At 45.3% G+C, this 144,179-nt stretch overlaps 2 protein-coding genes across 3 annotated transcripts; both read left to right on the top strand.

Annotated features, from left to right (window-relative positions):
• Positions 1-39,642: 39,642 nt before the first annotated feature.
• Poc1b (POC1 centriolar protein B) lies at positions 39,643-117,305 on the top strand. 2 transcript variants are annotated; one of them, XM_075954763.1, is made up of 12 exons: positions 39,643-39,920; positions 40,422-40,506; positions 58,289-58,460; positions 62,380-62,559; positions 77,238-77,345; positions 77,475-77,590; positions 82,472-82,605; positions 85,005-85,073; positions 85,952-86,104; positions 93,577-93,657; positions 114,130-114,345; positions 115,283-115,450. In XM_075954763.1, the coding sequence occupies exons 1-12, from the start codon at positions 39,906-39,908 to the stop codon at positions 115,418-115,420; spliced, it is 1,467 nt and encodes a 488-aa protein (XP_075810878.1). In that variant the 5' UTR covers positions 39,643-39,905; the 3' UTR covers positions 115,421-115,450. The 2 variants fall into 2 exon arrangements, with proteins under 2 accessions (XP_075810878.1, XP_075810879.1); XM_075954764.1 differs by lacking the exon at positions 115,283-115,450 and adding an exon at positions 115,912-117,305 and having other exon boundaries at positions 39,646-39,920.
• On the top strand, positions 40,772-44,636 carry Galnt4 (polypeptide N-acetylgalactosaminyltransferase 4). Its single transcript, XM_075954762.1, has one exon. It carries the CDS (start codon positions 41,041-41,043, stop codon positions 42,787-42,789), a length of 1,749 nt encoding a protein of 582 aa, XP_075810877.1. The 5' UTR covers positions 40,772-41,040; the 3' UTR covers positions 42,790-44,636.
• Positions 117,306-144,179: the final 26,874 nt, after the last annotated feature.

The raw sequence follows: 144,179 nt of genomic DNA, 5'->3' as shown, positions 1-144,179 counted from the left end.
CATGTTTATAACATTACGCTGCCGCCACGTGACCCCAGTGCCTTCATTTCACGTCAGTCAACATAGGTTAGCAATAAACCGTTCTATTTTTTCTAAGGCCCATTCCTTGCCTCCAGTCTTGCTGCCCGACTTAATCATATAAGCCCAAATTTTATCCCACCCATTCCCTGGGGCCCTGAGTCTACCAGCCTCTTGCTACTCCTGGGTGAATAGTTTGCATGCCTTGTGCTTGAGCTAACTTCCAACCTAAGAATGATACCTTTTGCCTGGGTTCATGTCTGTTCACCTCTGCATCCCTTGCAAAACCATTCCCCACAGAGGATGCTGCGAAAAGTTCATGGAGTTTTTGTGGTGGAAAGAATTTTACGGGTCTCATATTTTCTAGGGTGGTGTTCATGTTTTTCCCTCAAAGATTGCTTAATAGGCCCCGTAGGTTTCTAACTTGGAAATACAGACTGTTCAGCAAGTTAGAACATTTAAGAAAGGGCTGGTACTTACCTCACGCATTGGAACAGCTCGGCTCTTGCCTTAGGGTTACTTTTGAAGAACTCTGATTTGTATTTTGACTCTTCCTGAGAAAGGGTTGGCTGGTATTAAATAGCACAGAAATGAATAGCCCTTACATCTTGAGATAGGATGAGGAGGGCAAAATTAAAATCCAGCAGATTGCACTGAGGGGAAGGGAATGTTTTTAACCTAGAAATAGAGTTGCAAGAATGTAAGCTTGGAGGTGAGTACGAGAGAAATGCACACTATTCCATTGCATGGCGTTTACTGTTCATCTGAGAATTGCTCTGAAAAATGTTCAACTTCACAAAAGAAATGACAGAAAAGGACAACTAGCGATGTCCGAGTTGATGGTAAGACACCCACCCATGGATATGTAGCTGCTATTTAAAGTCCATGGTCTTAAAATCCATGCTTTGTTTGACCCGCTTCTTCCTGTCCTGGCAGTCACGACTTTGAACTTATCTATACACTTGCATATACAGTCAAAGGCACACCACTTCTCTCGTGTCTGTATACAAACCACCCTAAAAAAAAAGGATTTTTTCCCAATGGTGTATTTAGTAATAAAATACAAAGAAAGCACCTAAGCATTCAGTCAGAGTGCTAATCGGATCTTGGAGACTCCTGAGAAGTCTTATAAGATAATACACATAAAACAGGAGATCTGGAAGCGCTCGGTGGCACCGAGTGGACCTTAGTGTGAAGGTACAGAAATCATGAGAAGAGTGTCTTCCCACCTCCTCCAACAACATCCATCTGTCTTTCTAGATTAGACATCAACCTGGTATGGCAAGCAAAACGTACTGAACTCGGCATCATGCCCGCCCCTGCTGGCTTTGGTACAGGACTTGCTTGCCGGTGGGATGAACACATTTGGAAGAGAATGACCTTGGGCTGGGTGAGATCATTTCTCCTGCATCACCTATGATAGCATCTAGAGAACAAGGGCACAGCCTCCTACGCATCCCACACCAACACGAAGCATTTCATTGACAGATCTCATCTCTCCCAGGCTTCCAGATCCTTGGCCTTTTAAGGTCAAGCTTCTGCGGTAGTTCTCAGCTCCCATCTGGGCAGCCTTCCTAAACACCGTGTCATGCATCACTTTAGCACCCAAGTGGAGAAAGTTTTCCAAGACAACGACCTCAATGGCCAAGGTAACTAGTATTTGGGGGTAAATAATAAATGACTGCAGAAAAATCCTGCATGAAATTCTCTTCTTTTAATGCACAGATTTTTGCCTTTCAGCTCTCCAGTTCTCATCAAACAAACCAATGACCACATCTTCTGTCTTTACAAGCCCTAAAACTTTAAAGAAAATTACGATAATGACAATTAATACTGCCAATTACCCTCTTGGCAAACCTTGCGTTCACAGTTCCACTTGGTTCTCAAATTAACTCTGTAACATCAGAATTAATGTTATGCCCATTTTACAGTTGGCTCCTGAGGGGTAAAGGAAGCTGCTCTCCCAGTCTTAATGTAGTAAAGATGAAGCCAGTATGTAAACCCATTTGGGAACCAAATCCAATGCTTCAGTGAGACCTTGGGACCTTCCCCCAATTCTCATAGTCATCCTCACGTGACGAAAACTGGATGATGTTTGGACAGTACTCATTTAAGCATCTTATCTTTGTCCATAGCTAAGGCCAGTGGTTCTCAACCTTCCTAATGCTGCGACCCTTTAATACAGTCCTTCATATTGTAGTGACACCCAAGCCTAAACTTATTTTCATTGCTACTCCATAACTGTAATTTCACTATTGTTATGAATTGTGACGTAAATATCTGATATGTGACCCCTTTGGCGTCATGACTCACCTTTTGAGAACCACTGGCTTGGGCATATTGCTGAGCCATCTAACAGACGCAATAATTACTGCTTTAATGTTTCTGAATTTTAACTTCCTTCCGTCAAGTGTGATGGCTGCCCCTCTGGATTAACAGCCCAGCTTCACTTCATCATCTGAACAAAACCAGAGATAACATAGCAGGGCACCGGGTACAAGGTTTCATCTCTTGGTTCTGTTGTGAAGAGACCACCAAAGCAACCTACTGGTGCTCCTGGAGCCAGGAGGAGAGGCTCTTTGGTAAAAGCTTGGCTGTATCTTCAAAGAACTTCAGGTCAGTATTTGTTGGATTGAGGAAGCTTGTGTTAAAATGAAACTTTCAGCATGGGAATCATACTTCGACTGTCCTGGTTTAGTGGCATAATGACAGGGGGGTGGGAGTGACCCTTAATAAGTGGCCATCCCTTTGGTAAGGAATTTGGCATCCAACTGAACAATATGTCATGGAGAGAGATGAAATTTTTTTTTTGAAATGAGCACTTTACAACTTTCTTAACCTCAAAATTTCCCAGAATAGAAGTTACGTTGATGGAGCCCATCCTAGCTCATGCAGTTACAAGCAGCCTTCATTCAGAGTTTATGCCCCTTATCTACAAATGCAGACAATTAAAGCACTTACTGGGAGAGACCTCATGAGGTTTAATGAGTTAATTGAGCTCTTCGAAGGAGGTTAACACTCAGAAGACTCTCTGGAAGCACTCAGTATCGTGTCTAGAACTCAGCTCAGGGAGTCCTGCCCCAGACAGATCAAGGAAGAATCTTCTTTGATAAATCTTCTCAGAAGCAATGGATTATGGACTGAATTATGTCTTCTTCAATGTCTGTGTTGAAGTCTTAATTTGCAGTATGACTTTTAAAGGACAGAGCCTCTGAGGAGGTAATTAAGGCTAAATGACATCTCAAGATTGAAATGCTAAAGCAAACAAACTGGTGTCTTCATATGAAGAGTAAGAAATCCTGAATAGGCCTTTCTCTACACAGACACACAGGAAGGGCCATGTAAGGAAAAATAAACTGTCTGTGGGCCAACAAGGACCCTCCATGTTGTTTTGGATTTTTTTCTTTTTCTTTTTTTTTTTTTTTTTTTTTGAGACAGGGTTTCTCTGTAGCTTTGGAACCTGTGTTAGAACTAGCTCTTGTAGACCAGGCTGGCCTCAAACTCACAGAGATCCACCGGCCTCTGCCTCCCAAGTGCTGGGGCATAAAGGCATGCGCCACCGCCGCCTGGCTGTTGCTTTGGTTTTTAAAAGCCATTTTGAACAAGCAGAATGTGTAAAGTTTGCCTCTGGTGTGCTAGATTTTTGTCTCCACTGAATTCTCTGAAGGCTCAGTTTGGTCTGCATGGGGACTGCAGAACATATCAGTACCAAAGCTCACCTTAAAGCTGTTTCACTCAGAACCCAAGCCAAAGTGAGCGCTGATTCCTCCCCTCCCCCCTCCAACCTCCACCTCACCTGTTGACCCAGACTACTGCCCCTGGTCTCAAACACACAACAAGTGTGGATTGGGTACCTTTTATCTATTTTTTAATCTATTTTACCTATTCTACCTTTTATTTATTTATTTATTTATTTATTTATTTTATTTTTTTTTTGCTTTTCGAGACAGGGTTTCTCTATGGCTTTGGAGCCTGTCCTGGAACTTGCTCTGTAGACGAGGCTGGTCTCGAACTCATAGAGATCCACCTGCCTCTGCCTCCCGAGTGCTGGGATTAAAGGCGTGCGCCACCATCACCCGGCCTTTTCTCTATTTTATCTATTATTTATTTCCTCAAGTAAAATGATGACAAATACAGACAGGGAGTCTTCCCTCCAGAACCCAGGGACTACAGAGACAGGTGGATGACCAATCTCAAGCTACAATTGCCACCTACCTGTGCTGGGGAAGGGGTGACACAAACACAGGTGTGTCAGAGAACAAAGACTGCCTACAGCCGCACACCTCACCTCCGGATAAGAACCAAGGCCGCCTACAGCAACAGTGACTTCACTATCTGTCCCAGTAATTCTTGCCGGTAAGGCTACGGAGCACCAACACCCCTATTGTTGGCGTGAAGAACTTCCTCTTCGTCAGTTCATCTAACTGTAGCTTCTCAAACAGTCAGTTCCTCCTTGGGACAGAGGCCCGAGGTAACACATTAATCAAACAGCTTTTAGCTCTCAAGATTTGCTTCAAGATTCTCACCTAGCTGAGCAGTGGTGGCGCACACCTTTAATCCCAGCACTCGGGAAGCAGAGGCCAGTGGATCTCTGTGATGACCATAAATACTAGATGGGAAGAAAGAAAGAGAAGGGAAGACAAAAATGAAATAGAAAGTATTTGTCTATAATCTCAGCACTTGGGAGGCAGAGGCAGGCAGATCTCTGAATCTGAGGCCAGCCTGATCTACAGAGTGAGTTTCAGTACAGCCAGGGTTACACAGAGAAACGCTGTCTAGAAAAATCAAAACACACAAACAAACAACAAAAACAGAAATAGAGAAATAATGTAAACTAAATAAATGATTTTTTAGTATGAGGGAGTCCTAAAAAATTTTAATCTGATGAAGGTACAATGGAAAGTACTGATGAGAATTTAGATTGTCTGCTGTCAAATAAAAGAAAAAGAAACAAAGGAATTCAGCTGTCAGGGGGAATGGAAATTAGCCTAACAATTATGGAGAACAATATAGAAGTTGAATATATGTCTGTCACAGGACCCAGCTATATTATTTCTGCATATATCCAAAGAAATAAAATAACCACAAGTAGAGATACGGCACACCCAAGTGTATTACAGCGCAACAGCGAAGTTATGGAATCATAGCAGATAATAATCAATGAGGACATGGACATGTGCGTGCGTGTGTGCGTGCATGTGTGTGTGTGTGTGTGTTATATCAACAAAATATATAGACAATTAAATACTGTTCACCAATAAAGAATGAAATCCCATGATGTACAAACTGCAGAACATCATACTAAATAAAATAAACCAGACACAGAAAGGTGAGTATTATTTTTTTTCTCATCTGTGGAAGTTCAAAAAAAATCATAATTTCTAGAGGTTAGCAAGGTTAATATATACTGGCTGCATGTGCTGAAATGTCACATTGCATTTAGATGCACAAACAATGCAAAAATGTAAAGGAAATACTGAAAAGAAAGAAAAATCACTGGGAAAAAAATGTCAATAATGAGAAAGAATTAAAAACTAGAAAGGGCCTTAGACTTGAGGCAGGATGATTCATATTCATATGAGGCACAAGAAATAAAGAGATGGTATAAATAAAAGGTATGGGTATATCATACTTTAAATCCATATCTTTTTGAGCACAGTTCATGTTCACATTGAAATGTTTCTTCTGCCGGAGTAATGTTAGCATTTGTATTCCTTTCCTATTGCTGTGACAAAATGCCTGGCAAAAGCAACTTAAGGGAGAAAGCATACATTTGGCTCACCCAGGGGGTAGCTCATCCCAGAGGGAAGGTATCTCAGTCAGTAAAGCATGAGACCCTTAATCTCAGGGTCATGGGTTCAAGTCACACATTGGGCACCCGTTTCCTAGTTTGCTTCTCTGTTTTGGTCATAAAACATAGACCAAAAGCAGCATGGGAAGTTGGGTTTATTCCACCTCACACATCTAGGTGGTCATCTCTGAGGGAAGTCAAGCTAGGGACTCCATCAGGATCCTGAAGGCGAGGCAGGAATTGAAGCAATGGAGGGGTGCTGCTTACTGACTTGCTCTCCACGACTTGCTCTCTTATACAACCCGGGACTTCCTGCCCAGGGGTGGCACTGCCCACCATGGAGTGAGACCTCCCGCATCAATCATTAACCAAGAAAATGCCCCACAGATATGCCCATGCGCCAAGATCTTAGAGACAGTGCCTCCCTTGAAGTTCTCTATCCCAACATATTCTAGTTTATGTCAAGTAGATAAAAGCTAACCATGGTGGGCTCCATGGCAACTGATGAAGGCATCTGAAACGTCACATTTAGGAAAACCAGGAGGCAGAGAGCAGAAGGTGTTTACAGTCAATTTCCCCTTTGCATTGAGTCCAAGACACTAACCCTCAGGAAGGTGACACTCACATTCAGGGTGGGCTCTGCTTCCTCAGTTCGACTTCCCTGCAAACACTCCCACAGGCAAGCCCAGAGCTGAGCCTCCTATGCAATTCTAAATCTCATCAAGCTGACAGGCAAGATTAACCATTAGAGCATTGTTCTATCCTTTTCATTACAGCATCCGTCCTGGGTTCCCACAAAATAGGGGTGTTTATAAGATTAGGAAGATTGTAGATTTGATGCGATTTGCCTGGTGACTATGTCAGTAATCTGAGTGCCTTTGTGTTTGTCCCTCTCCACGCTCCAGTCTTCTAAGTGAATCAGGGGAGGGAGTGAAGCGGTTTGCCAATAGATATTGGGTTAGACTTTGGACTTGGCCAGTACAATCTGGCTTGACCTTTGGCTCTACCCATTACTAGGCTGGCTGGCTGGTCAAGCTGCATGATGTATTTAAGCTTCAGTTATTCATAAGAGCAGCATCCTAACTGCTATGTTGGCTGTTAAGATGAAACAAGATGCATATATTAGTAAAAAAAAGAAAAAAGAAAAAGTTGGGCCATAGAATAAATGAGCACAGCTGAGTTGTGGTTCTTGTGTTGTTGTTGTTGCTGCTGCTGCTGCTTTGTTTTCTTAAGTCTTAAGTGTGGGGTGACAGCTTGGAATGAGAGCAAGGCAAGGGAAGAGAGATGAAAGAATAACCTAAGGTCAGTACTGTGAACCCACTGAAGGAAGGGACAACAGACCTACAGGGTCACCGTCAGCCTGGTGGGGTGAGTTCCTCCTGAAGGGATGGGCCGAGCAGGGATAGGTGTGGCCGTTAGCAGATTGTACCGTCAGAGGTTTGGCTGGGTGAGCGCAGCAACCTGCCAATCATTCTGCTGGACCCTTGCCTAGGTTGTTCTCTTGCCAAAACCACATTTCATCACAGCCATGTGTGCGGCCCCTCACCAGCACTTCAAATGCCACTTCCCTGGGGGCACCTCCCTGGTCATCCTAACCTAAAATAGCACCGCGCTGCCTCATCTTCTTGACACCTCCACTGGTGAATGATGACATGACAGAAAGTTTTTATTTGTGCTTCTGCTGCCTGGCCTCTTGGTGAGTAAGGCACTGATGACTTAGCCCACTGTTCTCTGGTTTCTTGTCCAGCACATACGCATAAGTGATGACTAAGGAGACAAACTCATAAACAAATTCAAACACTGAGAGGACATTAACTGGCGTGATAATCAAAAGTTCGGATGGCAAAGAAAGGAAATAAAACCACTAGAATCCGAGGGTCTCTCATTCGTTCACACATTTACCCAATTTTCTCTTTCACCTCCTCCTTCCCGGTGCCAATGAAGAGAACAAACCTCTAATTCTCTAGGCCTTGTATTCAGCTATGGGAGAGAGACAATAAACAAGATCAATAGTTAATGAAGCGTCGTGCTAGAGGAGATATGCCCCACGGAAAGGGAAACAGGGCGAAGGAGATCTAGAACAGAAAGAGTCTGAGTGGTTACAGGTTAAGCTAAGCAGCTGGGGACTGAGACAATACGTTCCAGCTCAGGCATGGAAGGCTCTTTTTGTTTTTTTTAATTTATTCCTTCATATATTACATCTCAACCACATTTTCCCCTCCCCTCACTCCTTCCAGCACCCTTCCCTCCTTTCCCCCAGATCCACTCCTCCTTCGTTCCTTTTCAGAAAAGAGCAGGACCCCAGGATATCAACCAAACACATTATAACAAGTTACAATAAGACTAGGCACAAACCCTCACATCAAGGCTGGAAGAGGAAACCCAGGAATTGGGGAACAGGGTCCCCAAAGCAGGCAAAGGATCCAGGGGCACCCCCACCCCACTGTTAGGTATTCCACAAGAACACCAAGCTATACAACCATAATATATATACAGAGTACCATCTCAGTCCCATACATGGTCTGTGATTGTCGCTTCAGTTTGCAGAATGACTCTTAACAGCTATGGTGAGAAGGGTGGTTTTTTTTTTTTTTTTTGAGGTGGGGAGGAGGACACAGTCAGCAACCACAAAGAGTCCGCATTTGGGGCGTGACTAGAATAAATGTGTGGGGAAGAACCCAGTAGCCAGTGTGACTACAGCAGATCCGGGAAGGAGGAGGGGGTCGGGGAATGAGGAAAGAGTGAGTGTCAGCTGGTGCAAGGATCTGGGGTTTTATTCTGAGCAATGGGAAGCTGTGTCTGACTCTGGGCAACAAACAAGATTGGGATTCTGAGTGACAGGACCTGAGAGAAATAATCCTGACTTTATCCCTAGTAAAGCTGACATTCGGAGGCAATAGTTATATGTCTAAAGTCACCGAACAAATGACCGTGCTTAGATTGGCACACCCACATCCTAAACCTACGCTCTTGGCTAACAAACTCTGTCTCCCCAAAAGGCACATGCAGAGGAGGGTTCCCCACATGCCAGGAGAGCAAGAGTCCATTTCCAGGTAGGAGATCAGATGGCTCTGCCAAGGCCAACAATAAAAGCTCTGTCTCAGTCATTCTTTATGGATGAGTCTTTCCAGCTTACAGAGAGACACTGCCCTCACCCACCCTCCACCTGCTGTGTCATATAAATGACTAAGAAGTGTGTCACCAAAGTACTAGCCGGCCAGGCCTTAAAATCGAGAGATTGTGCCCTGAGAATGCCAACTCCCGGCTCTCACAATGCTTATGCAGGGAACTGCCTATCCCCAGGCACCGGTACGTGTCTTAATTTTTGCACACGTACCCACATGTACACGTGTAAATGCAGCTATAGCTATACTTGTGCCATGGTACGCACGTGGAGATCAGAGAGAGAGCAACCGTAGGTGTCGGTCCTCAACTTTCACCTTGTCCGAGTCAGGGTCCCTTGTTTGGCCACAGCGCACACCAGACTGGTTGGGCGGGAAGTTTCCAGGGACTTTCTTGTCTTTCTTCCCATCATGTTTACAAGCTGCTCTGATGTGTTCGAGCCAAGTCAGACCAACCTCACCAAGCTGAAGCAAGCCCCAGATCACTCAGTATTTTCAAAAGTTTCCTCTCCCCACCGTGACGCAGGCAGTCCCCCCCCACGCCCCCGTTTTCTTCCATGCTCTGAGACTCTCCTCTGGACAGGGCAATCAAGCCTGGCTGTGCCCACGCATCCTCTTTTCTGCTCTGGAATATAGTATTTGAACATCGAAGACCATTTCACCAACACCCCTTTCTCATTATCTTCCTTGGTTTTTTACTGTGATTAGTAATCCAGTTGACAAGCAGGACACCTGAAAAAAAAATGTTAGCCAGTTAAAGACACCTTTGAAAAGCCAACTGTAATCTCGTAAGTGCTAACTGAACTTAGCATCAGTTTGTCCTGGGAGTGGAAAAGAACTCTGCATAGGACAGATAAATCCTTTGGAAACCTCCAGTTCAGGGGGGAAAAAAATCATTGAATCAATGAATCAACAAATCTAAAATTTTGCTTTGTCTTTAGTAGCATAGTTTTCTGTTGTACCCAGAGAACTCTTTTTATTTATTTATTTTGAGCAACATAGAAAGATAACAGTTTCTCTTTGCTACGAGCTTAAGACCAATGACGTTGGGCATTTGTTGACCTAACAAACGCGTGGAACAGAACACAGGGAGAGCTGATTAAAAGGAGAGCATGTCTTCCTGTCTCCCGGACTGAATGCTTCCATTAAGGTTTGAATATCCTCCTTGTTCCTTTAAGCCACGGCACGCAGCCAAGTCATTAACTTTCTGATAGCCTGTCCTCTCCGCACTATCTGTTCCAGATCTGGACTTGGTGACTCAGGTTGCAGAGCCGCCTTGATGGAGACAGGAATGAGCCAACAGGTAGAGTCCTAAGTCTAAAAGGGCCTGAGACATTTCCCACATCAGGAGAACGAAGGAAAACCTTGCGAGGCGGCTCTTGTCCAGCTTTTTCAAATGCCTGGGCGTTCCTCCATTGTCTTCCTAGCCTGAGATTTAATACATAGCAAACAGCAAAATGACCTTTTCGGTGCTTGGCAATGTAAGTTTTAATATGTATAGAAACTCATGCAGTCTCCATGACAGCCAACGCTATGAAAATCTACATTTCTGGGCTGGGTGTAACGGCACACACCTATAATCCCAGCACTCCAAAGACTCAGGCAGCACCACTTCCCAGGCATGTTGGAGCTAGACACAGGGAGACCCTGCCTCAAAACCAAAGCACCGGACTAGCAAAACAAAACCCGTCCCCCACCCCACCCCACCCCAGTGTCTCCCCTCTGAACCCTAACAGGGAATGCACATCAGACTGCTGCCTAGCTGTATTGTGCTGACTTTTAGAGACATTCTCTTAAGTGGAATCCACCCTGTGAGGCTGGCTGGCTCCTTTCACTTGGCCCTGATGACTTTGAGATTCATCCAAGGTTCTGCATGATTCAATAGCTGGTCCTGCACGGCGGCTCGGAAGAGAATTCCATTGTTGAGATGTTCCACTGTTTGTTTCTCCAGTCCCCTTGGAGGACATTTATATTTATGTTGTTTCCTAGCTGGGGTGACTATGAATAGAAGCAGTTATAAACATTTAGGGACAGTTTCGTTGGGGATGTACTTTGGGGAACGTTTCTTTTTCTAGGGTAAGCAGGTAGAAGAAGGATGTTGGATGTGCTGGTGGATACATGTTTAACTTATTTAAGAACTCTGAAGACTTTTTTTTATCAGTGACTGGGTGTTTTGTGTGCACACCAGCAGAACCCTGGAGTTCCAGCCGTTGTGTGGCTGCCATCATTTCATAGTCAAGTGTGTCTTCATTTTGCCACCCTCACAGATACACTACGATTTTAGGTCACCTTTTCTTAATAACTAATGAAATTGTCTCTCTTCTCATGAGCTATTTCCCATCCATCCGTGCCCTTCTTTGGTCCACTTTACAACCCGATTGTTCCTTACTGTTCAGATCTGTGGGCTTCTGACATATTCTGGATAAAGGTCTTCGGTGGAAATGTGATTTGTCAATATAGTCTTCCAAGATCAAACTTTCCTTTTTATGCTCTAAAGTGTCTTTTAGTAGCAAGTTGCTGATTTGATTTCGCCTTGACATTTCTTCTTTTATGATTCAAACAGTCACTCTTTAAATTTCGCATGTTTGTATAGGTGATGCGTGTGCTTATTTGCATGTGTATAGGCACACATGAACAGGTTCACACGCATAGATGCTTATATGTGGAGGCCTTGGGTTGGTGTTAAGTGTCTTCCTTGATTGCTCTCCACATTATTTACTGAGGCAGTGTCTCTTGCTAGGCCCAGAGCTCACCCAGTCATCTAGTCTAGATAGCCAGCTTCCCCTGGAATCTACTGTTTCCTCCATGAAATGCTGAGTCTACCAGGGGCATGTGTAAGTCTCTTACTTATGCACCATTGAGCCTTCCCCCCATTTCCTGACTGCAATGGGAGGTTGCTTGTTGGTTCCCAGCCTCCCAGCTGGCTTAGACCCTAAATAATCACACAGAAACTGTATTAATTAAATCACTGCTTGGCCCATTAGCTCTAGCTTCTCATTGGCTAATCTCTTACATATTAATTTAACCCATTTCTATTAATCTGTGTATCACCACATGGCAATGGCTTACCGTCAAAGTTTTGGCATGTCTGACTCCAGCAGCAGCTCCATGGCTTCTCTCTGACTCCGCCCTTCTTTCTCTCAGCATTCAGTTCTGTCTTCCCTGCCCACCTAAGCTCTGCCCTGCTATAGGTCCAAAGCAGCTTCTTTATTCATTAATGGTATTTAATCATACAGAGGGAAATCCTACATCATCTGACTCAAACTTTTGTGTCATGACAAAACTCTTTCTTTAAATCATGAAGGTTTTTAAATCTTGTTTTCTTCAAAATGCTGTACAGGTGTATGTTAAAAACATTTTGTTTGTTAGCTTGCTTTGGTTTTGTCTTGAGAGAGGATCCCCCCAATGCATCCCAAGTGAACTTGGAATTTACGGTCCTCTTGCCTCCATCTTCCAAGTGCTGAGATTACAGGCATACACCATGTCCACAGACAAGTATAAAACTTGGCAACTGTGTCTATAATCTATAATAATTTGTTTTATTATTTAGATGGATACTATGATGGATTACATTGCATGGCATTCTGTGACGACCAACGTTGTAGTCACAGCATGAATTCCAGTTGGTGTAGGAACTGGTTGGGTTTTTCTTGTTTGTTTTATTTATGTTCTACTTGACACCAGCTAGAATTAATTATCTAAGAAAAGGGGAACACGATTGAGAAAATCAGACTCCATAAGACTGACCCGAGGGTCAAGCTGGTGAGGCATTTCCTTAACCAGTGATGGATGTGGGAAGACCCAGCTCATCATGGGTGGAGCCACCCTGGGCAGGTGACCCTGAGGTACAGAAGAGCAGACTGAACAAACTATGGGGAGCAAAGAGTTTGCAGGGATCCTCCATGGCTTCTGCTATAATTATTACTTCCTTGAGTTCTGAGAATATATAAGCCAAGTTAACCCTTTTCTTACGAACTGCTTTTGGGCATGGTGGTATTTGTTGTTGTTTGGTTTTTGGTTTGTTTGCTTGTTTTGTTTTTCAAGACAGGGTCTCACTATGTATCTCTGACTGTCCTGGAGTTCACTCTGTAGACCAGGCTGGCCTCAAACTCACAGAGATCCACCTGCCTCTGCTTCCCAAGTGCTAGGATTAAAGGCATGTTCCACTACCACCCCATTGTTCCTGGTGTTTTTTCACAGCAATAGAAACCCTAAGACAGTCTGGTGTGTTCTCTTTACTGTATATTGTTGAGTTTCATTTCCTTGAGGCCTGGGCATAGGTTTTCATATATGAAATTTTGAAATAGGAATACTGATCTATAAGGATTTTTCCCCACTGCCTGTAGTTTCTTTATCAAGGTAATGGTGGACCCTAAAATGGATATTTGGGCAATTGTTCTTCCTCTCCTATTCTTCAGAAAAGAGTTTATAATATTGGGTTCATCTTCTGTGTTACCTGTTTGGTAGACTTTACCAGTAAAGCCATCTATAACCTGAAACTCCATGATTTTTTTTAGGTTTATTAACTAAAAATTAAAATTTCTTTAAAGGACTGTGTAGGCTATTTGTCTCATCTTAAGAGAATATTGGGGGCAAGAGAGATGGCTCAGTGGTTGAGAGCACAGTCTGTTCTTTCAGAGGACCTGGTTCAATACCCAGCATCTACATAGCAGCTCACAATTGTCTGTATCTCCAGTTCTAGGGAACCCAACACCTTCACACAGACACACATGAAGGCAGAACACCAGTGCACATAAAATAAAAAAATAAATGAATTATTTTTAAAAAGAGGATACTGATAGTTTGGGTTTTTCTATGTATTAATATATTCTTCTATCACTTAAAATACCATGAATAACTATTATAAGTTTATATTTAATACCTATGTTTATAGCAATATTTCATTCCATATCTTATATTGGTAATTGCTGAGTCTTTTTAGTCTACCATTTATTTGTTAAGACATGATCAAGTTTTATTGGCCTCCCATTGCAATTCATTAGTTGTATCCTTGTCGTTTATTTCTTCATTGTAATCGCTTTGAGCCTATTTTAATCTTTTCTCTGTAGCTTCTTGAAATAGACATTTAGATGATCAATTTGAAACTTTTTCCTAGTAAAAAAATTTAGTGCTATAAATACCCTCTGAGTAACACTCCATCTGAGGCTCATAAGCTCCGACACACATACCTAACTTTTCAGACTTACTTAGAATCAATATTTCATCAGTTGAAGTGGAACACAGATACCTCACCTCCATTTAGCGCCTTTTCTTGCCCTGCTTTGTGCAATTTCTTATTTATTAAATCTGTATGCACTGGAACCCTCATTAATTTTAATTATGGCTTGCGATCATCAGGCATATCAGAATTATGGACAAAAGAAGGTTCTCTAAGGGTCTTCAGTGTCTGTTCTCCTTCCTTACGAATTTCTTTCCAGCATTATCTCACTCGTATCTCTAGAACTCCTCTCAGCCATTCTTCTAGGAGAGACTTGTGGGAGCAAAAAATCACGTTTTTTTTTTTTGTTAAAATGTTTTCAGTTTTCTTAATTCCTAGAGAATGTTTTTATTGATTATAGAACCCTTGCTTAATTTTTTTTTCAATTAGTGTGTTTAAACTATTTTTGTTGGGCTGGGAGAAAAGTTAGTCCGTGAAGCACTTGAGATACAAGAATGAGGACCCACATACCATCTCCAGATTCCCCCAGGAAGGATCCAGGTATGACGGCGTGGCTCGCTATCGCACGGGGTTTTACACACTGCGTTCTTCAGGATTGGATTCTGGGCGTTTTCAATCTTTTAAAAAAGTTTATTATAGTATTATTGTTCTTGGTGTTATTAGCATGGTGTGTGTGTGGGTGCGTGCGCGCATGCGTGTGTGCATTGTGTGTGAGTGTGGGCAGGCATGTGTGAGGGTCACAGGACAACTTTGAGGAGTCGGTCCTCTCCTTCTACCGTGGGATGCTGGGATCAATCTCGTAGCATCAGACTTGCACAGCAAACACCTTTTCCCACTGAGCCACTGTACCAGTCTGGCTGACCTTTTTACGTCTTTATTATGGAACGGAGGTCTTATTTAAATCCTGCAAAGAATACTGATAGCTCTGTTTTAACAGGCACTTGACTGTTGAGTTTACACGCTCCGACCAGCCAACCAGGATTCGGATTCCAATGTCAACCTCCGTCTCAAAACCTCCCGAGCCCAATTCAGTTCAGTCTCTAGCCAAGGCAATGATCTTGGCTGTCCAGGGTCCAGGTCATGGTCCTGCCACTCAGCAGTCGATGTCCGTGTGATTTAACATCAAATCAAGGGTAAGATCAGAAGTTCATGAACAATTTTCAAGAGCAGCCGTCGGCGCCTGCTGGCTTCCCAGGGGCCCTCTTTGTGCTCCTGGTCGAGAAGCTGCGGTTTGCTAGGTTTGTCTAATTTTGCATTTCTTGCAATTATCCCCACGTCTCATGCCAAGTGAGAGAGAACACCGAGTGGGAAAAGAAGCAGGCGTCTGTGAAGTCTCTTGGTGTCGCAGCTACTCCAGCAGAGAAGGATGCCCTCTCTCAGAGCTTTGGCGCCTGAGCACCCGTGGCGGGACAACGTCTTGGGAAACCAAAGTAAACTGAAGGTGAGAAAAAGATAAGTGTAATAGTTTTTCCTAGTCACCCTGAGCACCTAGAGTTGACTTTACATCCGGTGAGCCAGAGCAGGGGTCCTCTTGAGCTCTGCCTTTGCCTCAGCGTCTGCTCTGGCTCCATGCAGCCTTCAGTTCGTTCTAAGAAACGCTAAGTGCTGAGGTGTTAAACTCGCCATTTTGGCTTTCCTACTATTACTTACATTATTATTATTATTATTATTATTATTATTATTATTATTATTATTATTATTATTATTATTATTATTATTATTATTTGGTTTCTCTGTGCAGCTTTGGAACCTGTCCTGGCACTCGTTCTGTAGACCAGGCTGGCCTTGAACTCACAGACATCCGCCTGCCTCTGCCTCCTGAGTCCTGGGAACAAAGGCGTGCGCCATCACCGCCTGGTTTTCTTTTTTAATTAAGGCAGAATCTTGCCATATATCCCAGACCGGCCTGGAACTCACTATGTAACCAAACTTCCCATGGTCCTGATTGAGCTCCCGGAGTTAAGGGGTTATCGGAATGGGCCATCACGCCTCATTTGTTACTTACTCAAGTGTTCCCTGCATTTCTGCCCGGTTCTAGCCTTTTACTCCATTGGAGAAACGGTGGAGTCGGCAGGCTTACTCACTGTCCTGGAGTCAGAATCCCCACCATGAGAAAGAAATCCCCTTAGGAGCAAAAAAGACAGAGATGCAGTTTGTTATCCTTGATTTTCTCCCTAAGCGAATGTTTAGACTTACGAATGCTGGGAAGAGGAACAATACTCGTGTGGGTGGATGGGGTGGGACTATCATGTAGTCACCCGAAACGCTGTAAGCCAAAAAAGAAAAGAAAATCTTTGAGTTTTCCTTTTACAGGCTTCTATTTTACCCAGTGCCATCTGTGGGAAGGGAAATGTGAAAGGAAAGGGGAAAAAATTAAAATAAGTTGTGGAATCAGAAAAGAGTAAAGGAAGTTTGACTGGGCGAGCTCACACAGACTCAGGAAAAGCACAGTTCACAAGTTGAGAGATTTTGTCCCATCTCCAAGACAGGGTTGAAGGAATTTCCCTTTTCCATCGACTCTGCTCGCAGTCCACCGCAAAGAGCAAGACTTGAGTCTGCCTAAGCCTACGCTTGAGACAGAAATAGAATCCTTTTAACTCCTAAAGAGGATCCAGGCAGGACAGACTCAAGGTTTTTCTTCTTGCTTATTTTTGTGGCGTTTTGTTTGTTTGTTTATAGCCGTGTGCTTTCTCCACATCCTTGCTTTTGGGCTCCGCAAACCCCGCGTTGGGGTTCTTGCATTTCTGGGCTCGCAGCGTCTGCTCGACCGAGGGCCTTGACCTCTGCACAATATTCTACTGTGTAAGCTGGCTTCAGCCTGAATCTATTAATTTGGCAGTGAGTGGGGGAGGCTGGGAAGAAGGATGTGCTTGGGGGAAATTTTCAAAGTCAAAGCTTGATTTAAAAATAATTATCATAGTAGGCCTCACAGAGAGACTCTTGAGCATCTCATTTTCTCAAGTCCTTTCCTTCATAAAGGACTCCTGACCTATTTCTCGTGAGGTGAGAAATGCCGTTTCTCCTACTCCCCAAGGGCTAAAAGGTAAGGAAAGGATTTCTGGGTACAATTTTGAAGACAGAATAGAATATTCATCCCCCGTGAGAAACTACATTTATGTTGAAACCTGCTTTTTTGCCCAGAGAGGACCCTCCCTGAAAACACAGTGGAATCACCTAGCATGAAGTTCTTCCCCGGCTTCTCCACAAACCAGCAGGACACAGGAGTTTGAACTTTGGGAGTTAACTCCTGTCAGCCTAGCAACCCACCAGAACACACAGGCCACTTTGTGAGCTGAAGACCATCTGTTCTTCACCTCTCTTCATACGGAGCACTAACCACGCCCATTTTAATTACTCAATTATGGGGTACCTTTACCAGACCTGAGGAAGTTGATTCATTCATAACCGGCACGTAGTGAGCTGCCTGTTTTAGTCAAGGCATTTTCTAGATCTGGGGATAAAGAAAGAACTTGAGAACTCCATGTCTCCAGACAACGTTTCAGTGGAAGAATTGAAGAGTAACCGGTTAGTCAGAAAGACTTACTGCAATGGCCTGAAGCAGGAAGTCACGTCCAGAAAATGATTACTGAGGAGGGGAGTGGTGTGGGCTGAAATGTGGTCTTTAACTCAAGGCATCATTAAAAGGCAGTAATCAGGCCCAGTGGATTTTAATTTATTTATTTACTTACTTATTTTTGGCTTTTTGAGACAGGGTTTCTCTGTGTAGCTTTGGTGCCTGTCCCGGAACTCGTTCTGTAGACCAGGCTGGCCTCGAACTCACAGAGATCCGCCTACTTCTGCCTCCCGAGTGCTGGGATAAAAAGCGTGCGCCGCCACTGCCTGGCTCATTAATTTATTTGATTTAATTCATTACTGTATCTGATTCGAGCTCTTGGGAAGATGAGACCAGAAGGTCATGAGTTTGAAACCAGCCCAGGTTACAGCAGGAAGCCTAAAAGAGGCAATGGGCTATTCCAAGTGGAAAGAACAGGGAGGGATCACAGATGGCAGAAAGACAGATGCTTAGCAACCGGAAAGAGTTGATCCCAGTGGAGGTGATGAGAGAGAGAGGGCACGTGCAGTTTGTGTGGATTGCTGGGTTCCAGTTTCAACTCAAATAGAAGCCACCTTGAAGCATCTGACCCCCCGTTTTCCTGGAGCACCGAGAGGGAGAAAAGCACAAGCAAATTTCAAGTAGCAGGAACCTCTAATAAGAACTTGAACGATAAGAGATTTGGCCTGCCCCCAGAAGCTTGAAAATAATTCACTCAACAATTTGCAATAATTAGGAAGGGACAGGTACTGTACAATTACTCATAATTGTGGCCTGGCATGAAACCTGGAAAAATGTCCTTGGACTTGCGTTCCTAGAGCAGCAAGTGGCGTTACATCAACCGCTCTTGTTCCCAGCCTGGAATACCCTAGGACAGGACGGGCAGACCTCATCTTTAAATACCGCGGGGTGCTTATTTTTTGTTTGTTTCGTTTTGTGTTTTCAAGGCAGGGTTTCTCTGTGTGGGCTGGCTGGCCTGGAACTCACTATGTAGATCAGACTGGCCTCAAAATCAGAGATCGACTTGTCCCTCTCTCCCCAGAGCTGGTCATGAAGGTCCGTGCTACCACCGCCCAGCTGGGTGCTTTTCTTAAAGCGCTGCAGGCCTTGGTCTTTGGTTCTCTTCCCTTTTTTCATACACTCTCTTATTTTGTTCTTCTTTATCAGGCTCCTTCTAAGTCAAAGAAATGTAATCTCGACTCCTATTACTGTGAGGTTTACACCTGCACTCACATACTGACCCTGAACTCCCAACTCACTTATTCCGACTTAGACGCCTCCTTTGTTCTCCCCATAAAGCTGGCAGACCATCTCAGACCCAATGGAGGCAAGCCTCAGTCTCTAGTCTTCCTCATCTCAGTCAACAGCTTCCACCAGTTCAGGACTAGACTTTGGAAATCGTGTGCTACTACTCTCTCTACAAATCTCATGTGGTTGGATTGACTAGGAATGGCCCCCATAGGCTCATAGAATTTCAATGCTTGGTCACCAGGGAGGGGCACTATTAGCAGGGGTGACCCTTGTTGGAGTCGATGTGGCCTTGTTGGAGGAGGTGTGTCACTGGGGATGGGTTTTGAGGTTTCAAACGCTCAAACGAGGCCCAGTGTCACCCCCTCTTCCTGTTGCTGCCTGCAGATCCAGATGCAGAACTCTTGCCTTCCTCTCCAGCACCATGTCTACCTGTGTCCCACCATGCTTCCCACCACGGTGATAATGGAGTAGACCTCTGAACTGTGTGCAAGCCCCAGCTAAAGGCTTTCCTTTATAAGAGTTGCTGTGGCCATTGCGTCTCTTCACAGCAATAGAACATTGACTAAGACATCTCATATGCAAAACTATCATTGACTCGGTCTTAAAGATTTCCTCACTCCGTTGTTGGCATATTCTCTGACACCAGTCAGGTTTCTTATATGGATTGTTGAGACAACCTTCTTGGTTGGAAAGATGGCTCATCAGTTAGGAGTGCTTGCTGCCCTTGTAGGCAATTCCCAGCACCCACAAGATGGTTCATCACTATCTGTAATTCTAGTGCCCCTTGCTTCTTGGGCACTGACTCCACCTTCTTTCTCCCTGCATTCAGTTTAGTTTTCCCACCTACCTATATTCTGCCCTGCCATAGGTCAAAGCAACTTCTCTATTAACCAATGGTCATAAAAATATATTGATAGCATTCAAAGGGAAATCCCACATCATTACACAAGCGTGAGGAGTCAAGTTCTGGACCAAGCACCCACATAAAAATACAGGCATGCTGCTGTGTGGTTGTAATCCCAGGACAGAGGTGGGGGTGAAGGTGGGAAGGGGCAAAGAGAGGAGTCTTTCGCTAGGTAGCCAGCCTACCCTAATGGGTGAGCTCTAGACCAGTGATAGATCCTGTCTGAAAATACAAGGCAGCTATTACTGAAATGACATCCACAGTTGACCTTGTATGCATATACACCGGCATATATGCATGTGTAACCACACACAAGTGAGCACATGCACACACACACAAAAAATATTTTTTAAGACTTCCTGGCAAAAAAAAATCAGCTAATCAAAGATTTTAGATATACCTACCTTTTCACCTCTGGTTCATTTAAGAAAGACTGTAAGATATACTATTTATCTGAAACATGTCAAGATAAGCTAAGATAATCTCTCATTGCCTTGTTGCCATCTGAGGCTGAAGTCTTTATCGGGATTTTTCTCACAGTTAAAAACAGCTTCCTAAGGAGCCGTTTCCCGCTAACTTAAGGGTTCAGAACTGCACATTTGTGGGTGAGCTCTTCCGCCTCCCCTCACCTCCCCAGCCCTATTTTCAGCGTCTCTCTGCATAAGCAGATGACTCAGGCTTCTTGCTGCTTCCTGACTTTCCCTCCAACCATGACTCTGATGTCATGGGGAATTTCCTATGATCATTTGATGAGGAAGAAGGGGACACTGCCAGATTTCAGAGGGTGTCTCTGTCGGTTGGTCCTGAAAGTCAGAGCGGAATCTTATCATGGATGGACAGGATCTGGGGACATCCATATGGTGGGACATATGAAGTAAGAGACAACTTGTGGTTTCCTTAGATGGACAGGAACATTTATAGAGAGTGGTTAATGAGTTAGCCAACTTGTCTAAGGCTTGGGCGACTGCTGTCAAGGTCATCAGAGAACAAAGTATATAATGACCGTAAGAGGCTGTTTGGGTCTCATGCTGGTCTCTCAGAGGACATACATGCTACAGAAGGAGGCAGCCATGATGGTCTCTTGCTTGATGGCAGTGAGTCTCTCTTCTGGCTTCCATATTCAGGACGGTTCTAGCCCCTCAAGAGTCTTATGCTGAGGAGGGTCAAGGTTCCTGATGGGGAAATCCACAAAGACAGCTGACCCCAGCTAGAAGTTCATGAACTCTTATTGCCAGCTGGGGAGACTGCATAGGACAGAACTAGGCCCTCTGAATGTGGGTGACAGTTGTGTGGCTTGGTCAGTTTGTGAGGCCCCTGACAGTGGGACCAAGATTTCTCTCTGGTGCATGAATGGCTTTTTGGAGCCCCATTCCCTGTGGTGGGATTCCTTGCTCAGTCTTGATGCAGAGGGGAGGGGCCTGGTCCTACCTCAATTTGATATGCCAGACTTTTTTGACTCCTCATGGGCCTCACCCTCTCTGAGGAGTAGATGGGGGGAGGGGTGGAGAGGTGGGAGGGTGAGGGAGGAGGGGATGGAGGGAGACCTGTGTCTGGTATACAAAATAAATTTTAAAATTTTTTTAAAAAGAAAAAAAGAAGCATCCAACATCTAATAAAGTCTCCAGGTAATAATTTTTTTTTAAAAGACTTTTCTGTTTAAACATAATCACCAGTATAATAACATTAAAGGTGAAACTGTTGCAAAATGTCTTAGTTAGGGTTTCCATTGCTGTGAAGAGACACCATGACTACAGCAACTCTTATAAAGGAAAACATTCAATTGGGGCAAGCTTACAGTTTCAGAGGTTTAGACCATTATCCCTATGGAGATAAGCATGGCTGTATGTAGGCAGGCAGACAAGGTCCTGGAGAAGGAGCTGAAAGTTGTACAAATGGATGGGAAGGCAGCAGGAAGAGAAAGTCACACTGGGCCTGGCTTGAGTATCTGAGACTTGAAAGCCCACCCCCAGTGATACACTTCCTCCAACAAGGCCACACTTCCTAATAGTGCCATCATCTGTGGGCCTATGCAGACCGTTTTTATTCAAAACACCACAGGCATTCATCAAGGCATTGCCCTCACAGATAGGATTAGTAGCGTGGTAGAGGAGGCCCTTCCATCACAGAACGCGGAAGAAGATATTATGAGTGAACTAGGAAATACAGAATCTTTTTGGTCTCAGAATCCCCTGCCCTCCTGAACTGTGACAACTAAGTCTCTGTGCCGATAAGCCACCTAGCCCGTGGCATTGTGTTGCCTTAGTCTGGAGACACTGAGACACTAGCTACGTTTATGTCCACGAACAATGTGAATGTGGGAATCAAAATGGAGACAATAATAAGGGTTAAGAGCTGGGTAGAGTTCCTCTCACCTCAGCTGACACCATTTCCTGGGGGCAGCCGTCATCCGGGCTAATTACATTAGACTACCTCATCACAGAGAGGACAGCAATCTGTCTCCATGGCAATAATTGCACATTCTGGAGAGCAACTTCCCTTTCTTGTCCACACTCCTGCCAGCATCTTCATGTACACGCCTGGTTGACTCCTTCACCCCACAGCATCGCACGCACCGTTGCTAGTGGTCTGGGACCTCATTCACAGTTAGACATGAGGAGAATCAGGCTCATGCTGTGGAAATTTACCATTCTGACGTCATGTACGAGTAGGTGACAGAATGGCAGAGTAAATTCTCCTGCTACGCCTGCTAAGGGGTGACACTTGGTGACGTCAGGGTGCTGGCCTCTGAAGTGGTCGTCAGATCAATGGCCACTCTAAGCTCTGGAAGCCCAGCCATGGGTATGGGAGCAGTGTCTCTCACCATCACACTTAATATTTCACTTGAAGAATCTTATTTTCTTCTTAGAACACTTGCCTTTTGGGTCTGAGGTCCTTATTCCACATGAAAGACCTCCATTCCACCAGGAAACCTGAGACTGCCCCCAGGAAAGTGTCGGGCTAGTCATGGCCTTCATCAAAAGCACACAATGGTACAGGAGGCCAGCGTGTTTGGCTTTGCTCATCAGGAGAGATGGGAATTATTGCCATCAAATGGGAGTGGCACTGTGCGTGGAACACACTAGACACTGCATGCCCAATATTCCCAGCAACCAGGCAGACGCTGAAACCACAGATATCCGGCGGCAGCGGAGGGTCCTGAGGCATGGAACCAATAGAGAAGAACAAAGAAGCCACAGTTCTCGGATTACACCGGCCTGGGTGTGGGCCTGCGATGGGTTATTTCATTCTAGGTGTTTCTTCCCCTCTCTCACCGTCTTCCATCCTACTAATGACCGATAGAGCAGCTCAGGTTCCAGGGAAGAGTCCGATAGGCCTCCGCCTTCACTCAGGGATGGGAGATAAGGAATATGTCTGCCTTTTGCTTGGGACCCGAGTTCCTAGGACTAAACGAGAGACCAGGACGGAAGCTGCGTGACAACGGGATGGCCTGGCCTTGTTATTCTTAGACGAGTTCTCTGTCATTTTCCCGACATGCTCTGTGGCCTTGGACACTGACCTCCATTAGGCCCGCGGTCCCATTTGCTTTTCTCCTCATTCCCTGCAAGGAGACCCTGGCAAGAGGCCAGCGCAAAGGAGAAGGAGGCCAGGTATTATGATACCTTCCTCTTCCGTCATCGCTGCCTGGCCACTGCAGGCAGGGTTCCAGCTGCCAGCCAGTGAGACCTCTCTTGTGCGTGATTCTAGCTCTGGCCAAACCAGTAGTAGCATTGGCTCCCAGTGTCCCTGCAGGGGACGTTTTGTTCTAAGGACGGTCCTAAGCGCGTCTTCAGTACGTGTTCCTTCTGTGTTCGCCATGCCCACGCCTTTGTAAGTTGCCCCCAAATGAGGCACGTTTCAGCTAAGCACTTAAAGGGTTCCAACTGTTTCCTTCCAATACTTGAATAGGTCTACGGGGAAAACAGCTGAGAGATGGGCAGCATCAGCCATTGGGAAACAGGGGGAAACCTGAAGAAGACATCGGACCCAGATAAGATATATTTTCACATGCTGAAATTGGCCAAGACAAAAAACAATGATCTCTGCGGGTTAGAGCTCCTTAATTTTTTTTTCCCTATCAGTGAGGAAAACCTTATGAAACTGGTTTATAGGCACCAAAGTTAAGGGATTTTCCAAGATCCATCCGTTAGTGTTAAGACCGGGGCTGACCTGAACAAACTGGAATTGTTACCTTAATCTGGAGTTAGTGTCAGGACCTTCGAGTCCTGGCCCAGCTGTTGCTGCCGAGGGGACGTTCTACTCCACCCATAGTCGATGACGTCACTTTGTTTCTTCCAGCATTCTCTAAGTCCTTCATTGCAGTCTGAGACTCTCTCTTAACATGTGGGGTCAGGTACCCACTCTTATTTGGTCACTCTTGAATTAGGGCTTTGGCCTCAAATTCAAAAACTGAATTGAACCAAGTGTAGCATCCAGAACCTCTTTGCCCCTACAGCCCTGGCCTTTGCTGACGTATTGGTGGGTAGCCTTTCGGGGTCTCTTGTTCTTTGCTAAGCTCTGACGTGGGTGCTCTGTCTCCCAGCGTGCTGTTAGAGCTCCAAAGACTGGCAGTGTGTCAGAGGCGGCATCCGCCTCTGCAACATGAACAATCTGCCAGGCAGTGTTCTGGGTTCTTGGTACTTTTTTTTTTTTTGATACGTATTTCCTACAGACTCTGCCCTGACTTTGTTAAGCCCTTGAAGAAAAGGGAATCTTTGACCCAGCTGACGAACCCAGCAGCAGCATGGGAACCAAACAGTACAGGGAGCCGCTGTGTGTGAGCCGTTTGAATGCAGGCTCTCATCTCTATAATACAATTATTTTAGTTCTTAACTCAATGGCTTGGGCTTAGTCAAAGTCAAACACTCAGCACACAGAAGACACTTAACACTACTAGCTCTGCTTATTACACACCAACCCCAGAGTGGGGAATCTAAGTGCAAACGGGGAAATGTCTCTGTCCCAGATCCAATTCCTTTACTCTTCCAAGCTCCTCCGCCTAGGCAATCAGTTCGCCTCCTTAAGGAGTGAAGTCCGGGAGCGCCCTCTAGGGGACAATAGGGCTCCAAACCTCGGCTATATTACCGCTCACCAGAGGTGTGCGGCTGTTCTGTCGGTTTCTCCAAAGGTTTGCCCTTCCTCTTGCCCTGAGTTCTGTTTGTCCTTCTAGATCTAATTCTATTTCTTTCTTCTTTGTTCTGGAATCCAGTCTGATGATCTGTGAAGGCTTCATTTGTAACCCTCCTTTCCTTCCACCTCTTAGCTTGAGTCTAACCAGTACACGTCACCCATGCTGACGTGACATCTTTGATATTATTATCATGAGATAAATGATATTACTATTATTACTATGAGAGAAATCTTTGATATTATTTCCCTCCGGTCCTCCAAGGCAGGCTGACAAGGGTAGCCAGTGCTCCTCCACCAAATGCCACAGCTGCTCTCACCAACACCCACCTGCACTGCCATGTCTGTGTCTTTGGTGTCGGCTCCCAGTCTCGCAACTTCCCGATAAGGCTGGGCCCCGTGGTGCAAGATCTGCCTCAGCTTGGAGTCCCTTAATCCTGACTGTGCCTTTCTTTGTAAACGGCCCATGGATGAAGCACTCCTTACTGAATCACTCTGAGTATGTTTTATTTTCTGGTTCCTGCCAGGTTCTATTGATACTGTATCTAAATTCTCAGATCTCAGTCTTGTCTCTCCTACCTTCCCCCCTCCTGAAGTTTCTATAATGTAACCACGCTGCTTATATTACAGGACTCTCTCAAGACCACCTCCAGCAGTCAGGCCCCAGTGTCCCTCTTTCGACTCCTACATACCCAGCTCTCCCTCCATCTTAGGACCTTCGGCTAAAAGGCTGTCTTCCAGCTAGCCCTTCCTGGCCTTTGGTACACATTTTTTCCTTATGTGACTGACATCTATGCAATTTCTATGCTATTAAGTAGCTGTCACTCATGTGGCTGGTTTCACCTTTTCTTTAGTGTCTATAAGGATCCTTGGTAGTTTAATGACATTTTGGGACGGGATTAATGAATAATGCCTCATTCAATGCACACACCACATTTCCCTAGCCACGTGGTTTTCTTCACAGGTGTTCAGCCCAGCATTTTTGTTACTGGTTGTGGGAAGTGATGTTGTCCCCTTCAAAGTGAGGGGCCACGTGGAGTCGCTCCTGTCCCCACGGGGAGCCACCTTGTGGCTAAGAAGACTGCTAGTGTGAGGAAGGAACTAGAAGAGAGGACAGAATTGAGAGGGTGCTGAAAAGGAGGGTTGTACCCTTGATCCAACTATGTCCCAAATGTTCCAACAGTCTTGCAAGCTGGTCTACCTGGGATGGGATTTAACCAAGTAACTATAGTAACATTTTTGCTATGTGAGTGTGGTGGTTTGAATGAAAATGGCTCCCATAGGGTCACGGCGAGTGGCTCTCTTGTTGAAGTATGGGTCTGTGTGGCCTTGTTGCAGGAAGTGTGTCACTGAGGGTGAGTTTCAAGGTTTCAAATGCTAAAATACGGTCCAATGTCATTCTTTCTTCTTGCTGCCTGCTGATCCAGATGTAGAACTGTCAGCTACCTCTCTAGCACCATGTCTGCCTGCATGCTACCATGCTTTCTGCCATGGTGACAATGGACTAAACCTCTGAGCTGTAAGTCAGTCCCAGTTAAATCCTCTCCTTTATAAGAGCTGCTGTGGTCATGGTGTCTCTTCCCAGCGATAGAAAGCCTAACTAAGCCAATGATGAAACACTTATGAGATGCAACTACCAAGACAACCAAGGATGCAGCTCACTTGGCTGCTTGCTTACCTAGAATGCTCGAACCTCTGGGTTCCATCTCCAGCATTGCACAGAGTGGTCCTGCAAACCTCAAATCCCAGCATTTGGGAGGTGGAAGTAGGCAAATCAGGGTTCAGAATCATTCTTGGATGCATAGAGAGTTCAAGGATGCCCAAGACCATGTGTGAAGAAAAAGTAGATTAATTACTGAGCTATTTTCTTCCTTTGTCCATTAAATGCAGCTAAAGGAGCAGCAGAGGAAATCTTGGTGAGGTTCACGGGGTAGAGGAGAAGACCCAATCTGTAAGCGTGCTTTTGCTGATAGTAATATATCCTCTCATTTAAAAAGGAAAAAAAAAGGTTTTCTCTGTAATTAAAATATTCATGTCTTTGCATCATTAGACCTCTGCGATCATCTCAGCCCAACGCCTTTTCTCTCCCTCACTCCAGTCATGGAAAACTATCGGAATTGCTGCTTCCTGCTTGGAGGCCCGGCATGGTGTTTCATCCCTTCCCCTCAGAACTGGAGAACAGGCCTCGTATTGTCTTGAGACCTCAGCAGACACTGAGAAAAAGAGGGCAGGAAGAGTCCGTATTATGCAGATGTGCCTTGCAGCTGTTGGCATTCTCTACGGACGCAACAGACTCTGCACAGATGTCCCTTAAGTGCTGGTAGCATGCCGATGGACTTGACTGACTTCATTGGTCCTCTGCTGAACTACGGGGCACTCAAAGCCAGGGTCTGAGTCAGGTGGAAAAACAAACCTGAGGTACAAGGATAAAATCCGATTGACTTAGGTAGGAACTAACTCCTGTCTAGTTCATGTTTCCACACGGGAGGATTTCTTCCCTGGAATAGCTAAACTGACCTTTCACCTTTGGCTTTTGTTATCCTCCCGTGTGAAAAGCCATTTGGAGAGTTTGGAAGGAGTCAGGTATCCACGGCTCAACCAGGTATACCTGTTTCTGTCTGTCTCCAGAGAGGAAATATGGTCTGATCTCCTGGCTGTAGGTTACCTTTTACTGCTACCAATGCTCAGACTGAAGGGGCGATCCTCAGACTGCCTAGACTGGACTGTGTAGCCACCAAACCTCAGACTCCACACACCAGTGAGTTCCTGTCTCTTCCCCTTTTTATTCCTCTCTCTGCCCAGATGCATCGCTCCTGTCTCCACCTCCCTAATGCTGAGATTGAAGGTGTGTGACTCCCAAACACTGGGATTAGAGGTGTGAGCCACCACCACCTGGATCTGTTTCTGGATCTGTTTCTGGATAGCCTTGAACTCACAGAGATCCATCCGCCTCTGGGATTAAAGATATATGCCATCACTCCCTGGCCTCTAGTGGCTTAGATTTGCACTCTGATCTTCAGGCAAGCTTTATTTATTGAATACAAATAAAATATCACTACAGTTGGGGCTGTATATCTTTTAGAAGTAATTTTTGAAGGTGCCTCCTAAAGATATGCATGAGTTTTCCAGCTCTCCTTGGTTCCAAGCCAGTCATAGTTGCTGGATTTGGCAAATATCAGAAAATATCCAATAAAACGAAAGTCATTATACAGTGATCCCATTATTAGTAGAGTGTAATGGCAAAGCTACATCCAGGACAATTCATGCAATTGAGTTACGGCAGCCATATTGCCCCTGGAAATTCTCTGCTTTGCTTGTTACTCACGTGGGCCACTAAAACAGATCTGGGTAAATTCACACTTATGAATGTTCAGTGCCTAATGTAACTATGTGACTCATTTATGAAAAGAAAACGCAAAAGCTATGATCTGAAGGAAACACAACTAATCCAAACGACGATCCAATAATAACCACCCCTTACTGCACTTGGCTTGGGTACAATTGCGCCTTGGTGACTGAGGAACCTGACCTGAAGGCTTTGGTCTGTCCCTGATAGGCTGAACAGAGGTGGCTAAGCCAATGAGCCTTCCTGGGCCTCTGGTTTCCTATCTCTGAAATGCTTGCTCGCCAAAGCTAATATATTTCATTGTTGTGGTTCCCTGACTTAGTAGATGCAAAACACCTTTGAGGAAGATGCAGGAGCCATTGTAAGAGTTCAAGAAGCTATGGACATTGTGCCATTTGCACCATTATCTGATAACAGCATCTTAGAAGAAAGGGCCATATATAATCACATCACATGCCGATTGAAGGAACTATTTGTAACTTAGGGACACTAGGAATTCAAGCAATGGTGAACTTATTTAAGGGTGTATTTAACAAATGGCAGGGTTAAATCCAGGTTTCCCAAACTCTCCACTATTGACACCTGAGGCTGGATGGATCCTGGAGGGCAGGGGTAGCTATGCTATGCATTGAAAATGTTTCACACCTTAAATCTTGTGATCTCTATTCACCAGATGCCGATAGTGTCCATACAGTAGTGATAAACATAAAATTTCCCAGACATTGCCAAATATTCCCTGAGGGTAGGGGATTGCCTCTAGTTAAGAACCGCTGATTTAAATGATCTAAGTAGGGTAATTCCCAGCAACTCAATAAAGTCAACTCTCTTCCATCTTGACTGTGTCAAAATGCTATGGGCTGTAACAACGTGGCAGGAAGACCCTCTGTCTTCACTCTGTTTCTGACCTTGTCGCCAGGCTCCTCACCACAAACAGCTTCTACTGCTGTCCTCTGTCCCCTCTCAAGGCTCCGTGTTCACTGAGCTCAGTAAATCAAGGTGTGGTCACATTCTCCTTCCAGTAAGAGTGTTTCCCTGGGGGCTGAGAAATGGCTCGGCAGTTTAAGGATGCTTCTGCTAACGCTAATGACCAGAATTCAATCCTCAGGACCGGATCGAAGGGGTGATGGAAGAAGAGAATCAATTCCCATAAGCTGTACTCTGATCCATGTATGTGGGGTGGTACTCTGGGATCCATACATTCGTGTGCATACATATGCGTACATGCACACTTGTACGCATGCAATCACACACACACTAATTCTTTTCTTGTCTTATTGATTATGTATGCAGTGTTCTTCCTGCATGTAAGACTGCATGCCAAAAGAGGGCACCAGATCTCCTTATAGAAGGTTGTGAGTTGCCATGTGCGTGCTGGGAATTGAACTCAGGACCTTTGGAAGACCAGACAGTGCTTTTGACCTCTGAACCATCTCTCCAGCCCCCTTTCCTTGTCATCTTTAACCAAACCTTGGGCTGCCAGGAAATGAAAGGATAAAAAGTCAACACCTGCTAAACAGTAACTCCCAGGATGGTCTGAGTTCTGCTACCTGAAATGGGGGCAGGCTCATTAGAAGCCATCTTTATTTACAATTTCTTCTATTATAGTGAGATAGGAATGGTATGTTAACAGCAAGAACAGGCAGTAATAAGCAACAGTGTTAGCAGGTCTTTCCTAGAGAGGAAACGAGAGCTACTTCCTGCTTACAGTGGGTTTCAATTTTCACCGTCTCCAGACTTCACAATAAGGTTGCATTTTAATGAGAGTTTTGGTGGGACCATTCAAGACCCAAAAGCAGATTAAGATAATGGGTTTACACCCTGGTGATGGTTCTTACCATATTTTGAATCTAAAATGCCCCCCACCCCCCCAGTTCAAGGTTTTGAACACTTGTTTTCCAGCTGGTGGCAATACTCTGGAGGACTACAAATCCTTTAAGAGGTGGCGTCTAGCTGGAAGAAGTAGGTTAGCAGGGTGGGCCTTTGAAAGTGATACACAATTCCACTTTCAGCTTTGACCTCTGCTTCCTGGTCCATGGGGACACAAACAGCTGCCCTGTACCACTGTGATGTCCTGCTTCCTGGTCCATGGGGACACAGTTGCTTTGTGCTTCTGTGATGTCCTGCTTCCTGGTCCATGGGGATACAGTTGCCCTGTCCTTCTGTGATGTCCTGCTTCCTGGTCCATGGGGATACAGTTGCCCTGTCCTTCTGTGATGTCCTGCTTCCTGGTCCATGGGGATACAGTTGCCCTGTACTTCTGTGATGTCCTGCTTCCTGGTCCATGGGGATACAGTTGCCCTGTACTTCTGTGATGTCCTGCTTCCTGGTCCATGGGGATACAGTTGCCCTGTACTTCTGTGATGTCCTGCTTCCTGGTCCATGGGGATATAGTTGCCCTGTACTTCTGTGATGTCCTGCTTCCTGGTCCATGGGGATACAGTTGCCCTGTGCTTCTGTGATGTCCTGCCCAAGTGCATAAGCCCAAGGAGCTACAGACTGAAATGCTCTGAAACCTTGAGCCAAAATAAAGCTTTTCTCCATTAAGTTGTTTCTGCCAGCTATTGCAGTTACAATGATAGGAAAATAACTAGCATAGCCCTACACATTAGTCTAGCATGTTCTTCGGGTGGCATGTTGTATTTCCCGAAGGATCACTGGCAGTGTGTGTTCACTGGTGTTTTTTCTTACTGTACCAAATACACAAGAAACTCAACTTATGAACAAAAGAGGTTTAGTTGGCTTGCGGTTTTGAAACTCCCAGTGTGTGATCGATTGTCTCTGTTGATCTGGGGCTATCACATGGCAGCGTACCACAGTGGGGAACATGAGGTAGATAACTGTTCGTTTTATGGACAGAATGAGAGGAAGGAAAAGATGAGGGTCCCACATGTTAATCGAGGGCACCCTGCACCACTGTGACTCCTAGACCCTATCTCCTAGAACAGTGGTTTTCAATGTCCCCAGTGCTGCAACCCTTTAATATAGTTCCTCATGTTGAGATGATCCCCAACCATAAAATTATTTTCATTGCTACTTCATAACTGTAATTTTGCTACTGCTATGAATTGTAAAATGAATATCTGTGTTTTCTGATGGTCTTAGGTGACCCCTGCGAATGGGTCATTTGACACCCTGTAATGGTTTGAAGGAAAATAGTCCAATGAGAGTGGCACTATTAGAAGGTGTGACCTTGTTGGAAGTGTGTCACTGTGGGGGCGGGCTTAGTGGCTTCATTCAGAGTGACAGTCAGTTGACTTCCTACTCCCTTCCGGTCAAGATGTCGCCAGCACCATGTCTGCCTGTATACTGCCATGCTCCCAGTCATGATGGCAACAGACTGAACCCCTTGAAATGTAAGCTGTCACCTCAGTTAAATGTCTTCTGTGTAAGAGTCGCTGTGGTCGTGTGTGGGGCTCATGGTCTACCCCTGCTCCTGGGGTTCATCTTGAGGAGAGTTTCTGGACGGCCAGCTAAAACATTCTGGGAAGCATGGTGGCACACAGGCAGACATGGTGCTGGAGAAGGAGCTGAGAGTTCTACATCTGGATCTGCAGGCAGCAGGAAGAGAGTGTGAGCCACTAGTTTGGCTTGAGCATCTGAGACCTCAAAGCCCATGCCCAGTGACACGTTTCCTCCAACAAAGCCACACCTACTCCAGCAAAGCCATACCTCATAATAGTGCCACTTCCTGTGACCCTATGGGGGCCATTTTCTTTTAAACCACCACATGGGTGAGGTCATAAATTACTGTCAGCTTCTTAATATGTTTCTAAGCTTCCCTCATGTCATATGTAGCATTAACCGGCACTTAATCTCTTTTTAATGCCAGATAGTGTTCCCCTGTATGTGTGAATCTCATTTTGTTTACTACTGATCAGTTCAAAGACATTTGGTTTGTTCCAACTGTTGAGTAATGCTGCTATGAACAAGAGTCTGTGTCCAGGTAGATGTGCGTGTCTGGTTGCCACAAACAGAAACCTGGAAGTAAGAGTGCTTACTTATATGGTATGCATTTTTTTAAATGTTTGAACACTTTAATAACTAAGAAAGACAGTCTATGGACTTGTAACTGTTGCACAAAAATTAAACACACTTTCACAGGACCGAGGCATTCCATTTCTAGCTGTGGCTACTGCACTATTTTACAGTAACTGGCTTACAGTTCAGAGCTTTAGTCTAGAATCATGTTTGTGTGTGTGTGTGTGTGTGTGTGTGTGTGTGTGTGTGTGTGTGGTGCAGCATCTCATTGTGGTTTCCATTTACATCTCCCTAGTGGCTAAGATGGGAGTTGTCTCATGTGCCTGTTGGCCATTTCTGTACCTTCTTTGGTGAAAAGTTCCTTATCTGTCTTTTTTTTTTTTAAAGCTAGAAGGCACAAGCTTTGGAATAAAAATAGAAGTGTAGAATGAGGGAGAATGAGGAGGCACTACATTTAGCCAAGGTGTGAGGATGAAAGCTACGGGACCTGCACAGTGATTCCGGAGACAGGTATCAGAGGATCAAAGCCTCCTGGGATATGAGGCCAAAGTAAACACACTGTTTCAAGAAATCTCTTTTAAGGAGTAACCTCCTAGTGTCTTGAGAGTCACTCCATTCCATCCTCACCCCCATATCTCTTATATAGACATCTGGGAAGTCCTACTGATGCTTCACTCCCGACTTAGCAATGCCTTTGTCTTAATTAGGATGGGAAGAGGAAGGCAAGCATGATTTCCAAGTGGGGAAAGAGAGAGAATTCCTTAAATAGAAACCTATTAGAACTGTTAAATTCACACACACACACACACACACACACACACACACACACACACACACACACTTAAGTGGGTTCTGTAAAATGGCTCAGAGGGTAAAGGCACTCGCTGCCAAGCCTGGTAACCTGGGTTTGATCCCTGGAAACCACAAGGGAGAAAACTAATTCCCACAGTTTGTTTTCACTCTCACACACATCCACACAGACAGAGACACACACACCCATGTGCACACATTAATGAAAAAAATGTAAAAATAAAAAGTAGGCAAAATTGGTTAAGTAAAATATGACTCTCTTGTTTCTGAGATACTAAAATGCTACAATGTCTTCGGTAAGGTGTTTTAATATTGAAACCAGGCACCTTATGGAGGAGTTACTGATTTGTCTGGAAAGGTGGGACTCATTTGTGGAGCGGGGTTATTGGTTCAGTACCAAGGACAGCAATCAAGAATTAGGACCCGGCTCCATTTCTGTTCACACCTGCACAAATGTGTCTTTATTGTTATTTTATCTCTTTTCTTTACCCTTCCCCTACCCTGTCTCCAGCGGGACAGACTCCCTCATTCCTCTGTTCTCATCTGTAATGAAGTTCATCCTGTGAACAGCACCTTAATCGTGTCTGCTCTTTCAGCACCCCATTGATTTCTTTATTTCATTTAATATGGATGAGTGTTTTGTATGCGGGTATTTCTGCATACCACATGTATGTCTGGTGCCTACAAAGACCACAAGAAGGCACTGGACCCCCTGGGATTGGAGTTACAGATGGTTGTAAACCACTACAGGAGCGCTGGGAACTGAACCCAGGTCCTCTGTGATGCTTTGAACCACTGGACCATGTCTCCAGCCCTCTTCCTTTTTATGGTAGTTAAAAGACACACCGCATTTTCAACCAAATATGTGATGATATTCTGGTGACATAGAAGTATAGCCATACTGCACAAATCCCACCACTCACCTACAGAATGGTTTCTCATCCACAAAATGAAACTCTGTGCCCATTAAGCTGTCCTCCTTCCCCCTTCTCCTGGTCCTGGCAGATGCTATTCTATGTTTCTCTTACCCCTACTTTCTGGTTAGCCCGCTGGTTTTCACTGGAAGAATCACCTGTGGCCCAGGCATTCCATCTGGGGATTGGCACTGGTATAAAGACAAAATGCTGGCTGCCTTATTCCAGACCTACTGAATTTTAAACTCTGGGTAGAATTCTGAAAATTTGTTGCAAACCAATTGTTAAGAAGATTCTAATCTGGGTGGGGCGGTGCATGCCTTTGATCCCCACACTCTGGAGGCAGAAGCAGGCAGGTCTCTGATTTGAGACCAGCCTGGTCTACAGAATGAGTCCAGGACAGTCAGAGCTACAAAAATAAACTCATAGGGGAGAAAAAAAGGAAGAAGAGTCTAACACTAAGTATTTTAGCATATTCATTAGTCGCTAATTCCAGAGCATTTCATTGCCCTTAAATGAAGTTCCTTTCTCATCAGTAGTCATCCCCCATTTTCTCATGCTATAATCCTTGTCAAGCACAACTTTTTAAATGATTATTGAAAATCCCCTTCTCCAGGAAAATCTTGTCGAAGAACACCTCCCGAGGCCAGCCAGTCTAATGTCTTACGTATACCCAAGGCTGCAAAACGACGATATGGTCACCACATTGATGCTTGCATCTTTCCTGTGATTACTAGGGACTGTTGATAGCTTTACATACTTTAATTTCAGACTGGTTGGTTTCCCAGTAATCATTTCATGTAATGCATCCCTACTTCTCTAAGTGGTGTCTTCCAGGGGCTGAGACGCTGCAGAATAATACCAAACATGGGAGCAGCACAGCTCTGTCTTTCCTGGCTCCTCACTACAGTGGCGGCTGGCAGACACACAGCATGATACAGACATGATGCAGCAGCACAAACCATGCCAAGCGGAACTATAGATAACACAGTAAGGGGATGCAGCAGGAGTGGGGGAAAGGTTACGTATTGTCGGGATCATTTCACATAAACACATCTTTCTGGGTCCTGGTGTTGGTCTCTTCGTATGCAGGTTGGAAAGGGTGGAACGGGCATTTTCAGCTTCAGGAAAGTCCTCGCAACGCCTGCAGAGTCTGGTTGTATGCAGTGGGTTGCAATGGCTTATGTGTTAGCCCTAGAGTATATGTGATTAGATAAGGGAAAGGGAACTTGGTTTGAGGCATTTTTAAAGGCCGACACCCCAGTATGCACAGAATCCCCAAATGGCCAATGCAACCTATAATTGCCCAAAAAGCTTGCTTGACAACATGTAAATTCCTGGGGTTCACACCAGACTTCCTATACCAAAACCTCTAATGGGGAGGTGGGGCTCAGGAATCCATACCTTTAGCAGGCAGCCCTGAAGTGACTGTTACCAGTGAACAAGGTAGACAGAAAGAGAAAGCTTTGAAGTCAGAAAGCACATCAAGATTATGAAAATTCTCTAGGAAATAGAGAAAGAAAACAAAATTCCAGAGCCTGTCGCCGTCTCTGTGGCAGGAACCAGAGGGTCAGAAAACAGGAAGCCAGAAATACTGATGAGGCTATAATTGGTGAGATTTAAAGACTAAATGTTGATTGAAATAAATCAGTCACAGCCTTCCAAGTGTGTGTAATGCTTTAACGATTGGCATTTAGCTCATGTCTTTCCTGTCTATGCAGGCTCCCACAGTCTGGGAGCACTTGTATCAAGAAGGCAGTGCCATTGCCTATAAACAGCCGTTTAATGCAAGTGCCATACAGTAATGTGAACAGCAGGTGGCACTTAAGTGCCTAAACTCCCAAAGTGGAACACCACTAACCTAAGCAACACACACACACACACACACACACACACACACACAGCTCGGGCAGACACATTCATTATCTAGTCAGAGGGAGATCTAGAAAATGAGAGCCGACGAAAGGCCGCTTTGCCCTACGTAGTATGCAGTCTCCCACGAAGCCTTGGAGGTTTACAAATATTGATCCACCCCAACTGTGGCTACTTCCATGCTAAATCTGACATTTTGTGAAGTGCAAAATAATCGCTGTGGGAAGTGGGCCACAAACAAACTCACGCAGGTTTGAGATCAGAAATACTCCCTCGGCTTTGGCTGTTTGCCCAGTGTCTACCTGCTGGCAGGAAGAGTAGGGAGAGGAAAAAAAAAGCATGGAAAAGGCTACAGGAGGGACAGCTTAGAGCAATAGAGCAGAGCTGTGGGATGTATGTACGTGAGATTTTGCTTCTTAATCTTGGTCAAACTTATTAAAACCATAGCTAGTATGGAATTTTAAAAAATTTTACTGGAGTGGAGGATGTGCTTGGCATGGAAGCTCATGTGGACACTGGTTCCTGCCTTCTATTTAGGTTCTCAAGCCTGGCAGCAAGGACCTTCACAGTCTGAGCCAGCCAGCCTCACAGGACACAACCTATTGTGCATTTACAATAAGCATGCAATAGTGAGGCCAAGCATGATGGTTTATAGGTGACAGCCCAGCATTTGGGAGACAGGGACTAAGGAATCTGGAGTTTGAGGCCAACATGGGCTATGCAGTGAGGCAGACAAAAATAGTAATAAAATAAAAAAAAACAAAACAAAAACTTGCAATCATACAAGAGATATCAGGACTTTGCGGTTAGAAGAGGATCGTTGAATGCCTAAAATAGTTTAGCTCTCCCTTTTCTGATCCGTGTGCCTTGGGCTAGAAACAATATCTTTGTACTTCAGGTGGAAACATAGGACTCTAGCAGGATTACGATGACGGCTAATGTCCAAGTGTAAGCAGGGACTTGGAAGAGCATCTATCTGTAGCGAGCATATCATAGGATGTGACAATCTTGTATCGTTTTATTTCTAGGAATATGTCAAAGGTTGTAAGGCCAACTTCAGATGAGACAATGTTTTTATTACATTTTTACTCTGTAAGGAAAATCATACGGTTATACAATAGAACATACCCACCTCCCATTTTCCCCTCCAACTTCTCCTATAGCCCTCCCAATAAGCCCCTCTCCCAACTTCACATCTGTATTAATGATCCACTGTGTCCAGTGGAAACGAATCATATGTGATGGATGGGGAGGAGCATTGATGGGAGCATGGGAAACCAAATAGTGGCCATACTCTCAAAGAAGAAGCATCCTCCCTTCCCCAGTGGCTACCCACTGCCTAGAGAGCCTCGGTTTGGGGGTGGGGTCTGGAGAATACCACCCACATCTATGCTAGAACTCGGGCCAGCTTGATCCTACACAGGTATGCATGGGCACCAGCCATGCCATGGCCAGAAGGTGGCATTTCACGGCACTCCCCGTCCTTATCCTCTGGCTCCTGAACTCTGGGGTCGGGGTGGGGTGTGACAGAGATGTCTTCAGACTCTTATTCTAGGCACTCTGCCCAGTTATAGGTCTCTGGGTTGACTGCTGTCAACTGCAAAAGGCAGATTCTCTAGCCAGTGTTCAGAGTAGCCCAGGCCTATCTGTATAAGCATAAATGCTTAGCAGGCAATTGCACAGCATGAATATTTATGAAAGTAACAATAGCAGGCTATGCCCTAGGGTGCTGTGGGAACTCCTTTAGTGTTTAAGATACCGACCCACTTTTGACGTGGTCTCATGTACTATATATAAATGCAGATAAAACCCATGCGCGGCCCTCTTGGCTGCTGGATTCGGTTCCATTTCCCAGCACATGCAGAGGACTGTGGATCGCTACCCTTGCTATGAGTTTATCGTCCCCAAAATTGGCATTTGTTATATGCCATTCCAAGCTACTGTGGGACTGTTTTGTATGCCAACACTAGAGCCTATCTCTTCATCTATTTAAAGTATGTCTTGTCTATTCATGAACTAAAGATCAGTCCACTTTGGTATGCCACTGACTGTTATAGTTATTACACAGCATTATGACAGCAATGGATGACTGATACAAAAGGAACTCAAGTAGCTGTGGAATATCTACTATAGATATAGCGAAGGTTTACAGTGAGACATATGCTTTCATAACTTGCTTCATCTCCCAGCCTTCTGGTTTGCTTATAAAAAAAAACACGCTCACTTGTGACAAACTGATGATTCCAAAAATAGTACTCAAACAATTTAGAAAAACCTTATACTCGTGTCTTCTTTTCTTTCAAGTTAATCTCTCCAACATTCTTCCCTTTGATCTGCTGTGTCCCAAATCAGACATAGCTATGAGAGATCCTGAAATCTTGGTTTCTCCTGTTTCTAACATCAGAGCATTTTACTGTAATCAAATATACAAGAAATAAGCATCTACTTATTTTGCTATCTAATGCAAACTTAATCACACAACGTGATCTTATTTGTTTCTAGTTTATTCGCTTCCTTGCAACTAGTAGCGCACATCAAATTGCATTTGTTTTTATGGCCAAATAATATTCCTTTTACGTATAAATACCGATTAATCTGTAGGATACTTAGTTGTTTCTAGCTTTGGGCTGCTTTGTATAATGCTGCTATGAATGTTGGTGAATACAGATGTTTGGCCCCTGTTTTGCCAGATCATAAGTAAATTGTTTGATTTCTGAGTAATTGCCATGAATTCTGAGTATCCATGTATCCCAGGCTGGCACAAAATTCCAACGTAAATAAGGATGACCTTGGACTTCTGATCCTCCTGCTTCTAACTTCCCAGTGCCAGATTGGGTTGGTGTGGTACTGGCAGTAGAGGTGAGGGTTTTTTTTTTTTTTTGTTCATGCTAGGCAAGCACTTTGCAACCGAGCTACAGACCATCCCAAGAATGGCAAGTTCTTGAAGGCGGGGAAAATATTTTGGCCTTTTCGGAGTTTTTGCCCCCTTTGTCTTGTTTTTTTTAGCCCTTGGGGTCAAACATACAAAAGATATTTAACAACCACCCACCCATGTGTTAAACTAATACTGTATTGCAGACTTTCTCTACCTACTTAATTGCTACATAGTGGTTAAGACTAAATGCAGTCACAATACAGCCCGTTAGAGAACCTGTAATTAAGACATCTTTCATTTACATAGAACATGTATCTTGCGAGGTATCATGACATTTTGTTGCCAAGAATCTCTGTTTCATATATAATTTTCAGATAAATCCTTTATGCTTCAGGGCAGGGTTTGCCGTCTCGTTTGGTGTCACAGGCTTTGATGTGACCTCCCTTTTATAAACTGCCACCGACAACATTTTGTAGCTTTACCAACCTCATGCTGCCGAAGCACAGATGTGTAAGAAAGCCTGCAGTGTAAACCCTTATAGTAACCTTGCGGTGTAGTAGTGTTCATTCATCCTGTGCCGCCGGCATTTGGATCTACACCACGTGCAAAACCAAACAAACAACAAAAAACCCTGCAATTAAACCAAACAAGGTTTTCCGCCAGGTACTTAGCTCCTCTGAATGCACTGTTACAGAAACAGCATGCCTGAACCTCCCAGTATCTCTCTCCGGTCTTCACAAGGTGTAGCGGATCCGTTGGCGCGCTTAGGGCGCGATCTCTTTAAGGTGTAATGGAACTCTGATGGCGTCGATCACAGGCTCACATCCGCCTCGCCCCCCACAGATCTCATTTCGCCCCAGGCTTCTCCCCGGTCCCCCCGCGCACCAACCCGAGGATCCGCTACCTCGGATGCACGCGGGCTCCGCTATGTGCGAGCGCTGGACCCCGCACCGGCGCGCTCCCGCCGAGCCGTCCGCTGTCCCCCGCGTGGCCAGCGTCTCGGGGCTCATCTGGCCACGCCTGGAGCGCGGGCTTTGATTGGGCCGCCGTTGTTGTAGTGACCGGGAGGCGCCGGCGCTCGGAGCTGACGGTTCCGGGCGCCGCACGGTCCCCCCTTGTCCCCGTCCCTCCCTGGCTCCCTCAGGCCCCGGAGCTGCCCGCTCTCCGCATGGCCTCCTTCCGGGTAAGGCCCCCGCCGGCTGTCCGATCCGACCCCATGGCAGCGGGGCCAGGTCGGGGGACCCCCGGCCCGGGAGCTCGGCCTATCGCTCGCACAGCGCCCGACACCGGGAGCTCCATGCCCAGACTGGGCGGTGAGCGCTGCTCCCGGGCTCCCGGAGCTCGGACCCCCGACTTCCCGGCCGCCTTCCGCGCCACGCCTGCGTCAGAATCGCCTGGGAGGTTTAAAGGGCGCGGGAGCCTGCGCCGGCACCGGCGGCTCGGTCCCCCGAGCCGGGGCGGGTCCCTGGGCTGCACGCTCCGGAGCCTGGGCTGGGGGCTCCTCCGGCGGGGGGCACGGGCAGTTCCCGTGCCTGTCATCCCGGAGGCGATGCCCGCGCTTCCCTTGATGCCCACCTATGAGGCGGGTTTCTCTCCAGCCTCGGGGGACCGGCAACGCTGGCCTCTGATCCCGAGAGTTGGAATTCTGCACCTGCTTTCAAAACTTGCCAACTTTCCATCCTAGGAGGACCCGATTCTGGAACGTTGTTTTAAAGGCCACAAAGCTGCGATCACTTCCGTGGACTTCGGCCCCAACAGCAAACAACTTGGTAAGTCGTCTTCTTTTTTCCTTTTCCTTTCTTTTTGTGACGGTAAGCAATGATCACTTAGCAGAAACCCTTTCCTTCCTTCTCGTTGGTCTCTGACTGAGGGAGCCAGGCGCGACGGGGCACAGGGGACCACTCCAGGTCCCCTGGCCTCTGCTCAGTCCCGGTGCGGCCGGTCTGGGCCTGACAGGCAACTTTCGTGAACTAACCACCAGGAGGAGTGAGTGGGAAGGGGAGGGGTTTGTGATCGGCCTGGGGAGGGTGGAGTATTGGCTGGAGAGTTTGTGAAAAAGTTCTGAGACGAGCAGGAGGAAGTGGGGACCGACCAGTTGAGCTGCACCGGAGGCCGAGGAGCAAAGGGGGCGGGGGTCTCAAGTGACCCCCGGGAAACTCCGGTGTCCTGGAAGGAGCCCAGCGCCTACATGAAAGGAGGGACGTGGCTGGAAGGTCGCCCCTACCTGAGCCGGGAACTCCAGCTACTGGGTCCGCAGCACTTCCCCCGCGTGCTGGCTGGGTGGCCGCGTCTACGCACGACCCATGAGGATCCGGATGGCCGTGAGGTGGACCTGGGCAGGCAAGAGCTGCCTGCTGCTGGCGTTTTTAACACTGGCTTATATCCTGGTGGAGTTCTCCGTCTCCACTTTGTATGCCTCCCCAGAAGCCGGCCATGCCAAGGAGCTGGGGCCAAGGCGGCGCTCAGACATTGAGACAGGGGAAGAGGATTTGTCTCAGCCTCTTTATATAAAGCCCCCTGCAGATTCCCATGCTCTTGGAGAATGGGGGAGGGCCAGCAAATTGCAGCTCAACGAGGGTGAACTGAAACAGCAAGAAGAACTCATTGAGAGATATGCCATTAATATTTACGTCAGTGACAGGATCTCCCTGCACCGCCACATAGAGGATAAAAGAATGCCCGAGTGTAAAGCCAAGACGTTCCACTACAGGTCGCTTCCCACCACCTCCGTTATCATCGCCTTCTACAACGAAGCCTGGTCCACTCTGCTTCGAACCATTCACAGCGTTCTAGAAACGTCACCTGCGGTACTCTTAAAGGAGATCATCTTGGTCGATGACTTGAGTGACAGAGTTTATTTGAAGTCGCAACTCGAAACTTACATCAGTAATCTCGATAGAGTGCGCCTGATTAGAACGAATAAGAGAGAGGGGCTGGTCCGGGCCCGCCTCATTGGGGCCACTTTTGCCACTGGGGATGTTCTCACGTTCCTGGATTGCCACTGTGAGTGTAACACTGGTTGGTTGGAGCCACTTTTAGAAAGAATTAGTAACGATGAAACAGCAATCGTATGCCCTGTTATTGATACGATCGATTGGAATACTTTTGAATTCTACATGCAGACTGGGGAGCCCATGATCGGTGGGTTTGACTGGCGCCTAACATTTCAGTGGCATTCTGTCCCCAAACATGAACGGGACAGGCGAACATCAAGAATCGACCCCATCCGGTCACCCACCATGGCAGGAGGCCTGTTTGCCGTGAGCAAGAAGTATTTTCAGTACCTGGGAACCTACGACACGGGCATGGAAGTATGGGGAGGGGAAAACCTTGAGCTGTCTTTCCGGGTTTGGCAGTGCGGCGGCAAACTGGAGATCCACCCATGTTCTCATGTGGGCCACGTGTTCCCCAAGCGGGCGCCATATGCTCGCCCCAATTTCCTACAGAATACGGCGAGGGCTGCCGAAGTCTGGATGGACGAATACAAAGAGCATTTCTATAACCGAAACCCACCAGCTCGGAAAGAGGCCTATGGCGATATTTCTGAAAGGAAGCTGCTGAGGGAGCGGCTGAAATGCCAGAGCTTCGACTGGTATTTGAAAAATGTGTTTTCTAACTTACATGTTCCTGAGGATAGACCTGGCTGGCACGGAGCTATTCGCAGCATGGGCATCTCTTCTGAGTGCTTAGACTATAATGCTCCGGACAGCAACCCGACAGGTGCTAACCTTTCCTTGTTTGGATGCCACGGTCAAGGAGGCAATCAATTCTTTGAATACACTTCCAACAAAGAAATCCGATTTAATTCTGTGACTGAATTATGTGCGGAGGTCCCCGAACAAAAGACTCACGTAGGGATGCAAAACTGTCCCAAGGATGGTCTCCCTACCCCTGTCAACATCATTTGGCTTTTTAAAGAAGACGGCACGATTTTTCACCCTCACACAGGACTGTGCCTCACTGCTTTCCGGACAGCCGAAGGCCGACCCAGTGTGCAGATGAAAACATGTAACGCCCTTGATAAAAACCAGCTCTGGCGTTTTGAGAAATAGACAACAGCAGGAGACCATCTTCTGTTTGGGAGCTGACAGTAGCTCCTGGAAAGTCAGGGTGACCAGTGATGATTGTATTCTTCCTAGAAGTCACCCAGAAGCTGGCCCTGAGAACACTGGCAAGCCACGGTTCATGTGGTGATGTCACTCTGAAGCTGGGTGCCCAGAGCATCACTGCTCAATCTTTCAAAGTGCCTTCTTTCCTCGGGGCTTGTTCTATTTAAGAAGCTTTGTTGATGTGGTCCCCTGCTTCTCTTCGAAGAAGCTGCTGTGAATTGAGATGCACAAAACACTTAGGTGTGGGCTGTGGGTGCAGCTCAGCAGCGGGTGCAAGACCCCGCGCTGGACCCACGGCGCCACAAAATGCACACTTGAGTGCAAGACTTAATATTAAAGAATGTAAAAGCCCAAGCAAAATGGGGTATGATTCATGCTGATTGGTAAATTCATTGCTTAGCCTTTTCTTTTTGTTGTTGTTTTTTTTTATCAAAGCTTGTGAATGTGTAATTAGAGCTATTACTGTTTTGATTATGTAGGGTTTGAATTTCTTTTAGTCAGTTTGTTTGAGGTTTTTAGAAACGAATTTGTCTTTGATCAGATAGAAGTAGAGGAAATTTGATCTTGAGAAAAAGGCCTGAGGTTGATAAATGTTTCATTGGAAGAGGAGACTGGTCCGAATGTAAGTTTGGAGGTTTTTTTTTTTTTTTTGACAGTTATCTAAGAAACCTAGACTCCTGACCAGATGAGATGCTGGGACATTCACATCCCGTGCTTTGTAAGCGTGAGCTATTGGAGTAAACTGACCTGTATATTGATACCTCGATACCTCCCGTCGCTAGCTCTGCAGGCCGTCCACCCTGTGAATGGGTCTGTGCGTGTAGGGCATCTTCTGACTGCCCTTCCTTAGGCTGTGAGTGGACCAGAGTGGGGCTCATTCAGAATACTGCGCCTCCCTTAAACAGGAAATTTAAGTCAACCCCAAATGTGCTCGCTGAAACGGGTGAAACTGAAAGTGTCCCAGGTCTGCAAAGAGTGTTCAGCTCGCCTGACTTCTAGCTCACCAGGAAATTTGGAGAATTCTCTTAAGATCGCCAGGGAAGAAAGACTGTGTTGGTAGTCGTCGGTTGCTGCCTGGCAGCTCACTGCTCACCCCTGGCAGCCTGCCGGCTCTCACAGCAGAGTCATTGAGGCCTTGAGTCGTTCATCTTGCTGGGGCCTCAGTTTTCTTGTCTGAATAGCCCGACTGGGTCTTGGAAATTGACCCTTCTATAGGAAGGGTCAATTCTACACCTTCCTGTCCCCTGCTCACCCACTGTGATTTCAAGGAACACTTTTGTGTCTTTGCTTTTAACATAGGTAGAGCTAGGCCTCTGAGCTGTGTTCAGTTTGGAAGACCGAGAAGCTTCCATGAGCCGAGCTCACCTGAAGTGTGTTTCTCAGTGCATGGGATTGTAGTTAGTTTTATAGTCATTTTATTTTGACAGTTGTTGAACTGATTTTGTTTTTTAAAAGTTTTAAACTTTCCAAGTAATTCTTTCACTAAGAATATGGATGTTTCCCAAACTAAGTTATTTCAGAAGTAAATACATCTTAAGACGTTTTTTGGTTCCTTACTATCGTTTTATCCAGAAGTCACAGGCCAGATTTGGGAGCGAGTCCCAGTTCCTTGACTGTGGTATGAAAAAACGCATGCTCCACAGTGAACCAGTCGTCAAGAACTCATAAGAAGATTGTTTTCAGTGTTCACTTGACAGTATGGGCGGAGAAAGGGAGCCTTGTAAACCCTGAATTGATGCAAATTGTTTCGGGTGACCATGTCCGAAATTAAAGTTTGTGTGTTCTTGTGACTGTTTTGTTCTCATTGACTCTTTGAAGATCTGTTGTTTCCGCTTTTCTGTAGGTTCTCCAGCACCCTTAAAGTTTATGAAGGTGTGTCCAGATTCTGTGGGCAATGCTTGGCCCTTATTAAAGTAAAATACACAAAAATACTTATTCAGAAGGAAATTCTCCTCAATGCCCTCTTGCCTTCCCCATGTCCTCTTGAAACAATTTCTCTTTTTGTCGTGTTGTTCTTGTTAGCCCCCTGTTATATGAGAGAAGGAAGATGACTGCACTCTAGAAGTGAATATTGAAATTATTACTATGTTAGTATCTTGATGCCCCATCAAAAGAGAGAAGGGCTTTTAAGACTACAGCATTTAGTTCTGTGTTCACCTCTTTCTCTATTGGTGGTTATGACTCTGTAGGCTGGTGGCTTATTTATATCTATAATTCATAGCAAAAGGAAGCTAGAGTTGTGTTTTTATCATAGGTGTGCCCCAATTTCATTCCAAAAAGTACACCATAATGCAAATATTCTTTCACTTCTTATTTCCAATTTATTGTTACCACCCATGCTCTCTGTTTTGCTGTAGACAGTTGGGGGCTGATCCTTTAAGCGAATTTACATGCTTAAATTAAATGCCACGAAAGTATTTGGTAAGCAAGGAGTTTCCATCTTGTTGTTTACTGGCCAGTCCCATGACTAGATTATCTACAGAAGCAGCTTGGCAGCTGTTTTTATTAAAGAATGATAATGTGGTCCTCAGAAGGCGTCTTTTAACTTGAAATACCTTGTTTGTAAGGGAAAGTGTGTTTACTCAGCCAATAGTCGGCTCTAGCATGTGCATTGACGTTAGCAGACTAAAATAGTCCATGCAAAAGTCAGGTTATTGTTTTTTTAAAGTTGTATATTCTTAGTTGTTTTAGGGTCTCAATTTTAATGAGTAAAATTTAGATTTGACTTGTCTTTTTGAATTTCTATTTTAATAACATCTTTAAATGTTAGTATAATAACATTTTTGAATAATCAGAAACTGAGGTTCGGATGTGTGCATTTTGAGCAGTGTCTGTGTTTCTTTTTGTTAGTAGTATTTAGGGCACGCGACACAATGTATGTATGCCTAATTATTTTTGCAAACGGATTCCAATGATTTTAGCCTGTAGAAGCAAAGTTCCTGTGTACACATTTATGACTGTGGCGTGGTAGTTACATAAACATGCGGTTCTTTTCCTTACTTGAAAGTTCAGATAGGGTATTTAGAAAGTCAGGTTTCCCGCTTGGCCGTGTAAGATGTCGTTAACCAGTAAATGATTTAGAAGTGGTGTCAGCACTGTCGTGCGTTAGCTATGAACAAACTGGAAATGATAAGGCTCTCCGGGACCCATCCTGTCCACTCTACAAGGAAGCAAGTGGTTCCCAGGACACGTGGACACTCTTCCTTTCAAAATTGTGGGCTCAAAATAACACGCTTGTCCCCCAATCCGCAACCTCCCACTCTTTCCTGTCCATGAGTACAGATACCTTTCAGCCAGTAGTATGAGTGATTTTTTTTCTTTTTCTTTTGAGACAGAGTCCTTGTGAACCCCAGACTGTCCTCAGACTTGCTATGTAGCCAAGGATGACCTTGGACTTTGCTCCTCCTGTTTCATCTCTTAAATGCGATTCTTCAGGAATACCCCCATGCCCTCTCCTCTTTCCAGTGAGCTGTGCTGTCCCGAGAGTGTTTATTCTGAGGACCCTGCCCTTGTCAGATGTACTGGGGCCACATTTAAGGACACACACTAGATATAGTGAGCATTTTTTCTGCTTGTTTTTACACACAGAAAGTTTCTATACATGCAGGTGCTCACTCTCTAAGCAGCTCTTTGTAAATCATGTCGTGTCTCCGTGTTTCAGTCTCGCGGATGTACAGGGGTTGATCGGACAGACTGTGTGCAGGACATTCGTGGTTCCAGGGGTCTGAAGAGGGAGGGGTAGACAATGGTTGCTCCCTGAGGCTTTTCCTTTTCTGGTTAGAGGGAAGAGTAATATGATGAGAACATTCTGGAGTGAGTGGCAGTGATTCCACTTGGTACAAAACACTGAATCGTGTAGCAAAGGGTAGGGCTTATGGTATGCGAATTATATTTCAATTTAAAAATTATTGGTGGAGAAGAAGAGAGGCTGGAGAATTCCAGGCATCCTAAAGAAGAGGTTTTTTTGTTTTGTTTTGTTTTATAATACATATGTTAATCCTCCGGCTTAGTATTAGGTCGAAGATGAAAGTCAGTCTGTATCAGTTTCCCCTAGCAATCCTGAGAAGCTGCAGGAGGTATAGAGAGTACAGAACAGGAAACAAAGGCCTTAATTATCCAGCCGTACCCGTGGCAGAATGGATGGCCAGGGAAGTCCTTAGAATTTACTAATAACAATCAGATATGCCTTTTCTGTTTGCTCAGTTTTATGGCTTGCCCAGCCCAGGTGGGGCACAGTATGTCTGAAATAGGTGAGAGGTGTTCCGGCTGTCTGCTCAGTATTCCAAGTCCTTCCTTTGCCGTTCAGAAGGGGGGAAGGGTGGGACTGTTGACTTAATATCCTTTAGCCCATACTATCACGTGCTCTAAATATACATACAAGAGAGAACAAAACAGATGTGTGTCCTAAAATGATATAAAGAGTTCACAGTCCAGTGGGAAAGACAAACAGCCCACAAATCCCTGTGTAGCTAACTCTTCCTCGATGGAACAAAGAAACAGTCAGCGCTGAGGAAAAGGACCGCACGGTAGGGGGGGATCTAAATGGAGCAAGAGTTAAAGGAGTAATTGTCCACAGAAGTAATTCTTAGCCAGAGCCCTGAAGACTCAGCTAGGTAGACAACAGAAGAGGAACAGTGTAGGAAAAGGCCAAGGGTGGGGAAAACCTTGTCTTAGAGAAGCAGGAAACTTCCATAAAGGATAGAGCCCGGTACTCAGGGAGAGTAGAGCTGGAGGGTGGGCAGCCGGACTTGCTGGTGGGCCTACAGAAGAGTTGCCTCAGTCTTAGTCCCTGGAACCTCTGGTGTTTCTTGAACCTCTGGTGTGTCTTTTTACAGGCAAAAAGATTGTTTTAATCATAGTTTATGATCTTGAGGTGAGATCGTCTGAGTGGTAAATTCTGTCACAAATGCCCTTATAACAAAATGGCACAGTCAGTCACACCTGCCATGCAGCATGGAAAGGCAGAGGAAGGACACTGTGAGGGCCTCGGGAGGAAGGAACACTGTGAGGGCCTCGGGAAGAAGGAGCGCTGTGAGGGTCTCAGGATGAGGGCCTCGGGAGGAAGGACCGCTGTGAGGGCAGCGAGACCAGCCTGGGATGCAGAATGAAACCCAGGCTCAAACAGAAAACCCAGAATAGCTAGCCAGGCGTGGTGGTGTCACGTGCCTGTAATCCCTGGCATTAGGGAAGCCAAGGCAGGATTACTGAGAGTTTAGATTAGCCTGGGCTACAGAGGGAGACCCAACCCCCCAAACCAAACAAACAAGTGGAAAATAGATAAGGGGAGGCCATAGGAAGCCAGAGGCCAGCGGCAGACTGCAGCGAGGCAGTCAGAGTCGAGGAGGCCCAGAGGGAGAGGGAGTGGGGTCCCCAGGACCTCTGGAGGCATGCTTCTCTGTCAACACCTTGACCTCTGGCCTCCAGAACCGTGAAGAATAAACTTCTGTTGTTTTAACTGTCTAAGTTTGTGGTCTTTGTGATGACAGCCACAGGAAACGGAAGTGTATTTAGGGATCTAGTCTATGGGTTTAAGATCTGATTTATGCTTTGACTTATCATCATGGCTACTGTGTGGAAACAGATAGTAAAGAAGTTCCCGAGCTGTTACAGAAGACCGTCAGAAAGGCCATCGTGCATGCGAGGATGGTCGTCCTCAAGCTAGGGTGAGGGTTTGCTAGGAGACGTGTGGAAGTGTAAGTAGATAGAGGTCATTTGGGGTCACAGGAAGGGATCTGGTCACGGGGAAGAAGCAGAAGGAGAGTAAGTTGCCTGTGCTGAGCCCTTCCTAGCTCCGAGCTTTGGATCAGAGAGATAGCAAGGGACTGGACCTGTTGGAAGGGAGCCGGTGTATAGGATGGCAGAAGGCAAGCCTATGGTGGAGTAAGATGCTGGAGGAGTCAGCCAGGCAGAGAGGTGGTGAACTGAGTGTGAGAAAGGGGGCCTCTTCAGTCAGTGTCCCCAGTCCTCTCCAGTGCCCCCAGTCCTCTCCAGTGTCCCCAGTCCTCTCCAGTGTCCCCGGTCCTCTCCAGTGTCCCCAGTCCTCTTCAGTTTCCCCAGTCCTCTCCAGTCAGTTTCCCCAGTCCTCTCCAGTCAGTTTCCCCAGTCCTCTCCAGTGCCCCCAGTCCTCTCCAGTGTCCCCAGTCCTCTCCAGTGTCCCCGGTCCTCTCCAGTGTCCCCAGTCCTCTTCAGTTTCCCCAGTCCTCTCCAGTCAGTTTCCCCAGTCCTCTCCAGTGCCCCCAGTCCTCTCCAGTGCCCCCAGTCCTCTCCAGTGTCCCCAGTCCTCTCCAGTTTCCCCAGTCCTCTCCAGTGCCCCCAGTCCTCTCCAGTGCCCCCAGTCCTCTCCAGTGTCCCCAGTCCTCTCCAGTGCCCCCAGTCCTCTCCAGTGCCCCCAGTCCTCTCCAGTGTCCCCAGTCCTCTCCAGTGTCCCCTGTCCTCTTCAGTTTCCCCCGTCCTCTTCAGTTTCCCCCGTCCTCTTCACCGGCTCCATTTGTGTCACATGATGAACCATGCCGGCAGCAGACCCCGACCGTCTGCTTCCTAAATCCATGTTCAACACCTAACCTGAGGAACTGCTTCGTATCCCCATGTTTTTCTCAGTAGCTTCAGCTCAGGGCTCCTGTGCCAGCCCATGTTCCTCACTGAGGCCCCTCACAAATGCAGCTGACCCTGCAGCTGATGGCACGCCACTCCCACATCCGTCCCTTTACGTTCTCCAGGCAAAATCCAACCCCTCTGGAATTTCTGAGAGAATCTTTGAGCCAGTGACAGTTCCTAGAAACGCCTCCCCCCACGCTACAAACCCAGGATCACCCACTTTCACACATCTCTGCACACAAGCAGCGTGCTATTGTTAGCCTCCCCCTTCGACACGCTGGCAGGGGATTTTAAAGCTATGTTTAAAGGGGATGGATCCGGAGGGGAGGTGGGGGAAAGAACTGGAAGGAATAGAAGGATGGGAACTGGAATCGGGATATATTATATGAGAAAAGAATCTATTTTCATCTATTTATTTAGTTAGTTACTTTGGTTTTTCAAGACAGGGTTTCTCTGTGTAGCCCTGGCTGCCCTGGAAGTCTTCCCTCTAGACCTCTACAGAGATCCCCCTGCCTCTACCTCCCAAGTCCTGGAATTAAAGGCGTGCGCCGCGGCTACCCGAGCAAGGATCTATTCCCAATAAAAGGAAAAATTAGTTTAAAAAAGTACATCTTGCCGTGTGCATGCGATCTCTCTGCCTGATCCCCCACTTGGACACCTCACTTAGAGATCTGTCCTTTTTCGACACTAACACAACCCTGTCCTTGCCCACACACTCCATTGCCCCTGCTGTATAGGTCAGATGCTGTTTGGGAGGAGGGGGCACACATGTGCACACTGCTGCGGAGGCCAGAGCACAGCCTCAGGTCTCATCCCTCAGGTGCCACTTCTGCCTTGCTTGGTTTTGTCCTTGCGATGTCCATCGCGTGTGTGGTGTACTTACCAGTTCCCTTGTGTGTAGGTGCGCGTGTGCGCACGCGCACACATTTCCGGGAGGCCAAAGGTTGATGCCAGGTGTTATTTCTCAGTCTTTTTATTGCTTTGAAACAGGATCTTTCGCCGAACCTGAAGCTTATTGATTTGACTGGCTGGCTTATTGATTTGTCTGGCTGACTTATTGATTTGGCGAGCTGGCTAATAATGATCCCTAGCCCAGGGATTACAAGCATATGTCATTGTGCCTGGTTTTTTTTTTTTTTAAATCTGGCTTCTGGGGGTTGAATTTAGGCTCTCATGTTGGCAATGGAAGCACCCTTTGCCAACCATGCCAGTTCACCAGCCTGAGGCCCTACTCTTGAATTATGCTAGGAGCCAGAGCAGATAGGCGTCCTGACCTGAAGGGGGCGGTCCTGACCTGAAGGGGGCGGTCCTGACCTGAAGGGGGCGGTCCTGACCTGAAGGGGGCGGGTGAACTGTGAAAGAGAAAGGATGGTGGCTTTAAAGGACTTGAGAGAACGTGGTGTGCCCAAGCACTCAGATCAAGGTTGAAGTGTTTGTGGAGGTGTCTGGCTCTAAGGGAGAGCATGTATCCGCTCTTCTCGGGCCCACAGACCCCATTTGGGAAGGAGGTCAAGCAGGGTACAAGGCGCTAGCGAAAGGGTATGCAGAGCCCTATGGGGGTGAAAGCTTAACACCGTGATTGATGAGTGTAGAGATGTAAGGCTGCACTTCTGGTGCCACCTCGAGGAAGACAAGCATGGAGCATGGTGGAACACATACATTCACATCCCGCTTCCTCCCATCTCTGCCCCCCCCTCCAGTTATCTTTAGTGAAAGTTATTTTTTTTAAACCCCGCATAGTTCCTTTAGACACAAGATTTTGTTTTTCTCATCTGGGGTAGAGAAATTTTAAATTCGGACCATTACTTAATTAAACTAACCATAGTTAGTTGGGTAGTAAAAACAGATTCTGAGAGTATTAAGCTGTTTGCATTTTGTAGTTCCAGTTAGAATACTGTGATCTTATTGTACAAACCCTCTTCCATTTGGATTTGTAAATGTGTGTACTTAAAGATTACATCTTATTTTTTTTAATGATCGATAGAGAATGCCTTGTCATTAATTTCTCTAGACTTCCTTGTTTATTTTTCCCTACGGAAGGCAGTCCATTGCTTTCTTTGGTGGCCACAATGCCATTGTGACGCTGGACATGCAGGAGCAGGTGCCCGGGTAGCTTGTAGTAGGGAAGGACAGAAGCAGAGAGCGTAGAAGAACTTCTAGAGTAGCTGTGCAAAAAGACAAGGCGTCAGATAGGAAGGTGAATTACCAGGCTCCTCGTGACTATGGAAAGACCCAGGAGAGGATATAGTTCAGACGAATAAAAATAGATATGGGCCTAGCGAGATGACTCAGCAAGCAGAGGGGCTTACCCTGAAGCCTGACAACCCGAGTTCGATCCCCGTGACCCACGTAAAGGCGGAAGGTGATGACTGACTCCACCAGCTGTTCTCTGGCTCCCACACTGGCACCGTGACACATGTGCCCACACAGCATGGAAGCGTGTGCGCTCACACACACAGACACACACACACAGACACACACACAGACACACACACAGACACACACACACAGACACACACACACAGACACACACACAGACACACACACAGACACACACACACACAGACACACACAGACACACACACAGACACACACACAGACACACACACACAGACACACACACAGACACACACACACAGACACACACACAGACACACACACACAGACACACACACACACAAATGTTTTTAAAGATAAATATGAGTGTCAACCTTTTTAGCAGATTCTGGCATTTGTCCTCTGATTTGGATCCAGCGGTAACTGTTGTGCAGACTTATCAGAATGATATGTTTGTATGACAATCATGCCATTTACAGAGCAGCGTTGTATAAAAAAGCAACAAGATCACAACCAATCTAAATAGGGTAGTTTCATTAAATAATTTGAAGGCTAGCTACACAATAGGCTGATATATAGATTTCGCCCTCTGGTTATAACAGTAATTGGAATCTGAAAAGAACCAAACAAAATTCAGTACACGATGCACCTTTTCCAGGCAGTGAGCCCCCAAGTGCAAATCCCTGGCCTTTGGGGGATGAGAGCACACAAGGTGAGCCCTGCACCTCGACTTTCTTCCTAGCCATGCTCTCCCCAGAGGATAGCAGAGATATAAAATGAGCAGCTTGTCCCACTGGCTGAGCTGCTCCAGATGTGGACTGGAGAGGCTGCGTTCCGAGTCGTTTTTGAGCTCAGCCTCAAAAGAATATCTGTCTGTGGGGTGTTGTTCTAAAGCTTTGATTGACAGCCAAGAGGCACACATAAAGAGCAGGTTACTCCATTCAGAGGGCAGACTCCCTAGGACTCCTTCTGAAATCCCACCACCTAGGGAATACATTAGGGTCGAACTGCAACATGAGTTTTAATAGGGACCAAGCACTTAGTAGTAAGTGACTTTAAGTTCTAGCTTCATTGCAAATGATTAAGAAAAAATACATATTTAAAGGTGTTTCTATAAAGAGAAAATGGTAGGGTCAATAGGCTACATGTAAACTTGATAAAATCTCCAGTAGGGAAAGAAGGTGTGGGGTCTCTTGTACTGTCTTGTAATCTTTCTACAGGCTTGGAATTATGAAAACTAAAATTTCCCAAGAACAGAAAAGGAAACACAGAGTAAGGTATTCTGTGTATTAACAAAACACACATGCCAGCATACACTGAGTAGACAGGAGAAGAAAGGGAGAGGCAGAATGCAAAAGGGCAGATACACACTGTCCTCCGTATACAGAAGAGCAGATGTGCACCGTCCTCCGTATACAGAAGAGCAGATACACACCGTCCTCCATATACAGAAGAGCTGATGTGCACCGTCCTCCATATACAGAATGCATGAGACTGAACACACCAGTGTCTGTTAGCACATAGAATTCCCAGTGGTCATGCTCCAGGAAAGGACACATAAGAAACTTGACTAGGACAACAGACTTTGTTCTTCTGTGTCCTAACAAGGATTTCCTCAAAGAATGGATTGCTGTTTTCATAATGTATTTTATATATGCATATAAATCATATATATAATATATATGTAATTTTTTCTTAGATTGGTAGATTTACTGACTAACATTTTTCTTCACATGCTCCCTTTGGCATTTTATCTTAAAATAGAGCAGTAGCATGATGAATACTGTGAACTTTGACATTTTAAGTGATGTAGTAATGTTTACATGGGGTGCGGTTCCATAGAAATTGAAATGAATATGAAAGCAAATTATACGGTCACACAGTTCAGTCATGACATCCATACTTGCATATCATTTTTTTTATTATTGATACTGGAACAGTTCTTAACCAAGAAAGAAGATTAAGGACTGGGTGAGGTTGCGCACATCCGTAATCCCAATACTTTAGAGCTGTTGGGGTGCAGGAGGATCTGGCTCATGGCAAGCTTGTGTCTAGTTTGGGCTACCTGAGATCCTGCCTCAAAAAAAGGGGGGAAGGAGGAAGGAAGGAAGGAAGGAAGGAAGGAAGGAAGGAAGGAAGGAAGGAAGGACAAACAGAACAACGGAGGAAGGGAATTCAGGCGAGAGAGCCAACGCTGACTTACATATTAGTATTATATTTTTACTTTGTTGTTGACATTATTTCCTGTGTTTTCCAGACAGGGTTTCTCTGTGTAACATCCCTGGCTGTCCTGGAACTAGTTATGTAGACCAGGCTGGTCTCAAACTCACAGAGATCAGTGTCCTTCTGCCTCCCGAGTGCTGGGAGAAAAGGCATTTGCCACCACGCCCTGTTTGTTTGCTTGCTTTTTTTTATTACTTATTTTTATTTTATTTGCATTGGTGTTTGGCCTGCATGTATGCATATGTGAAGGTGTCAGATCTTCTGAAGCTGGAGTTTGCAAAGAGTTGTGAGCTGCTGTGTGGGTGCCAGGAGCTGAACCCAGGTCCTCTGCAAGAGCAGCCAGTTCTCCTGATGGCTGAGCCATCTCTCCAGCCCCATCTAAAAGGAATAAAAATAATACATTAGTAGTTTTTCTGTTTTGTTTTCCTGAAGTGTAAGAGAAAAGCATAAAGTATCCAAACTGCAGCTGTAATTGGGACATTTCTATGTCTGGTGTGTCTTCGTTGGTACATCTCACTTAATTCTGATTCTGCAGCTTAATCTTTTAGCCATTATACTAAAGTTAAACATCTTCCTAGGCTCCAGGCAGGTATATACTCCCTCCCCGTCACTCACAATTATGTCAACAGCATCTTTGAACAAACTCTTGGTTTTTCCTTTTCCCACCTCTAGACCAGAGGTTCTCAACCCATAGGTCAAGACCCCTTTGGCAAATCTATGTCCAAAAAATATTTACATTACAATTTATAATGGTAGCAAAGTTACAGTTATGAAGAAGCAACAAAAATAAGTTCTTGTGAGGGTCACCACAACATAAGGGACTGTATATTAAAGGGTCACAGCCTCAGGAAGGTTGAGAGCATTGCTCTAGAGCTCTTTTCATCTCATTAAATGGCCTTTAGGTTTTTCTGGGAGACTGGCAGTCAGGACCATTCTGCTTTTCTTCCTAAAATCCATTAACGAACCCTGTAGTTTCTACCCCTCCAGTTTTCACAGCCTCAGACCTAGTCAGATCACCATCCCCTCCAAAGAGCACTATTGTGGTACTGGGAGTTGATTTCTTTCTTATGCTTCTCTGTTGCCTTGTTATATGCCTGTTAACCTGCTCCAGAGTAAGCCCCAGTAAGGCCTTAGGCAGCTTCCAATTCTTATGGCAAATACTTAAGGAGAAAAGGTATATTTAGGCTTCTGGTTGGAGGTTTCAGTTGGTGGCCAAGTTACCTGTGTCTTCTTTTGGGCCTATGGTAAGGGCCCATGTCACAGCAGAAGCACATGATGAAGGAAGCTGCTCCCCTCTTGGTGGCCGGGACCAGACAGAAAGGGCTGGTGTCCTATTACCCTTTCAAGGTCTTCCCCCATAATCTCACCCTACCCACTAGGCCCCAACTCTTAAAATCCACCACATCCTGATAAATACCACAAACTGTTGTGCAAGTCTTGACCACATGGGCCTGGCTGAAGTTCCTCATTATGTCACTCCAGTGATTCTCTTTGTGATGGGTAATTTTAATGTCTTAGTTAAGCCAACTTGACTGTGTGCTCTTCTAAAAGCTCCCCGTCCTCCACGTAATGTTTTCATAAGTTCATAACTAACCGCTTCAGTCATAGAGGAGGACTATAGCATAACTGTATCTACTCTGTGCCGGTGGGTCATGAGTTTCTGGCATGGGGTAACTTGAACAGTACTGCTGCAGACACTGGCATGCGTTCTGTGAAACGTCCATGCGTTCTCTTCGGTACCTAGGTGGGGGTGTAGCCGCCAAGTCAAATGCCAAGTGTGTGTTCTACTTCAGATAGGTGGTACATTCACACACTTTCCAGAGTGGTGACTCTAGCCAGCATGATGGGAGACTTCTGGTTAGTCCACGTCCCCAGAGAGACAATGTCTCCTTTACTGTAAGCATTTGGATGAGGGTGTGGTGACCCTGGTTTCCTGTCGACTAGCAGAATTGAGCACCTTTTCTTACTTACTGGCTTGTGGTTTATGAAAGTGACATCTGTTTAACCCTTTGCCTGTTTTCTTGCTAGGTCATAATCATTTTTCTTATGAATTTATATGATGTTTGTAGATTCTAAGCACAGTTTGTGGTATTCATTCATACATACAGACATACATACATACAATCATCTCCTTTGCTTAGCTCTGCGTGTGTGTGTGTGTGTGCGCGCGCTATTACCATATAGCTCAGTCTGACCTGAAATTTACTGACTGAAATCTACTGTAACCCAGGCTGGCTTCTAACTCATAAACACTCTTTCTGCTTCTGCCTTCTGAGTGCTGGAATTGCAGACATGTGCCACCATGCTCAGCACAGTGGGTTCTCTTTTTTCTTTCTCTGCATTTATTTATTTATTTATCTATCTATCTATCTATCTATCTATCTATCTATCTATCTATCTATCTATTTATTTATATTCAGCATCTCCTGTGCTGGTCTTAAGATGAGGTTCAACTCCAAAGGAGTGAATTTTTAAGGAGATCTGGGGGTTGGGAGGGGGCGGCAGCTGGAGAGATAGCTCATTGCTTAAGACCACTTGCTACTCCTGCAGAGGGCCAGGGTTCAGGTGCCAGCATCTGCGTGGTGGCTCACAAGCATCTGTACCTCCAGTTTCAGGGCAGATGGCAGTTCTTCTGATAGCAAGCTCCTTGCAAGCCCAAAGACTTGACTTCCATCCCCAGAACCCAGGCAAACCTAAATAAAAACCAGGCATGGTGGCACCCTTAGGAAATCCCAGCCCTGCAGAGGCAACAACAGGCAGATCCCTGGGGCTCACTGCCAGCAGGCCTAAGCTACTTGAAGAGTTCCCAGCCAGTGAGAGACCCTGGCTAATGGAGGAGGGGGAGGAAGGGAAGGGAAGAAAGAGAGAGGCAGGGAGGGAGGAACGATAAAGAAAGATCAAGGCAAGGCATAGAAAATACCTAAGAAATAATACCCAAGGTTGTCTTCTGGATTCCATATATGCACACAAACATGCATACACACATACCACATACCACACACACACACACACACACACACACACACACACACGAGAGCCTTTCTTTGCTTTTTTTTTGGGGGGGGGGACATCAGTCTGTTTGTCCCTAATCGCCAGTAAACAGACCCCAGTACAGATGTTTTAGAGTTTGGACAAACTGCAGTAGAACATCAACTTTTTGTACTCTTTCCCCACCTCCTCCAGTCTCCTCCCCCCACCCTTTTTAAAGGAAATACATTGAATAAAATTATGGCTCAAAACCTAGAAACTCACCGGACTTTAAACGTGGAGATAATGCATAAGCTAGGGAATTTAGGAGACTTGTGTAACTTTGTAAAGCTGGGCCCTGTTCCTGCCTGTCAGTGATATGCACTGTCCTTGAAGTTTACAAAGTTGCCAATATCTCCAAGCATTCTCTGTAGACATGGTGATTCCCAGTGACCTGATTTCTGCTGTTGGGGCTGTTCTAGAATGTGTGCATGATAGAACTTGTTTTGTAGGCAAGATTTGAAGATTTTTTAGGCTAATGTCCAATATACAGTTCTTCTTATTAATCATCAAATGTCATAAAATTACAGAGCAGAAACAGACTTTTAAGGGCATCTCACCCAGCTTTAAAAACATTTCTGGACCAGTTGATGAAAGTGGGTGATTAGTTTCTCAAGCTTACCTGCACCGTGGGCATGTGAGGAAAAAAAACAAAACAAAAACCCATATTCCTAGGGAAAGCTTGTGGGAATGTTTAGCAATAAAGACATGATTTATACAGTGCATTTCATATGGTTCAGGAAAAAAAATCGTTTCTGCTTATACCCGTGTTCATGCACAGAGAGAAGCACCAAGGACATACAGACAAAACACTAATAGGTAGGATTAGGCAAAGAGTGTATTAGGGCTGCTCCTACTGCTTTGACTTCTGGGTGAACTCGCTTCCACATACTTTTCTCAAGTAGCTCACCTGTCCCTCTGAAAAGATTGATTGCCCCCACACTGAGGTGAAGTAACTTCCAGGCACCAAGATGGAATGACTCAGTCTAGTGCCCTCTTCTTCAGCCTTCTTCCTTCTGGTAGCTTGTAGTCGCTACGCTCCCCTTGGATCCTGAGACTAGTACCCCTTCTGAAGCACGCCACTACCAAGTTTGTATATTCACAATGAAACAAAAAATCATTTGAAACGATAAAATACTTTTGCCCTTACCTGGTCAGCTCTACAACCTCTGACTTCTTTGTTAATCACAGTTTTTAGTGACAAGGTACGCGTCCGTTCCTGTCTTAACCCTGGTTTGTTTGTTCTTCTCTTTCTCGACAGCCACTGCCTCTTGGGACACCTTTCTTATGCTGTGGAGTTTGAAGCCAAACACTAGAGCTTACAGATACGTGGGCCACAAGGACGTTGTGACCAGCGTGCAGTTTTCTCCACAAGGAAACTTATTAGCCTCTGCTTCACGAGACAGAACCGTTAGGCTCTGGGTTCCTGATAGGTGAGAGGAAGAAACACTTGATAAGTTTTGGGTTGGAACTGTGAGGGACTCCTGAGGTCTGGCTGCTCCTAATGTGCTTCTTGGGATTGCCTCAACTAATTAATGACCTGTACTCACTGGGATCACACAAGTAATACCCTGGTCTTAAACTCATACTATTTCGTTCAACTCAAAATTATGTCTTCCTTTTGAAAAACCATTTCTAACCTGGAGATAGGTACAGTATGTCTGAATCTTTGGGAGATGGCCAGCAATCTCTGTGTAACTCTGAAACACAATGGCATATATCAAAATTTTAATTATTAACCTCCTTGTGCCCTTTCATGGGTTTTTTTTAGGAGCCCTTGGAACCCTGTTGACACCCTGTGCTTAGTCTGTCCTTTGGTTGTTACCATTCATTTTGGAGCTCTAGAATTTTCTTGTTTAAAAAATTTCAGGCAAAAATATAAATCATTGCCTGGCAGTGGTGACACATGCCTTTAATCCCAGCACTTTGGAGGCAGAAGCAAGGAGATCTCTGAGTTCGAGGCCAGCTTGGTGTACAGAGTGAGTACCAGATCAGCCAGGGCTACACATAAACCTTGTCTTGAAAAACCATATACATATATCATTGCATTTGCTGAAGTCTCATTCCCTGATAACAGATCTTCTGTGAGACGCTGTTCAGACATGAGCCGACAGCCTGTCTATTGTAAAAAGCTTTGGAGTTAGGATATTTTTGTAAGTTTTAAATTTTAAGTATCCCCCCCCACCCATACCCGCCAACAGCCAGCCAGCCTTGTACCTTGTATCTACCCCCCCCCCCTTCTCTAGGATGCTTTTTGAATGGCTCCTGTGTGTTCTGTCCTTTTCCTCTGTCCTGTAGCAGAGGATGGGACTCTGTGGCTCTATGGTGGCAGGGTTGATGTGCAGTCTGTGACACTCTCATGCACCTAGAGAGAAAGCACCTGCCGCCAGGCACTTCACTCTGCCACCACCCAGGGGAAATTCTGTTCAGAAAAGTCTGAATATTTTGCTGACAGAGGGAAAAAGTCTTCAAGAGAATTGACGTGAGAATGTGCATGGACTCTAGGGAAACTCAGAGGAGGCAAGTTTGGGGCTCGGGAGAAAGCGTATGCTTTGAAAGCCTTAGCTCTGGAAATCGAGGACGAGTTCATTGTTTCAGGGGTTGCAGCTGGTTTTTCTATTACTAATGTGAGAAATGGATCATTCAGGGGGTGGGTGCACTAAAATCACCCCGAATCATTGCTGTAGATATCTACCTAGTGATTGTATTTCTGTACTGGTTTCTCTTTCTAAATAATAGCAGTAGGCCATTTATTATTTAGATTATTTATTCTAAATAATCACAGTAGGCCAGGACAGTGGTGAATCATGGCAATGGGGAATTTAGATATCAGTGTTTAGTTACTCATTACTGCTTAAAATCCCCCTTACTGACTAGCTCAATCCAAAGACTAACACTTTTCTTCATGTTGTGGGTGGTTGGGATGCTTTTCCCCCTGTTTGGTGTTGGCAGAGGTAACCACACAGCCTCGTGAGCTGGTGGCTGAGCTGGAAGACAGTTTTCCTTGAGCCCTCTGACCCAGCAGAATAGCCTACAGAGTGGCAGGGGAGCTCCAGGATTGTGACAGCAAAAACTGCTGGACGTCTTAAGTACTTGGCCCTCAGCCGCACAGTGTCACCAGTGCTGGACAGAACAAGTCACAAAATCAGACCGGATCCGAAAGAAGAGAGCGGTGAGGCGCCAGCCCAACAGACAGCACTCAAACTCTGCTGCGCCGGCTTCTACTGGGTTCCTGTGCAGTGGGGCCCAGGGCAGGCCAGCCTAGCCCAGAGGAGGCCCCAGAAAAATAGCCACGTAGTAGCACAGACTGCTGGGCGGGGTGTAGACTGAAGTTCGGGGACTGTTTTAATGATATTGACTGACTGTCCATCGCTTCCTGGTCACTGTGGATGGCAAGTCTTTTCTTTGCTGTCTCCTGATTCTTTTCGCAAGAGTTCCCATTGAAAACGGAGTGAAGTCATCCTTGTATTCTCTCCTGGATGTCTACTACCAATATCAATTATTTCGTATGCATTATCCTATGCCTGGTGATAGAAATTAATGATAAAGTCACATTTGCCCCCATGGGCCACTGACTGGGCAAGCCAGACTGAATCTCCCAAGCTTGTAATTATAATATTGACTCTTCTGAGTGAAATTCAGTAGGTGGTTACTCTCTTGTGTACCTGATGTATTAAATGATATCTCACAGAGATGGGTACGGTCATTCCTGTAGGAGAGAGAAAGGAATTTAATTTTAAAAGTCAGGATATACTGCAGTTACTCAAACCCTAGTAGCAGATCAGGGCCAGTGTGCTTGGGCCAGCAGATGGGCAGGGGTCTTCCTAAGAGCGTGACTGCAGAGGCACAGGTGTGTCTGAAGCGCTCTGAATGTGCCGGGTACAAAGTTCAGCCCCGTGGCAGGATATCCTGCTAGGGAGCCAGGAACACATGTACACTGGGATTTGTGTGCTTGTCATTCATCACCTTTTCAACAGTGATAAGCTCAGTATGTAGGTGACAGGGGTGGGGAGAAAGGATCAGAGCAGGGCGACCGACTAAGAGGCTTTTGCACGGATCGAGATGAAGGCTGCTAAGGATAGAAGTTCCTGAAGGCAGGCAGAACTGGGGCAGAAAGAAGAGGGCCATTCAGAGGGTGCGGAGGAAGTGGTGACCCCCGGGTTTAGGGATGCAGTGCGTGGAGGAGAAGGTGCACGGGACTTCTCCCGACGTGTGCCATAGAGACAGTGCTGCCTGCCTGCCTGCCCCAATCCCAAGGTAGCAAATGCAGCGTGAGGTACAGGTGTTTGGATTCCTGTGGGCATCTAAGATTTGAGAATCTAAAACAGATGTCTCTGGCTGAATTGGCACCTTATCCGTGCCAGTCACTGTGGCAGTCTCCCCGTGTACTATAGGAAATGATTTTCCAAATGTAAAAAAAGGACTATAGTGACCATGCCTACGAACTTAACACTGACACAGAATTTCCCAGCAATCACCTTGGCAGTCAGCACCACTTCGTCTGCTGATTCTTCTGAGGTCTTTTGCTTTTTTTTTTTTTTTTTTAGAGAGAGAGAGATTTTTAACTGCCTGTGTGTTAGTAGAAGAGCTGCGTGGGGAGGGAGAGCGCACACGCATGAGGGCTTCTCTAAAGTGCTACCAGCCTTCATCTGTTTTTAAAAGATTTTCCTCACCTCCAGCGCCTCACATCGTACTCTCCATTTCTCTGTTGCCTTCTTCCCCAATTAAGAACAGGCGTGTACGCAAAATTTCAAAGCTCTTTTACTGTTCGTGAGTGTAAGATAGAGGCCATGAGGTCAGTGAGGCAGTAGGTACGCACTGGAGCCTCTGTCGTTGGTACCGGTTGATGCAGGCTCAGGAGTGAGGAAGAACATCAAGAGGTGTTGTGGATCTAGCACGGAAGATCCTTCCTCTCCCGGCCCAGTAGCTCACAGAACTCCACGTGGCATGTATGACCTTGGGGCTGCCAAGCTTAAGGAACCTGAGTTCTTCAAGGTTGAAACTTCTTTAGACTCCAGACCGCTGTTTCTAAAGTAGCACACAGTGCAGCGTAGCGACTGGTTCAGAATAGTATTTTCCCGCTTCCCATTAAGACAGAAGCAGCAATGCATTTCAGGGGCAGGGGTGACCAGCCTCCTTCCCGTTTGGTACTAGCTGCAACGTCGGTGACCCAAGCCAGTGCACAGAAGGACAAGTGAAGCACGCAGCACCACATGGCCTTCACGCACCAATTTTGTAAGGGTTTGTAAGCTTTAAGCTACTTGTAAGTTTCCGACTCAGTGTGGTGATTAAATATTAAAAATAAATTAGCTATTAAAATAGTAACGTATCACTCTTAACCTTTATTTTCAGGAGAGGGAAGTCCTCTGAATTTAAGGGACACACGGCTCCAGTTCGCAGTGTGGACTTCTCGGCTGATGGCCAGCTTCTGGTTACAGCTTCTGAAGACAAATCGATTAAAGTATGGAACGTGTTCCGCCAGCGCTTCCTCTACTCCCTGTACCGGCACACACACTGGGTCCGCAGCGCCAAGTAAGTGCGGACGCTTCCGCGGACAGGGATTGTCCTGCTCCAGACTACGGCCCTCAACCCACAGAAAAGGGGCCGGGGTCACACTCGGTCATTCTCTCAAGTCTTTACTCTGTGACTGCGTGTGCTGGGTCCCTTATAGGCAAAGTAGTCAAAATCCCTTGTTTTCGTGGAGCTTACACACTAGTGTCAGTTATTAAGAAATATTTTAGATATATAGATGCACATATATACATATGTAATCTGTGTGTGTGTGTGTGTGTGTGTGTTTGTGTGTGTGTGAGAGTCTGTGCACTTTTCAATGGTGCTCAGGAGCTGCCTTACAGAGAAGTCTTCTTCAAGCAGGGACCTAGGGGATGAAGAGGAGGAAAGAGTACGGCTCGAGGAGATTTGTCAGAGGAGGCAAGAGCCTGGTTGTCGTTTGAGAAAAGCGAGGAGCAGAGAGTACAGGAGGGAGCAGGCTGAGGTCAAGGCCCTGGCTGAGAGAAAACACCACGGACCGTGTTCCTGTCTCCAGCTCGCTTACTCATGGCGTCATGGCGTTGGCAGTGTGCTGTGTGGTGATAACTGTTATCGGCTTGAGAGGTCTAGAGTCACCTAAGAGACAGACTTCAGGGAATAGCTATGAAAGAGTATCTAGACAGAGAAAACCCACCCGAGCTATAGGCGTCGCTGTTCTGTGGGCATTGGATAAGAAGGAGGGTGCTGGCTGGGCACCGACATCCGTGTCTCTCAGCTCTCGGTGTGGATGCAGTGCAATGGGCTGTTTCCTGCCCCTACCATCGTGACTTCCCCGCCATGATGGACTGCGTACTTTAACTGGGAGCCAAAAGAAACCCTTCCTTCTCTAGCTTGCTTTTGTCAAGGCAGCGAAGGAAAGCAACCTAGAAAATTGGTAGCCAGAGCTGGTGGTTGCTCTGGCAGCTCTGACCGCGTGGCTCTTAAGCCTTTGTAACCGAGTTGGAGGGAGGGGGAACGTGGAAGATTTGAAACTTTGGATGAGAATAACCCTATAGGGTCTTACTGGACCCTTCTGGTGGGAGAGACCAGGATGGATGTGTGTGTGGAGGGAGGGGGGTCTGAACTCAAGAGTCATGGACTAATATGTCTGTTAGAGAAACGTCAAGACAGTATAGCATTCCGGGAGTGACATGGCCTCTGCCCCCTGCCATTACCCAGATCTGCAGTGAGAGCTATAAGACAGGAAAAGCAGGAAGCGTTGTGAGGGAAGGCATGAGAGCGAGTTTGCCGTAGACAAAGCACCTGTTGAAAGATGAACTCCGTTAAAGAGCAAACTCACTCCTGTCCAGCGGAAGATAGGAAGATAGGAAAGGCGCCCACGTGCACAACTCTACCCATTGAAGGCTGTGGCTTGTAAAGATGAGAATTCATTTGAGCAGAGATCCTGAACTGAGAAAATTGGCTGCGGGGGTTCTCTGCCGGGAAGCAACCTCCTAGGCACACAGTGGCCACTACAGCTTTGGCTCAGGGGGCCACCCTACATCTCCAATTGGCACCCACATTGTCGGTGTTGTCAGCGTGGTACCAAAATGAAATGATGCAAGAAATGAACCGTGCAAGAGTGAAGGGCTCGCTCCTGGAGGCCTTCCTGAGCTTCCCGACGTCTGCTGAGGCCTAGAGGTGTGAGGCAGGACTGGGTTTGCTGCCCAGGAGCATGGTTCGTCTTCTCGTTTGACAGATGAGGAAAGGCAACTGCAGAGAGCTGAAGCTAGGACTCATTTAATAGACAGTGTCAGCTGCTTTTGTTTTCCTTCCCCTACAGAGGCTCATTACCTGGTGTGTTTAATGATGCCCTACTTCTCAGCCTCTGTTTCCTTGCTTGTAATTGGGGTGACGGTGAGAGTGGGTCGGGAACTCCCGTGTGTAAACAAGTGGGTAAGTTTTTTAAAAAATGCCCAAACAAAGCTGTATGAGAAAAAAATCTTCAAAACTACTTTGAGTTCAAGAAACGAAATTATTATAAAATGCGACTTACAGGAAAATAATAAATGAAAGAATGAGGAAGCGTGTGAGTGAGGTATTAAACTAGATTCATGTGATGAAAAGTCGAGAGAGGAAAAAGAAAGTCTAGAGACACACCCGGGTCCAGAGCCGAGGGAAGGGACGAGGAAGTGGAAACCAGGAGCAAAGCACCCTGGCCGAAGGGACCTGGTGTTCTCTCTGGAGCATCACTACCCAGACGTGGTTAGAACTCAGGCAGTGTGCTGGGACAGGGCGGTCCGCATTCGTGTGCCTGCCCAGAGCACACTGTGGTCCTGATCTCAGCCACTGAGGACACTTGACTGCCGTGAATGGGAAACAGAAGTTCATGCTTAAGCATGGCCATGGGACCAGCTTCAAAATAACACTGACGCAGAGGAGAGCAGGCTGTGAGATACAGAGAGGGACATGCTGGGGCTGGGGAGATGACTCAGTGGTTAAGAGCACTGGTTGCTATTTGAGGACCTGGGTTCAATTCCTAATACCCACATAGCAGCTCACAATTATCTATAATTCCAGATCTAGAGGATCCAACACACACATACATACACACACACACACACACACACGCAGATCAAACACATATAAAATAAAAACAAATCATTTTTTAAAATAGAAAGGGGGCGTGCTCTCTAACGGAATGCTCGGCTTTCTGAAAGAGCGTGAGAAGAGGAGGAGGAGGAGGAGCATCCCTGCAGAACTCCCCTTTGCTTTGGTTCCTGTGCAGATGAGATGCTTCTGTAGGAGACAGCATGGAACAAGCCATTTCTGGTCAACCTACTGCCATAGTTCAGTGTCGTTGGTCCTTGTAGAAGCTTGTAAGATCCTTTTTTTTTTCTTTTTTCAAGACACGGTTTCCCTGTGTAGCCTTGGCTGTCCTGGAACTCACTCAGTAGACCAGGCTGCTTCTGCCTCCCAGTGTTGGGATTAAAATGTGAGGCACCACACCTGGCTTTTAAGGTCACCTTTTAAATCATCTCCTTGCCACAGAATCTTCTGTGTTACACACGCATGCACTCATACACATGCACATGAACACATACACACACACACACACACCGTTACTGCTTCTGTAAAAAACAAATTTGACGAGGTTGTTTCCCAGCTTTGACCTCTGAGTGACCCTTTGCCAAGACACTTATGCTTTTCCTTCTATGACAACCTGTCCCTCTATGACGACCTGTCCCTCTATGACAACCCGTCCCTCTATGATGACAACCCGTCCCTCTATGGCGACCCGTCCCTCTATGGCGACCCGTCCCTCTATGGCGACCCGTCCCTCTATGACAACCCGTCCCTCTATGATGACAACCCGTCCCTCTATGGCGACCCGTCCCTCTATGGCGACCCGTCCCTCTATGACGACAACCCGTCCCTCTATGGCGACCCGTCCCTCTATGGCGACCCGTCCCTCTATGGCGACCCGTCCCTCTATGACGACCCGTCCCTCTATGACAGCTCGTCCCTCTATGACAACCTGTCCCTCTATGACAACCTGTCCCTCTATGATGACCCGTCCCTCTATGACAACCCGTCCCTCTATGACGACTTGTCCCTCTATGACAGCATGTCCCTCTATGACAACCCGTCCCTCTATGACAACCCGTCCCTCTATGACAGCATGTCCCTCTATGGCGATCCGTCCCTCTATGGCGACCCGTCCCTCTATGACGACCCGTCCCTCTATGATGACAACCCGTCCCTCTATGACGACCCGTCCCTCTATGGCGACCCGTCCCTCTATGACAACCCGTCCCTCTATGATGACAACCCGTCCCTCTATGGCGACCCGTCCCTCTATGGCGACCCGTCCCTCTATGACGACCTGTCCCTCTATGACAGCTCGTCCCTCTATGACAACCCGTCCCTCTATGACGACTTGTCCCTCTATGACAGCATGTCCCTCTATGACAACCCGTCCCTCTATGACAACCCGTCCCTCTATGACAGCATGTCCCTCTATGGCGACCCGTCCCTCTATGGCGACCCGTCCCTCTATGACGACCCGTCCCTCTATGACGACCTGTCCCTCTATGACAGCTCGTCCCTCTATGACGACCCGTCCCTCTATGACAACCTGTCCCTCTATGATGACCCGTCCCTCTATGACGACCTGTCCCTCTATGACAACCCGTCCCTCTATGACAACCCGTCCCTCTATGACAACCCGTCCCTCTATGACAACCCGTCCCTCTATGACAACCCGTCCTTCTATGACAACCCGTCCTTCTATGACAACCCGTCCCTCTATGACAACCCGTCCCTCTATGACAACCCGTCCCTCTATGACAACCTGTCCCTCTATGACAACCTGTCCACTATGACAGCCTGTCCCTCTATGACGACCTGTCCCTCTATCACAACCTGTCCTCTATGACAACCTGTCCCTCTATCACAACCTGTCCTCTATGACAACCCATCCCTCTATGACAACCTGTCCCTCTATGACAACCTGTCCCTCTATGACAGCTCGTCCCTCTATGACGACCTGTCCCTCTATGACAGCCTGTCCCTCTATGACGACCTGTCCTCTATGGCAGCCCGTCCCTCTATGACGACCTGTCCCTCTATGACAGCCTGTCCCTCTATGACGACCTGTCCTCTATGGCAGCCCGTCCCTCTATGACGACCTGTCCCTCTATGTTCTTTTCATCATTCATTTGCCTTCCCACAGCTGCGCGTGACTCCTCCGGAATTACAGCTGTGTGCCCTGAGTGTCTGCACCTTCTGCTTTTCAGGCAGGGCTTACAGCCTTCTTCTCCGACTCTGCTCTGCATTGCTTCCTCCAACAGGGTTGGGCTTTCTGTCCCAGCCCGAGCCTACTGATGTCACAGTGTCTAGGAGGTCTGTTAGCATCTCTCTGTCCCAGCCCGAGCCTACTGATGTCACAGTGTCTAGGAGGTATGTTAGCATCTCTCTGTCCCAGCCCGAGCCTACTCATGTCACAGTGTCTAGGAGGTCTGTTAGCATCTCTCTGTCCCAGCCCGAGCCTACTCATGTCACAGTGTCTAGGAGGTCTGTTAGCATGGGTAGACTTTGAACTAGAATTATGTCATCTGTGCCATGCTCTCTTCTCTGGCCCTGCTCTAAATTCTGTGGGTATGAGAGAAACAGAAACAGGGAAGCTCCTCCTGTGCTGGTAGAGCACCTGATGCCAAGGGCAGACAAGACCAACAACAACTATATTAACATTCACACACACAGATTGGACAAGTCACATCTACTAGTGTGAAATTGGCCCTAAGACCCAACTCAGCAGAGGGAGCTGGTGATGTAGGTATCTGGAAAGTGGACCTTCGAGACAGTCCCGTGCAATATGAGAACCACTGTCTCTATGGGCTCAGGGAAGCCCAGAATGATTACCCAGAAATGGAATGGGATGGCCCAAGTGTAGGCAGAGGCTGCTGTCAGAGAACTTTGATAGCAACGTCCAAGGGTTTCTTCGGAACTAGGTCATTTTTGTGAGCCTTTAATACAAATGCAGGGATATTATATATGCATGCTAACCGTGGCATGTATGCAGCTCCACCTGTTCCTTGTACCTTTTGGTTGGGTCTCGTTCCGGCCGACTGGGTGTTCACTGACACGCCCGACTGTGACGGAATTCTTGCTGGTATCCGCGGTTCTGGGGGGACTGTTTAACCACCCTTGTTTTGGTGCTGTTTGGGTGACTCATGCAACCACAGAGCCCTTACCACCCTGAGGAGTATCCTTGATAAATACTGTGGTGAAAGTTAATGCGTTCCACTTGTTGGCAGCGCTCTATGCGTATGCTCTCCAGCATGCTTGCAGATTCTTTTTCTACCTCTGTTTTAATCTTGGCCCATCTTATGCAGTTAGGACTATCTAGGTGGCCATTCAATCCAGACTGCTCAGGACGTCTTCTCTGAGAGGGCATCCTAAGGCAGGACGTAAAGTTCTCTTTTCAGTCACTGTCAAGGGGCAAGAGGTCAGCAGGAACTAAATCATGCTAAGCAAGTCTGGAATAGAGGCCAGGGTTCGTATTTATAATACGCCGCCAGCTGCCAGAGGCCCTAAACATCTCACGCCTCGATGAGGGCCTTCTTAACTTGGACAACAAAGTCCAAATACTGTATAGAAGGCTGCTTATAAGACCTGGGCTAAAGCAAGAGGGGTTCGTGGGGAAAATCTCCAGGAGTAGTTTGCTCATTCATACCCATCGATGCCAAGGGTACAGCACCATCAGTTTCCTGCTCGGGTAGGGTAGCCCTGTAGCCAGGGTGCAGACATGCCAGCGGCTGTGGCTCTTTGACCCCGGCTGTTGCTGGACACCTTCTGTCTGTTGAAGCAGGAGCTCGCCCTCAGTGATGCAGTACCATTGGCTGGTTGGATCAGAGAAGCAACACAGTGTAGTAATGCAAATGGACTCACTAGGAATCATGTGATCCTGGACACATAACTTTCCTGGGCCTCTGTCACTGTCCTGGAAAATGAATCCAATGGAGGTATTTTCCTCATATAGTGGGGTAGCAATAAACATCAACCATCGATTGTTCTGTGTTTCACTTCTTCCTCCAGGGGCTATACCGGAGTCCCTTTTATGTGAAGGTCAAAGGTCATTATGCACATTTACATATAATTTGGGGGAATGCTTTCAAGGTAGTGAGTAGCATCTATTTAATGTATTTTATGTTTTTGACCATCAAAGGTAATTTTATTTCTACAATTTTTGCATTGCTTTTGTGAGTTTGTCTGTTTTATCTTGTTTTGTTTTGAGACAGGCTCTTGCTATATAGCTAGACTGGCCTGACGTTCATGCTTGCCCCGCCTCAGCCTACTAGACTCTCTACTGGAGCAGCAGTTCAGCTATATTGCATGTTTAGTAGTAGAGTTGCTGGGATTAGTGGAAACATATCTTCCTGGCTGTTGCTGTGTTTTTACATTGGTATCTAAGTGTCTGGGTTTCGGATAATTTTAATTCTAGACGCTGGTATCTGGTCTTCTCTCTATTGGGTGTGTGTGTGTTCAACTCCTTGGTTTCTGTTGTTCTTTCTGGTTCTTCGGAGAGTGTGGTGGGTGTGGGTTGCCTGGAATGGAATGCTTCTCAGAGCCTGCCAGGTGTGGTCATTGGTGGTTCTGAGTAGAATGTATTTCCTGGTGGTGGGAGCTGGCACTTAGTGATGGAGGTGGGCTAGGGGGAGAGGGTCTGGGGGGGTGTTCTACTGGAGGGAGGAAAGCCGGGTGTGCCACCAGGATCTGAGAATGGGGGTAGAAAGGGAGTTGAGGCCACAGCCAGCAGTGTGCTACAGAGCTGGGGATGAGACTGGGGGATTGGGCTTGGGGGAGAGGAGGGAGAGAGAAGCTCTGAAGCTTGCCTAGCAGCTTTGTTGGCTATCCCTTTCTGGAGTGGTGGCCAGCTGTCCCGTGGGTTCCTTGAGTGCCGCAGAAGTCGGAGGCTGAGACGAAGGGATGGGTTGGTGGTGAGGGAGGCTGTAGGAGATCTAAGCCATCTGCTGGAGACGGAGACAGAGTGAGGGGGGCCACAGCAAGTGTTCTGCTACACATCTGTGGATGAAGCCGGGGCACTGGGGGGGGAGGTCTGCAGACCACCTCCCTGCTTCCCTGGCCCCCTTTGGTAAACGAGGTAAAAAGTTAGAAGCATCATCAGGGCAGCTTGTGAGGAAGAGCAAGATTGGTCCAGGGCCAGGGAGAGCCCAGGAATGTAGAAGAGGAGACAGGCTAACAGTCAGCAGGCAGGACTCAGACCTTTGTCTGCAGCCAGAGTGAAGCCGCAGAGCGTTTGAGTGATTGAAGATTTCATCAGTTGTGTTGCTGCGGACAATGAGAGAGCGAAGTGCCAGGTGCAGTTGGAGGGGACCAGGATGGTGGAGGGAAAGTTGGAGACATGGAAAGGGACTGGAAATCAGCCGTGAGTTTCTGGGTAGAGAAGCTGTCTCCTGAGAAGAGGGCGGAGAGCGAGAGGAGGAAAATGATGCGCAGAGACTGGAATTATGTTGGAGGCTCCTTCAGGCTGCTCTAGAGGGGAGGATCCCAGGAGAGAACTCAGGCATGTAAGTGATAAATGACGTAAGCATTCATCCCTGTCTGATGCCATGCCCTCTCCCCTTGTATCTCTTCACTTGACTTTCTTGATAGTTGCAGGAATGAATCCTGCTAATACCATCGACCTGGCTTCTCTTCCTACCACTTAGGGAGATATAAATGTTTCCTTCCTTGCCTTAACCTTCGCCCTTTTTGATGCAAGCACAAATTCTAGCAGAAAAGTCTGAGACTGCTCATTCACAACGCATGTATGAGAGGTTTAAATCCTACCTAAGTCTAAACTCTCCCTGCACCAAGGGAAAGCTGCATCCCACGTGGTAGTTCCATGGCTAGGGTTCCATGGCTAGGGGGAGGAGAGTGAGTGGGATTTGCCCTGTGGAGTGGAACCAGTTCTGGGCATTTCATTACTTTGATCTGGCTTCCTCCTCCTCCTGCTAAGCACAGAGAGCTTACCAGACAGGAACCCATACAGCCACGCTGTTTGACCTTAGAGCTCTAGATGCTGAGAGCATGTTTTTATAGACAATCTATTGAATAATCAGAAACTGTCAAAAGAGGGCTATGACCGCTCAGTGATCAACCTATGCCTGGTATTGATTCTCCATCCTCACCTAAAGAAGAAAGCAAGCAAATAATCCCAAGGGCATGACTCCTGTAGTGTGAATTTGGACAAGCAACTTTATATAGACGCCAAGTTAAAGAGTGCTTGCTGTTTGATTTGAGCTACTCGCAAACACCTGTAAGGCAGTTTTGCTTGAAAAAGCGTCTGCAAATGTCTTCATTCTTTTGATGTGCCAGTGATCGTTAAGGGATCCAGCAGTAATTTGGGGCTGACTTGTCAAGTGCTATTCAGAGAACCCATTAGTCACCGCTGACTAATTCCTGGAGTCTCCAAAGGTGCTTGGGTGGAACTGAATTGAGACTGAAAAATCTATTAATTGTTCGTGTAGACTTCAGGTCCTCCTGACATTTAAGAGAAAAATCACAGTCCTGCTAGATGGTGTTGGAGCCTTGACAATTCAAGTCTAGCTTTTCCTCATGAAAGTCCAGACAAATAAAAACCTGTCTTTTGGATGCGAACTTATTTTTGATGTCTCTAATTAAAAACCAAAGAGAAGAGGAAGTACAAAACAACATGCCCACTTTTGCCCTATCAAATGAGAGGCATGTGTGGGAATTAAAGTGAAGGGGGGAGGGGGAAGGCCTGACCTCTTAGGCCTTGGACGCTCCCACCCCCAGCACCTGCTTCCCAGCCTCCTCCTGCCCTTTTTGCTGACCTGGGGTGCACAGCTCCTTCATACCTTTAGTGCCAGGAAGTTGTTCCCAGGCCTTAATCTCCTGCCTAGGGTGAGTTTTCAATACTGAAGGGAACCTGCTTTTCCTTACTGACAAATTCCTTTGAACCTTGTTTCTTCCCTGGAGCTTCTGGAGGACAGAATTTGGTTGTTGTAGTTGTTTGTTTGCTTGTCTTGTTAAAAATACCGGGATACCAATGTCTATAACTGTATCATTTGTGGAAGCGTCGTGAGAGAGAAATCTAACTGTGGTCCTGCTATTGAGGGTAGCCCGGTGCTGGGAGCTCTCTTACCCTTTGAGTGACTCCATGAATGACTGTTCTCCCCGAAAAACACCACAAAGAAAGGCTGTGCTTGTTTCACTTCACTGCTAACAGACACCTGTAACAGTGTGTGTAGTTTTTCTTTCATTCGGTTTTATTGTTTGAGATTTCCTATATGTATATAATGTGTTTTGTTCAAGTCTAAACTGAATTCCCTCCCTTCCAATTCTTCTAGCCTCCCAACATATTTAGTTATTTTTTAAAAAATTATCTATATCACAGGAGCACTGCCTCATGGTTTCCTTCCATTTTAATGGAAGCCCAGAAGAGAGCTCACGGTGGTAAATGCTTGATATACATGTGTGAGGGCCTCAGTTTGATTCCCAATACCCATGTAAATAGCACATGCGCATTTGAAATCACTGGATAGGGCTGGGTCCCTGGAGCTCTTTAGCCAGCCAGCCTACTAATCAGGGAGCCCCAAGTCCCAGTGAGAGACCTTTCTGGAGTAAACCTAGGTGCCTGTGTTATTCTTTAAGGAGATAAGGGGGGACTGGGGGAAGGCCGGTCACACGAGGGGGAGGAGCACAGGACCCAAGGCCTCGGTGGGTTCCCTGAGGCCTTGGCAGATCATCTTGGTGGGTGAGAGGCAGATACATCATGCAGAGAGAGTTTAGATATAGAGTTTATTTAGTGGGTTATGGAGGGGAAAGGGGGAAAGGGGAGAAGGGGGAAGAAGAGAGAGAGGCAGGGGTGGAGAGAAGAGAGAGAGGGGGGAGAGAGGGAGAGAGAACGGACAGAAAGAGAGAGCAGGCAGGCTGGAGGAGGCGGGATATTGACTTCCCTCCACAAGGGAAGGGGTTTGGAGAGGGTGGGGCTTGTCTCTTAAAGGGACAGGGTATCCAGGTGACAGACCAGGCCAGCAAATTATAACAGTATGTATTCATGCTTTCTCTCTCTTCTTCCCTTTCTCCCTCTTTCCTCTTTCTCTCTAATGCTAACACACACACACAAAAACACACAGGATGCCGATTACATAGATGCTATCTGAAACTTTCAGTGCTTTTGCATAAGCTAGCCATTAGAAAATACTTCCCTTTGGTCAGAGAGCTACACACAGTGGTTCAGAAGTTTGGCTGTGGAAACCAACAGCCTGGATCCAACTGGACCCCTTTCCTTACTTAGTTATTTTTCTGTTGCTGCGACACCGTGACCAAGGCAACTCATGGGCTCACAGCTGCAGCAGACTCAGCAAGGTCTCCGGAGCAGCGAGCTGAGAGCTGACATCTTGAATAAGCACAATGTACAAAGAGCCAACTAGAAATGACACAAGTCTTTAAACTCTGAAAGCTTGCCTCCAACAAGACCACACCTCTTAAACATCCCCCAGAAAACATCACCAACTAGGGCCCCATTCAAATACTTGAGTCCATGGGAAATTTACATTCAAAGGGCCACATTCTACTCTCTGGCACCTGTAGGCTTGGGGCTATATCAGAATACAAAAAGCAATTTCTTGATCATCACCTCTTGTAAAATTAAAAAATAAATTGTATATTTCCAACATATAATGTCACAGAATATGCATTTCCATTACCATTCCAAAAAGGAGAAATGGGATGAAATGAGGAAATGCTGGGTGGGGTCTTGCCCTGAGGTCACCCTTTCCTTTATTTCAATGCAGATCAGGCCTCTACTTACTGGTGCTAATCTCCTCTCCTCTCCTTTCCTCTGCTCTCCCCTCTCCTCCCCTCCCCTCCCTCCTCCTCCTCCTCCTCCTCCTCCTTCTCCTCCTCCTCCTCCTCCTCCTTCTTCCTTCTTCTTCTTCTTCTTCTTCTTCTTCTTCTTCTTCTTCTTCTTCTTCTTCTTCTTCTTCTTCTTCTTCTTCTTCTTCTTCTTCTTCTTCTCCTTCTTCTCCTTCTTCTCTTTCTTCTCCTTCTTCTCCTTCTTCTCCTTCTTCCTCTCTCTCTCTCTCTCTCTCCCAGCAGTGTTAACTGCAGCAGTAGTTTTCAGGTGCTCTGTTTCCCTTTATACTGTATATTTTGTATTTCTTTCTTCCCCCACTTGGTATTTTTCACTGTAGACCTGCATAACAGTCATTAATAATAGTCACACCACAGATATCAACATCAATATTATGCTGCTTCCACCGAAGAAAGTAGTCCAGTACTTTTTAATTTAGCCTCAGACGAATGTTGTCTTAGGACAACAGCAGAAAGAAGGCACATTCTCTAACAAAATATTACAGAGACAATCTCTGGGCCAGTTGTTAATATTGTTCCTCTCTGAAACCTCTAGAGCTGGGCCCCCACAGTCTGCACTGGCCCCAGGATTATTGCCTTCAAAGTTCCTACTAGGATGGCCCATTGTACTCTGCTTACAGATTCAAACACATTTCTAGTACAGAATCAAGAATCTTTTAATATTCCTCCAAAAAACAATATATAGTCAAGTTGTGAACAATGACACCCCACTCCTGGTTTGAAATTTTTTATTAGTTTCTTTTCTGTGCTGTGGTAAAACACTGTGACCAAGGCCACTACAGAAGAAGCAGTTTGTTGGGACTTACAGATGCAGAGTGATGTCAGGGAGGCCGAGGTAGCAGGCAGTGGGTATGGCGGCTGGAGCAGCCAACCGAGAGAGAGCTCACATCCTGAACAAGCCCTGAAAGCAGAGGGATACAGTGGGAAAAGACGTGAGTCTTTAAAGTTTCAACGCCTACCTTCATTGCTTTACTTCCTCCAACGAGGCCACACCTACTAGACATCCCTCAACAGCACCACAGCTGGGGACGGAGTGGTGAAATACATGAGATTTGAAGTATGAAAATTCTCATTTGAACCACCACATGCCTCTGCGTGCCTCAGTTTACTCATCTGTGTGTGGAGACAAGCACCAGTACCTCTTTTATAGGATTGTTTTGCATATTAACTTAGTTTCTACAGGTGAAGTGTTAAAAGCCATTTTGTGATATATGTGCTCAATAAATATGGATAAGATATTGTGATGATGGTGGTAGGATTGATCAATAATGTCACTAAGATACAGATCAGTATGAGAGTGCCTGCTTACCATACACAGTGCTCAGATTTTGATTCCCCGGCACAATTAAACAACAGCAACAATAAAAATAGTCATAGAATGTTTTGCAATTGAATCATTCCTGTTGATTAAATGTTTTTATTTTATTTACTGTTTTTATTTGAACTATACAATTTCCTCCCTTTGCTCTTCCTTCCTCCTCTCTCCTCTTCCACCCTCCCCTCTGCTGATTAAGTGTTTTAACATTTCTTCCTTAAAATGTTTGGAATAACTTCATCTTTTTTGCTGGGTAAGATGTTCATATTAAGTAATTTTCCAAAAATAAGTCTTATTAAGAAATATGATAGCTGGGTGTGGTGGCACACACCATTTATCCCAGCACTCTGGAGACAGAGACAGGTAGAGCTTTGTGAGGCCAGCCTGGTCTGCATAGAGTTCCAGGGCAGCCAGAATACACAGTGAGATCAAATTCAAAGAAAATTTGAATTAATTCCTGCATGACTTATATTTATATTGTGAAATTTTTAGTTCCATGAAGATAATGAGTCAAGTTTTTTTTCCAAGTCCATAGTAGATAAGGTTTTCTGTTTAAAATATTTCTATAATATTGTTGCCCATATTTGAATATTTCTCAAGGAAAAGATTAGTAAAATATTACGTGTGATTTAAAATCATAGAAAACTACTAATAATTAAAGATTTGCTTCCTTGAAGGAGTATTTTCATATATTTTATATGAAATATAAAATAAAATATATTTCATATATTTTAAAAGGCTGATTCACATAGAGCTCAGTAATATTTGTTTGTTTTTCTTTTCACATGATGAATTCTGAAGTGTGGGATTCAAAGTTTCAGTCATGAAGAATTATTTCTAGGTCTCTCTTAAGAATAAGTTAGGGAGCTAGAGAGATGGCTCAGCAGTTAAGAACACTGTTTGCTATTCCAGAGGGCCCAAGTTCAAATCCCAGCACACACTTGGCAGCTCACACCTGTCTGTAACTCCAGTTCCAGGACTTCTGACTCCCTCCCACAGATATGCATGTAGGTAAAACACCAATGAACAATAAATAAAAATAAATTACTTATAACTTATACATCTGTACAGTAAGAGAAAGAGTTAGGAGTGCTGAGAAAAGAAAATAAACCTTTAATTATATTCCACACCCAAACTGAAAATCCAACAGAAATCTGTACTTTGGGCTGGAGTGAAACCACACTTAAATGTCTTCCTCATCACCTGTCTGTGAGCTCATTTCGTCCTTTCTGAGCTTGGCTGCTGCTGCAGGCCAACCAGTCAACAAGCCGCTGAGAGTTTCCTGAGCCTCACTCCAGTTTCTGTGTGGTCTTCTGTCTTGAAAAGGCAACTATTGTTACAAATAAAGAGTGAATATGGAAAATAGTGTAGGAGCTGTAGACAAGGTGTCTGGAATCAATCCCCCCCCCCCATTGGGCACTCTGGTGGAAAGCTGGAACAGGACAGAGTGGCTGTTCTGAGTGACTTGTCCTTTCAGTCCAAGCCCAGGAAGCCACTGGCCTTGGGATTCAGGTTGGTGTCCCTTACACTTTCTCAACCCACCAACCTATTTTATTTTATTTTTAGCAAAAGCTTCACTACCAGGTTGGTGGGGTGAGTAGAAAAAAAAATCTCTTGAATCCTCTAGATAATGGTGGAAAATAAGCAATTGAAAATGAAAAATAAGAAGTAGAGTGTTTATAAAAATACAAGGTATTTGACTTGGAAGGATTGCAGGGTTTAATCAAAAGCTTCTAGGAAAACCACAAAACTGAATCAATTATTTAATCTAAACAGACACAATAAAAAAGAACATGGCTGGTCTATGTGACCTTTGGTCTTTCAAGGGTCTCCCCAGTGTGTTTGTCATGGTGATGTATTGTTGCAAAGATACTGGTTACAAGTAACCTTGCTCTACAGCCCAGGTAGTGTGGTGACAGTGGCCTCTGCTGTCTACTCTGTTTAGCCTGACTTCTGTGTGCCATGGACATGTGTGGTGATTATTCAGCATTGCTCACATGTAAAATCTTCTGCTTCTTAGATTCTCACCGGACGGAAGGTTAATCGTGTCATGTAGTGAGGATAAAACGATTAAAATTTGGGATACCGCCAGCAAGCAGTGTGTCAATAACGTCTCGGATTCTGGAGGGTAAGTCCATTCTCTTCGCACGTTCTTATGGATCTGCCCTCTAAGGAGATACCGTATTATAAACAATCCAAACTTTAAAACGAAGGTAAAGAAGTTGAAATGTCAAACCGCCATATTCTTGCTTCCTAGGTTTGCAAATTTTGTGGACTTTAACCCTAACGGTACATGCATAGCTGCAGCGGGTTCTGATCATACGGTGAAAATCTGGGATATACGCGTGAACAAATTACTCCAGCACTACCAAGGTAATGGTTTCCCCGACCAGAAAGAACTTTCACTATGGGACGGCTGCTATGGGAAAGGCTTGTGGCTGGGTTTAGATCTTTCTGCATGGGGGTCAGAGGCTGTGCTTGAGTGGGCTGGAGAGCGGAGCAGTTGACTGCCACCAACAGAAGAAACACGATGAGAAAGAGAGGTACCAAAACAAGCCGAGAGAGAAAATGGATTCAGTGTGACCATGTCAGGGAGGGAAACAGAGGACCAGTTGACCCCCAAGTCTGTCTTGGGGTAACAACCTGAGCTTCCGTCTTAAGCAGAGGAAGAACTAAGGCTGGGTGCAAGGAGGTGTGCGTATTGTAGCCGTGCTGGCCGGAGCGTCCGTGTCAGAGAAAGCCATTTGAATCCTGTTGCTGGAGGGATGTATCTACTTCCTACATTTCTTTCCTTTCTCCCCCATCATGAGGCTCCCCTTCCCAGATAATTATCCTCCTCTAGGAGACTGGTCTCTTCTGAGAGGTTTTCTGTTTCCAGGGCTCCAAGGTGACCGCAGATTTAGGACTTGTATATGCATTTTTAGCCATAGGTAAAGAGCAGACACAAAGTGAGGACCAAGATCCCAGATCTTTCCCAGGGTGAAAATCTGGCTTTCAGTTGCTTATGACCCAAATAAGGAGTCGGCATTTTAGCGAAAACAGCTTCTGAGCTCCCATTTCAGTTTTTCTTGTGTTTTGCTATTGCTCAATCTTGAGGAAATTAGTGTCTGGCCAACCTGGCTCTGAAGATTTTCTTAGCTCAGTCATAAACTAGTGCTTTTTTTTTTTTTTTTTTTTTTTGGTTTTTCGAGACAGGGTTTCTCTGTGGCTTTGGAGCCTGTCCTGGAACTAGCTCTGTAGACCAGGCTGGTCTCGAACTCACAGAGATCCGCCTGCCTCTGCCTCCTGAGTGCTGGGATTAAAGGCGTGCGCCACCAGCTGTAATGGCTGAGCATCCGTGTGAACTGAGCCAGTCGTGCAAGTCCAAAAGTCCACATACCAACATAAAAGAGAATGCTGGCATTCAAAGCCAAATAAATGCAATTAAATAAAATCTATAGGGAGTCATCTGCTGTGTAATTGCTCTGACTGTGGACTACTAAGAATGGCCTCCAGTGGAAGGGAGTTGGTGCAGGATAACTATGCTTAAGAACTGTTTCTTAGCCGGGCGGTGGTGGCACACGCCTTTAATCCCAGCACTCGGGAGGCAGAGGCAGGCGGATCTCTGTGAGTTCAAGACCAGCCTGGTCTACAAGAGCTAGTTCCAGGACAGGCTCCAAAACCACAGAGAAACCCTGTCTCGAAAAACCAAAAAAAAAAAAAAAAAAAAAAAAAAAAAGAACTGTTTCTTGGGGCTGGAGAGATGGCTCAGAGGTTATGAGCACTGGCTCCTCTACCAGAGGTTCCTAGTTCAATTCCCAGCAATCACTTAGTGGCTTACAACCATCTGTAATGAGATCTGGTGCCCTTTTCTGGCCTACAGGGATACATGCAGGCAGAACACTGTAAAGATAATAAATAAATCTTTTTTTTTAATAATAAAAAAAAGAACCATTTCTCTATACCCCCTTTGCTTTAGTTGCTTTTGGAAGGGCTCACACAAGTAACTAATTCTAGTTGTTCACTTTGAGAGAGGGTCTTCCTATAGGTTAACCTCAATCATGAGCCTCCTACTTTGCCCTCCTAAGTGCTAGGATTATAAGTATTCACCACTATACTTTATTTTTTATGCTTTATTTATGAAATAATGGCTTTATTTTGACTCTGAAGACAACCCCCTAGAAAATTATCTAGGAACAATTTTTTCCGAAGGTATGGCTGAGTAATCATCTAGTGATTATTCTTAACTGTCCCTAGTTGCTGGCATGAGAGTTGTCCCTGTGTCAGCTAGGGAGAGGAGATGAAATATGACAAGGACCCAGTGTCCAGAAGACTCCCTAACTCCATCCTTCCTTTTGGAGCCAAATTCAAGCAAATAAGAAGCAGAGACTGCCCTTAGGCTAGAAGTCATTCTTAATTCAGTTTTGTCTGTCCTGTGGGTGACAGCCTGGCATCTTGATCATGCTTAGGTCATTTTGTTAGAGGATATATTTATACAAAATATTAGCATAAAATCTACAAGGAAAATAGAAGTCACTAACAATAAGAACAGATATTTAAAGGCATATGGGATTCAGAAAGGAGTCCACATTAGGGTCTTTTTTCCTGAGTTTGATTCTAAGTGCTTTGGACAAGGATCAAGACTGAGGAAACCATATGTCTTAGAACACTCATATTTAGAATCTTCCAGATGTTGAAAAATTGAGGCTGAAGTCATGGCTCAGTAGTTAAGAGCACTTGCTGATCTTGTAGAAGATCTGGGTTTAGTTCCCAACACCCACATGGCAGCTCACAGCTTCCCGAAACTCCAGTTGCAGGAGACCTAGTATCCTCTTCTGGCCTCTGTGGGCACCAGGCACACACACAGTGCACTTACATACATGCAAACATAACATTTTACACATAACATTTTGAAATAAATAAATCTTTTTATAAAAAGGAAGTTGAACAATTGCGAAAATGGCCTTGGTAATTTTACTGCATTCAGAAGTATTATGATTGACAGCATCATGGCCATCAAGCTGTCCTAATTCTCGTCTCAGAAATACATTTAAATTTGCATCCATTTAGTGAACGGTATAATTTATCAATAACAGGCTACATCATCCAGAAGTCGTTTAAATATATATTTGTCTTTATATACATTTTTTTATTTTTGAGATTATAATAAAATTGTATTATTCCCCGATTCCCTTTCCTGCCTCCAAACCCAAACTTTCCTATGAAATCTCCACCCCACCCTCCCCCACTTTCTTTCAAATCGTTGCCTCTTTTTCTTTAATTGTTGTTAAACGTGTGTGTGTGTATGTTCCTAAAATCATACAACCTGCTCAGTCTGTATAATGTTACTTGTATGTACACAACACAACTGCTCCACCTGAGGCTCAGGGATCATTGCAGAAGAGGGGATGAAAAGATTTTTCTAAGAGCCACAGAAAGAGGCTGTGAGATTGTGTCTCCTAAATATGTCAGAAGCTACACCCATGGCAGCCTAAACATGAGCTGAACTAGGATGACCCCAACAGGGATGGCTGACATGGAAAGACAGAAAGCTCCAGAGGAACTACAGGCAACTAAGGAATATAAGGAAAAGAGTAGTCTCCCTCAGGGAAGAGCACACCAGTTGACTATCTGATAACAAATGACCCTGAAAAATATATACATACAAGTCTTATAAGAATAAGCAGAGGTTTTCTAAATAAAGTAGATGGACTTGTTTTGAGATGTCCCCTGTAGGTAAGACATCTCTGTTCCAGCAGTGGCTCCCAAATGACCACAAGGGACTTACTGTTAATTACAAATGCCCAGCCAATAGCTCAGGCTTGCTTTTAGCTAGCTCTTATAACTTAATCCATTTCTATTCATCTATGCGCTGCCCCGAACCTCTTGTACATACTTCTCATCCTGCTTGTTCTGCCTCTTATAGCGTCTGCCAAGACTCCATCCTTCCTCTTCCCAGCATCCTCTAGTCTAGTTCTCTCACCCAGTCTCTTCCTGTCCACCTCTCAGCCAGTCAGCTCTTTATTAAGCAGTAAGAGTAATACATGTTTACAGTGTACAAAGATAGTTCCCCTTAGGTACCCATTGTCCATGCTTTTAAAGACTAGAGAAGCACGCTTGGAGGCATAATGCGAGGTGTTTTAGTTAACTTTGCTTAGACTGCTTGGATTTGGCAAGCTGCCAGAGTGGAAAGATAAGGAAAGTTCCTAGAATAAAAATGATTTCAGCAGCTGTTTGGGCCCACCAGCCTCTCCTCTCCACCCAGGCTGGGCTTGCTTGAGTTGGCTGATGCCAAAAAGATGTCTTCTATCCTGGTTCAGCTTGACAGAGTTGTGACCAGAGATTTTAGGGCCGAAGCGTTGGCCCCAGCAACTCCTAAAAGCTCGGCTTGGCCACACGTCCCCAGTGTGCCTATTAAAGAGAGGAAAAACGCTGCAAAGCACAGTGAGGTGTATCCGGCATGGCCACATTGGGAACGGAACAGATAGAGGGGTCTGGTGTCGTGCATCTTTTTAAAGATGCTTTAAAACTGACGTGGGGAGTGTAAAAACCAAGTTACCGTAGTAGTTTTCAAACTCTGGTTGTCTGCTCTGTGTGAGAGTCAGTCGCTATTCCTAATAGGCGTCAGTACTTCTTTGGTTGTAAGGGTAAGAAAACCGACAGAAATGAACGTAAGTCTGTGGGACAGCATCGTGTATAGAAAACATCCCTTTTTGACATTGTACTCTGCTGCCTCCTATGGGAAGGATGGTGTCCAGAAATGAGTTCTTGTGCTTAAACCCAGGGCTGTCCTACACACATGCCTCCACACTCGCCACTCCTTCGTGCCAAGCCCCCCACCCCATTGCTCCTTAAGTTTAATTTGAGGCTGAATTAGAGAGCTTATATGAGCTGATGATAGTCAGCTCTTAACTCTTGGGGTGATACAGCCAAAGAGTTTATAGCTGTGTACCCTGTAAGATTCTCTTTATGTGACACACTCTCCTTTCTGAAGCGATTCTGCCTCATTAACTGGAAGCTTCGTGTCACGTGACGTCACAACATTTAACTCGCTTTGGGGAGCTAGGATCCTGCTGTGACAGAGTTCCTGCTTCCGGCCGATTCTCGTTTTCACGGTAACGCTGCTCACAAAGTACTGTAAATGCTCCGAACTTCAGAGCCCCTCGCTGCAAATGATTGACAGGGAAGAAGGCCAATTATATCAAACTACCGTTAGGATGGTCAAGATGTTATAAAGAAGGTCTGAATTGTTTGTGTTTATTTCCTGCCCCTTAGTTCACAGCTGCGGTGTGAACTGTCTATCCTTCCATCCTTCGGGGAACAGCCTAGTCACGGCCTCTTCCGATGGGACACTCAAGATTCTGGATCTCCTAGAGGGAAGGCTCATCTACACACTTCAGGGACATACGGTATCAACACTGAGATTTCTGTTTTGTGATAGATGCTCTTTAGAGTCTGGTCCCGTTTGTTACATGTGCCTTTCTTATATGATGCTGGCTCTCCGCTCGGACACTCAGCCTTTCGCACCTGCCCCCGTCCCTCCTATCCTGATTGGTGAGTTAAGAGCAGCTCAGCAGTCAGAGCCTAACACCTTCTGCTCCCCTGCTTTAGGCTGGGCGCCTGCCCCTGCTGTTTTCCTTCCATAATTCCTGTGCAAAGACTTGTCTTCAGCCAGTGTCCCCTGTAACCAGGCCATCACACCTGGCTCATTGTGATTATTATTTCTAGAACACCCACTTGCCTTCCAGATAAGCAATATTCTCCTTTTAACAGAGTTACTGGAGAGAAAGCTGATATTTTGGCTCTGGTATTTCTTATTCTTTTTGTCTAAACCAATTTCTCAATTGGTTTAGAAAAACATTGATATGTTTTAAGTCTATAAATGTTCTCTTATGGGTAAATATTCAAACTTGTAAGCTTTTCAGAGCAAATTGTTTCCTTTTTGCCTCACGCACTGGCTATTTTCTTTTAGGTGAATATAAGCTCCCCACATTTCAAAATAGAAAGGGCTTTACAGTCCAGAAAAGAAAGGTTCTTCCTGCCTGATCTGTCCTGCCCAACTTCCTGCTCTGCCCTGGTCTACAATAGGGTTAGGGCAAAGCAGAACCAGCTCAGTCATGTGCAGACACGTGCATTCAGAGAAAGAAAATGCAATCAATGACAATGGCTAAGGGCTGAGATATCTATAAAGTAATACGACATAATTAGGAAAAAGAACAGCGCTGAGGAGAAACACTCTTGGCACACAGATAGCATTTTCTTCCAGGGTAAAGGTATTTATGAGCTACAGCTGGTAATGGCATCCATGTCCCTTTGATAAGAAGCCCTGGCAAGTGGCTAAAGAGAGAAAGACCTTACTCCGTGGCAGTTCCAGAAAGGGTAGTCTACCATGGCAGGGTAATCATGGCAGCAAGTGTTGTTGGTTGTTTTACTCTTTGTTCTTTTGGCTCCTTTGACTTTTTTGAAGGGTCCACCACCCAGCTCTCAAATAAATGAATGCCCAGCCTTAGCTTGGCTTGTTTCTTGCCAGCTTTTCTTAAATTATCCCATCTATCTTTGGCCTTAGGGCTTTTATCTTCCTCTATTCCTGTATACCCTTTCTTTCCTTCTTATTCTGTGTCTGGCTGTGTAGCTGGGTAGGTGGCTGCAGTCCTCCTCCTTCCTTTCTCTTTCCCAGATCCTTTTTCTCCCAGATTTTTCCTCCTGTTTATCTTCTCTGCCTGCCAGCCCCACCTTTTTCTCTCTCCTGCCTTGCTGTTGGCCGTTCATCTCTTTATTAGACCACATGTGTTTTAGACAGACACAATAACACAGATTCACAGAGTTAAACAAATGCAGCGTAAACAAAAGAAACACACCTTAAAATAATGTTCCCCAGCAAACAGGGGCATGCTGTCAGACATTGCATTACCTATCTGGAAGCATAGAGGGAGAGAGAGAGAGACAGAGAAGAGAGCGAGAACTTGGCGTGGGACCAGGTTATAAAACTGCAAGGCACACACACACACGCACGCACGCATGCACGCACGCACGCATAGTGACGTATTTTCACCTCCTGAAGACTCCATATCCCCCAGACAGCACCACCATTAAGTGTTCAAGCATAGAAACCTATGGGATACATGTCACATTCAGTAATAACACAGGATATATGTGAATAAGGCAAAGTGTTTTCTCTAAAACTTTGTATATTAGTTTATGTTAAAAAATAAACAAATGTTAATATTGCAAGATGAGAACTAATTCCTCCAGTTGTGATAGACTGATCTCATGTAAAGTACAGGAATTGTTCATTTTCAGTGCTCTCAGTAGATAATTTCAGGAGCTTCGCCACTGGCCTCCGACTGTGCTGTGCTGGGCATCCTTAGGGCTGGACTGCTGGCTTTGACTCCTCACAGTCCCGCAGCCTTCAGGAGAGAGCGCCCAGTGGAGCCTGCTAGGGTCATGCGGCTCTCAGTGCCATTACTTCATATTTATTGTTCATTTTTAATGAGTAAAGCTAGAAAAAGCTTAAACAAAAATTCTTACCAGCTTATTATACACGTGCAAACTTTTTTTTAAAAAAAGCTTTATAGAAAAATTCTTTACAGGAGAAAATGGCTGTTCCTTTTGCGGTGATCATTTCCTTGTGTTCTAACATACCTGGGCCAGTTCTGTATCTGCGCTTGGCCACAATTCGTTGCCAGCTACTGACTGTGTCTGTCGGACGCTAGCTGCCGTGTGACAAGTTAGACCGTGGCACTCAGTCCTGTCGGCCATGAGAAATCAGCTCTCAATCCTCTTCTTTTTACTTCCCTTTGTCTTTTAGGGTCCTGTCTTTACTGTCGCATTTTCACGGGATGGAGAGCTATTTACATCAGGAGGTGCGGATGCCCAGGTTTGTACACCTTTGATTTGGATCGAAGGACCTGATTTGCATAAAGGAATCGTTGATGTCCACGGGACACGCATCACTTTCTAGCCTGTGTGTGTTGAGACGATTGCCAGTGGGGTTTTGCGTTAACTTAGTGTCAAGTTTGCTGTCGCATAGTTGAAATAGTTCCAGCTGAATAGTTTTAAGAATTCTGCAGGTATTTTCTCTTGCTCTATTTTATGCCCAATAATACATTTAGTTGACACCGAGTGCCCAGTTTCAATGCCCTTCTTACCCAACTTATAGTCTAAGATTTTGTCTGTACTTCTTGTTTCTTCAAATGTTGAGCTCGCTGAGGATGATAAATTGAAATCATTGATGAGGCAAATCTACGTTTACATGAGATGACCAAAAGTTATTCATAGCCAGGTTATTGAACAAAATGATGGTCAAGTCAAAAGCGTGGTGTGGGGCTTTGGTGAGGGGCAGAGAGAAATATTTTAAGTTTATAAAATAGTAAGGAATTTTGTTTGGTTTAGTTTAGATTGGGTTTGGGGGATATTTTTGAGACAGGGTCTCACTGTGTATCACAGACTAGTGATGTTGGTGAACTATATATAGAACTCATAATATAGGCCAGGCTGACTTCAAACTTACAAAGGCCTCCTGCCTCTATCTTCCAAGTACATGACCTGCACACCCAGCTCAAAGTAGAAATTTTAAGTCGGGCGTGAAGGCAATTCAGAATGCTAAATCTCTTCCCTGCCCTGCCTAAAATATTGAAGAGCAATGATGGACGTGTGTCTCTGCACACAGACACTCTGACTGCTCAGAACAGTTTTAGATGTCTGACTGTGGTTTCCTATGCTGGCCACTAACTACCAATGCCTTTGACTCTGTAGGTCTTGCTATGGAGGGCCAACTTCAGTCAGTTGCACTGCAAAGATCCTAATAAAAGAAACCTCAAAAGATTGCACTTCGAGTCCTCCCCACACCTTCTTGACATCTACCCGCGATCACCGCATCTCCATGAAGAGAAGAAGGAGATTATTGAAGTGAGTACATTGTGCATATTTCTTTACATGTTATGATCATTGTAGGGCTGTTATTGAACCCAGTGCTGAAAATTAGACTGGTTTATATAAAGCCTGGCCCTGCCCAGAAACAACAGAGCTAGGAGAAAGTCTGTTGTTTTTACTCCTAAAATCAAACCATAGGTGTACAGTAGTGTGTCCTAATGTGACTAGCTTAGATTCTTCTTGACGGCTCGGAAATAAAGGTAAAAATTGTGTTGGCAGGAATAGAAATGAGAACTTCAATCTAAGGCTACGGAGTCTGACCATGGCTTCCTCGCCGGTCACTTTGGGAGAGCTGGTTTGAGGGCCATCATGAGGATAGGACTGAAAGGCAAGCGTTTTTATAACAACTAATGAAACAGGTCTCCAGAAACCACTTTATAGCCAGACAAACTAACAGACCCACCCATAAACATTTAAAGAAAATATTTAGCATTAAATATAATAAGTGAGGCCATATTAACGATTAAGACCAATTTGCTTGCTTGCTTGCACACTTCCCAAGTACCTGGACTGCAGGCATGACGCTGTTCTGCTTTTTTTATTAGTGGAGTGTAAATGCATTCCCTGATTTCAGCCCATCTGTGTAAGTTTTCTCCCTCCAAAGGAAAACCCATTTGTGCTGAATCCTTAGCTCATGTTAGGCTGTTAGACCATCTCTTACTGTTCTTTTTAAGTCTGTTTCTGTTCCAAGAGCTGATATCAGAAATCACTGTCTCCCTGCTCCTTTGAGTTTGCTCTTTTGTCATTACAGATGATTTTTAGAGTATTTATTTTGCTTTCTTGTGTTTTGGTTTTGAGACAAGATCTCCTGTAACTGAGACTGACCTTGAACTCACTCTGTAGTGAAGGATGACTTTGAACTGCTAATCTGCCTGTCACTGCTTCCCAGGTGGTGACTGCTGACTTCTGCCACCCACCCACCCCGCTGAGCCCTGAGACTTTATCTGAAGGCAGGACACAGTAGCCCACGTCACCCCTCAGCCACCCCCTCTGTCCTGACCTTCTCAGGCCTTTCCAGTACTCTCACTTGAAGCCTCCATACCTACGCTCTGGGTGTTCTTACTCTGTGCGCTTGTCTTGGAATAGGGGTCTCAGGGCCAGCTCTGACTAACCTGGAACTCCTTATCCCCAAGTGCTAGGACTTCCACGTGTTCACCATCCCACGCAGGAGAGTCTTTCTTAGATTTTATCTAATCCAACTGTATTTTGGGCTTTCTGGGTTTTTGTTGTTGTTGTTTTATTGACAGTGTTGATTTTCCAATTCTTTACTGTAATTTTTATCCTTTTGAACAATATTCTGAGTATTAATCATTGTACTTTATTACATGTTCATGCATACTCTGTCATTATGCGCATGCGTGTGCACACTTCTGTGTGTGTGAGCCTGTGTGTGTTGATGCCGAGAATCCAGTTCAAGGCCTCTTACGTGCTACAAGTGCTCCACCCCAGAGCTCCAGTCCTTGCCCTCATTTTCCCTTTCATTCTTTAAACAAAAGAATATACATTTTTAAAAGAATTATTTGTTCTTATTTCATGTGTGTGGGTGTTTTACCTGCATGGATGTGTGCACAATGTGCACAGTGTGCTTGTATTGCCTGCATGGATGTGCGCACCATGAAGCCAGAAGAGACTGTCAGATCCCCTGGACCTGGGAGTCATAGATGGTTGAAAGCTGCCATGTAGGTGCTGAGAATCAAACCCAGGCATCTGGAAGAGCAGTCAGTGCTTCTAACTACCATCTCTCCAGCCAAAAAATGTAATCTTTTTCCTCAGTTGTTAGAGTTGTTAAGTGCGCTGGCTGGCCTCCTGTGATCACACAGAACACAAAATACATGTGGCAATATATTTTCCTTGAGAGTCTAAAGCTAGTTTGGTGGTCCTTGGTGGGTCTTACTTCAGCATCTCTATGGCTTAGCAGGGCTTGGTCAGGGTAAAGAACTCCTGGCATGTCATTGACGTGGCGCTCACCCAAGTGACGTGTGGTAGCACTTGAGTGGTATTTCCCCGGCATCATGCTCTCCAGGCCCAGACATAAAACAAGCCATTTGCTCCTTGGTTTACTGTCATCCCGGGCCATTTGAGAGAGCTAGGCTTTCAAATGTCAACAGGTTGCCTGAGCAGCTCGTTCTGACTCTTTAGTCGAGAGCCCTGAAACCACGCAGGCTCCTTTGTGCTTCGGTCAGGATGACCCAGACTGGGCAGAGATGCTCTCAGCTACTTTCCACGTGTGCGCCTATGTTCCTATTCAAAGCTGCCTCTTCATCATGGAACCAGAGGCCAATTGCACAACACACAATGCAGAGAACGTGCCTGAATATTTTGCATGGCCCAGAAGAAGGCCATCTTAGGTACCCAGCTTAAGTCCCTTGTACGTATCATTGTTATTTGAGTTAACCGTCTAGTATGACTTTCTGTAAAAGACTTTCTGACACTGTGTCAGAGAACTAAATAGATTCTTTGATTAAACAGCCAATCATCTCGTTTTAAAAATAAGCTCACAGTAACACAAAATATAATGCTTTGTAGAAAGCATATTTTTAGCGTTATTAAAAAAAATAATTGGGTTATTAAGGTTTTGGAAGTTTTTGTTTGGTTGGTTTTTGGTTTTTAGAGATAGGGTTTCTCAGTGTAACAGCCTTGACTGTCCTGGAACTCACTTTGTAGACCAGGCTGGCCTCAAACTCGCAGAGATCCACCTGCCTCTGCCTCCCGAGTGCTGGGAGTAAAGATGTGCGCCACCACGCACCGCTATCACATTATTTTTTAAGTCCTCACATTAATGGATATGGATCCGTCACAGAAAGAAAAACACTGTTGAGCCGAAAGGTAAAACTTTCACACAGATGTCGTGAAGATCAGGAGAAAATTACTATGCTCACTTGTGATAAACTATGTTTAAAACACTTAATTCTGTGGGTTAAAATTTCTCTCAAAGCTTTAGGAGGGGCACTTACATTACTTCAGAAATGTTTTTAAACTGAAAATGTTGAGTGTTCAGAATTTAAAGAAAATATAAAATTACTATTTTTAAGAAAAAGTTTTGAAGTAATTTCTCTTCTTGTTGTAGAGGCCAGGATTGTTTAATGTTTGAGTTTGGAGCAGTATCAACTCCCTATGATTGATACTTTATGTTTTCCTAACCTTCTGCGTGACGTTTTTGGGCAAAGCTTGCCAGCCTTAACCGCTCTATTTGTATAAAGGTTGGGAACCCTGCAGAGTCTCAGGTGTGTGAATTATTAATCCTTACGCGGATAGAGAGGTGACAGCCACGTGGCTCTGAGAAAACACCAGAGGAAGGCAGGTGAAACATGAAAGAAGCCTTCCTGTGTGGGTGCCCCTCCTGTGTCCCCCTCCTCTGGGCTACTGACAGCCGCCACTGCGTCCTAATTAAAATGAAGCAGGAGACCTGTGTTCTGTGATGTCAGGAAAGTGCAGTCTTTACCCAGGGGTCTTCGCCTAGCCCGGATGCATTAGTAGGAGAAGTTCATGTCAGCCTCGCCAGCTGCCACGAGAGAGAACTGCGCTATACTGCTCCAGGAAGAAAAAAGAAACTCTCCTTTCAGAGAGTAGTCCTGTATGACATTTGCATAATGTCCTGTGGAGTCTTGTCATCGTTGACATATTTAATGGAAAGACCAGAAAGCATTCGAAGGGATAGATCCTTAGGAAACTAGAGGGTCAGATAGTTATCCTCGGCTTGGCAAACTATCAGAAGGCATAGTACTTAAGTCAAAATTGTTAATAAAATAATTATTTTAATTGCTTTCAATTTCAAAATGGCCACTCTCTATCACCATTCTCTATAAATTGCATATGAAATTCAGCATGTTATTTAGCGGGACAGGACATATCCTTTTACTTCAATATTTTTTGATAGCCTGACCATGATTCCTTGTTGAAAATTCTGTTGTGATCAATATCTTATCTTAGATCAGGTTTTAACCTTAATAAGGTTAGGAACATTACCACTGAGGATGAAAATATGGTTGCCTATCTACCAATCCTGGATTTTAATTCAGGACCCCAGTAACTATCCTGAGGCACTTATATGATAGCGGTAATAGCAGTAAGAATGCTTAGTGCCTATACAATACTTTCCCATGCCTCTGCATAATACTGGAAGTCGGCCATGCTTTTATCCACACGAGCGCTGAAGTGAGTGGAGCTGGAGCTGGCAGTGCTGGCGTCGCAGCCCTGGCACCATGGCTCATTGCGCATCCTTACCCATCTATTGCTGCGCTTCTGTTTCATAAAAGTTCAAACTGCCGGGTCTCCCTTTGTGCTGGAGGTCCCGGCTTTAGGACCCACCCGTTCCTTGCCCTTCATGAGCACGCAGCCTACGTAAACATTACAGACTGCACGGTACAGGCGCTGATGTTGTTGGACTCCTTGGTGATGAAGACCCTCGGAGCAGGGTGTGGAGGGGCCTTCAAGACTCCACACAACCTCCTCCTCATTCAGTGACCTCAGTTTTACACACACACACACAACACACACACACACACACACACCGCCCTGCTCAGCCGCTGAGAGCCCAGCCTCAGTCCCACCCATCATTTAGGTAACTTGACTTGATGTGACAGCATTTTCTGCTGCCACGCAGTAAAACACTAGTAATTACATACATTCCGAACTGACAGACAGCCGAAGAGGTTTTTACTGGAGGTACCTCCTCTTTTCTTGTAACTTAGCTTTCTGAACAATTTCTAGTTCAGAGGAGGAAACCAACTCATTGAGCATTTTTATGTCTACACTAGATGGCAGTAGAGAGAAGAGTAAACCGTCTCCGGCTAGCTTGCCTAACAGTGAAAAGAGTGAAGTTAGGTGTCTTCATAGGAGTTGTCTCACTGAGCTGGGTGAGGAGGTGCTGGTTTTGTGCTGCGGACCCGCCGGAAGGAAGCAGGGGTGTTGGTCGGACTGTGCCTTCCAGCTGCACACCTCCTCTCTACCACAGTGGGCTGGATAATAATCACAAGCTGCAGTTAACATTCCTGAAACCACAGCTAGAGCCCGAGCCTGGTGGCACACACGCCTGTAATCCCAGCACTTGGAAGACACAGGGGATTGAGGCCAGCTTGTGCACAGCCATTGTGAGATCAGTCCCTACAACAAAACCAGCAGGCCAGCAGGCTGGCTCAGCAGAGCATGCAGCCCAGCCTGCCAACCTGACTCAAGTCACTGGGATCCACCTGGTGGAAGCAAAGAACCCAATCTCACAAGTTCTCATTAAATCTCTTGCACATGTACCATGGTGCACTCCCGTGTGTAAGTGTGCATGTGCGCGCACATACATACGCAGAAATGAAATGTAATAACTATAGCTCCAGCTGTGCCCATCAAGCCCCGGTGCTCAACAAGCTGTTCTAGCCGGGGCTCAGCCTGCAGTCAGGGTCCATCTCTCCCAGGTGGGTCTCGCTAAAGCGCTTCACACTCCAGCCTCCTGGTCCTCCCAGACTCCTTCACTCTTCGTAATCTGGCCTCTGTCAAACTTCAGTCTCTTTCTTTCCTGCCACCAACCTTTGGCTCATTGGTACCATGCCTCTACCCTGCCACCGTCCTGGGAGGCTCTTTTTCTCACCCTATCTTTTTATTTTATGTGCGTTAGTGTTTTGCCTGCATGTGTATGTGAGGGTGTCAGATCTTAGAGTTAACAGACAATTAATTGTGAGCTGTCATGTGGGGGCTGGGACTTGAACCCCGGGTCTGCTGGAAGATCAGTCAGTGCTCTTAACCACTGAGCCATCTCTCCAGCCCCTCTGACTTGTTTTCTAAAGTTCGTCTTATTTTTATTTTTGTGTGGAGAAGTTGTGTTAAGTTGTATGTCCTTTGTAAGTGTCCTCTGTCGCTGAGCAATGAGCCAGCGTTTTCTTCTGGGCCCGAGTGCTGTGAGTGGTGGTCCCATTGGTTTGCTATAGGGTCCTGCCGTCCGTATAGGGTGACTAGATTCAATGTGGTATGCTTTGGGGGCCCTTGAATTTAGAAACAGCTTCCCTCAGAGGCAGTCATCAGTCCAGAAAATCATTCCGTTTTCTCTGTAATTTTACTGCATACATATTTCCAAATCTCTAATTAAATATTGTTGTGCTTTGAATGGTCGGGAACTTTGGGGTCCACTGGATTGTACTGAGTATTTTTTTTCTATAATCAGCCTTCTCATTTCGTATAAAAACCTTGAGATGCATGTGTAACATGAGGTGCTATGTTTGTATGTTGTACAGAGCTGCGTGGACGTCGGTGGCGTTGCGTTACAGGTATTCGGCACAGTGTAGTTCACGGTTCGTCTGTTACATAGCGCTGAACACTGCTAACACGCCAAGCTCTCCGGTTTTTCCCATGGTGTTAGTTTAATTTTCACTTTTCTCGTGAATAAGGCCGCTGAGCTCCTCTTCATATAGTCATCAGCCCTTAGGTTTTCACTCCTGTGGATTTATTGCCATGGGCTTTCTGCATTTCCGTGTGAAAGCTTTTACTAGAGATTTTAGTTATTGCCCCTTTTATATTAGATATCATAATACCCCCTCTGTTCCATTTCTGCGTGTTAATTTTATGGTATCCTTGTGGTCCCCCACATCAGGTGTGATCACAGACACATTCTCCCCTGCCTTGTGCTTTGCTTCTGCAGTTTTCCAGACGCCATTCTCTGCCTCTGGTTATAAAAAAGATCTAACGTGTTTGTCCTGGAGTATTCTAGAGTCTGACATCACATTTGGGTTCTACTTAGCCCCTGCCTTCCCTTCCTAGCAGGGATCCACGGACCTAGTCAGTGTTTAGAACTGTCCGTCATCCGTCAGTAGCCGCCGTGTCCTGCGGTGTCATTTTCTCCACTGTAGCGCGCCTTGAACTGTCTGTGGCACTCCTGTCTGTGTACTTGAGACTTCTTTAACGGCAACAGAAGTGTTAGGCTTTCCCATGAATTCCTGGTGAATTTTCTTCAGTTTTAAGTATTTGATGTGTCCATGTTTTAACTTCATGCTGAAATGCATTTGGGTTTATATGTTGGGTGGGGACAGCAGTGTTCTTCGGTCCCCTTAGCGGGGCTGTCAACAGTAGAGTCTGGTTCTTTCTCCACAGGCAATCACCCATTTTTGAATGAAGCTTGTCCCTTGCTCTGATTCTTACATCTTAACATTTTCTTTTTTTAATGTACTGGCTAGGATTTTTTCTGCATCTCTTGAGGTGGGTCTTTCTACTTTAATATTCCCCTGTAGGTGAATTACATTGCTTTTATAATTTGAAAATAACTGCTTCTGGCTTATGTTCAACATAGTAATCTCTTTTACGTTAGTAGGCTTAGTAGATTCATGTTTTGCCAATAGTATATGCTTGTCAATGAATATATGCTTTATTTCTAGAATATATTAAGAATACTATTTGATTAGTTTTTTACAAATAGTATTGGTTTCTTATGTAGAAGATATCGCATTAACTTATTTTATGTTTGCACACAGATTAATCCAAAACTTGAGGTGATGGATTTGCAGAGTTCCTCTCCCCCGGTCGTGGATGTCCTTTCTTTCGATTCTACCACAGTAAGTTCTTTTTCTTTAACTTCAGCAGTGTTAAATTCTTACCACAATCGATTTCCTTAAGAAGTGTGTGAGTTGAGTAACAGCCTAACATTCCAGCATAGCAAGGCTTAGCACAAGTCACTTGTAGGGTTCTAAACAGCCACGAGGGGGAGCAGCAACCATTCCAGAACAGCTTTTCCTTTGAAGACCTTAAACTCAGTCTAATTGACTCTCCTGGCTCCCCGCTCCCCACCCCTACCCTGTTCCCTGCCCCTCGTATATTACACTGCTGCCACAGGACAGACTGCCTGCTTTGTCCAAAGTCTTCCAGAGATGCTTGTCATCTAGACTTGCCTTTAGAAGCTCTAAGGACAGCAGGCAGTTCCTTCTCTTTGTTTTTGTTAATCTCTTGATAGAAAGGATCCCTAATATTTGCAACTTTGTTTCTAAATATTATCCACTAATCTACACACTGAATGTCCAGAAGGCTTCTGAATTAACGTGAGCCTTTCACCTTCTGAATCTGCTCACTCTTCTACATAGATCCACGGGTCACCCTGCTGATTGCACAAGCCTAGTTCCATACCGTAGGTAAGATTGTAAAGAAACACAGCCTGGCGTAGCGGCTGGAATAGTATGGACTGCAGAGGAGTTCCTCCTGTGCCAGGAAGTACTCCAGTTACAAAGTGTGCTCTGGGCACTAATGCCCAGCAGAGGGCATCTTCTCATGAGACGTTGTGGTATCAGCCACATGGTGGCAGCCAGGAGCTCACTCCCAGAGGGAAAGCCCGGGGTCAGCTGGTAAAGCTGATCTAGGCACTTGTACTCATGTGTAGAACCCATCAGCATTTCTGCATGGATGAATAACCTGTCGCATTAAGCATTAACTAGCTGTCTAAAATTAGTCACAATGCCTTCCCTGTAGTAAGTCTTCAATGAATTTGTCCCAACATATGTCATTGACCTTATACATTCCAGTGAGCTGAGTGTTTCGTCCTATGGTTAGGTTGTGACTTATCCAGCAGTGTTCGCGGTCCTGAAATTTAGTGTTCCTGATCGAGAAACTATCTCAGATCATTGAAAATATTTGTTGTACTTACGGCGACTCTGGCTCCTTGCCAGCACTCTTTAAATGTTGCAGGGGCTCATGGCTTGAGGGTTCCGAGCATTCTCAAGTTGGCTGTGAAAGATGAGCTTGTTACCAGCCAGTGCAGAAGGGTGTCTGTTCCTTGGAGGTAACCCAGCGGTACCAGAATCAATTAGTTGACAAGGTGTCTGTGAGATTTTGAAGAGGGGTTCTGGGTAAGAAACGTGACAGGTTTGACAATTGTTATAAAACACAAGTAGGATTGAATACTACAATACCCACAAGAAGGAAGCTTTAGCCTGAATTATGTGACCGTGGATTTTTGTAAGAAAGCCAGTCTAACATCAGTAGCCTCACTTTTCAGACACCTTCCAGGTAACTGATTTGAGAAGTAGGGAGGCCAAACCCTGTGGCACGTGCCTCTCATCTTCGGATCTGGGAGGCAGAGGCAGAGGGCTTTGTGTTAAAGGCCAGCATGAGTTACGTAGTAAGACTCCATGCCAGAAGACGAAGGGCTGGCACGTGTCAGCAGGCAGTCGCCTAGCACATGGGAGCACACTACAGAGAGACTTGGCTGTCCTCCAGGTCTTCCTATGGAGAAGAATTAAGGTGTGCAGTGTAACTATTGGTGTCTTCGTGGTTTACACTTCTGTCTCCAATGCCTGGCAGAAATTTTGATATATTATTTGGGGGTCAAAATAAGATGTTACCGAGCTATATTTTTAAAGCTTGGTCGTACCTAAATAAATAAATAAATGTCTCTCTGCAAAGGGCTGGTGCTGGCTATTATATAGACATGTTTTTAAAATGTTGATCTTCTCAAATGCCTTAATCTTTATTTTGATTATATCAAGTCGCTTATTATATAGTTTTCTATATAATAAGAATATAGAAGCTTTTTTAAAGAATCTTTTCTGCAGGCTTCTGGTTTGAATCCTAGTATTCCTAGTATTTTCATAAACGTAGACCAAGGTTCTGCCATTGAGCATTGAGTTCTGAATGACTGGGGTATAGTTGAGGTTTGGCTAGCACGCTGCTTGCACTTCTGGATTCCGTTCCTAACAGGGGACAAGATTGCACTAAGGCAAAAAAAAAAAAAAAGAAAGAAAGAAAGAAAGAAAGGAAGGAAGGAAGGAAGGAAGGAAGAAAATAAACAAAGAAAAAAACGGGTAGTGAGGTGCACCTTTAATTTAATCTCTGCACTCTGGGGCAGAGGCAGGCAGATCTCTGTGGGTTCAGGGTCACCCTGGTCTGCAGAACAAGTTCCAGGACAGGCTCCAAAGCTACACAGAGAAACCCTGTCTCAAAAAAAAAATGTGCTTAGGCATTTAGCATTTGCTATGTATGCCCTATGCAGGGTGTCCCAGGTCCTCTTCACCACTCTTGTTATAGAAATAAAATTGGAGACGTTGGTTCGGACACTCTCTGTAAAGTGCAGGCCATGTAAACAGGAAAGTCTGCATTCCCAGAATCGTGTATGAACTGGGCTTGGTGGTGAGAGCTAATAATCCCAGACGAGGAGAGGCTAGATTTATGGGTCTGCTGAGCTCACTGACCACAGGGTCTAGCCTAGTTAGCAAGGCCAGTCTGGCTTCTCAAAAGCCACGGTGGGTGGCTTCCTGAATTTGACCTCTGATTTCCACATTTACCTACATACTTCCACCTACAGATGTGCCAGCATGTGCTCTCTCTCTCTCTCTCTCTCTCTCTCTCTCTCTCTCTCTCTCTCTCACACACACACACACACACACATACACACGCACGCACACACAAAGAGAGAGAAACTTGTTACCTTTAGGCAAATTATAGTCTTAAGTTTTTAATGTGTTAGCTTTATTGTTTGTCCTACAGGTAGATAAACAAAATGCAGGCAGTGTCTTTAGCCTTAACCCAGCCACGGTGCGCAGTGTAAGTGTAATGTGCGTGCCTTTTTTTAGAGTTGAGGACAGTGTTTCAGGTCAAATTAATTATTTATAATAAACTGAGAAGTTAAAGTTACATTGTAAGGGGAGAAAAAAAAAACCAAAATGAGCAGAGTTTTAAACTGTTTACCAAAATCAAGACGGGCCGCATGGAGAAGCATCGCCAAGCTCAGCAGCAGCACCCGCTCTCTGTGGAAGGAACAAATAGCCGCTTCAGGGTTCTTGATGTCAAGTATGGAGAGCTTTCAAGGACGTGTTGGAAAGGGTAGTGTCCCAGAAGAGATTCTTAGTCTCCTGAGGTGACAGTAGAGGACTTTTCCAGGTGAAATGAGCCCTTACCCTGAGCAGAGATGGGTAGGAATTTTTTTTTAACTAGAATATTTCAGGTAAGCAAAGCAAAATTTAGTGTATTCCTTCAAGACTTTTGAAAATTTGCACCATGGTAATTAAATGTACAGTAATCTACTTCTGGATTTCTCTTTCTCTCTTCCCTGTGTGTACATCCTTTGCATGCATGCACACACACACACACACATACACACACACACACACACACACACTTTCCTCCCTTCCTGAGGGGTGGCTTTGTAGTGTGGGTGACCTTAAACTTGTGATCCCCTTGCCTTGCTCGACCTTTTCTCTCCACACCTGGCTAGTTTGGGTCCTTTGCATTGCCTTACCCAACAGATGGCAGATGTGACCGACTCCTGGCAGGGTACCCACTCATATACATCCATGTCGCTCAGCAAATATTTATCAAGGAGCTGTGCTGTGTTGCTCCCCATTCTCGGTTTTAAAGAAATGAGAAGAAAACAATCAATTAAAATCTGCCCAGCAAAGCTCCATCTTATACCCTCATCAGGGAAACAGGCATGTCTTGGATTAAAAACATAAAGTTTATGGGATAGTGGATCACAAAAAGTGAAGAAAATCACTAAAGGCTTTGGGCAGTAGCAAAAGGTTGCAGTGTGGACAAAATACCCATCATGCCGGGCGGTGGTGGTGCACACCTTTAACCCCAGCACTCAGGAGGCAGAGGCAGTGGGATCTCTGTGAGGTTGAAGCCAGCCTGGTCTACAAAGTGAGTTCTAGGGCAGTCAGGCTGTTACACAGAGAAACCTTGTCTGGGGGGTGGGGGGAGAGAGAGACCTGTCACATGGCTGGTGCCCTCCGAGGAAGGAAGTCCTGCAGTAACAATGAGAACAAGGACAGTAGCTAGCAAATGGAGGAAGCTGTCAGCCTCGGCAGTGGGGGCTTAACACAGGCAGGCTTAGGGGAGGTGGTGATGGATGGCCGGACTCCGAAGACATTTTGAAGGCTGAGCCAAGAGGATTTCCTGACAGATTGGATGTCGGCTGTGGGACTCCCTATCTCCTCTCCTAGAGGACAGTAAGGTGGAGCCCTGAGTGATCTCCGGGCAGCTGGGCATATCTTCTGCTCAGCCTCCTTCTGACAGAGCCACGAGGAGAAAAATAGTTGTGAGTTTCTTGTCGTGGGCTCTAGAACCAGGGAAAGGAGATTCTCTGCCATCTCTGGGACTTTTGGAAATACACTGCCAAATGCCATTTAGCGTTTTATTTCTCAGCAAAGTGCATGGGCTTCTCTTTTGCAAAGATTGGACATCAGCCTGTTGGAGGGAAGAGAAAAGGTGCCCACTTTCATGGACCAGATGGCGCATACTACCTAGAAAACAATGTTGTATTGACACATGTGGACCCAGGGAGAGTAGACTTCAGGCAGAAGACTTCCACCGGGGTTGTGGCAACAGTACATCCTGGTTACCAGACAACATTGTGTAACTCGTTCGGAGTTATTTCAGTTCCTAACTACTTATGTAAGCAAAGATTTGGAAGGACTTACTTGAAAGAACACGGTGTCTGCAAATTTAAATGTCTTTAAACTAAAATGTATAACTTTGACAGCTTAAAATGCCCATGCGGGCTGGAGAGATGACAGCCCAGTGGTTAAGAGCACTCACTGGCTCTTCCAGCGGACCCAGGTTCAATCCCCAGCACTTACATGGCAGCTAACAACTGTCTGTAATTCCAGTTCCAGGGCATCCAACACTTTTTTACAGACATACACGCAGAGTAAACATCCTCACAGATAAAGATAAATACTATAATCTTATTTTAAAAATGCAGATGAATCTGTAAGTCATGGTACATTAGCTTCCTGCGCCCTCCCCTCTCCCAGTGCTAATTTCCAGGGTTTACCCACAAGCCTCTCTTCAATTGGAATAGGTCAAGTTCTTTTTGAGGTTTTAAGATTTGCAACATCTTTTAATGCTGCGTTGTAAGTTTAACACATACAATTTTGGGTGGGGGGGAGGGTTGAGACAGGGTTTCTCTGTGTAGCTTTGGAGCCTGTCCTGAAACTCGCTCTGTAAACCAGGCTGGCCTCGAACTCACAGAGATCCACTTGCCCCTGCCTCCCAGTGCTGGGATTAGAAACATGTGCCACCACTGTCTAACACACATACGGTTTATAAACCCAGATGTGCTAGTGGCTTATAGTAAGCAGGCGGGTCTGTGTATCTTTAAGCACTGTCTCGGTGGCCCTGCAGTGTGTATGTCCCGCTCCTGAACTGACAGTTTGGAAGGAAATACACATGTGACCGCTGGACTCTTAACTGGTGCCTCCCTCGATACAACTTTCATTAAAGACATTTTGGTCTTTATTTCATCTAATAGTAAATGCATTAAATTACACAGCAATGTTGAATGTTAGGTTCTAGGGTACTTAGTAGAAATAAAAGAGAAATTTTTTTTTCTGGGCAGTGGTGGCACACGCCTTTAATCCTTGCACTCAGGAGGCAGAGGCAGGCAGGCAGATCTCTGTGAGTTTGAGGCCAGCCTGGTCTACAAGAGCTAGTTCCAGAATAGGCTTCAAAGCTACAGAAAAGCCTTGTCTCGAAAAACCAAAAGAGAGAGAGAAATTTTTAAGAGGTTTAAGAAATACCTTAAATTAGTCTTTTATAAAGTTGAAATATGTGAAATAATTAAATTGTCAAAGGCGGTGAAGAAATAGAAGGTGCATGCTTAACAAAAGTAGATGAGGAAAAACTGCATCTTCACGGTCCTCCTGTCAGTAAAAAGAGGCCTTGTAGTTCCTCAGATCCAGTCTTTAAAAGAGAAGAACCAGAGATGGGGAAACTGTCCAGATAGTTGGACCCTCGCTCTTGAAGAACACAGCAGCCGCATATATATGGGAACCACCAATGTTTTAAATGCAAAACCGGCCTTTCCCTGGGTCCGCGGAGACTGCATTTAAATCTCCAACAGCAGAAATGTGGACCGTGCTGAAGAAACACGGCCTCCTGTTTTCTGAACACAGCTCTCAGTAGCTTAGTCTTCATCTCTCTAGGAAGGAAATGGCGCCGGCCAAGATTGTCTTTTTCTACCTACATGAATATGCCCCTCAGTAAACATCATGACAGTAAGTCCAGGTTCTTTTATTCAAGTGTACCCTCTCCCCCCCCCCAAAAAAATTGCTAATTTGAGCTTCTTTATGATTCAGAGTCATGGGGAAAGAAAATTAGATGAATTTACCAAAAATTGTGTACAAATCAAATTTATATAAATAGTCCTGGTTAGATAATACATTGTTTTGTCTCTTTACCCCTGAGGACAAGAGAGGTTTCTTTTTCCATGTTAAGCGTGTTCAGATTATAGCAGGAAACTCTACAAAGGTTTCTTTAAGATATGCTATTGACTGCCTCACAGAGTGAATGGCTGTTGCAGCTCCCTTGGAAAATAGCACATTTCTGGGCACCGGAGGTGTTGAAGCTGCAAATGTTTGTTCTGCCTCTAACTTCCTGCGGTACCATGTTTCTACACCGTGACTCTGCCCCGGTGACAGCACCGGCCCCCCTCTGCCTGGGAACCTAAGCTGCATCCCCAGTTCCCACAGCTGAGGCTAAGGCATGCGGAAAATGCCCGTAGCTCTCAGCCCACACGGCCAGTGACAACTGGTTCCTTCCTCTTCCTGGGGAAGAGCAACATCCTCTGAGATGAGAGGACAGGCACCAGGGGAATGCGGGAGCAGGGTGAGCCTCTCACAGGAGATTAATGACTTGGGGTAGCGGCTCTGAAACCGCTCTTCCCCTGCCTGTCAGCATGAAGAACTTCCTGCCCACCCAGAGGAATGCAAGGCCATCTGTGGGGCTGTGGGATAAAGTGACCTTCCTTTTAGCCCTCCTGTGCACTGTGCCCGTCAGGATCTGAGTATCAGGAGCTGCTTAGGTGGTGAAATGAGTGGCCCTGATCCTTCGTCCACAGTGAGTTCTATGGAGGCAGTAATGAGTTTGCGGAAGACTTCTCAGTCCTTGGCGCTTTCTGAAGTTACAGGCTATGAAATCTTGGGGCTTCCAAGAGATTCACAACCCCATGATCTTGGCTTTTCAGGCCAGCACCGGCTCTGCCAGTTCCCTTCTGTTTTTTTTTTTTTTTTGTTGTTGTTGTTGTTAAAGATTTATTTATTTAATATGTATACAGTGTTCTGTCTGCATATATGTCTGCAGGCCCGAAGAGGGCACAGATGGTTGTGAGCCACCATGTGGTTGCTGGGAATTGAACTCAGGACCTCTGGAAGAGCAGTCAATGCTCTTAACCTCTGAGCCATCTCTCCAGCCCTCCCTTCTGTTCTTGGGACAGCCAGACAAAATAGACACTATTATACCTGGACCATAAGGTATGAGTATACATCCTCAGGCACAGATAACGAGCCTTGTTGCTGAACCAGCCAGCCAGTCCCATTACTTAAACTTCAGGCTGACTTGATTTGGCTTTTACATTTAACACGTTTCAGAGTGATTTGATTTCATTCTTCCTAATTCCTACAGTATTTTCTTCTTCGCGGGAGATAAGCCTCCGATTTTCCATTTTAAACTTTCTTTTTTCCAAATCACTGCAGATTTTTGGTGGGTTTCTGTGTTTATGGTGGCTAAATTCTTTACTGTTTGTTTTCAGTAGAAGAGGGGATGGAGAAGGAATGTCAGGCATTTCCTCTTCCTCTCCAAAATGTCCTTTTAATGAACATTCCTCTTCCCTCCTTAGGAACAAAGTGTTTTAGTTCCCAAGGGCCCTCTGAGTGTCTTCTGTGACAATCCAGTCCCTTTCTTTGTTCCCCAGCCTTTAAAAGGTCATTGATCAGTGTGTTTGCTATCTCCACTTCCCTCCCAGCTCTCTCTAGTCTTGACAAAACTTCCAGACCTCTGCAAGGAGTCCCTTTGTGTTAAATTGTTGCAGTTAAAACAACTGTTTCAGCCTATGCTGTTCAGGGAGACCCTGGATAACATATAGTAAGTCACCCTGAAGAATGGACAAGATCTAAAAGCAAAGATCTCTAGGAAAGAATGCTTGCTGCAGCATTGTTTCTGACAGCATCGGCAAGAAAAGAACGCAGAACAGATAACCTTTAGAAGATACTGGCTGGATGGAGGGATAGTATGTCAGCAGACGGGCTGTTATGTGCCGGTTCTGTGTCTAATCACAACTAAATGCAATGTAACACGGTTTTCTATGTGGTCCTGGCCGGGTAGAAAGATCTATGGAACACTGCTACGGCATCTGACTGACAGTGGCCTGCCTGCCGTGAGGACTGGGTTCGACCTCACCCCCAAGGGGAGAAAACTGACAAAAATCCAGTGTAGACCGAGTTTTCGATGAGAGTACATTGTTCACGGGTTTTCATAGTAGTGCCATGGTTATGAGAGAGAATGGTCTACGCTTTAGAACACAGCATTGTCAGAGTGCGGGTAAAGGGCACAGTGCCACCAACTGTCAGGAGATTTAGGGGGAAAACTCACCAGTGTTGATATATAGCTACATGACAGTTGTAACAAAATTAAAAAATCTACATTGTTATTCCTGTCCTCATTGTCCTCTGTTATTGTTTTTATAGCTACAGTCCCTAATTTGAAACTGTTTCAAAATAAAGTATAAGGAACAGAATTATATTTTTCAATGTCTCAAGTGAAAATCCTCCAGACATCATATGAAAAGTTTTTTTTTTTTTAAAAAATAAAAGACCTTAATTTTGTAACAGGGAAGGGTGTGTTGATCCAGTCAAAATTCTTTCTCCATGCCTCCTATACTCTAACCTCATTGGTGGAATTTGCCCCAAGTCCATCTAGTTAGCAAGCAAATAATGAGACTGGGTTTTTTTGTTTTTTACTTCTACTTGACTTTCGAATATGTGATTTTAGTCACTGTGTGGCATATGCTTCTACAAGCAGCAGCTTTTGTATTCTATAAATAAATGGATTAAAAAGAATAAATGACAGTTGAAAAATAGTAGAAGGCACGTGTGTACCTTCAGACAACAAATCGATGCTGTCCCTTTCCAGAAGCAGACACTGTGCGCCCATTGATGTAGAGTCTCCCGGGAAGAAGGTAAGGTTGTTAGAATCCAGAAGCTTGAAAAAGAGGCCTTGTCTTCTAGGCTCAGGAGCTAGGGGACAGACACTGGGGGTACAACAGACCAGCAGTGACCAGCTGGCTGTGAAGTGCCCAGGGTCACTAAGAACTGGGGGTAGGAAGACACTGACAGGAAGAGCAGGTGTCCACCCCACTGGCCTGGGGTCCCCATCTCACGGTTTCCCTTTGCAAAGCCTAAGGAGAATCTGTTGTCATGGGCTACTGCGGTTTGCTGAGGGCCAGTCTGCCTCACAGACAGTGCCAAAGATGGATCTGGTTTCGAGGATAGGAACTTTTAAAAAAAGCTTCAGAGCATTGACTTCATTCTGAAATATTTGTACAAATGCTTACTCTCAGTAGCAATATAAGATTTCCTGGAGGCTGCAGAGATGGCTCAGCAGTTAAGAGAAAAGCAGAGTTCGTTCCCAGCACCCACATCCTCCCTCCAAGCCTTCCCGTATACCCCTCTTCTTTTACTAATTGTTATCACATGCGTAAATGTATGTACATATGTATTCCTAAATATTACGTCTCAGTCTATATAGGGTTACTTGTGTGTGCTTGAAGGGATGATTACTTGTGTGTGCTTGAAGGGATGACTGTCAGGTGCCGCATGCCTAGCTGCTGTGCTCTTTCCTACTAGAGAGACTGGCTCTTTCCCGTCTCAGCATCCTCAGCTGCCAGTGGTCCTATGCGTTTGAGGCCTCGCATACTCTTCCTGTCCACTTTGATGTGTCCGTTGGTGTTGCCCTTGTTCAACTCTTGCTTGGGAAGTCATGTCACTGAGACTCTGTGGGTGTCGCTTCTGACATTCCTAGGAGCCACAGTGTCCCAGCAGACTCCCTCATGTTGATGGGAGGGCAGAAGGTGTGTGTATATGAATCTATGGCCATAGTGGGAGAGAGTGCTTTTACACACTGTGCCTTCCGGGCTCACATACACTCAGGTCGTCAGGCTGGGCGGCAAGTGCCTTCACCTGCCAAGCCACCTTTCTAGCTATGTGTTTATTTCTGATTATTACGATAAACAGGAAGTATTGCCAAGTTAATTTCACGTTTAGAGATTTGTGTAGCTTTGACTTGCTGCTCATCTGTGCTTCTTAGCCTGCCTTTTTGTATAATCTCACTTTTCTATTGTTTTGTTCATTTAAAAATTTATCTCTAGGTCACTTAATTCCAGCGATTGCCCTTTTGCTGGAAGCCACAAATATGCTGTTCTCATTTGTCACTCGTCTTGACTGTCGAGCTGTGTTGACATTTGGGAAATGATCATTTTGTCTTTATCTTTTGTTTCAATTCTCTTCAGAAATCCCTGAAAGGATTTATATATCTCTAGCTATTCTTTTGTTTTTTCATTTTAAGTTTTATTTTTAATGATAAATTAAACAATTTTAAATATAGTAATTTAGTTGTCAGATGCAGATTGATAATTTAAAACATGTCCTCAATCCACACTGTTTCTTTGCTTATTTGAATTACATTCACTAAACATGTTTTTTTCTCTAATGGCCTTCTGTTCTGTCTAGTTTTCCTGTTTGATCTTTTCCAATGCTTTAATTGTTGTAGCTTTAAAATGTCCTTTCCGGCTCTTTACCTACGATGGAAACTTGAGGATTATCCCGCCGGTTCCCAGAAAACACCACGCGGAGCACTACTTGGCCTAGCATTTGGCTTATAAAATAATTTGAGAGTAATTGCCAACTCTAATAGCTTATGTCACTCATCTAGGAATGTAGATGAGTATCTAATAGCCTTCCTGCATCAGATTCAGGAGCATCCTCATCACATTCCTGTGGTCCCCGTAAAAATAGCCACTGTGTGCTACTTAGTATTTACCTCCTTACTTACGCATCCGCATGGATTCTCTCATTACACAAAGCAGTCTTAGGGGCGATGCAGTTTGCCCAGAGTTATACAGCTAGGAGGTGTGGAAGGCAAGCAAGGCCTGGGCTGGACTGAGTCTCTGCTCTGAGTCCCTAACTCCCCAGACGGTTAAGACCTCGGCCACCTGCCTTGTCACTTAGAATCCTAGTTTTAGCTTCCTTCCTCACGTTGTTTCACAGAGTATGCTTCTCCACTGTAGCTTAGTGAAAAAGGAGACGCGATGAGTAACTCTGATTATTAAATGTCATCTAACATCAGGCATTTGCTAATGTTGACAAAAGGATGCTCTAAATTGGAAATCTGCAATGGGGGATAATCATTTATAAAGTTTCGAGGTCACGCATAATTAAAAATCACTCCTTATTTTAGCAGAGCTCTGAATTCATCCTTAAGATGAAACAAAGACAGTTGTGTGCCTTGGAATATCAGCCAAAGAAGAATTTGTCTAAAAAATAGTCTTCCTGATTTGTGCTTCTAAGAAAAAACTATGTATGTTTGTGCAGTTCATTGCATACTGATGTTAATGCTATGTTAATTTTTTACATGTGTGTGTGTGTGTGTGTGTGTGTGTGTGTGTGTGTGTTGGAGTGAGCACAATCCACTGTGTCCATGCATGGAGGTGTCTATTGTTTCTGTCCCCCAACCAAATGGATTAGGGAATCAAACTCAACTCATGAGGCCTGGCAGCTAGCGCCTTACTGAACCATCTTGCTGGTCCCTCTTAACAGTATTAGAGATTTTATTTTCTTCTTTTCTTTTCTAGCAGTCATTTACATCTGCTGTTCTGTCTTAACACTTGGGCACTTAATGTGTTAGGAACACCCCATGCAGAGAAAAACAAGCTCACTGATACACAATTAAATGACATAAATTTTCTGGGCAGTGGTGATGCAAGCCATTAATCCCAGTACTCAAGAAACAGAAGCAAATGAATCTGTGAGTTCGAGGCCAGCCTGGTCTACAGAGTGAGCTCCAGGACATCCAGGGCTACAGAGAAACCCTGTCTCAGTAATAATAATAATAATAATAATAATAATAACATAAGTTCAAACGTGTAAGATTTTGTCTAAAATTTTTTTAATGTGTATGGATGTTTCATCTGTCTGTATGTTGTATGTGGTACCTGTAGCAGCCAGAAGAGGGCATCAGATCCTCTGGAACTAGAATTATGTTTGGTTATGAGCCGCCATGTGGGTGTGGGGAACTGAACCTGGGTCTTCTGGAAGAGCCCCCAGTGCTCCCTCCAGTTCCAGTTCAAATGTACTTTTAATTGAACATGTCGACAAGTTTCCCGAATTGTTAGACTGTAAGAATTTGTTTTAATTTTCATTTCAAAGTAAACCACAACCCAGTACAATGTATTTAAAACTTCCAGTTTAGAGACCAGCAGTGTTTTCTCAGATAATGCATTGATATATTTAATTCGGTGTCAAGAGCCGTCCTCTCTGATAATAAATGTGACAATTATTCTTACTCGGTTATTAGTCAAAGGAAATGACAGTTGTGGGCTTTACATCCCAACCGCGCACACGTTTGTGAATTTGCTTGTTTGGTTTGAGCTTTTGCATTCCTGCCTCTTTGCAGGCAAAGCAGGGTTCTCTTGGCAACAGGGACACTGCCTCTTCCTGTTGTGTGTTCGGTACAGTAAGCTCTGGTATCCTATCCTCCTACTGCAACTTATGCCATGCAAAAGCTCTGGCCTTTCTGCTCAGCTATTATCACATCGTTTTCCCTCGGCCTTTCAGTCGCTCCCTGTTCTAAATATAAGCGGAAATGAATTTTGTAAGAATTTAAGCAACAATTTTTATTTAACTCAGGTCTTTTTGTTTATTTGTACAGATGTTTGTTATTATTTGAGGCAGAGTCTCATTGTGTAGATTTGGCTGCCTGGTACTTGCTGTGTGTGGTAAAACAGGCAGGCTGGCCTTGAACTCACAGAGATTCACCTGTCTCTGCCTTTTACGTGCCGGGATTAAATGCATGCGCCACCACACCTGGCTTAAGCAATCCTTTAATCTTGTGTTGTGTTGTGTGTGTGTGTGTGTGTGTGTGTGTTGTGACCAGAAGTAAGGATGTACGCAGTGTGTATCTGTTCCTTCTGCCTCTGCCCTCCTCTGAGCCACCCTGCCCACTAAGGTATAGATTTGGATCTGACAGTAGTGACTGGCGTTTGTTTTGTTGTTCTTTTGTTTCTTATTTGTTTGCTTGTTTTTCTGCCTCACCTGTGCCCGGCCCAGTAGAATCTGGAGTGCTGGTGGACTAGTTCCAACCAGCCTGTGAGAGGAGAAAAGTCAATATATAGCAAATCAAATGTCAATACATTGCAAATCAAATAGGCCTCTGGCCATTGCCCCGTAAACCCAATGAGTACATTTCTCCTGGGGTAGAAAATACCGTGACTGTTAACCAGAGATGAGCTGGATTCCTGTGGTTGTGCACTTCAAGGCTGTGGTGTCGGCCTAGTGAAGGAAGGTGACTCAGCCTGCGTCAGGGACTGATCCAGTGGATGGTGTTCATCTCACAAGAGACAAATAAGCCAGGCACTAGGTCAGGGGGACTGGGGACCGGGTTACAGCGGTGAGCCAAAGATAGCATGAAATAGCTCACGAGCCAACAGAAAGATGACTCTGGAGAGCCAGCTGGACCGCTAGTGTTTGTGAGGTGAGAGCAGACACAGTTCTCCTGAGAGACACCAGAGCTGAGGGCTAAAGCCTTGTTCCTCCACATTGACTGCTGGAGAGTTGGTCTGAGCATCGTGTGGGATCTTAGCAAAGACGCAATCTCGGGCCTCACCCCAGATTTAACCAAATCAGATCACACCTTTTAATGAGAGCCCCCAAGACTTGTGTACATTAGAGTCCCAGAAGCGCTGGCCTCAGCTTCAGTGGGAGTTGAAGTGAGAGAGCTGGAAAACAGGAGCTAATGCAGAGACCCATCCTGCTTGGTGCTGTCTAAGAACCAGAACAGACTGGAGCCCAGAGATGGGGCAGGTTACAGTGGAGAGGACTGTGGGGACCAAGCATGCATCTTGTCCTTTCCAGCGGGGAAATAATCTTCCTGGTAGCTGAATGGCTGCAGTAAAGCCAGTTAGGAGCATAAGTCAGTAATCCAGACAAAAAAAGATAACTAAAATAACTAAAATGTGGTGATCAAGAGAATGGAATTCATTTGACAGATACATGACACAGTTGAAGGTTTGGAATGGATTGGAAGAGACGAGAGTGGTTGCCAAGGATCATTTCTGGATTCCCAGTGTGTGAAATGATAAACTGATTCAGGGAAGCAAGGGATTTTCCTAAAGAAAAGGGTAGTATAGAAATCAGAGCGTGTAACTGTTCTGCATCTGTGTGGGGATGGAGCAACAAGCTCAGAGAAGATTTCCTGAGGACACAGAGTAAAAAGGGGTTCAGTACCACACGTGATAGATCCCCAAGGTGACAAATACACAGCTACTCTGATCTGATACGAGTTGTGTATAAGTGTGTCAGTGCTGTGCCCTCAAAACAGTGTAAGTACTGCATTAACTAAAACACGTGCAGTGTGGTAACACTTGAAGTTGATTGCGGGCCTTGAGATGCTTTAATAAAACACCTTGATGAAAGTGGATAAACCTGCCAGGGAGGCAAGAAAAGACCAGAGGGAAGCATAGAAACCAGGAACCAGTATCGTGGCAGCCTAGCAGGGAAGAACATTCCAAAAGAATCTTGTCAGTCCACACGTCTGAAAAGCCAGGGAAGGAGTCTCTGTCCAACTCCGCAGGCATTCCTGGTAGCCGTCCGAAGCGTTGTTTTGGTGACATCATACAGAGAGAAGCAAGTATGAAGAGAGTTGATGGGGAGGCGTGAGAAGAAAGAGCTCAGCTGGTGAGCACCACTGTTAAACCAAGCCGGGGAAATGTTCAAAGGAAGGCTAGTCGTACGAGTGAAGGATGCTGGGTTTCTGGGAGTCGTTAGAATCGTGACGTGCACGGGTGTGAGGTGAGTGGGCAGGGGTGCACAGGCCTGAACCCTGAGAAATTACAATTGTAGGTACACTTTTCTGTCCCGCCAGCCAGTTCCCAAATAACCACACAGAGACTTATTATTAATTATACGTGCTCGGCCAATAGGCTTGTTACTAGCTAACTTTTACAGTTGAAATTAACCCATATTTCTTATCTACACTCTGCCACGTGGCTCGGTAACTTTTTCCAGTACAACAAGTTCATCTCCTGCTTCCTCTGCATCTCCTCATGACTCCTGAGGCTCTTCCTCTTCCTCACCTCTCTTTCTGTCTGCCAGTCCCACCTAACCTCTACCTGTCCAACTCGCAGACAGTCAGCTTCTTTATTGAACCAATCACAGTGACATGTCATCACACAATGTAAAGGAATATTCCACAGACAGCGGAGAACAGAAAAGTTCATCAGAGGTGGTGTCTCTGAAGCCACTAGTACTCAAGTCGAAGCTATAAGAACTAAACCATAACAAAAGGAACAGAGAAAGAGAGAGAGGAGAGAGAGAGAGGCCAATTGCAAAGACAAGAAGGCCTAACTTCGTCCTGCCTAGCTATTGGCTATTCAGCTCTTTATTAAACCAAGCAGAAGGCACCTTGGCAAAGACACACCTTTACAAAGTACAAAAGGATTACTCAACAACAGCTACTATGTCTGGATAACATGAAATTTTACACTAATCACTGTTTTAAGGAGTAATTATGTTTATGGATAGGGAGGGTCAATGCAATGTGACTGTCAATTCCTACCAAATAAATTTGTAAATATAAAGCAATTCTAATAATCGGACCAGTAACATTTTTGAAGGAACTTCAAAAGTGAATTATAAAGTGGATAGGCAAAACTAAAGAGCCCAGACTGCCAGAGTAAGTTTGGAAGACTTGCAGGCTGTCGGTGTGGTGGTGTTGCAGGAGAAGAAGAGCCTGTACTAAGAGCACTGAAGCATCCAGTGTGGACAGCTGCCACATGAAAGCATGGACTTCACACTTCTATGAAGGTGGACTCATCCCTGGACAGTCTGAAAAGTCAAAAGGAAAATATGTCCTGACTTTCAACCACAAAAACTACCAGGACCAGATAGGTTAAAGACTTACTTAATATGAAAAGCCATACTGACTTAAAAGCTCTGAAAGAAATGAGAAAAGTAGGTTTATACATTCAGGGTAGCAAGGATTTCCTTAAAAGAAAAGCATGGATAAATAATAAAGGAAATGTTTGATAAACTTGGATACATTAAGAACAAAAACTTGGTACCAGGCATGATGCCCATGCCTGGAATCATAACACAGGCTCATGATAATCATAACAGGAGGATCACAAATTTGAGGCAAGTTTGTTCCTCAGGAAAGCAAATCTTTATAAAACAAACAAACAGATAAACACCCTGAAAACAAACACTCGGAGGATAAAAAGAAAACAAACCAGTGTGATAGTGCGTTATACACAGAACAGAGGGCAGGCATCCAGAATACAGAGAGCTCTTAAGTTTATATTGGAAAAGATAGATAAATCAATTAAAAAACTTGGCAAAGTCACTCAGCAATAAAACGTCTCTTTGCAACAGAGGCCATTATAGAAAACCACAGCCAATCAAAATGCCGAGAACAAGGAACCGACCATGTGATGCCAAGACCTAGCTGCTAAATCTACAACACAACTTCTGCCTTAAGGCTGAGGGATCGTAACAGAAGAGGGGGCAGAAAGATGGTAAGAGCCAGAGGAACCGGATGTTTGCTGTGAGATTTCCCCTTCTGAAAATGCTAGAGAAACTACATCCATGAAGTCTCACCAATGTGGCTGTCTAAACGTGATCTGCCCAAGGACGACACCAGTAGACATGTGTTGGCAGAGACTGCATGTTTGTTCCCAGCTACCCAGACCATGAGATAATCACACAGAAACTATATTATTTGCAATACTGTTTGGCCAATGGCTTAAGTGTATTCCTGGCTTACTCTTATATCTTAAATTAACCCTTTCCTTTTCTTTTTTTTTTTTTTTGTTTTTTGTTTTTTTGTTTTTTGAGGCAGGGTTTCTCTGTAGCTTTGGAGCCTGTCCTGGGACTAGCTCTTGTAGACCAGACTGGACTCAAACTCACAAAAATCCGCGTGCCTCTGCCTCCCGAGTGCTGGAATTAAAGGCATGTGCCACCACGACCCTGCGAATTAATCCATTTCTATTAATCTGTGTATTGCCACGTGACTGTGGCTTCAGGGTAAAGTTCCATCAGTGTCTGTCTCTGGCAGGGCTGCATGGCTTCTCCCTGACTCCACCTTCTTTTTCTCAGTATTCAGTTTAGTTTTCCCACCTAGCTCTATTCTGCCAAGCCACTGGCCAAAACAGATTTATTCATTAACTAATGAAAGCAACACATGGACAGAAGGACTCCCCACACACGGAACGGGAAAGCAGACGGGACCTCATTCCTAGATAAAGACTTGTGGGTAACTGAGGAAATAGTCTGCTCTGCAAAGAGCCCCCCAATTTGGTCAGCCCTGAAATCATACACTTTAATCAGGGAATTTATTCGCTATAAAATTGACTCTTTGGACATGTGCACGTCACTAGTATTTAACAAAGTTAGTAAAATAGTTTATACTACTGTGACTAATGTATTTTTCTGTGTGAGGGCATTCTGTAAGAATGTGCACCGCCTGCATGCAGTCTCCACAGGGACAGGCGTTACCAGTGATTGTGAGCCACACCATGTGGGTGCTAGGAATTGAACTCTGGGTCCTCTCGCACTCAGCTCCTAACTGCTGAGCCGTCTCTTGAGCCCCTACTGTGACTAATTTTAGGGTATTTTGTCACTGCTGAGGGACTTTAAGACCATTTTTGTCACTACTGTGTGCGTTACCGCTGTCATCTTATTCCCCTTGGCACCTGTCCCCTGGCAACCCCTGATTTTAGTATATTATTCTCCCATTTTGACTGTTTTATAGAAATAGTATTACATAATAGCCTTTGGTGTTTAGCTTCTTTAATGTAAGCCAATTCGAAGGTTCATCTGACTTATGAAATATTCAATAGCAATGAATGTGGCCAAGGACAATTGCCGTGTGTCAGTGTAACAGGTTGGACACTCCTGGGTCCATCGAGGTCCAAATTTCATCCTATTTCCTTCTAAAAGTTTTATAGTCTTAACTCTTCTATTTAAATCTCTGACCTTTGTTGGGTTAATATTGTATATGGCGTGAAGTCGAGGTACAAATTTATATTGTTAAGTGTATCTAGTTTTCCCAGCATCTTTTGTTAAAAAGATAATGTGTTTTTTTTCCCAAAGTAAATTTTCTTGGCAGTTGTCTGAAATCAGTTGACCATATGTTAATATATGGGTTTATTTTTGACCTGTCAAATCTGTTGTGTTGGTCTATAAGCCTTTTGAGGGGACTAGGGATTAAGCATAGGGCGAGACACACACCAGACATGGACCTTAGCATTGAGACACAGCCTCATTTTCACACCGTATTAGGTCCTGGAACTTGCCGGTAACTTTTGCAGTTTGGAGTGTGCTGTGTGTGTGTTTCTCATGTTATTTTAGCTGTGTGGGTTCTTTGCACTTCAGTGTGAATTTTAGGGTCAGCTTAATCTTTCTGTAAAAGAAAGCAGCTGGAAGTTTGATAAGATTGCTCTGGGCACCTTCGTCAGTGTTGGGGGGCCACTGCCATCTTTTTTATGACAGAGTCTCGATATATAAGATAGTCTAGGCTGTAGTGGAACTCCTCATCCTCTTGCCTCAACCTTCCAGGTGCTGGGATTACGGGCATTTGCCATCTTAACAGTGTTGGTTCTCAGATCTGTGAGCATAGGATAGGAGGTGTCTTTCCATTTGATTGGAGATTTAGTTCCACTTAATGGTGCCTCACCGTTCCCAGTGTACAAGTCTTGACACTTAGTTTGTAAAATTTATTCCTAAATAGTTTAATTTTTAATGCTATTCTAGTGGAATTGTTTTCTTAAGTTTATATTCTAGCAGTTTGCTGTTACTGAATTGGAGAATTTTTTTTTCTTTTTGGTTTTGGTTTTGTTTTGATTTTTTTGTTTGTTTGGGGTTTTTGTTTGTTTTTCGAGACAGAGTTTCTCTCTGTTGCCCTGGCTATGCTGGAACTCTTTCTGTAGTCCAGGCTGGCCTGGAACAGAGATCCACATGACTCTGCCTCCCAAGTGCTGGGATTAAAGACGTGTGCCACTACCACCCGACTAACTGGAGGATTTGATTTGTAGTGAAATATATGTAACAAAGAAGTTACTTTTTTTAAAAAATCACTTTTAAAGGTGCACTCTACTAGCAGATTTATCAGAAAACTCACAATGTCCTGTCACCGCTGTTTATTTCCACAGCCTCTTGGCATTCCAAACAGAAACTGTTTTACCCAGTAAGCAATGTTACTTCCTCCCAGATGCTAGTAACTTTCATCCCTGACTCCCCTCTTTGAAATACGATGTGTAAGTGGACCATCGCACATCTACTTCAGGCCGCGTAATGTTTTCAAGATTTTTTCCCATGTTAGTATCATCAGAATTCCATTTTGTAGCCAAATACTATTTCATTCGCAATTTATACCACGTTTTGTCTGCACATTTTTCTGCTGATAGGTCAGGCTCTTTTTTAAGCGATTGTGAGACGGGCCACCAAGGACATTGGTGCTTCCGTATTGGTCCTTTGCATCTGCCCTCGGTTCCTTTGGCTGTATACTAAGGAGTGGCATTGCTAGATCGCATGGCAATTCTGTGATCAATTTTTTGAGGAATTGCCAAGCTTCCCACAGCGGCTTCTGCATTTCCTGCTTTGAGCAGTGAAAAGCGACGACTTCAATTTTGGACATCTTCACCAGTGCTTGTTATTTTCCTTTTCTGGAGACTAACAATCATCTTAACGGAGGCAGATGTTTATTTTAGATTGAAAATAAACTTCATTCAGCAATCTTTTTAAATGCTAAATCTCCTGACCAGGCAGACATATAGGAAGTCTTTCACAGAAGATGAAGAAACATTGTAAATTTTCTCTGCTTACTGTTAGCTTTGTTTCTTCATTGTAATTGTTATTTCTGTACTTCGTTATGTAAAGAAGATAAATGATTCACTGTAACCTGGAAGTGCTAGATATATATTTGTATGTGCATATGTGTGTGGGTATTATTTAAGTTTGGAGACTCTAATTGCTCCTGCCTTTTCCATGGCATTAAAGACAACAGATTCTGCTAGCCGAGCTGTACCAGAGAAGGGTGAAGACATTTGTGAGTATTTCCTGAACCCTTCCTTAATACCAGAACGCTCACCAACCACTGTGAAAAAGAAAGCAGAAGACTTAAGTGACCTCCCCTCAGAGAGCCAAAGAAGCGTGCCGCTCGCTGTCACTGATGCTCTAGAGCACATCATGGAACAGCTCAACGTCTTGACACAGGTAGGTTGACCTTCGGGATGGGATGTCTAGAGCAGGCCCCGGGGGTCGCAGCAGGTGAGGCTAACGGTGCAGGGGGAGTTTTGACTGGCAAGGCAAACTCAAGTAGTCATTAGCTAGACACTCCGGGCTAAGCTAGTCTGAGCAAGCTTATAATGTATCACAGAAACATCCTCCCCTCCCTCTGTCCCCCCCCCCCCCGTGTGTGTGTACAGCACCCTGTGCTCTCTGTGGCATCCTGTGGCATCTGTGCAGATAGCAGCGGTACTCTGCTATGAATGTTATTTGGTTTTAAGCAGTAATGTTTTATCCTTTGAATTTGTATAATATTTATATTGGTGACTTATAAAGAAATATTTAATAGCATAGAAAAATTTATTGTAAGTAAACACTCCTTTGTAGTACAAAATACTGCCGAAGTTTCTAGTTTTTCACTGATGATCCTCTGCCTGCCGGGTGTGCAGTGTCTCTCTCCGGAGTTTCTTCCCGATGGCTTGTGTGCCCATTTTAGAATCTTAGCCAGTGTCTCGGGGCCATTTAGCACAACAAAGAAGTGCGATGGACCTTAAATACTGTTCTGAAAAATCCCCCAGCTCTCGGGAGGTATAGATCTAACATAAGGGAAGTCTTGTGTTGAAAAGGAAACAATGGTTTCCCCAGTCTGCTGATGGTGTCCTTTGGAGACATCTTTTGTTTTCCTTGTGTGTGCATGTAATCTTTGTTGTGCACAGTGCACACACTGCCTCTCGCGTTACACAGAGCAAGGAGTAAATGCACGAGAGAGAGAGCAGCAACAGTTTCTTGCCAGAATAAATATTTCAGTCTCAAACACCCCCTACCTAGAAATCACCTCAGTTCTCAACACTGGCCGTGCATCTGCCATTGAGCCTCTAGAAATCATGCAATGTCCACAGAACGCTGTTTCCCTTGTCTGTCTCAGGGAAACCATCAGGCATTGAAGAAGACTCAGTGGTCCTGCCAGTGTTTAGAACCAATAACTAAGGACCCATTTTGTCCTACACATTCCCTCTCCGGGCCTTTGAAGTTACGCAGTGTGTCTGTGGGTGTGGAGTTCTGACATACCGTGAGAAAGAGCCCTGTGAGACTCTGAAGTCACATTTGCTCACTAAAAATCCCACGAAGCACACCCATTTTCCCTTTGAAATTTTGTGCCGCAGGTGACCCTTCCTTGTGTTTACCAAACGCTTTTTCCTTTAAAAAACTGCTGCTCTCTCGGGCACCACACTCAGTTTCAGTGGACAGTGGTCACTTTCTTCCCTAACTGTCTCCTGTCTGTCGGGTCCTCCTTAGTTGTTTTGGTTGGTTTGGGGGGATTTGTTTATTGGTTGGTTGGTTGGTTTTGTTTTAACTTCTTCAGTACTTGAGAATGCTTTGCTCTGCAGGTGGGCACAATAGCACACTAAGTTGGGAACCCATTTTTTAGTCAGTTTGGGAGCAGGTGATTGGTATTCAAGTCCAAAGACTGGCTGCTGTAGAGCTAAGCCCATCACTCTAAACACCAGGTTGCCCAATACCAATGCCTTCTCAATGGTTTTTTTCCCCCCTCAGACTGTTTCAATTCTGGAGCAGCGACTGACTTTGACAGAAGATAAGCTGACAGGCTGCCTTGAGAATCAGCAAAAGCTTTTCAATGTCATCCAGCAGAGAACTTGACTGAGAAAGTGTGTGAGCACAAGCCAATAAAGGAAGACCTGTTCAGATGCTCAGGCAGGTGTAGCCGAGGCGGTCCACCCCCCACCCTGCACTCATTACCACAGCTTCTTCAGAGGGCGATCAACAGAACAACAGGTTGAAGTCATTTTTTAAGAACTAACTTAAACACATAAATCAGTGTCAAGGACCAGTTTAAGCTCCTCCCAGTTATAATTGCAGTAATGAAATTATAAGCATTTAAATCCCTCCCCCCCCCCATATTATTTGAAATGTCAGTTTTTATCCAAAGTGCGAATCCCCACCGGGAAAGTAACCAGACCTCTAGATTTCATTGTTAAATCATTTCGATTGACCATGTTCAGGCAGTCCCTGAAGGTAATTAATGTATTTCTTAGATGAACACACCCTTGATGCGAAAATACGTTATTGAGCCAGCTCATGTTTCGTTCAGGTCAGAAAAACTACCCCATTATTATCAATGCCCTGAAAAGAGGCTCCCGGAGAACTTTCCACAGCGAGAATAGGCTTGATTAGCAACAGCAGCAGAACGAGAGTTCTCCTTGTTTGCCGGCAGCGAGAACCCATGCGGCCTGAGTTACAACTGCGGCCTGAGCAAACACACTGCGTCGTACTGAGCTCTGTTGTTGAGAGTTCGCAGAGATTATGTTTGTATGATTTCAGTGTGCCCAAAAGCCAGAACGATGAAAATATATACTCATGTAGATAAAAATGAATCACGTGTGTTATCGCTTAGGGCGATGCCGGCGGCTGAATCGGCATATTTTTATTTAGAAAAAAAATCTGCATGTTCTGTTTTATTTTAATGAATTGTGATTTGAAATGAAAGGGAGGCAGGCATTCCAAACGACCTTGGTCACAAGTGAAGCATATTTATCTTCAAATGGAAATCAAAGTCGAAAAGAGGCGAATCCAAGGCAGCCAGCTTTGGGCCTGGAGAACAAAGGCCAGACGCCTCTGAGGGGGCCAAAGGCTATCTAAGGCCTGCAAATGAAGAGAAAATGAAGGCCTGGCAGGGTGGGAACTGAGAATTCTCTCCACTAGTTCCAGCTATGTTCCCATGAGCCGGGCTTATCTTCTGTCTCGCTGCGTGTTGTAAATGCCTTTTCTGTCCTGTGAGTGTGACTGTCTAGACATTTTTACAAGCTCACAAAACTAAGAGGCCCTGGACTTTTATACCTTCATTGAGAAGACTACATAAAAAATGAAATGTAACACCAACTTTTGTTTACTCTTTTTTATGCTTCAAACAATAAAGACAGTTCTCTCTTTAAAAATGATTTTTTTTAATGTTGATAACCTAGAAATGTTAGTATTGCCCTCCTCTAGACTGCAGCCCTCCGAGTGGCAGTCTCCTGGAGAGCTCCCAGCATCCCCTGTCCCCAGCCTTATCTCTAGAGCTGTGACTCAGGAGGCCTGGGTTGCTAACAGGCTGAGGTGGTCTGGGTATTCATGGCCCGAGGCCCCTATTTAGGGATCCAGCTTCTGTGGCTTCTGGTGGCTTCTGACCACCTGGGACGGCTGCTTAATTTGCCCACCATCACAGACCCTTGATGAAAGATATGATAAGTACAAAAATACCCTGAGGTCTTTCCTCCGGGTGTCATTTTATGACCCCCACCCTTTTGTTATTGCTCTCAAGGAATCTCCTCGGCCTTCAGCAGCTGCTGCACTCTCCCCTCACTAACTGAAAGCCTCCTCTTAGAGAGCTCCCGTGCCTGCTTTATTGAACAGTTTTTGTTTGTTTGTTTAAGGAGAAAGCAAAGGTATCAAACAAAGTGCGAAGTTTGGGTTTTGTTTTGCTTTGTTTGCTTTGATATCCCAAGGACTCAAGGTCTCTTCACCTAAGATTTAGGTTCTTGCCAGGGTTGTCCCGTGGTCTGCCCAGGAGTCATTGCTTGGACAGAGGAGGAAGAAACCCGCAACTCAGGAGCTGTTTTCATACCTCACAAAATGCCTGCGAGTCACAGGCTCACTACAATCTGGGCGTTGTTCTCCCTTCCAGAGTTCTAACAGGGAACCTGGAAGATGGGTCAGGCAGGAGAGCTAGGAAAGTCAGATAACAGTAAGTGTCCCAGAGAATGCCCTAGCTGAAAGTTTGGAGAACTCCCTCAAGGCAGACAATTCCAATCAAGGGAGGCCACCAGGCCCTGCCACCAGAGGGTGGGTGGGTGTAATGAAGGTGACCCAGAGGGAGGAACTAATAGGGTTGGGGTCAGGCAGAGACAAGTGCAATCAGGATTGGAACCTACTGTTTGCAAGACGGGACCCTGCTCCGTTGCCATTGCTTTTTAGATAGTCTCTGTCGGCTGGCCTCCTGCCTCAGCCCGGTGACCGCTCATGCCTGCCTGAGACTTGTGCCCACTCTAGCCCGCAGCGCAAGGGTGAGAAGGGGCCACAGGAGGGAGACCAGCGGTGGGTCCCCTGAAGTGACCTAGGCGAGAGATGGCGGTGGCTTGGCTTATTCAGGAGGTGGGAGGCGGTGGGAAGCGATTGAGTGTTCTGTGTCCTCCCGAAAGACTTGCTGAAGGGATGAACAGGGTCTGAGAGGCAAAGGAGTTAGAATGACTCCAATGGAAGGAAAGGTGTGCACTTTATTAAGATGATGATAACGAGGCAAGGAATTCCTAGGGATATGGTGATTGAGGTGACATTTGGTGGTGCCTATCAAGAGGTTGTACTTTTTTTTTTAGGCACATGGTGGTTAATGCCTTTCATCTCAGTCCTTGGGAGGCAAAGGCCAGCAGATATTTTGAGTTTGAGTCAAGCTCGATCTACATAGCAAGTTCCAGGTTAGCCAGGGATCCACAGTTGAGACCCTGTCTTTGCAGAGGTTTTGTTTTGTTTTATGACAGGGTCACATGTAGCCCAGGCTGACTCTGAAGTCCCGATTCTCCTGCCTCTACATCTCCAGTATTTATTACACAATTACCCATACTTCCATTCCCCTGCTATTAATTTTTTGGGTAAAATAGTAACTCAAGAATAGGGCCTCGCCAAATGACAAAACATTTGAGTTTCACCAGACAGCACAAGGGTAAACATTTGCAAGGTATTATCACTGCTGAAAGGTGGTTTCTGCCCGGGCAGTGGTGGCACCCACTTTTAATCCCAGCATGTGGGAGGCAGAGGCAGGCGGATCTCTGTGAGTTGGAGGCCAGCCTGGTCTACAAGAGCTAATTCCAGGACAGGTTCCAAAAACTACAAAGAAACCCTGTCTCGAAAAACCAGGTGGTTTCTGATTGGCTAAACTGCTGGAGTGTGAATGTGCTCTCCCTCGTTTACTGAGGCCCTTGGACTGGATTGAGGCAGTATGGTCTAATGGCCTCTCACTTAGGTATCTCAACCTGTCGAGATTAAGTTTGCATCTCACTTCCAAATTTAAGTTTTTAATTTTAAGAATCCTACTTTTTATTCTCATCTCAAACTGTACAGAAGAAAATTGTTTAGGTGCTGCGTGCCAGGAATCCCAGCACCCGAGAGGTTGAGACAGGAACGTTGCAGGTTTGAACGTTCATAGGGAAGCCCTATCTCAAAACACAGGACAAAACACGAAAAGATGAAGAAGTTTGGGTTACTGAACTCGGGGTGATCTATGAAACATAGATTCTTGGTAAAATTTGATGTTTAATGCTGAGAGAAGAGATTCCTCTTATAGGATAGATATCTCTATTTTCTCTTGTCTACACACACACGCACACACACACATACACACGCATGCACACACACATATGCATGCACGCTTTGTTTTTTTGCATAGTATTCCAAGGCGGTCTCCATGAGTACTCATCCTTCATTGTTCTGCAGTTACAGTTTGCTTCCTGCTCCATGCTATGCCTAACTTTTCACCATTTGGTCTCGCCCCCACTTAGCCTGAGCCTGCTGTCACCCCACCAGATTCTTCTTTGCCTGGAAACCCTTTTTTGCCTCCTCACCTTTTTAGAAACAAAAACAGCCAAACAAAAAAACACCTTCCAGGGGAGTTAGAGAAGGTCTTTGCAGTTAGGCACTTCCTATTCTTCTAAAGGAGCCCTCTCATTTGGCTCCCAACCTCCTGTTACTTTAGCTCCAGAATACCAGAGAACCCACCTGGACACCCGTGTTCACACAGAAACCCTTAAGTGGTTGTATTTCCCATGATCCCTTTCTCTTGTGCGTCCCTGGTACTCTCTCCTGGTCTGTGCTCTGACGCAGGCTGCAGTGTGGCTGACTGCTGTGCCTTAGACATTCTCAAAAAGAGGCAGACATTTGCATCTTTAACTTTGCCACTTGGCTCATAGGAGTGGCTCAGCAAAGGGATGTTGATTCTGTTGATATTCTCTCTCTCTCTGTAGTAATATGGAGAGGTGGCTGGGCTGCGTCCCCAATACCCCAGCCGCCCGGCTCCGGCTAGCTTATGTCCCGAAATAATTACACGGACACTGTATTCTTTTAAACACTGCTCTGGCCCATTTCTAATCATCTGTGTAGCGCCCCTAGGTGCGCTTACCGGGAAGATTCTAGCCTAAGTCCATCCTGGGTTGGAGCTTCATAGCGTGCGTCTTCCCTGGAGCAGGTAGCATGGCGTCTCTCTGAAGGCGTCTGCTCTGGAGAGGAGAGCTGCGGAGTCTGACCTCACTTCCTCTTCCTCCCGGCATTCTGTTCAGTCTACTCCTCCCACCTATCTTCTAACCAATGAAATGGGCCGAGGCAGTTCCTTTATTGCTTAGCCAATGAAATCAACAGATTGATATATGACACTCCCACATCACTTCCCCTTTTTCTGTTTAAACAAAAAAAGGAAGGCTTTAACCTTAACATAGCAAAATTACATATAACAGTTATCAAGTAAAAGTTACATCAGAAACATTTATACATATAACAAAATTGACCTTAAAATCCATACCAATGCAAATTATTCATACCTATATCATTTCCCCCTTTAAATGTAAAAGAACATTTATAAACTATATTTGGGAACATGGGCGCAGTTTTTTCTCTCCAAACTGCTTCCTGCTGAATGGGGGCGTCGTTAATTAGGTCTTTCATGGTATAACCTGGGTGCTAGTTTCATCTCAGTTGGCAGTTGAGCAAAGCAATTTTCTGAAGATGTTCACAGCAACCCTTCAGGAGGACGTGGTCCATCATACCAAATCGGGATAAATGCAATCCACAAGGTCTGATCCTCTGTGAAAACAAAAGCAGAATCTCTTTTCCAAAGTATCATATCCTTAGATCCAAATTCTGAAATCATACCCTCATGATATCCGTTCTGGTTCCACTTGGCAGCCCATATAATGAAACGTCTCTCTGTACTTAGCTCCTTCACAGTCAAAAATTTTAAAGAAAACACAATGTACATAATCCAGACTCTCTGTGAATTTTCCATCTTTACGTGGCTTATTTTTATTTATATCTATAACTATCTGTACTCTGTCTCTTTAAAGACTTTACTTTTACTTTTTTCTTTTTAAACCATTAACTTTATTCTTTATATTCTTTTTCTTCTCTCTCTCTCTCAAGCCTACGTACATTCATCCAACAGTATGACTCATTTAGTGGTCTGAATCTGTCCTATTGTGAATCTGCAATTTTTTACTATCCAGGAGCACTTTTGATTTACGGCTTTAAATCACTAGGCGCTTAAGAATCTAAGCTGTGACATTCCTAGGTTAACTTTTTGCTTTTTGAGCGTATATCTGTAGACCAGGCTGTCTTTGAACTCTCAGAGATCCGCCTGTCTCTGCCTCCCAGGCATTGGGATTAAAGGTGTTTGCTACTACACCTTGAACTCACAGAGATCTGTTAGTCTCTGCCTTCTAGGCACTGGGATTAAAGGCGTGTGCTACCACACCTTGAAGTCACAGAGGTCTATCTCCCTCTGCCTCCCAAGTGTTGGGATTAAAGGTGTGTACACACAACAACTCTCTTCCTTTTTTTGTTTAAGAACTTCAACTTTTAGCTTGCATATATTTTTAACACACAGTAAACCATTTAGAAATTTTCTTTGTCTTTGAATCTCTCTTTACTGTATATCTCTCTTTTTCTGACCACATGAGTCTTTAATTTACCAAACAATCTCAGTAGGACTAAAGGCTTGGCTTTGCCAGCTAGATCCAGTCCATTCCTTAGCTTTCCAGCCTCATGGCGGATATACAGGCTGCAGCCATGATTATAGCATTTCAAGGTCCCTGCCAGCCAGCAAGCTACAACAGAAGACACTCAAGTCCTCTCTCGGTAGCCGGCCCTCCTGCCTCAAACAGTCAGAGTTTGCCCTGGCAGGATGGCCCAGAAAGCCGGCATTTTTAAACGGGCAGCTTTTTTCCTGCTACGGCTGAAAACCGAAAAGCATGCGTTCAGCTTTTCATCAACACCGTTTAAGTGTTTCGTGGCAGGACCTCTTAATGAGCTGCAGGGATTTGTAGCTAAAGCTGAGTCAGGAAAATTTCAAAATGGCGGACGTACCATTTTGTGCTAGCTCTGGGGCCACCAGGTAGGAGAGGCGCTCAGCACTTTAATTCTGAGACTGAGCACGCAGCACAGAAATTCTTTTCATCCAAGTTACATCCAAATCTGACACGCAGAGCACTACGCAGTCTGAAAACACATCTCTGTATGGCAGCAGGAATCCGCCATGCTCTTCCGCCTGCCTAAGCCTGATTCTGCCTTCTGCCCAGGAGCAGGCCGGGAGCTCTGAGTCATCGTCATGGTCTCAGAGCACTCTCCTTCTGATCCCAAGCGGGAACACAAACATAAAGCCAGAGTTTGCACTGGCGGCAAAGCCCCAGGAAGCCACACTTTAAAATAACGCAGCTTTTTTTCTGCTGCTGTTGCTGAATCAGGAAATCTCTCTACAGCACGCCACCAACAAACAGCAAAAATCTGTGTTAAATACTCTCTCCCTTATTTTTAAGCCTTCTCAGGTTTTTTAAGTGGGTTTAGTTAGCCACACGTCTGGGCGTCATCTGTAGTAATATGGGGGGCGGCGCTGCGTTCCCCAATACCCCAGCCTCCTGCCCGGCTAGCTTATGCCCCAAATAATTACACGGACACTGTATTCTTTTAAACACTGCTCTGGCCCATTTCTAATCATCTGTGTAGCGCCCCTAGGTGCGCTTACCGGGAAGATTCTAGCCTAAGTCCGTCCTGGGTTGGAGCTTCATAGCGTGCGTCTTCCCTGGAGCAGGTAGCATGGCGTCTCTCTGAAGGCGTCTGCTCTGGAGAGGAGAGCTGCGGAGTCTGACCTCACTTCCTCTTCCTCCCGGCATTCTGTTCTGTCTACTCCTCCCACCTATCTTCTAACCAATGAAATGGGCCGAGGCAGTTCCTTTATTGCTTAGCCAATGAAATCAACAGATTGATATATGACACTCCCACATCATCTCTCTCTCTCTCTCTCTCTCTCTCTTGAGACAGGGTTTCTCTGTATCTTTGGAGGCTGCCCTGGAACTATCTCTTGTAGACCAGGCTGGTCTCGAATTCGCAGAGATGCCCTTGCCTCTGCCTCTGGGATTAAAGGCATACGCCACCACCTCCCGGCTAAAGGAGTATTTTCATTTCAGGGATCTTCAAAACGATGATCTTCTCTTGGGGCCAAAAGCAGTTAAAAGTAGAGTGAACAGGAACAAATGGCCTCTGTTAACAATTTTTAAAGGTGGGGCTGGAGAGATGGCTCAGCCAGTTAAAAGCACTGGCTGCTATTCTAGAGGTCCCAGGTTCAACTCCCAGCACCTCCATGGCAGCTCATAACTGGCTGTAACTCCAGTTCCTGGGTGCCCAACACCCTCATGCAGGCAAAGCACCGATGCACAGAGAAACAATTTTTTAATGTATATCTATTTGAGATGAGTGAGCATCAGCAAGCCCTGCTGTTTGATCCATGGCTCTGTATTCATGTGCTGTCTATGAAACCAGACTCAGCCTGCGCCATTCTCTACTGTTGTGCCTGCAGGGTGGGAAAGACCCTCAAAGCTTAGCATCTCTACTTCTGACAGGTGAAAATAATCATGTGCCTTGTTTGTGAAATGATCTGCAGCGTAGCTGCCACCGAGATAGTGTTTAGTAATCGTTAGCTATTATTGCTATTTACCCATCATCCCTGGACTCCATTTGCCAGTAAGATGATGTCCATTGCCACTGAAAGGGACACAGACTAATATTTAAAAGGTGGGGAATGAAAATGTGATAACTAATGCTATATTAACATTTCATTTTTTTAATATTTATTTATTATGTATACAATATTCTGTCTGTGTATATGCCTGCAGGCCAGAAGAGGGCACAAGACCCCACTACAGATGGTTGTGAGCCACCATGTGGTTGCTGGGAATTGAACTCATGACCTTTGGAAGAGCAGGCAATGCTCTTAACCTCTGAGCCATCTCTCCAGCCCCTATATTAACATTTCATTTTTTAAAAAATTCAACAAAAAAAGAATGCATACATACAAGAAATTGGGATTTCATACAAAGAAAACCTTAGGGTGCTGGCCAAATGCTGGCCATTGAGTAGCTCCAGAGGAACTCAGTGTGTGAATACTAAAGTCTTGGTTATCCTCACTGAAAGATTGGCAAACCCGGGAAGTCGGGGAGGGAGCTGGAATGTGACTCAAGTTAGTGTCAGTTAGGGGAAGATTTGCCTGGAACTCTCCTTCCTGACCCTTTGGCTATTTGCAAAACAAATAGTGTTTGCCCCTTGCTTCTTCTGTGAAGATAAGCCAGCCTAGATACTTACCTCACATCTCCCCCCCCCCCCAGGTGGGAGCAATTTGACACGCACAAGGGGACTGGAAGATAAGCTATCTGTTGCTAGATAGAAGTATCTTTACCACCGTGAGGAAAGGGGGATTCAAGTGTTTGGAGGTTTTGAACAAATAGCTATAGTTAGTCCACAAGCAAATGTAATAATAAAACAAAAATTAAATGTCTCTCCAGTAGACTTTGAAGTGATTATTTTCCCAAATGGCTTATAGTGTGTTAGCCAGGTACAGGTTTTAGATTTCACACACCAAAGGGTTGTTGAACGTACGGTAAACGTTGAACTCTAGGAACATAGTGTGATTGCCGGGTTACCCTCCCGCTCTGACTCATCCAGGTAACAATTTCAGCCCGAGCTTACTAGGAAAATAGGTCAGTGGCTTTGCCAAGAGGCAGAGGTCAATTCGAGGGATGGGGGTGGGGAAGGGAGGTGCACAGATGACTTTATATTATAAAGGTAGATCATTTGTATTTTCCTTGGGGTCAAATCTCAAACATATTCCTATGAAACACAGACCTAGCCTGTGTGGTGGCCCAGGTCTTTAATCCCAGCATTCAAAAGGCAGAAGCAGGCAGATTCTGAGCTAGAGGCCAGCCGGGGCTGCATAGTGAGCCCTGTTTCAAAAATCAGATCCTGATTTGAGATTTTTACGAAATGAAATGCATTCCAAAACCAGGCACTGAAATACTGGGCTGGGGAGCTCCCTTTGCCAAGTGCTTGACCTCTCCCCAAGGAGGGTCAGGACCACACCCACAGACTATTTAGGCTGTGGCCCAGAGAAGGAACATGTGGTCTTTGGGGAGTTTGCATGGTCCTCCCCCAACTGACTGCCTCTCCCCCCCAACCCCAGTAACTCACTACCCACTCTGCTCTCTATTCACCCTGGGGCAAGGGACCTGGAGATTTAAACACAGAGACATGGGTCATCCTTGAATTCCCCAAGAATGCCCCCTTTATTGTGTCCAGGGGATCCTTAACTGATAGCCACGCCCCAGCCAAACCCACCAGAAACCACTCCCGTGCCATCAGGAACTCCTGAGGGTCTCCTGCTCAGAGCAACTGCAAACATAGAAAATGACTTGTTTACAGGAAATTCAGGGTCTGGGCATCCACAGCCCCCAACACCACCACCCTGCCTTGCTTTCCCCGCCACCCGGGAGCGCTGCATTTATTAAACATGGGCATTTTTTTATTTGGTCTAATCTGGTCTAATTGGAATTATTTGCGTCGGTGGAGAGGCTCGTCTTAAGAATTATTCCTAACAGCCACTAAGATAAATTGATCACTGTAAAACTTTAAGCTTTGATAACAAAAGTATATGCATAAAAATGGGGCTGGAGAGAGATGGCTCAGAAGTTAAGAGCACTGGTTGCTCTTCCGGAGGGGCCCCGAGTTGAGTTCAATTCCCAGCAACCACGTGGTGGCTCACAACCATCTCTAATGAGGTCCAGTGTCCTCTTCTGGTGCGCAGGGATACATGGAGGCAGAATACCGTATACATGATAAATAAACATCATTTATTTTAAGGAAAATGGATAGAAATATAACTCATAGCATAATTAGGACTACCAATATCTTTAAAAGCAGAGTTTAGTTGATATACATACTGTAATGGATTAAGTAAGATGCTGCAGATTCTCGGTGGCTACAGCAGAAACACTGCAGGTCCCCAAGTGGCAGCAGCGGGCAGTGGGTCCCGAGAGCAGCCAGTCCCAGGCAGGGATGGCACAGTTTCCTGAGTGGCTGCAACAGGCCACGACTCCCAGACAGGGAGCCATGTGATAGGTGAGAGACCTCGACGGGGCAGCCAGTCCCATGAGGAGAGACAGACAGATGGGCACCCCATGAGACCACACCGCAGGTCCCCAAAGGCAGCTGGTTCCAGGCAGGTAGCCATGTGGCAGGTAAGAGACAGAGATATGGATAGGCACACCATGCAGTGTGAGGTCAGATATTTATTTAGTGGGTTATAGAAGGGAAGGGGAGAAGGGAGGAAGAGGAGAGACAGAGAGAGAGAGAGAGAGAGAGAGAGAGAGAGAGAGAGAGAGAAACAGAAGGGGGAAAGGGGAGAAGTGGGCAGACGCAGAAGCTACCTCTTCGAGAGGGAGACAGGAAAAAAAGGAAGAGATTCAGGCTGCAAGCAGGATGGAAGATCTGCCGCCCTCAGCAGACAGGAAGGTGGGCAGGCTTGTCTCTTAAAGGGACAGGGCAGATCACTACACATACTATGAAATTACGCAAAGCCATTTCTGTATAAGCTAATTTACCTTTTTACCCAAGGAAACAAAAATTGGCCACTTATATTCTAGATCACATGATATAAAGTTTTAGTCAATATTCTGTGTCATATGTTCTGAAAGTAAATAATAAAGTTTTAAAAGACAAATTTTTTAATAATGCAGGAGATGTGAAAAAGAAAATATAAGTTGTAATAAATAATATTTAGCCCTAAAATGTACTAAAGAGTAAATGAAAATAGAAGTGTTATGGACCAAGTTAGATGGGTGTCTGTCACCAAAGCAACCAGTATGAACCAAACACCTCTCGAAAATGTGGTGTAACTGCAAGGAAGCTGAAGAAAATAGAATAACTGACTTTTTGAAAATGTTAATATTAATCATTGATCCAAGAAGAAAACATGTGCTTCACTTCAGGAGGAATTTAAAACATGGTCAATTTAGAGGCTTGCCATTACAGTTACGGAAGATTTTCAAGTTCACGGTGACAAACTGGACTGTAAAATGTGAGAAACAAGGCTAACAGAAATGTGTTTTATGGCTTTGCATAGTGGCTAAGTGTGTACCTTTCATAGGGCTGGCAGGAGATGGATGAGTCAAGCTGCCATTCCTTGGCAGCTTACACACACACACACACACACACACACACACACACACACACACACACACACACACCCTTGCTTCCTGGGCTAGCATTCTACCACTGAGCTAAACCCTCAGCTCTCTTTGACACAAATTCTTATCTTTTATTGTCACATTTAATCCTCGTGCAGACTTTGGGCTTTCAATAAAATCTAAGTAGAGCAGGATCCGAAGAGCGGCACTGGCGGCAGCTTGAGAAGCCAGAAGCCTCGGCAAACAACCTCCGGCTCTCAGTTCTTCCTCCCCTCACAGCTAGGAGCTCTCACTGAAAGTTAATCAGGAACTGGGTCTGAGGAATGGGAGGGAGAGAGGGAGGAAGGGAAGGACGCCCGCAGGGGAAAAATGGCCCCCTCCCTCCGTCTCCTTACTCTATAACAAAACATGTGAAGTCATCGACTGCTTTTAAAATTATTTCAAAAATCATTTAGTGGCCACAAATTAGTACTTTAAGTGTTTGCGGAAAAAATATAAAAGAAAAAAAAATCTGGCAAGATTCTCTTCTACTGCGTTCTGTTTGCCCGGGATCCTCCTGCTGGGATCCTGAGAGACCTCAGCAGGGCATGCTCCTGCCATAAGATGCTGGGTTTCAGGGAGCAGTCCAAAGTTGGGGGGAAGGAGTTTTTGCTGAGATGGCTTCGGGATACTTTTGCCTGAATTAGTTCTAATGAAACACTATCCTACCTCAGGTTGTTTCCTCTGCTTAATCCCTGGAGGAAATCCCTTTGCTTTTCAGAGATAAAAAGTTAGCAGAACAAAGAGAAACTCGAGGGAAGCGCCCAAGCCTTTGCTATAGAATTTCATTGAAGCTTTTCCAAGCCCCGGGACAGAGCCTGAGGGCCCTACTGTTTATTCCTACACCTGGATTGGATATCAAGGACTCAGAGATGAATCAGTTAGAAACCTAAGGTTGCAGGGGGCTTTCACTTCTTCAGAACTCTTTAATAATGACTGTGTCAAAGGCAGAAATCACACGGAAAGTTCAAAGTTATTAAATCCCCTTTCTCCACCACTTTCATTGGGCGAGAGTCGGGAGTCTTGTTTTTGGTGCGAAGAGGGGAGATTGATGAGGAAGGACCTTGTCAGCCGCTCCAGGTGGCATTCTCGAACAAGGCAGCACCTGCCTGAGACCGCCATCCTTTTCATTTTCAGCTTAGACAGCGATTAAGGCAAAAGACACTGGATTTGATGCGGATGTGGTTGCTACTCACCACCAGCCAGTCCTACTTCGCCTTAAAGACCCTTCGTCCTTCCCTTCCAGACCCGGTTCCTATTCCTGAAACCCACCGCTGAGGCCTTAAGCCTATTATCACCGGCCTTGTATCCCAAGAACTTTTAATTCCTATCGATGTGCCCGGCAACACTCCAATCCTTCCCTCTGGTGCTTACCGCTTGGTTCAAGACCTCCGCCTTATAAATGAGGTAGTTATTCCAGTTCACCCACTGGTTAACAACCCTTACAATCTCCTGTCTTACGTCCCTCCTACCACCTTCTACGTTACTGTCCTGGACCTAAAAGATGTCCTCTTTACTGTCCCTTTACACCCTGACTCATACTTCCTCTTTGCCTTCACCTGGGAAGACCCTGACCCCCGGTCCTCCAGACAGCTTACATGGACTGTTCTCCCTCGGGGTTTTCAGGACAGCCCCCATTTCTTTGGCCAAGCTCTGGCTGGAGATCTGCATGTTGATGATCTGCTTCTCTGCAGTCCTACGTTGTCTCTGTCCCAACTGGGCACCTCTGTGCTCCTGAACTTCCTGGGATCCCTACGATATCGAGTCTCACCAATTAAGACCCCGTTGTGCTCTCCATGGTGTTCAACTCAGCCTGGGGTCGAAGACCTTCACCTCTGACAGGGTCCAAGCCCTGTGGTTTTACAGCTCTCAGCCACAGGGGCTCAGATCCTCTCATTTTTGGACCTGCTAGGGTTCTTCCGTCTTTGGATCCCTAACTTTGCCATTACAGCCAAGCCTGTGTACCAGGCAGCCAGAGAGACCTCCACGGCGCCTCTCATCAACTTGGCCATTGTCCATAGCTGCTTCTCTCTACTGTGAAGAGCCCTTCTAACAGCTCTTGCTCTTCCAGACCCCACGGAACCTTACCACCTCTATACAGATGAGAGGCCAGGAGTGGCCATGGAGGTCACAGGTTGGGCCTTCAAATCAGGCCGTCGCCTTTTTATCCAAACAGCTGGACCTCACCGTCTGTGAGGGAGCCATGCTTGAGAGCTCTGGCAGCAGCAGCTGAACTCACTGGGGAGGCTCTGGAGATCACCCTGTCCAGGCCAATCATGGTATATTCCACCCACCGCCTCTCAGACCTTCTGAGACATTCCTTTCTCTTACTCCTTTGCTACATCCCCTACCGTGCCTGACCAACCTAGCCCTTGGCTGGACTTACAAACACAGTAGATGAATGACAAAAAGAAGAAATGAAAAGGGAAGGACAGAACATGGCTGCTCGTAGATCCATGGGAGAGCATCGTCAGAAGCGGGGATATCTGGGAGAGTCCAGAGTGGGCATAACCAGACTAAGCTAGGCCATGTGGGAGAGAGCGAGCCAGGGGCAGCAGCCAGGAGACCGAAAGCACAAGAAGGGAAGCCCAAAGGTACAAAATGTCTGAATTATATAGGAAAGAGCCTCTGGGGAAAGGGCAACCCAGAGCCGCCGGGCTGAAGAGTTCAGGGCAGAGGGTGGGGTTATACTGAGATCCCTACCTGGTAACTGGTGGAACTGAGGGATGCTGGGAGAATCTGGCAGCCAGGTTTGCTTTGATATGCTAAATAGGCACCTCAGCCCGTCGCCTTTGGTTTGAAATTTAACAGTAGACACATTTGATTTGGTCTCAAGTGTTTTAATTTGATGTTTGCTTTATTCCTAAATTTGGTGCTAATACTTAAAATTTTTTTCTTTACATAGAAAGCTAAATCTCTGGCTTCTATTGAAAATTAGGAGGCCCTGGTGTTATGCGTCACATTTTGCATAGAGCTTTGTTAATAATTAGGTAGTCCGTGTCACGGGCAGTAACTTCCGACTCACCTGACCGACGTGTCTTTGTGGCCACCCACGCCTGCCTCTTTGGTCTGAATCCAGACAGTGTGATTTGTGCACTCAGGGGTTCATTTCACAGGCTTCCAGACTTGAGAAGGCAGAACCAGCCAAGGTTGGTCCCTTTGCTTTAAGGAGATGGAAGCCCACAATGGATGAGAGCCAGTCCCCAAGCCAAAAGCACCGTCTCTCTTTCTCAAGCCACTCTTCCCTGGCTCTATCCACTGTTCGAGGCTGCCATCTGTAGCTTTACTTTTCAAAACACTGAGCAGATCTCAAGAATCATAGAGTCTTCAGTAATCCTACGTTAAGTAGAAAAACCAGCTCTTCGTGCAATGGGATGAGAACAGTTAAAATGACGTATTAAGAAGCCTCTTTGGGTACCAACATAGAAGTTTTTCTTGTATTTTTCCTAACCTCCATAATTTCATATTAAGCTGGTATGGTAGTGCCTGCCTGGAAATTCAGCACTCGGGAGGCTGAAGTAGAAGGCTGGCTAGATCCTGTCCCTTGTCTCCAAAACAAAGCATTCCCCCCCGCCCCCCCCCAGACAGGGTTTCTCTGTGCCACCCTGACTGTCCTGCAACTCACTCTGTAGACCAGGCTGGCTTCGCCTAGTCTCTGCCTCCAGAGGCTGGGGTGGGGGTGGAAAGTGGGTGAGGTGGGGGGAGTGTTAAAGGCGTGCGCCACCACCACTTGAACACAGTGAAACCACCGCTTTGCCCGATCATGACAATCCACTTCCATTTGCCAGATACTCACTTCCCTGCCTCCCCCGAGGTTCCGATTGCCCAGGTGCCCCTTGCTGGCAAATGAGGCATAAGGGGAAATCTTCTAGGGGTTTAAGACCTTCAGGACCCCCAGATTTAAACACAGTTGTATAATGCTAAGCAGAGCTCTAAAGGAGAATTACAAATTTTGAACTGTGGTAGAAAAACAAATCTCCGCCATTCATTACTTTACACATTATCCCAATTACTTGCAGCTGTGTGTGTATATATACATATACATATATATATATGCATATATATTCAACTTATATGTATTGAACATTTTCACATTTTTTCCTGGCAATAAATTCAAACACATTGCCTTTTTTACTTCTTCCAGCACTCCTTCCGGAGCTGGAAAGGAGAGCTAGACTTTGGATTATCTGCTCCAATGGAGAAGGTTAGTGAGAAAAATCAGTAAACGATCTCATTACTTTCCCTCTAAAAAGGTGCTGAGAACCATCTACCTCGTTGTCCCAAGTTTGTTCCTAACAATCCCTGGTTTCCACGCGGTTGACTGAGTAGAGAGGTCTTTATTCTGATCATCCCAAGAGGGCTGTCTGTGTGGGCTTGACCCGTGCTCTGCTGGAGACCGGACCCCTTGGTTCTGGTTGCCCTTTGATCTTCTTCACTGGTGCCGCTGCAGAGGTAAGATGGAAATCTAGAAAAGTGCACTGGGGGAGACCAGCAGGTGGAAGGGGTGAAGACCCCAGATGTCACCTCATAAAGCTGGAGAGCAGGAAACGGAGACCCTGACAACCGCTAGACTCTGGTGACTGAAGGATTGAGGATGCATTTGGTTTATTTGCGCGACCTCAATTATGTCAACCTGGGAAAGTGGTGGAAGCCGGTTATTAAAGTAATGAGTTATGGTGTAGGCTGAATTACGCGAACCTGAAACCAAGATCAAGTGGGAACTCAGAACTGGCGCAGTCATCAAATATTTAGGTGACCAGGTCTGAAAACTTTGGAAAGACTTTGGACGGAGATGAGCATTAAGGGACCACTGGTGCTCAAAGGTGACATTAAAAGTTCCAAGTCCAAGTCACTCCTGGGTTGGTAGGAGTACCAGTTATCGGTAATGTTGTGTTTGTTTGTTTGTTTTGATTTTTCTCTGTGTAAACAGAGGTTTCTCTGTGTAAACAGCCCTAACTGTCCTGGAATTCACTCCACAGACCAGGCTGGCCTTGAATTTAGAGGTCTACCTGCCACTACCTCCCTGAGTGCTGGGTGTGCACCACCACCGCCCAGCTTCAGCATTGTTTTAGCTGTGGGTGTTGGTTATTTTACCTTAAAAAGGTGTGCATGAGTGGATATGGGTCACTCTGTGACATGCTTGCTGTATAAACCCGAGAATCTGAATTCAACATCCCAAAATTCTTATAAAAAGGAAGGGAGAGAAGGAGGGAGGGAGGCAGGGAGGGAGGAAGGGAGGGAAGGAAGGAGGGAGGGAGGGAGGGAGGGAGGGAGGAAGGAAGGAAGGAAGGAAGGAAGGAAGGAAGGAAGGAAGGACGGGAGGAAGGAAGGAAGGAAGGAAGGAAGGAAGGAAGGAAGGAAGGAAGGAAGGACGGGAGGAAGGAAGGAAGGAAGGAAGGAAGGAAGGAAGGAAGGAAGGAAGGAAGGAAGGGAGGGAGGGAGAAAACAACTAGGCATGGTGGCAAGTCCCTGTATTTCCAGCACTGGGAAGGGAGGTAGAGGCAGAAGTATCTGTGGTCTTTGCTGGCCAACCAGGCTAGTCTAATAGATAACCTGCAAGCCAGTGATTGACCCTACCTACACAAACAAGGTAGATGGTTAGATGGCTCCTTAGTAATGATATAGGAAGTGAGTTAACTTCTGGTCTGCACAGGCTCTGGCTTACTTGAGTGCACGCGTGCATACATACACACACACACACACACACACACACACATACACCTGAGGGTGGGGAGTGACATGCATTTAGACAACTGTTCCCAAGCCTGGGACTTCCAGAGACTGAGCTCCAGAACCATGAATGAGAAATGGCCCACGTTCGAGGCCATCTAATCCTAGGAAAGCACTGTCCTTGTGATATTACTAATGGCCGCTTCACCGGGGAAAGAGAGAACATTTGACTTGAATTAACTTCTGCTTCCTGTTCAAGTGAGATCAACCCGAAAGCTCCAATGTGATCACAGCCTGGCTGACCCAGGCAAAGCTAACAAATGTTGAAGTTGGCCAGGGGCGCTTGGGACTGGATGCCAGTGTCATAATGATGCATTGTTCCGTTCTTAGCAGTTTGTGGGGGCCTGTCCTGAGAAGGATTTCACTTCAGACTCCAGGAGGCGAAAGGTTAAGATTAAGGCTGAAAAGAAAATAACCTTCGGAATTCAAGCTCCAGGAAAGGAACTGTGAGCAGACTTTGTTCCTTCCAGAAGTGTCCTGAATGTAGGTCAACATTAAGTAGTGCACGCCAAAGCCCGGGCTTACAGGAAACCTGGGTGGGGCTAGAAAAAGAGGAAAATCCAAGTGTGTGAAAAGCGTTGAGTAAGAGAAAGGGGAGGGAAGGGCAAAGGGAAGCCGGTTCTCGGTACTCCTTATTTTATTTTGTTTTTCCCCTTGTGTGTGGTACCGGAGTGGAATCTAGGGACTCCCAGATGCTGTGCAATTGCTTTGCCACTAAGCCAAATCCCTTGTGTGCTTGTCTTCTTGACCTCTTCTTATTCTCCAGCCCCCATCCCAGGAAAGGTATTATACACAAGGAACTCCTTCCTGGCCCCAGGCCTGGTCACCAGAGCGGGAAAACAGGGCAGCGCTCCACTGATTCCACTTGCGGATTCTGAGGATATCCCAGTGACCGTTCCACCGCTGGCCCATTGTAAAATAGACCCTGGAAGTCGCTGGAATGAGTCTGGATGAGTTCAAGAAAGCAGGACGGTCCTACTTCCCTCTATCAGGTGATTATTCCTGGGATGCTCTGAGCATCCTCCAGATGTGTTCCAGACCTGACTGTGAAGGGGAAGCTCATGATTTTGCAGTTACTTGGTGCCTATTGTCTCAGGAGGAGATGTTGCCCTTTGCAGATAAAGTGTGCCCATGTGGATCTGCATGGTTCTACCTCCTTTACTTTCTGTTTTTTAACTCCAAGCTTACAGAAAAGGATTGCTATTATTATTATTGTTGCCACCTTTTACCCAAACTCTCCCACTGCTAAAGTTTTGTCAGCTTTGACTGCTCACCATCGAAGATCTGTCAGTCATCCTTCCTGAGACAACTGAAAACGAGACGTGGTGCATCAGGCCACTGCAACTTTCAAAGCGAATTTCTAATAAGGACAGCCCCATAAAGGCAGTCCAGTTATGAAAGCCAGAAGTTAGGGCTGCCTGGTGGTTCAGCTGGTAGAGCACCAGCAGCATATAAACCAGGCGTGGTGGCACACACCTTTAATCCCAGCAATTGGGAGCCAGAGGCAGGAGTGGTTAAGGTTACCCTCGACTACAAGGTGAATTAGAGGCCCAAAGCAAGTCAAAGAGAGCAGGAAGTTGATCCTTGTAAGGTCACGACTTAACCCACCCTTTTCATTCAGATTCCCCTACTGGTCTGAAACACAGGGTTTCCTTCTGTTTCTAGGATGCAATCTGAGACTGTGTGTTGCATCAGTTGTGATGGCTGATGGCTCCAACCTGCAACGATTCTGCAATGGTTGTTTGTTTTCATGACTTCTGTCCATTCCAAGATTCCACCCATGATTTTGTAGAATTTAGGTTTGTGTGATGTAGCCCTTTGATTGACTACATTTGGCCAGGCATATGGCAAAAGTCATGCCATGTTTCTTCAGAATGTCCCATCATGGAGCCTCCATGGTCAGTTTGTCCTAGTATTGCTGGTATTCACCTTGCTCTCAAATCAAAACCAAGCAGCTATGCTTAACACAGTAGAGTGCAGCCGGGCGGTGGTGGCTCACGCCTTTAATCCCAGCACTCGGGAGGCAGAGGCAGGCGGATCTCTGTGAGTTCGAGACCAGCCTGGTCTACAAGAGCTAGTTCCAGGACAGGCTCCAAAACCACAGAGAAACCCTGTCTCGAAAAACCAAAAAAAAAAAAAAAACACAGTAGAGTGCAGGCTAAATGTCACCACTTCAGCTATAATGGTTGTCCTTGCTCCAGCCCTGTACAGGAGCAGGAAAAAAAAATCATGCCCCCAAAGAAAGTACAGTACTGAAGTGGCCATATTTCCTCAGCTGAATAATTTCCTTGATTAGGTGTGGGAAGAAAAATACAATTTGTTTTTTCTCTCCTAACAGAAAAGGGTGTATTATGGCTGACACATTCAGGAAGTACCAAGTTTGCTGTTAAACAGATTATACGACACGATTGTGAAATATCAAAGCAGGAGTTTACTCTGGGTCATATTTCGGCCGCCAATTCTCAAAGCCATTGATCCACCCTGCTTATTACAGCTATACCTAACTAACCCTAACCCTACGTGAGTGCCAACTTCCAAACGTGTCCGGTGTAATCCAAACGTTAACCGTAGCTGAGAGGAGATCGGAGAGATACAAACGCAATGCTGGGACTGTGAATTCGGGGGAAGTTGTTTCTAAGAGAAGAGGCACACCGGAAGCAAAGTCATGGCCCCCTGCAGAACCCTGAAGCCCCTATAGAAGAGGCTGCACCAGAATCTGCAGAGTTGAGCCTCAGGAACCAATTCATTTAAAAGAGCTATAGTTGAGGGGTCTAATGTCAGGTCAGAGGTGGGGCATATTTTGAATTTAAGTTATGATCGACAGATCTATAAAGGCAAAATTCATTGTGATTTTATATTACCTACTTCCTTATTTATCATGCATTTGTTTGGAGAATTGGCTTATGGTTTATTATTGTTGTTGTCCTTGTTTCTCTGAGATAGGGTTTTTTTCTGTGTAGCCCTGGCCGTGCTGGAACCAGGTTGGCCTCAAATTTAGCCATCTGCCTGCCTCTGCCTCCCGAGTGCTGGGATTGGATTAAGACATGAACCACTATCGCCAGCCTGGTTTTGTTCTTTCAAGGCTGGGCTGCACGCGCGTAAACCAAGGCAGGCTTCAGATTTTCTATGTAACTCTCATCTTCACAAGTGATCGCCTCCCATACTGCCACCGTGGTTTTATGTCTACTCCAAACATGATGGACACAATGTCCCCCACACTCCTGCCCCTTGGAGTGACTGGCCGATAGAAGAAAATGATGATGCCCTTTCCAGTAAATTCTGGTAGTTTCCTTGAACAAACCAGTCCGCGTGATTGGGTTCAAAGTAGTTGGATGTCACAATCCAAATTAAGCCTCAGAGAAGTAAACAAACCCGGGGACACTTGTCAGCAAGAGCTGGGCCCAAGCTGTCCCGACTACCACAGACCACTCGATCCTGCCCACTAGACACGCTCTTCCACACCTTCTAGCAAAAGCCAGGTGAGATCCAGATCTCTTCACACATTCCCCACAGGATTTATAGGCAATATCTGAGCTGGAGCTAGAAAAAAAAAGAAAGCTCCATGGAGCTCAGGGAGCCAGGCTTAAGAGCTACCTGACCTGAGTGGGCACGGAATGCCTGGTTCAGCCAGTTCAGACAGGGATCCGGGTCCTACCTCACCCCTGCCAAAAGCACCACTTCTAACAGTCTCTTTGCTGATACCTTCGGGCGGTGACTCCTCTAAGTACATTCCACATGCTAAAAAATCGAATGTAAAAGTTGATTTTTCTTTGGTCGTCTTATCTATTAATTCATCACCCCTTGGGCTGGCAATTAGAGTTAATGCCAAAATGCAGGAGATGAATATGAAATATTTTGTTTTCTTACTAAAGATAATTTTTAAAAAACAGCATATGACGTGAAAAATAAAAAGTAGGCTAGAAGGTTGAGCTAGCATTTCAGTCTCCTTTCTTTTGTTTTTTGGTTGTTTTTTTTTTTTTGTTTTTTGTTTTTGTTTTTTGAGACAGGGTTTTGCTGTTGCTTTGGAGCCTGTCTTGGAACCAGCTCTTGCAGATCAGGCTGGCCTCAGACTCACAGAGATCCACCTGCCTCTGCCTTCTGAGGGCTGATATTAAAGGCTATCATATCACCACATCCTTCAGTTTTCTCTCTTGAATGCACAAACCAAAATATTTTACACACATACACCTCTCTTTACCTATTGCAATTAATAATGTCGTATTTCAGGCAGAAAATTAAGACTACTGATGACATAAATTATTTTTCTAAACCTAGGGATGATTTCTAAGAGTTATTTATATTGCTATGTGTCACAAAGAAGTAGAGAGACAGCACTGATGGGCTCCAAAGATTTTACTAATTCACCATATAAGCGGTCACTGATGGCTCAGGGCTGCAGGGCCAGGACTCGGGAGCCTTGTTTTGGATGACAGCCCTGAGCAGGGCAGAAGTGGGGTTTACAATCACAAAAATCACAAACATTGGTTGCCAGGTTACAGTTAGAGTTGTCACCAATCAGGATTTAGAGAGTAGGGGCTCCCTTGAATGTTCCATCATTGTCAATGGCCATACAATGCAAGCCTTTCAGTGCAATCAATCAGATTCATTTGTTCCTTCTGTTGTTAGGAACAGCCATGGTGTTTTTAGAGAGCTAAAGATTCATAATGACTATTTCCATGGTTTACGGAGGAGGTTGGTCAACCATTGGAAAGTTCTCAGCTCCCTCAGAGCCTGAGTATTTTATTTCACCCTACAGATAAAATGGAGTCTGAAGTCAAAATGGCAGTACTCAGGCTAAGGTGCTTTTGCCTGATCTCTTCAATATTGCCAATGTATTTTCATTTCTATTTATCAAAATCCTGGCTTCTTCAGCCGACTAGATACTTTTAATGTAGGAAAAATACCTCATCAAGGTGTGTGGGAGCCATGTTTGGCTTTTTGAGGGAGAACCTCCCTCTTCGGCCCAGGCTGCCCCCAAACTCACAGTAATCCTCCTGCCCCAATTTTGAAAGTGCTGGAATTACAAGGGTGAGCCACTACAACTGGCCTGAAGTATTTTAAAACTATCACACAGATGAAACATAGAATTCTTTTTGTTTGTTTGTTTTTTTATTTTTTGTTTTTCCGAGACAGGGTTTCTCTGTAGCTTTGGAGCCTGTCCTGGAACTAGCTCTTGTAGACCAGGCTGGCCTCGAACTCACAGAGATCCGCCTGCCTCTGCCTTTGCCAGCGTGGTTTTAGTGGTAATGGTGCAGCTGGTGACATTAAGGCATTCCTAGTTGTTTTAGTCTTAAGGAAGCTCAAAACAGGCACAAGAGAGGCTTCAGGCAACTCCAGAATTTCCAAAACAAAGGAGCCACATATATAGCCAAACTTTCTTTGAACCACTAGCTCTCAAATAATGATACAGAGACTTCTTAAGAAGTATGAAAACTTGGACTGGAGAGATGGCTCCGGAGGTTATGAGCACTGGTTGTTCTTGCAGAGGTCCTGAGTTCACTTCCCAACAACCACATAGTGCCTGAAAACCATCTCTAATGAGATCTGGTGCTCTCGTCTGGTGTGCAGGCATACATGCAGACAGAATGCTGTATATATGATAAATAAATAAATCTTTTTTAAAAACTATGAAAGCTCAACCTTAGGTTAGGCTTCTCTTCAACTAGCTCTTATGACTTAAATTAGCCCGTTTATATTAATCTATGTTCTACCAGGTGACTTGTTATATTGATTGGTTTAACAAAAAAAGCTGACTGACCAATGACTGGACAGGATAAGGTTAGGCAGGAAAACCAGGCTTAAGGACACTGGGAAGAAGAAGGGAGGAATCTGAGGAGTCTCCAGAGGTCGTGAGGAGATGCCACGAGATGCAGAGCGAGCAGGACAGGAAGGATGTACGTGAGGTAAACAAGCCTCAGGGCAGCACACAGATTAATAGAAATGGGTTAATTTCAGTTATAAGAGCTACCTCAAGTCAAGCCTAAACTATAAGCTGAGTAGTTTGGGGGGGTGGGAGGAGCCAAGCATTTATATTAATATTAAGTCCCTGTGTGGTTATTTGGGAGCCAACTGGCAGCACAGAGCTGACTGGAGAAAAGAGAGAAACTCTGACTACAGAGGCACTTACCAGAAAGATGTAAAAGTTTCTCTTTCTTCTAAATAAACTGTCAGTTTTTCCTCCTTTTATTTTTTTTTTTTATTTTTTTATTTTATTTTATTTTTTTTTGGTTTTTCGAGACAGGGTTTCTCTGTGGCTTTTTGGAGCCTGTCCTGGAACTAGCTCTGTAGACCAGGCTGGTCTCGAACTCACAGAGATCCGCCTGCCTCTGCCTCCCGAGTGCTGGGATTAAAGGCGTGCGCCACCACCGCCCGGCTTCCTCCTTTTATTTTATATTGAAGATTGAACCCAGGGTCCTGCGTGCCAAGCAAGTGCTCTATCGCTGATCTTCATCCCCCATCTCCTTTATATTTTTCAAGACAGGTTCTCACTAGGTTGCGCTGGCTAGTCTTGAACTCACGCTGTAGCTCGGACAAGGCTTGAATTTGTCATCTTCCTGCCTCGGCCTCCTGTGTGCTGGGATTATAGGCCCATGAGCAGAGCTTTTTATATTAACATGTCCACTGCATACTGTGGAGAGCCACACTGATTGATTACTCCGTTGCTAGAGCCAATGGTTCCAAACCTATTCTCCTCTGGAAAATCCTGCCAACGAACAACTTGGCAGAGACTCTTGATTATTTCCTTAAGAAAAACTGCCAGATGCAGCAATGCCAAGTGAAAGTTCCCACGCACTTTTCTTTCTTCTTGTCCTGTGTGATATCTGCTTCCTTCTTTCGTACATCTGGTCTTATCGCATTTCCTTAGGTAATTCCTTCTGCTTTTCCAGGCTTCCCTCTCTCGGCTGATAGCATGGCTTCCTATTTCCGTGAGAAAAAAAAATAGATGTTGCTGGAAGTTTCCAAAACCCACTTTCCACTCTCTGTGGTCATGTCCTTAGCCCAGTTCCCTGGAGGCTGAAGAGTTGGCTTCTCTTTAGCTCTGACCCTGGCCTGCCCAGTCACACTGCTCTGCTAACTCTCTTGTGTCTCCTTCATTAGCCGTTTTCTCCTCTTTCCCATGGATCATTTTCATTAGCCTCTAACAATTCTTATTTTTCCCTTCCTTAAAAATGAGTAGACGGTTTCCTTTTGTTGGTTCCTTTTCCACTTTTAGGCCCAGATTTGTTGTGGTCTTCTTCTTCTTCTTCTTCTTCTTCTTCTTCTTCTTCTTCTTCTTCTTCTTCTTCTTCTTCTTCTTCTTCTTCTTCTTCTTCTTCCTCCTCCTCCTCCTCCTCCTCCTCTTCTTCCTCCTCCTCCTCCTCCTCTTCTTCTTCCTCCTCCTTCTTCTTTCCTTTTTCTCCGCCTCCTTCCCCCTCTTTCTCCTTCTCTTCCTCCTCTTCTTCCTCCTCTCCTCCCCCTCTTCTTCTTCTTCTTCTTCTTTTTTGATTTTTTTTAAGACAGGGTTTCTCTATAGCTTTGGAGACTGTCCTAGAACTCAGTCTGTAGACCAGGCTGGCCTTGAACTCACAGAGATCCTGTCTCTGCCTCACGAGTGCTGGGATTAAAGGCATACACCACTACTACACAGCCAGACTCATTCTTTTTGCTAGCTAAACTCTGGGAAAAAAGAATTGTCTTCATTCACTGTGTCCAATATCTTCCATCTAAGGAATGACTTCTACTTCTTATACCTCCAACCCAGGATCTTGGCTTTAATATCATACTTATGTTTCTGAACTCCACAGCCCAGAGTTCATTTAGGTTGCCATTCTTTCCCCTGTGATTTACATGTAGCTTTGGAGAAGTTAGTCTATACATACTAATTAAAACCTACTTTCAGTTCTTTTGATGTGTGTTATCATATAGACTTTGCACACTCATCTACCCACACCCATTCAAATAGCCTTTCAAAAAGATCCTGTTCCATCTTGATGACAGTCTGTGACAGTGATATTTTGTCCCTTTTGATAGCGGTCTTGACTTTCATCACTTTCCTGAATCTCCCCATGATCTGTTTGTCTGAGTACACATACCTCTTCTTCCTTAACCGTGGTAAGAATTTGCTGGGCGGTGGTGGCACACGCCTTTAGCCCTAGCACTCAGGAGGCACAGGTCAGCTGGGTCTAGAGAACAAGCTCCAGGCCAGCCTGGTCTACAGAGCAAGTTCCTAGAGAGCCAGGGCTATGTGGAGAAATCCTGTCTCAAAAAAAAGAAAAGAAAAGAAAAGCAAAACAAAATCTCCTAGCCAGTAAATGACTAGACACACTTACTAGAGAAAACTTCCTAAATGCTAAAACTGAGCCAGTCCAGTGCTTTGCTTTGAATTTGCATTTGTGAATTACCCAACTATGGGCACAGGCTACTAATAGGTTTTCTGCCCCCCTGATAATTGGTTTCTCCACCAACGCAGTAAGCCAGATCAAACCAAGTCAATAAAGTGGAAAAAGAGGTTTATTGGAGCAAAGCAACTTTCGGATGGCTTCCCCAATCCCAGAGATTGAAGCCAGAGAAGCCACATGCCTGAACTAAAGCAGGATGACTATACAGCCTGAAGGCCAGGGGTGATGATATGCCTGCCAAGAGCTGAGTTTGTGCCCAGGTGTGGTCAAAAGCTGGACACTTTAGATGGGTCTTGGGCTGTTGGCTCAGGGGAGGAGCAGCTGTAGCTTCCAAGAATGTGGAACTGGCCTTTTCAGTGCCTTTACTTTGTTGGAGATTCTCTGAGAGGGTGGGGTTTGGAGAGAAAGAGACAGAGAGAGGAGTGGGGCTTTCGTGGTCATGCAGAGGTGAACTGGAGGTTCCAACCGAACATCCCAAACTTTTTGGGTGTATGGGCACGGGTTAGTTACTGTTTGTCGGAGAATAGATAGTTCTTCAGTTGACTGCATTGCACACCTGGAGGGCCACGGTGAGAAAGGAGCCCCCAGACAGGGCTAGCTAAATGAAGTGATTTTAGCAACATTTGTAAGTTATTTTCTCTCCTCTGCCTCTGCCCTTCTTCCCCATAGTCAGGCATTTGTCCAATTCAGGATAACGAGAGTTTAGAATTATCCTTTGGATACCTGCCTGTGATGGACCAAGGGGACAGACATGCTCAGGAGGTAGGATGTTATACAAGCCATTTGTTCAAGTAAAACTACCAAGTGTGTCATATGAGTTCGCTGACCGCTCTGGAGAGGATGTTTGGGAAGAAGGCAGATAGCTGAGCTCTGAACCAACCACATCATAGATGAAATAGTGAGCGTCCTGCAGAGCTCTTCCAGGACTGGCCTCTGCTGAACCAGTGGCGGTGTTTGATATGGGCTTTCTGTATCTCCGTTGTCATATTTTAGACATTTCTTAAACTTGAGAACCTCATTTTTCCCAGCAAGAAAGACAACAAAGACCTATGAGATATTGACCAAGATCAAGGTGGTGCCACCCTGTAGGCCTTTGGCATTCAAAGCTTGTAACCCTTTGCGCCTCTGTTGGGTACACGCATGTGACTCCTTTCTCTCCTGTCCTCAAGTTGGGCTTTGTGAGTGCTCTTGGAGATGAGAATTAAGGTGTTTTCTAAAGGTTTGGAATATGGGGAATGGAAGCACAAAAACTCAAGGTAGTGTTACAATAAACTTTATTATAAAAATTTTGCAAGAGGACTGGAGAGATGGTTCAGCAATTAAGAACACTAGCTGTTCTTCCAGAGGTCCTGGGTTCAATTCCCAGCACCCACATGCAGCTTACAACTGCCTGTAACTCTACTTTCAGGGGATCCAACACCCTCACACAGACATGCGTGCAGGCAAAAGACCAATGTGCATAAAATGAAAATAAATAAGTCATTCTGGGGCTGGAGAGATGACTCAGTGGTTAAGAGCACTGACTGCTCTTCCAGAGGGTTCAGGTTCTATCCCCAACACCCACATAGCAGCTCACAACTCTCTATAACTCCGCTTCCAGGGGATCTGACACTCCCCACACCCTACCCCCATACATACAGGCAAAACACCAATAAATACATAAAGAAAAAATAAAAAATAATTCAGTTTGGTGATGCCTTTAAACAACAACAAAATTTGCAAATAAAAATCCCTAAAGTCTACACATCTCAAATGAACGCCCATATAATGAGAATATAATGAGAATGGCCATTCTTAAGTTGTGGGGCTTCACACCGGATTCCACACTTTTACCATCTGCACGTATCCACCACCAGAAATGGGGGGTGGGGATCCATGATAGAACTGGGATCAGAAAAGCAATTATCTGTCAGGCCCATTCCTCTCACTCAGTTCTTCCTCAATCCAATCTAGCCTTTCTTGTTCTCGCTTCTACATGTTACAGCACACCCGTGTGCACATTGTTCATGTATCTACATACGCATTGCTGGCCGGGTTCTGAATATGAGGGAAAAGAGCAGATTTTTTTTTCTGAGGTTGTGAACTCATTCAATATTATGCATTCTAAGTCCATCCATTTTCCTGCAAATGTCATGATTATTTTTTTTTAAACCTGAAAGCCTCCTGTGTGCATTTAAATCAGCGTAGTTTTGATGGACTCAGCCTACAGTTTTAAACCTTACTTTCATATTTTTGGTGGTATTTGGGGGGGGGGTGTTGGGGTCTGGGTAATTAGTTAATTAACCTATTTATTTTATTTATTATGTGTATAAGAGAGTGTGGGCATGTGTGTGCCATAGCACACCTATTGAGGTCAGAAGACAGTTGGTTTCTGCCTTCCACATTCTTTCCTGTTTTTGGTTTTTCGAGA

The sequence above is a fragment of the Microtus pennsylvanicus genome, chromosome 20 (assembly GCF_037038515.1).
Source record: "Microtus pennsylvanicus isolate mMicPen1 chromosome 20, mMicPen1.hap1, whole genome shotgun sequence".
In the NCBI taxonomy this organism is placed as follows: domain Eukaryota; kingdom Metazoa; phylum Chordata; class Mammalia; order Rodentia; family Cricetidae; genus Microtus; species Microtus pennsylvanicus.
Note: the sequence above shows the minus strand (reverse complement) of the source record. Positions and strands in the feature narration are given on the sequence as shown.

Excerpts from the sequence above, each read along its gene's own strand:
- Poc1b (XM_075954763.1), top strand. Across the intron at positions 77,346-77,474 it reads AACGTCTCGGATTCTGGAGG|GTTTGCAAATTTTGTGGACT; the intron begins GTAAGTCCATTC and ends CTTGCTTCCTAG. Across the intron at positions 85,074-85,951 it reads CAGGAGGTGCGGATGCCCAG|GTCTTGCTATGGAGGGCCAA; the intron begins GTTTGTACACCT and ends TTGACTCTGTAG.
- Galnt4 (XM_075954762.1), top strand. The coding sequence starts at position 41,041 with ATGAGGATCCGGATGGCCGTGAGGTGGACCTGGGCAGGCAAGAGCTGC.